At 51.0% G+C, this 121,718-nt stretch overlaps 6 protein-coding genes and 1 non-coding gene across 16 annotated transcripts; 3 read left to right on the top strand and 4 right to left on the bottom strand.

Annotated features, from left to right (window-relative positions):
- Positions 1-30,331: 30,331 nt before the first annotated feature.
- DUOX2 (dual oxidase 2) lies at positions 30,332-52,012 on the bottom strand. Of its 4 annotated transcripts, none has more exons than XM_057543974.1 (36): positions 51,956-52,005; positions 49,623-49,747; positions 49,209-49,267; positions 48,839-48,915; positions 48,462-48,551; positions 48,052-48,216; positions 47,264-47,451; positions 46,928-47,129; positions 46,663-46,829; positions 46,208-46,268; positions 45,963-46,059; positions 45,427-45,517; positions 45,050-45,152; positions 44,400-44,563; positions 43,694-43,869; positions 43,374-43,492; positions 42,874-43,011; positions 42,545-42,658; positions 42,141-42,343; positions 41,659-41,844; positions 40,637-40,862; positions 40,464-40,557; positions 38,679-38,866; positions 38,089-38,158; positions 37,585-37,668; positions 36,880-37,058; positions 36,492-36,722; positions 36,234-36,333; positions 35,479-35,528; positions 35,064-35,191; positions 34,658-34,811; positions 33,174-33,406; positions 32,794-32,952; positions 32,288-32,443; positions 32,007-32,135; positions 30,332-31,726 (listed from the first exon to the last, which is right to left on the bottom strand). In XM_057543974.1, the coding sequence occupies exons 4-36, from the start codon at positions 48,906-48,908 to the stop codon at positions 31,604-31,606; spliced, it is 4,638 nt and encodes a 1,545-aa protein (XP_057399957.1). In that variant the 5' UTR covers positions 48,909-48,915; positions 49,209-49,267; positions 49,623-49,747; positions 51,956-52,005; the 3' UTR covers positions 30,332-31,603. The 4 variants fall into 4 exon arrangements, with proteins under 4 accessions (XP_057399957.1, XP_057399956.1, XP_057399958.1 ...); XM_057543973.1 differs by lacking the exon at positions 51,956-52,005 and adding an exon at positions 49,822-49,870 and having other exon boundaries at positions 49,623-49,744; XM_057543975.1 differs by lacking the exons at positions 30,332-31,726; positions 32,007-32,135 and having other exon boundaries at positions 32,300-32,457; positions 49,623-52,012.
- LOC103015248 (dual oxidase maturation factor 2) lies at positions 50,028-52,248 on the top strand. Its single transcript, XM_007169687.2, has 4 exons — positions 50,028-50,174; positions 51,281-51,338; positions 51,636-51,770; positions 52,031-52,248. Exons 1-4 carry the CDS (start codon positions 50,028-50,030, stop codon positions 52,246-52,248), a joined length of 558 nt encoding a protein of 185 aa, XP_007169749.2.
- Positions 52,249-52,304: 56 nt separating this feature from the next.
- LOC130707678 (dual oxidase maturation factor 2-like) lies at positions 52,305-53,058 on the top strand. The gene is made up of 2 exons (XM_057543988.1): positions 52,305-52,402; positions 52,602-53,058. Exons 1-2 carry the CDS (start codon positions 52,392-52,394, stop codon positions 52,918-52,920), a joined length of 330 nt encoding a protein of 109 aa, XP_057399971.1. The 5' UTR covers positions 52,305-52,391; the 3' UTR covers positions 52,921-53,058.
- Positions 52,706-93,266, top strand: DUOX1 (dual oxidase 1). The gene is given in 33 exon segments (XM_057542683.1): positions 52,706-52,816; positions 58,480-58,612; positions 64,253-67,468; positions 69,529-69,612; positions 69,807-69,962; positions 70,748-70,987; positions 71,112-71,255; positions 71,353-71,519; positions 71,913-71,973; positions 72,122-72,218; positions 73,620-73,710; positions 74,751-74,853; positions 75,096-75,268; positions 77,062-77,237; positions 77,448-77,566; positions 78,177-78,314; positions 79,015-79,128; positions 79,875-80,035; positions 80,038-80,076; positions 80,733-80,918; positions 81,307-81,374; positions 81,376-81,512; positions 81,720-81,908; positions 81,911-81,949; positions 82,935-83,034; positions 83,295-83,344; positions 84,808-84,935; positions 88,666-88,816; positions 89,238-89,470; positions 89,719-89,877; positions 91,008-91,163; positions 91,316-91,444; positions 92,122-93,266. Coding segments are annotated over 31 exon segments (3,969 nt in total). The 5' UTR covers positions 52,706-52,816; positions 58,480-58,612; positions 64,253-67,410; the 3' UTR covers positions 92,245-93,266.
- DUOXA1 (dual oxidase maturation factor 1) lies at positions 53,898-58,425 on the bottom strand. The gene is made up of 6 exons (XM_007169686.2): positions 58,004-58,425; positions 57,627-57,684; positions 56,829-56,963; positions 56,361-56,574; positions 55,874-56,091; positions 53,898-55,186 (listed from the first exon to the last, which is right to left on the bottom strand). The coding sequence occupies exons 1-6, from the start codon at positions 58,148-58,150 to the stop codon at positions 54,804-54,806; spliced, it is 1,155 nt and encodes a 384-aa protein (XP_007169748.2). The 5' UTR covers positions 58,151-58,425; the 3' UTR covers positions 53,898-54,803.
- Positions 93,267-94,541: 1,275 nt separating the features above from the next.
- SHF (Src homology 2 domain containing F) lies at positions 94,542-114,219 on the bottom strand. Of its 7 annotated transcripts, none has more exons than XM_007169720.2 (7): positions 113,704-114,219; positions 104,801-104,942; positions 101,987-102,196; positions 100,428-100,568; positions 98,972-99,143; positions 98,710-98,829; positions 94,542-95,222 (listed from the first exon to the last, which is right to left on the bottom strand). In XM_007169720.2, exons 1-7 carry the CDS (start codon positions 114,199-114,201, stop codon positions 95,036-95,038), a joined length of 1,470 nt encoding a protein of 489 aa, XP_007169782.2. In that variant the 5' UTR covers positions 114,202-114,219; the 3' UTR covers positions 94,542-95,035. The 7 variants fall into 7 exon arrangements, with proteins under 7 accessions (XP_007169782.2, XP_057399966.1, XP_057399969.1 ...); XM_057543982.1 differs by lacking the exon at positions 94,542-95,222 and adding an exon at positions 97,001-97,225; XM_057543983.1 differs by lacking the exon at positions 100,428-100,568.
- A 6,400-nt stretch (positions 114,220-120,619) lies between these two features.
- On the bottom strand, positions 120,620-120,691 carry TRNAH-GUG (transfer RNA histidin (anticodon GUG)). Its single transcript has one exon. It is a non-coding gene; the product is annotated as a tRNA-His (tRNA).
- Between the last annotated feature and the right edge of the window lie 1,027 nt (positions 120,692-121,718).

Here is a 121,718-nt window from a genome sequence, read left to right as displayed (position 1 = left end):
TGCTCTCCGCAACTAGAGAAAGCCCGCGCGCAGCAACGAAGACCCAACGCAGCCAAAAATAAATAAATTAATTAAAAAACAAACAAACAAACAAACACAAGTAGAGAGGGACTTCCCTGGCGACGCAGTGGTTAAGGATCCGCCTGCCAGTGTAGGGGACACGGGTTCGATCCCTGGTCTGGGAAGATCCCACATGCTGCGGAGCAAGTAAGTCCGTTCACCACAACTACTGAGCCTGCGCTCTAGAGCCCACGAGCTACAACTACTGAAGCCCATGCGCCTAGAGCCCGTGCTCCACAACAAGAGAAGCCACCGCAATGAGAAGCCTGTGCACTGCAACGAAGAGTAGTCCCCGCTCGCCGCAACTAGAGAAAAACCCATGTGCAGCAACAAAGACCCAGTGCAGCCAAAATAAATAAATAAATAAATATTTTTAAAAAGAAACACACAGGTAGGGAGAATTTGGGGGAACTTGTAGCCAGAATGACCTGCTTGTGCTGATCAAAGTTCGGCAAGTAGAGCAGAGCTTGGCAGGTAGGTGCCAGAACTCCCCTTCTTCCTGGAGTGCCTGGAAGTTGAGTAAGGAAAGAAATCTACCCATTGGGTTCCTGGTTCTACTGTGACTGTGGCCAGATGGGGGAATGGGGGCTCAGTTATGAAGAGACCATTTACAGCTTTATCAAGACTTAACTGGCCCAGAACCTGATTTTCACAAAAGTCTGCAGCTCAGGGTTGGGGATGAAAGGTTGTGAACAGTTTTACTTTAGGACACAGTGCTTCTAGACATGAGTGCTATTTGGTATGATGATAAAAGGAGAATAAGGGACTCTAGGATAATTTAAAAACCAAGCAAATAAAACTGAAATCCCATGTGAGATACAGCTAGCTTGCATCTCTCAAATGTAGAGATAGACAAGGAACTTTTCAGCGCTGCTTGAAGAATTGCCTCTTCAACTCTTGAGAATTCTGTGTAACTTACTTTGCAAGGTGAAGAATTGCCTTCCCAACGCGCCACAGCCCCACTCTTCTGCACGTTCAGAGGCGGCCACTGCAGGCTCCTTTGTCACTAGGCAACCAGGAGGCGCCTACCTAAGGACAGCCAGGGGGAGTCCTCATGGGAGACCTTAAATCACGCTTCTGACTAGCCCAGGAGGTTTTGGTCAGTACATCTGTCTTACCCACCCCACAGGGTTAGCATGCCCTCCTAGGCTCAAAGCTCACTGATGATCATTAGACAATCTGTTTAGTTCTGGTCATTATGAGCGAAAAACCTTTTCCCTTCTCAGAGCCAGGTAAGGGTCTTTGTACCTTTCTGTCCGTTTGAATGATAGTTCCAACCTTGTCTATTTTAATCATGGGGTTTTCCTGGGTAAGATTTGGATCCAAATCACATCATGCCATTTGTGACTTTGAGATTACTAGTCAAGAATGAGGATATAGTAGCTGTGACATGACTTGGGCTGCAGTCTAATCCCTCACTTCTGCCGGGGGTGGAGGGTGAGTTTGAAGAAGTTCTGGTTTTCTTGTGACCAGGGAAGACTGTAACCAGTGCCTGGGATTCCTCAAATTGGTTTGGGTAACAAATTCTGCTTGTAGTACTCGACTGCTGCCACCATTTGTGACCCTGTTTAGGGAGGAATCGACTTAGGTTACCCATTTCACAAAAGGAAGCATCTGGGATTTTTGAGAGTGATGCATTTTCTGCATCAAGTACAATTTTCATTGACTGTTGAAATTGTACTTTAATGATCTCTAATCCTCACAGCAAGCCAAATATAATTACTTTACAACTAAGGAAATAGAGAAATCAAGTAACTTGCTCAAGATCACACACTGCTTTTCTTTTCTCATGTTTTCTTTGGAGGAGGGTGGGATCTTGAGTCCACACACAACACATACACACACTCAAGAGCCGCACTGCTTCCTTCTCTGCGTCCTGTTTAGGTAGGGCCAAACTTGCCAGCTCCCTTTTCTTGAAACTCTTTCCAGCTCAGTGATGCCCAAAGTTCCTTGAATGTGGAATGAGAAAGACTCTTCCCTTTCTAGATTGGAAGTCTTCTAGTAGAAATGCCCCTAAAGGAGGTGGACTCACTATGTTAAATTCACGAGTAGCCACTCTTCCTCTGATTGTGATTTGGTGGAGGGAGGAAGCCACTGAACCTGAAAAAGAGGAGTTGCAGTGGGGACTCCTGGAAAGGTAGGGCTATCAAGGACAAAAAACATGTGACACATTTCACAATGGTGATTGGGCTGGATCTTCTAAGTCAGTGTCTTGGAGCGTCCACTCCCTGGCCTGTTAAATGGGCTTCATGATAGATACCTCCATGAGGGCAATTACAAAGAGTGAATGGGCTGATTGAAAACAGCAGTTCAGGGAACACTTTCCATTTCCAAATGCCCCCACACTCTCAACCTACTGTGATGTTTCACAGCTTCCCAAGCACGGGCAGAGAACGTGGTTGGTGGGAGAGGAAGTGGTGTGAGCTGCCAGCAAGTCATCCAGGTGGCGAGAGGGAGTGGAACTAAGCTGGCCCTGGGACTCCCCCATCTCTGCCTCCTTGTTCAGATGTTCCCTCCACTGTTTGGAAGGGGCTGCAGGAAGCCCAGGAATTCAGTTGTCTCGCTACCTCCACTAAGTGTTCAGTAAATGTTGATTCAGTGAATCAGTTCCGGAAACAAGAATATGAATTCCCCACGAGCTCCCCAAGCTTGGGTGGCTTTGCCGGCCTTTGTGTGCTCTGTCACTCATGTGGCAGCAGTCAGTACTGAGAACCCCACCCAGCCAGCACTCCCAGCTTGGGTGGAGAGCTGGGAAGAAGAATCCTGCAGGCAGACTAGAGGGTGCAAGGGGGAGGCTGCCCCACAGATGTCAAAGGAGAGAGGGGACACAGCTCCAGCCACTTCCTCTTGCCATCCACATTTGGCTACAGTGGATGTTAATATGAAGTCACTTCTGGATCCCCAGTCCCTGGTCCTCAGGCCATCCCAGTCGCATTTCTGTGTAGCACAGTCCTACCTCTTCCTTCCTGGTTCCTATTTTGCTCCCATTGGGAGAGCAAAGGAGGCCCATGGGAACTTGGTTGGGCCAGAGGGTAGGAGTGGGGGAGACAGATAGGATTTATTGGATATTTGCCTTTTCCCAGAACTGTCCTCTGCACATGATCTAAGTCTGAGTTTGGAGTACAGAAGCCAAAATATAGGACCCACATCCCTGGGTAGTAGTCAGGTCTCCAACTTCGCTGTCCGCCTCCACACACTGAGGTCCTTGAGGGCTCAGGGAGGGCAGCAGTGAAGTGGCCAGGAGCTCATCACCCAAGGGAAGTGCCTCGAAGACAGCAGATGTTCTCTGGTGCAGCCACTGCTGTACTGAAGCAGCACAACAATACTCCCACAGCCTCCACTTCTCACTCCTGGCTTTCCTCTCTTAAAGCCTTGGCTGAGTCAGATACTGAGTTCCTTCCTTGGGCACCTGAAAGTGGTACAGGATGTATGCAAGGTGTTCCTGCCAAGAGATTTCTCAGTGGATCTCACCATCAGTGGGAGCTTCTTGGCGGTGATGGGTTGGAGAGAAGCCTCTGTCCTCTGGGCTCTAAGGTATGATCCTCAGGGGGTTTGCACGCCCAGAGCTGGGCCTGGGGAGGTCTGGCCCCGTCAGTGACTTCCCTGTGTGTGATCACCAGTTGGCCTTTCTGTGGTACATGTAGGACTGCAGGCAGAGGCACAGCCTGGCTGGGGGTCGGGGAGCCCAGCAGTTCATCCATAGTGAGGAGGGAGCTGTGGGAAGAAGGTGGGCCTGGGCCAAAGGTGGGCCTGTTCTGGGTCTAGCGCCACTGAGGCACAGTGGCGGAGCAGCTCCCTTGGGGCCAGCTCCAGGCTTCAGGTGGGTGATGCTGAAGTCCCGTGGGTCCTGCCCTGACCTCACAGCTCTGTATGCACTGGGCTGCCAGCTACAGGCCCCCTTGGGTTCCCCAGTCTGGGACACCTCTCGCACAGCCCTGTCTCAGCTCCTCCTACCTGGCAGGAATCCCAAGAGGCTCCTAGGGTCAGCTGTTTGCAGTGCCCTAGTCACTAGGAGATGACGGTAACTGAACTTTCCCTTATCACACAAGGTTGTACATTGATAAGAAAATAAAGTCAGATAAGTAAAAAAAAAGAGAAAACCAGCCATATGTGTTCTCCAAGCATGCTATTAAGTTGGAGTACTTCCTTCCAACTCCCCACCCCATGCATTTCTATACATATAAAACATGTACATGTATTTATAATCAGAAATGGGAATATATTTTACTTAACTTTTTTTCCCTTTTCACCCATAACAGATAAGGACTTTTTTAACCATCACAATTCTCATTAATGAAATCAACAATTTCTTCTAATCATCTAACACCCAATAAATCCAAGTGCAACTTTCCCTAGTTATTTAAAAAAAAAAAAAAGACCTTTTCCACTTGGTTTGCCTGAGTCAGGATCCAGACACATTGCACGTGGTTGATATGTCTCTTTTCTTTAACTTTTTTTTTAGTGAGTTGGTCTCTCTTTTTTTTTTTTAATTTATTTTTGGTTGCACTGGGTCTTCGTTGCTCTGCGCGGGCTTTCTCTAGTTGCGGTGAGTGGGGTCTACTCTTCATTGCGGTGCTCGGGCTTCTCATTGCAGTGGCTTCTCTTGTTGTGGAGCACAGGCTCTAGGCACGTGGGCTTCAGTAGTTGTGGCACGCAGGCTCAGTAGTTGTGGCTTGTGGGATCTAGAGAGCAGGCTCAGTAGTTGTGGCGCACGGGCTTAGTCGCTCTGCGGCATGTGGGATCTTCCTGGACCAGGGATTGAACCCATGTCCCCTGCATTGGCAGGTGGATTCTTAACCACTGCGCCACCAGGGAAGTCCAACCATTGTTTTTATTGAGGTATAATTAATTTGCAATTGTTGTGTTAGTTCCAGGTGTACAGCAAAGTGATTCAGTTTTATATAAGTTCTTTTTCAGATTGTTTTCCATTATAGGTTATTACAAGATATTGAGGGACTTCCCTGGAGGTGCAGTGGTTAAGACTCTGCGCTTCCAATGCAGGGGGCCCGGGTTTGATCCCTGGTCAGGGAACTAGATCCCACATGCATGCTGCAACTAAGAGTTAGCATTCCACACTAAGGAGCCCACGAGCCACAACTAAGGAGACTGCCTGCCACAACAAAGACCCAGCACAACCAAATAAATAAATAAAATAAATATTTTAAAAATTATTTTTAAAGGTTTTTAAATTTTTAATTTATTTTTATTTTTGGCTGCTTTGGGTCTTCATTGCTGCATGCAGGCTTTCTCTAGTTGCGGCAAACGGGCTACTCTTCGTTGTGGTGCGCAGGCTTCTCATTGCAGTGGCTTCTCTTGTTGCGGAGCATGGGGTCTAGGTGCACGGGCTTCAGTAGTTGTGGCACAAGGGCTCAGTAGTTGTGGCTTACAGGCTCTAGAACATAGGTTCAGTAGTTGTGACGCACAGGTTTAGCTGCTCCGTGGCTTGTGGGGTCTTCCCGGACCAGGGCTCAAACCCGTATCCCCTGCTTTGGCAGGCAGATTCTTAACCACTGTGACACCAGGGAAGTCCCAAAAAAACTACTAAAAAAAAAAGATATTGAATATAGTTCCCTGTGCCATACAGTAGGTCCCTGCTGTCCATCTACTCCATATACAGCAGTGTGTTTATGTCAGTCTCAAGCTCCCAATTTATCTCTCCTCCCCACACCCCGCCATCCCCTCTGGTAACCATAAGTTTGCTTCCCATGTCTTTGAGTCTATTTCTGTTTTGTGGATATGTCTTGTAAGTCTCTCTTAATCTCTTATAGTTCCCCCTCCATTTTTGTTTAAATGCCATTGTTTTTTTCTTTTTTTGGCTGCACCGTGTGGCTTGCAAGACCTAATTTCCCCTGCCAGGGATCAAACCTGGGGCCCCAGCAATGAGAGGACCAAGTCCTAACCACTGGACCACCAGGAAATTCCCTAAATACCATCCATTATTATGTTGACAGAAGTGGGTCATTTGTCCTCCACATACTGTTTTGCATTTGTTTTCATTTAATCAGTTGTTTTCACTTAATAAATTATTAAATTCCTTCTATGTCAGTAATTATACACATCATCATTTTAACTTTTTCCTTTTTTCTTTTTTTCTTCCAGTTTTATTGAGATATAACTGACATACAGCACTGTATAAATTTAAGGTGTACAGCATAATGATTTGACTTACATACCTCATAAAATGGTTACCACAATAAGTTTAGTGAACATCCATCATCGCATATAGATAAAAAATTAAAGGAATGGAAAATTTTTTTTTCTTTCCTTTTTTCTTTTTTTTTTAACATCTTTATTGGAGTAGAAAAAATTATTTTGTCCTTGTGATGAGAACTCAAAATTTACTCTCTTAACAACTTTCATATATAATATACAGCAGTGTTAATTATATTTATCATGTTGTACCTTACCTCCCAAGGTACTTATTTATCTTATAACTGGAAGTTTGTACCTTTTGACTGCCTTTATCCAACTCCCTCTCCCCCAAACACCTGCCTCTGGTAACCACAAATCTGATTTCTTTTTCTATGAGTTTGTTTGTTTGTTTTTGAAGTATAATTGATCTACAACACTATTTTAGTTCCCGTTACACAGCATAGTGTTTCAATATTTCTATACATTTTAAAATGATCACCATGATATCTAGGTATGATCACCATACAAAGATATTATGTAATTATTTACTATATTAATTGTTGCTGTACATTTCATACCGTGACTCATTTATTTTTTCCACTGAAAGTGTTTACCTCTTAATCTCCCTCAACTATTTCTCTTCAGCCCCCACCACCCTCCATTCTGGCAGCCACCTATTTGTTCTCTGTATCTGGGACCCTGTTTCTGTTTTGTTATGTTTATTCATTTGTTTTGTTTTTTAGATTCCACAGATAAATGAAGTCATACAGTATTTGGCTTTCTCTGTCTGACTTATTTCACTTAGCATAATACCCTCTAATTCCATCCATTTTGTTGCAAATGGCAAGATTTCATTCTTTTTTATGGCCAAGTAATATTCCATTGTATGTACATTCCACAACTTCTTTATCCATTTAACTATCGATAGGCGCTTAGGTTGCTTCCGTATCTTGGATATTGTAAACAATGCTGCATTGAACATAGGGCTGCATATATCTTTTTGAATTAGTTTTTGTTTGTTTTCTTGGAATAAGTACCCAGGAGTGGAATTGTTGGATTGTGTGGTAGTTCTATTTTTAATTTTTGGGAGAATCTTCATACTGTTTTCCATAGTTGCTGCATCAATTTACATTCCCACCGACAGTTCACAGAGGTTCCCCTTTCTCCACATCCTCCCCAGCACTTGTTATTTGTTGTCTTTTTGTTAATACCCATTCTGACAGATATGAGGTAATATCTCATGGTGGATTTCATTTGCATTTCCCTGATGATTAGTGATGTTGAGCATTTTTTCATATGTCAGCCATCTATATGTCTTCTTTGGGAAAAATGTCTATTCAGATCCTCTGCCCATTTTAAATCAGGTTGTTTTTTTTTTGATGATGAATTGTATGTGTTCTTTATATATTTTGGATATTAGATCCTTATCAGATATATTGTTAGCGAATATCTTCTCCCATTCAATAGGTGGCTTTTTCATTTTGTTGATGGTTTCCTTTGCTGTCCAAAAGCTTTTTAGTTTGATGCAGTCCCATTTGTTTATTTTTGCTTTTGCTTCCCTTGCCTGATGAGCCATATCCAGAAAAAGAATATTACTAAGATTGATGTCAAAGAGCATACTGCCTATATTTTCTTCTATAAGTTTTATGGTTTCAGTTTTACATTTAAGTCTTTAATCCATTTTGAATTTATTTTTGTGCATAGTGTGAGAAAGTAGTCCAGTGTGATTATTTTGCTTGTAGCTGTCCAGTTTTGCCAGTACCATTTATTGAAGAGGCTTCCTTTTCCCCATTTAATATGCTTGTCTCCTTTGTCATAGATTAGTTGCCCATAGAAGAGTAGGTTCATTTCTGGGCTTTTTATACTGTTCCATTGATCTATGTGTCCGTTTTTGTGCCACCATACGGTTCAGTTTAGTTTTTTTTTATTAATTAATTTTTTATTGAGGTATAATTGACATATATAGAAATTATATTATTTAAGCAAAGGATATAAATACTTTTATGGCTTTTGGAATCTTGGGATAAATTTATTTTATCAATTAGTACTGGTATCAAGGTAAGAATGTATATCAGATTCACAACATTTTTTTTTAGCATTAGGCATTATAATTCTTTAAAAATCTCACTAATTAAACAGACCAATATTTAATTTCTGTGTCTTTAAATGTTAGTAGTGTTGAACTTTTTTACATTTTGTTTTCAATATAACTTTTTTTTATCACTAGGAAGTAAATCACTTTTTATTTATTTATTTTTATTTTTTAAATTGTTTACAATGACAGATAATTTATTATTCAACAAAAACTGAGGCATAAGGACTCAAGTAAAGAAATTAACAGAAAATATTTTACAAGACACCATACTGTTTTGATGACTGTAGCTTTGTAGTATAATTTGAAATCAGAGAGTGTAATACCTCCAGATTTGTTCTTCTTTCTCAAGATTGTTTTGGCTATTCAGGGTCTCTCATGTTTCCATACAAACTTTAAATTTGTTGTAGTTCTGTGAAAAATGCCATTGGTATTTTGATAGGGATTGCATTGAATCTGTAGATTGCCTTGGGTAGTATGATCATTTTAACAATATTACTTCTTCCAGTCCATGAGCATGGTATATCTTTCCATCTGTGTTGTCTTCAATTTCTTTCATCATTGTCTTACAGTTTTCTGAGTGCAGGTCTTTTATTTCCTTGGTTAAATGTATTCCTAGTTATTTTATTCTTTTTGATGCAATGATAAATGGGATTGTATTCTTTTTTTAATAAATTTATTTATTTATTTAATTTTTGGCTACGTTGGGTCTTCATTGCTGCGTGAGGGCTTTCTCTATTTGCAGCAAGCAGGGGCTACTCTTCGATGCAGTGCACGGGCTTATCATGGCGGTGGCTTCTCTTGTTGCAGAGCACAGGCTTTAGGCATGCAGGCTTCGGTAGTTGCGGCATGTGGGCTCAGCATTTGTGACTCGTGGGCTCTAGAGCACAGGCTCGGTAGTTGTGGTGCATGGGCGTAGCTGCTTTGTGGCATGTGGGATCCTCACGGACCAGGGATCGAACCCATGTCCCCTGCATTGACAGGCGGATTCTTAACCACTGCACCACCAGGGAAGTCCCTGTCTTCTTCATTTCTCTTTCTGATAGTTCATTGTTAGTGTATAGAAACACAAAAGATTTCTGTATATTAATTTTTTATCCTGCAACTTTATCAAATTTATTGATGAGTTCTAGTAGTTTTTTAGTGGTGTCTTTAGGATTTTCTATGTATAGTGTCATGTCATCTGCAAACAGTGACAGTTTTAATTCTTCCTTTCCAACTTGGATTCCTTTTACTTTTTTCTTGTCTGATTGCTGTGGCTAGGACTTCCAATACTATGTTGAATAAAAGTGGCAAGAGTGGGCATCCTTATCTTTTCCTGATTTTACAGGAAAAGCTTTCAGCTTTTCACAGTTGAGTATGATATTAGCTGCGGGCTTCTCATATATGGCCTTTATTATGTTGAGCTATGTTCCCTCTATACCTACTTTTTTGAGAGTTTTATTAAATGATGTTGAATTTTTTTCAGATGCTTTTCCTGCTTCTGTTGAGATGATCATATGATGTTTATTCTTCAATTTGATAATGTGGTGTATCACATTGATTGATTTGTGGATGTTGAATCCTCCTTGCATCTCTGGAATAAATCTCACTTGGGCGTGATGTATGATCCTTTTAATGTATTGTTGAATTTGTTTTCTAATATTTTGTTGAGGACTTTTGCATCTATGTTCATCAGTGATACTGGCCTATAATTTTCTTTTTTGTAATATCTTTGGTTTTGGTATTAGGGTGATACTGGCCTGAGTTCAGAAGCATTCCGTCCTCTGCAATTTTTTGGAATAGTTTGAGGATAGGTGTTAACTATTTTCTAAATGTTGGGAAAATTCACCCGTGAAGCCATCTGGTCCTGGACTTTTGTTTGTTGGCCATTTTCTTTTCTTTTTTTTTAAATTACTGATTCAATATCATTACTGGTAATTGGTCTGCTCATATTTTCTATTTCTTCCTGATTCAGTCTTGGAAAATTGTACATTTCTAGGAATGTATCCATTTCTTCTAAGGAGTTCATTTTATTGGCATATGATTGTTTGAAGTAGTCTCTTGTGATCCTTTGTATATCCATGGTGTCAGCTGTAACTTCTCTTTCATTTATGATTTATTTGAGCCCTCTTTTTTTCTTGATGAGTCTGGCCAAAAGTTTATCAATTTAGGTTATCTTTTCAAAGAATCAGCTCTTAGTTTTATTGGTCTTTTGTATTTTTAAAATTCTCTATTTCATTTATTTCTGCTCTGATCTTTATGATTTCCTTCCTTCTACTGACTATGGGTTTTATTTGTTATGCTTTTTCTACTTCCTTTTGGTGTAATGTTTGGTTGTTTATTTGAAATTTTTCTTGTCTTCTTCCCTCTTAAAACTATTTTTGCTGAATCCCATAGATTTTGGATTGCTGTTTTTTCATTTTCATTTGTCTACAGGTAGTTTTTTATTTCCTCTTTGATTTTTTCAGTTGGTTGGTTTTTTCTCATTGGTTGTTTTGTTTAGCCTCTGTCTATATTTCTGCAGTTTTTTAAAATTGAAGTATAGTTGATTTAAAATGTGTTAGTTTCAGGTGTATAGCAAAGTGATTCAATTATATATATATATTTCAAATTCTTTTCCCTTACAGGTTATTACAAAATATTGAGTAAGTTAGTTCCCTGTGCTATGCAGTAGGTCCTTGTTGGTTATCTATTTTATATATAGTCGTGTATATATGTTAATCCCAAACTCCTAGTTTATCCCTCCTCCCACCCTTCCCCAGAGGTTTTGTGGGGTTTTTTGTTGTTGTTGTTTTTTGTTTGTTCATTTGTTTTGTTTTGTTTTGTAGTCTCTTAGCATTTTGGTCAGAAAAGATGATTGATAAGATTTCAGTCTTAAATTTATTGAGACTTGTTTTGTGGCCTAGCATGTGATCTCTCCTGGAGAATGTTCCATGTGCACTTGAAAAGGATGTGTGCTGTGCTGCTTTTGGATAGAATGTTCTATGTATATCTATTACATTTATCTGGCCTAATGTGTTGTTTAAGGTTTCCTTGTTGATTTTCTGTCTGGATGATCTGTCCATTGATGTAAGAGGGGTGTTAATGTCCCCTCCTATGATGGTGTTACTATCAAATTCTCCCTTTATATCTGTTAATATTTGCTTTTATGCATTTAGGTACTCCTATGTTGGTTGCATATGTATTTACAATTGTTATATCTTCTTGATGGATTGATCCCTTTATCATTATGTAACATCCTTCTTTGTCTTTGGTACAGTCTTTGTTTTAAAGTCTATTTTTTCTGATATAAGTATTGCTACCCTGGCTCTTTCCATTTCCATTTGCATGGAATACCTTTTTCCTTTCTCTCACTTTCAGTCTGTGTGTCTTTAGATATGAACTAAGTCTATTGTACACAGCATATATATGTGTCATGCTTTTGTAGCCATTCATCCACTCTGTGCCTTTTGATTGGATCGTTTAGTCCATTTACATTTAAAGTAATTACTGATAGGTATGTAATTGTTGCCATTTTTGTTAATTGTTTCCTGGTTGTTTTTGTAGTTCATTTTTTTCCCTTTCTTCTTCTTTTGCTCTCTTCCCTTTTGATTTGATGACTATCTTTAGTATTATGTTTGGATTCCTTTCTCTTTTTCATATGTGTATGTATTATAGATTTTTGGTTTATGGTTACCAAGGGATTTATATTTAACAGTCTATATATCTATATGTATCTATCTATCTATCTATCATCTATCAATCTAATTATTTTTTTAAGTTACTGATCTCTTAAGTTCAAGTCCACACACATTTTTAACAATCCTGCATTATTACTCTCCACTCCTCATGTTTACTGTTTTTGACATCATATTTTACATCTTTTTGTTTTGTGTATCCCTTAACTGCTTCTGTGGATATAGATGATTTTACTCCTTCTGTCTTTTAACCATCCTACTAACTTTATAAGTGATTGATCTAATACCTTTACTGTAAATTTGCCTTTACTAATGAGCTTTTTCCTTTTGTAATTTTCATATTTCTAGTTGTGGCCTTTTCTTTTTCACTTAGGTAAGTCCCTTTAACTTTTCTTTTAAAATTTGTTTCATGGTGCTGAACTTTTGGTCTCTCCTTCAAATCTGAATGATAGCTTTGCTGTGTAGAGTATTCTTGGTTATAGGTTTTTCCCTTTCATTACTTTCAATATATGGTGCCACTCCCTCTGGCCTACAGAGTTTCTGCTGAAAAGTCAGCTGATATCCTATGAGAGTTCCCTTGTATGTCACTAGTTGTTTTTCCCTTGCTGCTTTTATGATTCTTTATATTTAATTGTTGCCATTTTTGTTATAATGTGTCTTGGTTTGGTCCTCTTTGCATTGATCCTACTTGGGACTCTCTGTGATTCCTGGACCTGGCTGTCTGTTTTCTTTTTCAGTTTAGGGGAATTTTTAGCTATTACATCTTCAAATATGTTCTCTGCCTCTCTCTCTCTTCTCTTTCTTGGACCCTTATAATGCGAATGTTAGTATGCTTTCTGTTGTCCCAGAGGTCTCTTATAATTGTCTTTACCTTTTAAAATTCCTTTTTCTGTTCAGCTTGAGTGATTTCCACTACTTTGTCTTCCAGTTTGCTGATCTGTCCCTCTATATCATCTAATCTACTGTTGACTTCTTCTACTGTATTTTTTAAATTTCAGTTATTGTATTCTTCAGCTCTGTTTCTTCTTTATATTTTCTAACTCTTTGTTAAACTTTTCAGTGTGTTTATCCATTCTTCTCCTCAGTTCTTTGAGTATCTTTTAATTATGACCTTGAACTCTTTATCAGGTAGGTTGCTTATCTCCACTTCACTTAGTTCTTATTCTGGGGTTTTATCTTGTTCCTTCTTTTGGAACACATTCCTCTGTTGCCTCATTTTGACTAATTCACTGTTTTTATTTCTGTGTATTTGGTAGGTTGGTTGTGTGTCCCAATCTTGGAGAAGTGGCCTTTTGTAGGAGACATCCTTGGTGTCCCAGCAGTGCACTCCCCTCTGGTCACCAGAGCTGTACTCTCTAGGGGTGCTTCCTATGTGGGCTGCATGGGTCCTTAGGCTGACTAATATGGGTGGTCTGATAGGTGTTGCTGGCTTTTAGTCCAGTTGGCTACCATGCCCTGCCTTGTGCGGAGGCTGCCAACTGTTAGTGGATGGATCCGGGTCATGAATCAACTGGCTGTGGAGCCCCAGGGAGTCCCAGGGCTAGTGCTGGCCCCCTGATTGGAGGAGCCGGGTCCTGGGGTGGTGGCTGGTTGCAGGGCCAGGGATCCCAGATCTAGTGTCAACCTGCTGGTGGGCAGGGCCAATTCCTGACATGGCTAGCTGCAGGGTCTGGGATGTCCCAGTGCTGATATTGGCCCACTGGTGAGTGGGACTGGATACTGGAATGGCTGGCTGAGTAGCCCAAGTTGTCTGAGAGCTGGTGTCAGCCTGCTGGTGGGTGGGACCAGGGCCCAGGGAGCCTTGGGTGCTGGCCTGTTGGTGGGTGGGCTATGTCCTGACACAGCAGGCTGTGGGGCTATCATTGTCGTGGGGCTGGTGTCTGCCTGCTAGTAGGTGAGGTTGATCCTGGGGCTAGTGTGGGTCCACTGGTGGGCAGAGTTGGGTCCCACAGTCCCTGACTGCATGGCCCTGCAGGTCCCAGAGTTGGTGTTGGCTCACTGGTGGGTGGGGCCTGGTCCCAATGGCTTCCTGCGGGGTTCCAGTGGTCCCAGGTCTAGTGTTAGTGCACTGGAGGGTGGGTCCAGGTTATAGTCCCTCTGGTGTGTGGGGCTGGCACTAATAAGCTAAAAGGAGGATTCAAAACTGGCGCTTGCCAGCACCAGTGTCCTTATGGTAGAATGAGCTCCCCAAAATTGCTGCCGCCAATATCTGTGTTCCCAGTTGCCTCCTGCCTTTCTAGGAGGCTCTTTCCAAAATCAGCAGTTGGGTCTGACCCAGGCTTCTTTCAAATTACTGCTTTTGCCCCGGGTCTTGGAGCATGTGAGATTTTTGTGTGCCCTTTCAGAATGGAGTCTCTATTTCCTATAGCCCTCCAGCTTTCCTGAAAGTAAGCCCTGCTGGCCTTCAAAGCCAAATGTTCTAGGGACTTGTCTTCTCCATGCAGAACCCCCAGGATGGGGAGCCTGATGTGGGGTTCCCCTTGCTTCCTGGGGAGAGCCTCTGCAATTGTAATTATCCTCCCATTTGTGGGTCATCCATTGGGAAGTATGGGACTTGACTATACTGCATCTCTGCCCCTCCTACCCATCTTGTGGTGATTCCTTCTTTATATCTTTAGTTGTAGATCTTTTCTGCTAGTCTTCAGGTCTTTCTCATTAATAGTTGCTCTGTAAATAGTTGTAAGTCTGGTGTGCCTGTTGGAGAAGGTAAGCTCAGGGTCTTCCTACTCCACCATCTTGGCCACTCACATAACTGTGTCACACATCATCATTTTATATCACCATATCCCACTGTATGGATGTACCATTATTTATAAAGCAAATCACAGTAGTTTGGATATTTGGATAGTCTACAGGGTTTGGGGCTTAAGATAATGTTGCAATGACTATCCTTGTACATGCATTTTTGTACTTCTGACCTATTCTTTCCTGAAGTTATGTTTTAGAATGACAATAGCTGGGTTGAAGAGTATACACATTTTAAAGGTGACTTGGTTAGACAAGAAAACAAAATATTGAGACTGTCTATGAAAATCTGAGATTGGGTGTGCGCCAGTCCATGTACAATGTGGGAGGATGCTGGGGAGTGGGAGAGCTTTCAGAGATGGGGCCATGAAGCCACTGGCTCTCTGGCTTCAGGCCAACCCTGGGAAAGCTGGAGGCTTTGGCCTCACCATCTATAACTTGGACAGGTCACCATTTCTTCAGGCATTAGTCTTCTTATTAGTAAACTCAGTGGTTGCTTCTAGTAGGATATGAGAACAAGCAGCTCCTGTAAAGGGCTGGCATAGGATTCATGGGGAATTTTGGCTGGATTACTATGGAGTAGTGGACCCCATAAATAAACTTATACTGGAAGTCATTAGGAGGAAGTGAGGGTGGTGTATATAGAATGTTCATTTTTGGCTCTGGCCTCTCATATATTCAAATCAATGTGGTATAGAATGAATTGGAATAGTAAATAAGATGCAAATCTTGGATTCTCAGAACCTACAGACGGACAGTTTGTAACACTCTTAAGGAATTTCTGAGCGAGTGATTAAAATACAATCGTCATATTGCTATTTTAATCTCTTGTCACATATATATTTAATGCTGTGCTTATATAGCTTAACAATGTAGATTTTCAAGTGTGCTTACATTTTTTTAAACATCTTTACTGGAGAATAATTGCTTTACAATGGTGTGTTAGTTTCTGCTTTATAACAAAGTGAATCAGCTATACATATACATATATCCCCATATCTCCTCCCTCTTGCATCTCCCTCCCACCCTCCCTATCCCACCCCTCTAGGTGGTCACAAAGCACTGAGCTGATCTCCCTGTGCTATGCGGCTGCTTCCCACTAGCTATCTATTTTACGTTTGGTAGTGTATATATGCCCATGCCACTCTCTCACTTCGTCCCAGCTTACCCATCCCACTCCCCATGTCCTCAAGTCCATTCTCTACATCTGCATCTTTATTCCTGTCCTGGCCCTAGGTTCTTCAGAACCACTTTTTTTTTTTTTTTTAGATTCTATATATATGTGTTAGTATACGGTATTTGTTTTTCTCTTTCTGACTTACTTCACTCTGTATGACAGACTCTAGGTCCATCCACCTCACTACAAATAACAATTCTATTTCTTTATATGGCTGAGTAATATTCCATTGTATATATGTGCCACATCTTCTTTATCCATTCATCTGTCGATGGACACTTAGGTTGCTTCCATGTCCTGGCTATTGTAAATAGTGCTGCAATGAACATTGTGGTACATGTATCTTTTTGAATTATGGTTTTCTTAGGGTATATGCCCAGTAGTGGGATTGCTGGGTCATATGGTAGTTCCATTTTTAGTTTTTTAAGGAACCTCCATACTGTTCTCCATAATGGCTATATCAATTTACATTCCCACCAACAGTGCAAGAGGGTTCCCTTTTCTCCACACCCTCTCCAGCATTTATTGTTTGTAGATTTTTTGATGATGGCCATTCTGAGTGGTGTGAGGTGATACCTCACTGTAGTTTTGATTTGAATTTCTCTAATGATTAGTGATGTTGAGCATCCTTTCATGTGTTTGTTGGCAATCTGCATATCTTCTTTGGAGAAATGTCTGTTTAGGTCTTCTGCCCATTTTTGGATTGGGTTTTTTGTTTTTTTGATATTGAGCTGCATGAGCTGCTTGTAAATTTTGGAGATTAATCCTTTGTCAGTTGCTTCATTTGCAAATATTTTCTCCCATTCTGAGGGGTGTCTTTTCGTCTTGTTTATGATGTCCTTTGCTGTGCAAAAGCTTTTAAGTTTCATTAGGTCCCATATGTTTATTTTTGTTTTTATTTCCATTTCTCTAGGAGGTGAGTCAAAAAGGATATTGCTGTGATTTATGTCATAGAGTGTTCTGCCTATGTTTTCCTCTAAGAGTTTTATAGTGTCTGGCCTTACATTTAGGTCTTTAATCCATTTTGAGTTTATTTTTGTGTATGGTGTTAGGGAGTGTTCTAATTTCATTCTTTTACATGTAGCTGTCAAGTTTTCTCAGCTCCACTTATTGAAGAGGCTGTCTTTTCTCCACTGTATATTCTTGTCTCCTTTGTCAAAGATAAGGTGACCATATGTGCGTGGGTTTATCTCTGGGCTTTCTATCCTGTTCCATTGATCTATATTTCTGTTTTTGTGCCAGTACCATACTGTCTTGATTACTGTAGCTTTGTAATATAGTCTGAAGTCAGGGAGCCTGATTCCTCCAGCTCCATTTTTCTTTCTCAAGATTGCTTTGGCTATTCGGGGTCTTCTGTGTTTCCATACAAATTGTAAAATTTTTTGTTCTAGTTCTGTGAAAAATACCAGTGGTAGTTTGATAGCGTTTGCTAGTATTTCGTTGAGGATTTTTGCATCTATGTTCATCAGTGATATTGGCCTGTAGTTTTCTTTGTGACGTCTTTGTCTGGTTTTGGTATCAGGGTGATGGTGGCCTCATAGAATGAGTTTGGGAGTGTTCCTCCCTCTGCTATATTTTGGAAGAGTTTGAGAAAGATAGGTGTTAGCTCTTCTCTGAATGTTTGATAGAATTCGCCTGTGAAGCCATCTGGTCCTGGGCTTTTGTCTGTTGGAAGATTTTTAATCACAGTCTCAATTTCAGTGCTTGTGATTGGTCTGTTTATATTTTCTATTTCTTCCTGGTTCAGTCTCGGAAGGTTGTGCTTTTCTAAGAATCTGTCCATTTCTTCCAGGTTGTCCATTTTATTGGCATATAGTTGCTTGTAGTAATCTCTCATGATCCTTTGTATTTCTGCAGTGTCAGTTGTTACTTCTCCGTTTTCATGTCTAATTCTACTGATTTGAGTCTTCTCTCTTTTTTTCTTGATGAGTCTGGCTAATGGTTTATCAATTTTGTTTATCTTCTCAAAGAACCAGGTTTTAGTCTTATTGATCTTTGCTATTGTTTCCTTCATTTCTTTTTTATTTATTTCTGATCTGATCTTTATGATTTCTTTCCTTCTGCTAACTCTGGGGTTTTTTGTTCTTTTTTCTCTAATTGCTTTAGGTGTAAGGTTAGGTTGTTTATTTGAGATGTTTCTTGTTTCTTGAGGTAAGATTGTATTGCTATAAACTTCCCTGTTGGAACTGATTTTGCTGCATCCCATAGGCTTTGGGTTGTCGTGTTTTCATTGTCATCTGTTTCTAGGTATATTTTTATTTCCTCTTTGATTTCTTCAGTGATCTCTTGGTTATTTAGTAGTGTATTGTTTAGCCTCCATGTGTTTGTATTTTTTACAGATTTTTTCCTGTAATTGATATCTAGTCTCATAACGTTGTGGTCAGAAAAGTTACTTGATATAATTTCAATTTCCTTAAATTTACGAAGGCTTCATTTGTGACCCAAGATATGATCTATTCTGGAGAATGTTCCATGAGCACTTGAGAAGAAAGTGTATTCTGTTGTTTTTGGATGGAATGTCCTATAAATATCAATTAAGTCCATCTTGTTTCATGTGTCATTTAAAGCTTGTGTTTCCTTATGTATTTTCATTTTGGATGATCTGTCCATTGGTGAAAGTGGGGTGTTAAAGTCCCATACTATGATTATGTTACTGTTGATTTCCCCTTTTATGGCTGTTAGCATTTATTTGCCTTATGTATTGAGGTGCTCCTATGTTGGTTGCATAAATATTCACAATTGTTATATCTTCCTCTTGGATTTATCCCTTGATCATTATGTAGTGTCCTTCTTTGTCTCTTGTAATAGTCTTCATTTTAAAGTCTATTTTGTCTGGTATGAGAATTGCTACTCCAACTTTCTTATGATTTCCATTTGCAAGGAATATCTTTTTCCATCCCCCCACTTTCAGTCCGTATGTGTCCCTAGGTCTGAAGTGGGTCTCTTTTACACAGCATATATACGGGTCTTGTTTTTGTATCCATTCAGCCAGTCTGTTTCTTTTTGTTAGAGCATTTAATCCATTTACATTTAAGGTAGTTATCGATATGTATGTTCCTATTACCATTTTCTTAATTGTTTTGGGTTTGTTATTGTAGGTCTTTTCCTTCTCTTGTGTTTCCTGCCTAGAGAAGTTCCTTTAGCATTTGTTGTAAAGCTGGTTTGGTGGTGCTGAATTCTCTTAGCTTTTGCTTGTCTGTAAAGGTTTTAATTTCTCCGTTGAATCTGAATGAGATCCTTGCTGGGTAGAGAAATCTTGGTTGCAGATTTTTCCCTTTCATCACTTTAAATATGTCCTGCCACTCCCTTCTGGCTTGCAGAGTTTCTGCTGAAAGATCAGCTGTTAACCTTATTGGGATTCCCTTGTATTTGTTGTTTTTCCCTTGCTGCTTTTAATATTTTTTCTTTGTATTTAATTTTTGATAGTTTGATTAATATGTGTCTTGGCATGTTTCTCCTTGGATTTATCCTGTATGGAACTCTCTGCGCTTCCTGGACTTGAGGACTATTTCCTTTCCCATATTAGGGAAGTTTTCAACTATAGTCTCTTCAAACACTTTCTGAGTCCCTTTCTTTTTCTCTTCTTCTTCTGGGACCCCTATAATTCGAATCATGGTGCATTTATCATTGTCCCAGAGATCTCTGAGACTGTCCTCAATTCTTTTCATTCTTTTTTCTTTATTCTGCTCTGTGGTAGTTATTTCCACTATTTTATCTTCCAGGTCATTTATCCTTTCTTCTGCCTCAATTATTCTGCTATTGATTCCTTCTAGAGAATTTTTAATTTCATTTATTGTGTTGTTCATCATTATTTGTTTGCTCTTTAGTTCTTCTAGGTCCTTGTTAAGGGTTTCTTGTATTTTCTCCATTCTATTTCCAAGATTTTGGATCATCTTTACTATCATTACTCTGAATTCTTTTTCAGGTAGACTGCCTATTTCCTATTCATTTGTTTGGTCTGGTGGGTTTTTACCCTTGGTCTTTCATCTGCTGTGTGTTTCTCTGTCTTCTCATTTTGCTTAACCTACTGTGTTTGGGGTCTCCTTTTCGCAGGCTGCAGGTTCGTAGTTCCCGTTGTTATTGGTATCTGCCCCCAGTGGCTAAGGTTGGTTCAGTGGGTTGTGTAGGCTTCCTGGTGGAGCGAACTGGTGCCTGTGTTCTGTTGGATGAGGCTGGATCTTGTATTTCTCATGGGCAGGACAGTGTCTGGTGGTGTGTTTTGGGGTGTCTGTGACCTTATGATTTTAGGCAGCCTCTCTGCTAATGGGTGGGGTTGTGTTCCTGTCTTGCTAATTGTTTGGCATAGGGTGTCTAGCACTGTAGCTTGCTGGTCGTTGAGTAGAGCTGGGTCTTAGTGTTGAGATGGAGATATCTGGGAGAGCTTTTGCTGTTTGATATTACGTGGAGCTGGGAGGTCTCTGGTGGACCAATGTCCTGAACTCGGCTATCCCACCTCAGAGGCACAGGCCTGACACCCGGTTAGAACACCAAGACCCTGTCAGCCACACGGCTAGGTACGTGGGGAGTTTCTTGCCTTTTGGGAAGTCTAAGGTCTTTTGCCAGCATTTAGTAGGTGTTCTGTAGGAGTTGTTCCACATGTAGATGTATTTCTGATGTATTTGTGAGGAGGAAGGTGATCTCCATGTCTTACTCCTCCGCCATCTTGAAGGTCTGTTGTGCTTGCATATTTGTGCCTTGTGCTTTCAGGAACACGAAAGTGAATCATCTCCCTTGTCACCCATTATATGGAATGAGATAGGACTACCAACATTGATAGTCTTAAGGACTGATGATTCTAAGGAACTTCTTTCTGGAAAAACTGTTATCAGTAAGCAGAATGAAACACAACATATGACCTTAGAGGGAGTGAATGAGGAAAAAGTTCAGAGGAAAAGGAACTAGTAATCCAGGGCCGGGTGAAGAAAGTGACTCAGCTGTGGCCTTTGGAGACTGGGGCTGCTTGTTCTGGGGAAAAAGGGCTGAGCTTTCAGTACAGCACAGGGACAGACAGGCTCTAGTCAGAGCTCTCCTGGGCACCCCGGACTTGGCTTCCCCTGGTACCACATACAAAATTCCCACATCTTGCTGTACACCCAAAAAAACTAGAACCTGAGGAACACCATTGCTCTGTTTACTGGTCCCTAAACCCATACTGCCTTTCCCAGAATAGGGTTCCAAAGGGAGTGAATCTTCCAGGGGTAAGACAGACATTGCTGAGGTGGTTGGCTGAGGAAGAGTATTCTGTCCATCCAATATGCATCTTGTCATTGGCCTGACTAGAGGAAAAGCTCTCCTGCATTTGGAAGAGGTGATAAAGGAAGAGGCCAGTGGCGTGTTTGGATGTCTTGGGCTCCCTATAGTAAGAAAGAGGTAGGTACACGTTAAGCTACTCCATTTTCTTATGACCTTGAGCAACTCAAATTCTTCAGGTTCCTCATTCTTTAAGTGGGAAAGATAATACCTACCTCAGGGTTGTCACAGGGGCAGAATAAAGAGATTTTTAAGTCCTTAGCATGGTGAATAGCACCGTGATTATGCTCAGTAAGTGCTTGTACCCCTGCCCCTTCCTCACCAAACCTCTCTTCAGCTGGTAAGTGAGCAGAGTGGATGATCCCCAAGACTTTTTTTTTTTTTTTTTTAAATATGATTTAAATTAATTCCACCCGTTTCTTTGTACTATTTTATTTTTCCAGATGATTCTTTTATTTATTTATTTATTTATTTTTAGCTGTGTTGGGTCTTCGTTTCTGTGCGAGGGCTTTCTCCAGCTGTGGAGAGCGGGGGCCACTCTTCATCGCGGTGCGCGGGCCTCTCACTGTCGTGGCCTCTCTTGTTGCAGAGCACAGGCTCCAGACGCGCAGGCTCAGTAGTTGTGGCTCATGGGCTTAGTTGCTCCGCGGCATGTGGGATCTTCCCAGACCAGGGCTCGAACCCATGTCCCCTGCATTAGCAGGCAGATTCTTAACCACTGTGCCACCAGGGAAGCCCTGATCCCCAAGACTTTTCTAGCTCTGAGCCTTAAGTCTGCAAAGGTGCTTCAAAGAAGTTCTCAGGGTGACAGGAAAGGCTCAGCCTGTCCATGACCCAGTATCCTCTGCTTTTCCATAAACCTGTCAGGGCAAGGGAGATAGCACCAGAGGTAGACGTGGGGGCCAGGCAGGTAGGAGAAGTGGGGACCAGGTAACTGCTCTCCAGAGCTCCCTGTTATCTGCCTGCACTGCTCTGCCCCTGTGACCACCCAGAGGAGCCCCTGCACCCAGGAGCCCTAAGTAAGTGATTGGACCCTGCTGGACAGGGCCTCCCTGAGGCCATGGCTGTGCCTCACACCTACATTATGGGAGGTATCCCTCAATGGCTGGTGCAGTGCCTGGCATACACAGAGGGAGCTCTGGAAATGTCTGTAGCCTGATAAGCAGCCTGATCTTACTCTCAGCTCTGAGCCATTGCCTTCTTGCCAATCAGCCTGAGCTAACCCCAGAGCAGCTGGGAGTCCTCAGCATGATTCACTGTGTAGAAGAGGAAGGACCAGGAGGGGCATATCTGGAGCAAGAGGAGGGCTCACCTGCACTTAGAGCCCCCTACCCTGGAAACCCATCAGAGCCTGGGGTCCAAATAAGATCGGGCAACCGAGCTGGATCTCACTGGGGGACAATGAGTGAGACCAGCTGCCCCCTTCAGACCTCTTTGGCTTTAAGGGGGCTTGTGGGGGACACTGTGGTATGATAAGAACAACTCTGGGCCACAGGCAGAATCCTAGGTTCTGGGCCCAGCCCCCACTAATTTTAGTAGAGCCATTTAATTTGTGTGTGTTCTTGGGCATCTGTGATGGGGACAGTAAAACCTCTCTCAGTAACGTCATCTATGCAGTAGGATACTAAGCTGCTGTGAAAAAGAATGAGGGAATAATCATAACAGCTGACCTCTGAGTGCTAACTATGGACCAGGCACTTTTCTGAGAATGCTAGATATCTTAACTCATTTCACCCTCACAACAACCCTATGGGATTAGTATTTCCCCCATTTTAAAGCTGAGAAAACTGAGGTACAGAGATTAAATAATTGCTCCAGATGCCCCCCCATACATACATATGTTTGAATGTGTGTGGGAAAATTGTCTAGTAGGATAGACACCAAACTGTTAATAGTAGTTAACTCTGGAGTAGAGGATTTGGGGGTTTTGTGGTGTTTGAGGGGAGGGGAACAGGAGGACTTGCATTTTTTTACTGTATAAATTCCTCTATTGATTGAAAAAACGTTTTTACCATTATCATTTAAGAAATTTAAGAAAATGAATAAGGATGTCACAACTCACTGTAGCTTTCAGACTCAAATGCAGAAGTGCATAAGCAGTGGCACGGGCTCCCAAGGCAGAGGACACTCTCCATTCCCAGAAATCCTTTGGCTGCAGCCAGTTCCCAGGAGCAGGGAGAGGGAAGGAGCCACCCAAGCTCAATTACAACCCCAACCCTGGCCCCTAGAAGACCCCCGGCAGCCTGGGCAGGATGATCTGTTACATCATGGGCCCAAGGGTCACTTGTGAAGTCTCAGGACTATGGGGTGGAACCACTGGCTCTGAGAAGTGAGCTGTTTGCATCCTTGAGCTATCTTTTGGTCTTCTTAAGTAAATCACGTCCTTTATCTGATGACTAGGGGAGTAACCTCTCACAGCTGGGCAGTCATTGGCAGTCCTCCTTTTAGTTCTGCATGCCTGCATCTTTTGGTCTTAGCCGTGTTTTGTGGACTCCATGACACTGAGTTCTGTTTTTGAATCAAGTCAAGGCCCTGTCCATTTTCAGAAGAATTCAGCTAGTACTCATTTATGCCTCTGATTATGGTGTCTGTCTTTCGTTATCCCTTGGACCTGCCTTGGTTACATAATTCTTTTGCTTCCGTTCTCCCATATTTGATTTCTGTAGAGGACTTTGTGTTTTCTGGATCCTTTTAAATTAGGTCAGAGGAGAACATTACCTCATCTTTCTAGTTTTTAAAACTGGTTTTCACCTTAAAAAGCTTTAACAGAATTTTGTTTGTTTGTTTGTTTAAATATTTATTTATTTATTTGGTTGCATCAGCTCTTTAGTTGTGGTATGCGGGCTCTTTTGTGTGACACACATGTGGGATCTAGTTCCTTGACCAGGGATCGAACCCGGCCCCCCTGTATTGGGAGCGCAGAGTCTTAACCACTAGACCACCAGGGAAGTCCCTAACAGAATGTTTTTTATCATTCCTGCTATTAATTTCTATGAACAATTAAGTTATATTTTAATCTTGCTTTAGAGAAATGTGGATTTAAGTGTTTCCTCCCCAGTCTTACTCAGCTCTTGGTATTATATAGCTGTCGTAAAAACCCTGTCAAACCTCCCTATTTACTCCCCTAGTGGTTCTCACGATATCATATCTGATACACCATTTAATGAGACCTCATGCTGTTAAACAGGACCTCAGTTAGTCTTTCAGATCATATTCCATTTGGTTGTGTAGTTTACTGAGCTACTGCCTTCCCATTGGACATGCAGATTATGGCTTCCTCATAGGGTTGCTGAGAGAATTAAGTGAGAAAGCATATTAGGGAACCTGGTCCTGGGCCTGACTCAGAGGGGAACTCCATTTCTTTGTTTGCTGACCCCCTCCTTCAGCCATTCCAGGTAATGGCATTCTTGTCCCCCAGAAAACTCAGCCGTAACTGCCTCCCCTCCTCATCTGGGGGCCATTGCATTACATCCCCAAAAGTCTGTGCCTTCCAAAAGTGTCAGCCTCTCCTAAACCCAGACCAGCTGAGACTCTAGTTTCTTATAAAGTGATGTGATAAGGTGACAATCCTTCATTGGGGTCACTGACACTGATGAGGTAGCCATATCTGCTGGATGTCAGCAGATCTGAAGGTAATAGGAATTCAGAGATGTTCTTTCCTTCTGAAGATGCCATCTTTAGGAAGGTCTGATTGTGGAAGGGGAATATAGCTCAAGTCTGGACAAGTAGAATGTGGACTCCAGCCCAGAGATGAGTTTGTACAATTGACCTTCTTTATCCTTCAAGGTTTAGCTCCCTCCTCCAGAGACCTTTCCTGAACTCCCTCACGGCTCTCCCACTCATCTTGGCATTTAATCAATTACTTATTGTGTAATGTAATTTATGCACCAAAAAGCCCGTGAGAATCTGCTCTTTGCCCGGCACTCTGCTAGGCAGTGGAGAAACAACAGTGAACAGCAAGGGCCCAGGCCCTACCCTCTAGGAGCTTACAGCATAATAAGAAAGACGGACCTTGAACAAGCACCGTGCTTGCAAGTGTGATGAATTACTGCACTTTTTCCCCAGAGCTGGGCTAATTTTCCACTCCCAGAGGGCTGGGGTGTATTGGGTTGGCCAAAAAGTGCCTTCGGTTTTTAAGTAAACATAAAAGACACATTTTTCATTTTCACCAAGAACTTTATTGAACAACATATTCACCCTTTTGTTCCACTACCTTCTGCCATTTTTCAGGCAACTTCATAATTCCGTCTTCCCAAGATTTTTTATCTTTTTGAGCAAAGAACTGTTCCAGGTGCCTTTTATAGTCTTCCAGGAATTGAAATTTTTTCCATTAAGAGAATTTTATAAAGACTGAAACAAATGGAAATCCAGAGGTGCAATGTATGTTGAATATGTCAGATGAATCAGAACTTCCCAGCCAAGCTGTAACAATTTTTGCCTGGTGGTCAGAGAAACATGTGATCTCGCCATTATCCTACTGGAATTGGATAATTGCAATTAATTAATTAATTGATAGCTGCAATTAATTGTTTGGTTTTCTGGAAGGAACTCATAATAGAGGATTCCCTTTCAGTCCCACCATGTTTACAATGTCACCTTCTTTGGATAAAGACTGACCTTTGGTGTGATTGGTGGTGGTTCATTTCGCTTGCCCAAGATCTCTTCCATTCCACATTATTGTACGGTATCCACTTTTCATCACCTGTCACAATTTGTTTTAAAAATGGAACATTTTCATTATGTTTCAGTAGAGAATCGCGTGTGGAAATACAGTCAAGAAGGTTTTTTTCGCTTAACTTATGTGGAACCCAAACATCATTAACATAACCAGTCTGGTGCAAATGATTTTCAATGCTTGCTTTGGATATTTTGAGTATGTTGGCTATCTCCGGCGTGGTATAACGTTGATTGTTCTCAATTAATGTCTCCATTTTATCGCTATCAACTTCAGCTGGTCTACCTGACCATGGAGCATGGTCCAGCGAGAAATCTCCAGCATGGAACTTCGCAAACCACTTTTGACACGTTCGATCCATCACAGCACCTTCTCCATACACTACACAAATCTTTTTTTTCGTTTTTACCTTTCTTGAAATAATAAAGCATAATATGCTGAAAATGTTGCTTTTTTTCTTCCATCTTCAATATTAAAATGGCTACGCAAAAATTCACCAATTTTGATAAGTCTTTTTTTAAACACATGCTGATATGACAGCTGTTACATACAATCTAACAAAATTGTTTCAAATGAAGTTAAAGACAACTAAGTGCTACTAGAGCCATCTTACGGAAAAAAAGGAATGAGCCTTTTGGCCAACCCAATATCTTGCATTCCTTTTGGGTCCTGTGGGCTCTAATGTGATCTGTCACAGCAGTTGCTCAATAAATACCATTTGAATAATTAACAATGAGAAAGATTATGAAAATGTTTGTTTCTTTTCTTAATTTAGGTATAATTGACATATAACATTTATATTAGTTTCAGGTGTGCAATGTAATGATCCAGTATTGTGAGACGATCACCACAGTAAGTCCAATTAATATCTGTCACCTTATATAGTTACAAAATTTTTTTCTTGTAATGAGAACTTTAAAAATCTACTCTCTTAGCAAGTTTCAAATATGCAATACAGTATTATTAACTAGAGTCACCAAGCTATGGTTTGCTTCTTGATTGCCTTCTCTTTCTATACCATTAGAGGCACCAGGATGGAAAGAGCAGAGATTCTGAGATTTCATGGGACCTGGGTTCAAATCCCGATTTTACTTGTTACTTCTTGGATGTTTATGGGCAATTTGCTCTCTGAGCCTCAGGTGCCTTCTCTGTAAAATGAAAGCAACAGTACCTTCTCCAAAGAGTTATTGTGAAGATTAAATGAGGCAATTTATGTAAATGTGGTATAGGATCTAAAACACATACAAACTTTTAAATGCTAGTTTCCTTCCCCTAGCCAATTGAACCTTGGATGGGAGGCCAAAGAAGTTGTTCTCCTAATATAGGACTTCCCTTCATTTAGGATAATGAGTGCAGAGGGGAACAGTAAAATTTTAGGTCTGGATGGGGTCTTAGCCTAATCCCTTTTTTTTCTTGGTGAGGAAATTGAGGCCCAGAGAACTCAGGTGATTCCCCTAGGGTCGCACAATGATTTTAGTAGTAGGGCTGGAAACAGAACCCAGGTCCCGACCCAGCATCCAGTGCACTTTGGGCAGTTTCTCCTAGAATTTTATTGCCAGCCTCTCACTCTCAGAAAAGGGAATGCCTTCATGTTACAGTTCATCTGAAGTCTCTCTCCAGGGAGGAAGATAATTCCTGAGAAGTCAGCTGGAGAGGTTCCCAGACCCTTTACAACTTCCCGGAGACTGGGCGGGAAGGTGGCCAGCTCTCCTTGTTGCATTCCAGGAAGGGCCAGGATAGAGTGACTTCCAGATGATCTGGGGGCCTGATGTCCCTAGAGGGTAAGGCAGGCCTCCTCCTCCCCCTTCCTGGGGAGATGGGAAGGGAAGGGAGCAGTCAACACAGGACAGTCAGAACATGCCACTTAGCATCACTCAAGCCCCAAACACTCCAAACTCCTCAGAGTATGGAGCTCTGCCTCCTGGAGCCTCAATTTCTCTTAATAACAATAATAACGATGACAACAACAATAATATTATGAAGTGCCAGGCACAGTTAAAGGCTATCGTACATTATCTTTGCCTGCACACTTGCAGCCTGCTTTTGAGAGGCAAGATAAAGTGGTAGTTAAGGGCCTGGTCTCCGATTAAAACTTTCTTGGCTCAAATCTAGACCTCTCACTTACATTCTGGGCAATATTGGGCAAGTTATTTAAGCCTTCTTTGTGCTTCAGCTTCCTTATCTATAAAAAGGGAAGAATGGTAATATCTACCTCATAGGTTGTTCTAAAGATTAAGTGAGTTAATACATATGAAGCATTCACAATAGCACTAGGCACACAGCAAGCTCTGTGTGCATTAGTTGTTAATATCTTAGAGTCACTTCAGGGGCCTTCCCTTAATCATCTTATCTAAAGGGTCCCCTTTAGTGACTTACTATCAGATTATTGTTTTATTATTTTCAAAGTTCTTTATCATGATCTGGAATTATCTTCCTTTTTTTTTTTTTTTACTTGTTTCTTGTCTGTTTGCTCCCACTAACAGGTAAGTTTCATAGGAGCTGGACCTCGCATGGGACCGAATAGACGCTCAGCACATATTTGTTGAATTGAATTGAATTATATCATTGGGGTCTTCCCAAACTCCTGGAAGCAGATACTCATGTTATTCCCCCCTTTACGAAGAAGCAAAATGAGGCACTGAGAGCTCCTTTGTTTGCTCAAGGTCACCCAGCTGGTGGCCCAGTTTGACTCAGGTCAAACCCAGTTTGACTCAAGAGCCCTCACTCTTTTTTTATACATATATTTATTTATTATTTTTGGCTGTGTTGTCAAGAGCCCTCACTCTTAATGATTATGCTAGATTGGCTCCTCTTACTCAAAAATTCTTAGCAAGTGGGTGGGAAGGTTGCCGCATCTTATCAACTTTCTCCCCTCTCAAATGGTGCTGGATCTGGAAAGTTCGAAAAAAAGACAAAGAGCTAGGCTTCACTTCTTTCTTCTGGAGCTCGGTCTCAGCACCTCCCCATCCTTGTGCACTCCCTTCCCACCTGACCCTGAAGCCCTTCCATCCAGTCTCATCCTCATCTTCTCCATCTCCAATCCTATCTCCATCTAATCCCACCTGACTCCTTTTCCATCCCTGTTCCATTCTCATCCGCATTCCTATGTCTATGAGGCAGGGCTTGGGTTGGGCTCTGTCCTAGGGCCTGAGACCTATATCTGTGACCTGGAGCAGAAGAGGTTTTCTTTCTTTCTCACTGTCAACATAATAGTTTCCGTGAAGTTTTTCTGAGTCATCTTTCCCTAGTCCTCTTTTTCTGAGACATTTTTGTGGCCTCCCACGTTTACATATGTTCCGGAGTCTAACCTCTCCCCTATACCTATTTGTGCAGTGACCTCATTTTCTCAATCCAAAGGCACATCGCCTGCTGGCTGCCTGATCTTGCCTTTCGATCCACTTCCCAAGAAGTCTTGGCTACAAAGTCCCAGGAAGGGTGGGGCCCACTGAGGTTCTGGTGAATGACCAGGCTGAAAACACTTCTATCCTCTCTGCAAGTCCTTGACTTTTATCACAGCAACAAGTGGGTTTCTGGAAACTGAGCAAGATTGGACAGCAGCCAGATCATATGAATACATGCTTATAGCTGATAGCTAGAACTTGGCTGGGGGTTGGAGTCGGGACTAATGCCAGGCAGCCTAAGAGCCCCCTGAGGCTACTCAAGATCATGATGGCACATCCCTCTGTCCAGCTGGACAGGCAACTGGCATCGTCTGGGCTCTGGGCAAAAGTGATCACGGAGCCTTCAGGAGACCCTCACTCAGGCTCAAGAATGGTAGGGAGGATAAGGCTGAGTAGAGAATATTATGGACAATCATGACAGCCATGTGAACAGTATCATCTGGTCTAGCAAGGGTAGATGAATTAGGATGAGACAGATGAATATTTTGAGTGGTCTTTAGAAAGGAATAAGGAAGGAATTGATGGGCCAGATTTGGGAATATAGCTAAGGCTGAGACTTAAGGGGCTGGAGTTTGGGATTAGTGACTGGTTGTAGACCCAGTGAGGGGCAGGAGGGCTAGAGGCCTGTAGGCCTGATGCTGTTAGGAAATAGGTAGATTAATAATCAAAATACATTGCAATTGTATAATATATTCTCATAAATTTTCTCATCTGTATAATTTTCTGGGCCAGTATCACTATCTGTCTTCCTAATATCCACACAGACATTTTAATACATGAGAAAACAGGCTCAGAGAAGTTGAGGGATTTTCCTCTGTAGCTACATATAGGCAAAGTTGGCACTCGTATCCAGGTCTCTTAGCTCCTGATCTGGTGCCCTTCCAGTTCTGTCAGAGAGATTCCTTCAGTACAGAGGGTAGGGAGCTAAAGGCATCTGACCTGTCAGAAGAGGTAGAGTATGACCAATGAGGACAGAAGCCTGGGGCAGGAATGTGGAGATGGCCTGAAACTCTCCCTACCACAGGTCCTATTGGCTGGAGGACGCTATTACCCGGCAATTTTACTCCTAGATACATACCCGAGAGGAATGAGTGCATTATGTTCACCAAAAGATAAGCCATAAGAAAGTTCATAGCAGCTTTATTCATAATTATCAAAAACTAGAAACAATCTAAATGTCTATTAACAGAAGATTCAATAAACAAACTGTGGTACATCTCCATAATGGAATATGACACATCAATAAAAAGGAACAAACTACTGATACATACAACAACATGGATGAATCACAGAGACATTGTGCTGAGTAAAACAAGCCAGTTTCAAAAGAGTACATTCAGTATGACCAAATGAATCTGGAGTGATAACAAAAAATCACATCTGTGGTTGCTTCTAAGGCCTGGGGAGACTGACTGGAAGGGGTACAAGGGAAGTTTCTGGGGTGATGGAAATGTTCTATATCTTGATTTGGGTAGTAATAACACATGTAGTACATGGTAACTTTAAGATCTGTACACTTTATGCAAATTATACCTTTTGTTTTTTTTTAATTAAAGCTTAGCTTTTGAGGAAAGAGCCAGTTGAAGAAGGAAAAGGAAGGGTCTTAAAGAATATGGAGGTGATGTCCCAGATTGGCTCCTGTGGAAGGTGACCAACTGTCCTGATTTGCCTGGGACTGAGGGGTATCCTAGGACAAGAGGCTTTCAGTGCCAAGACTGGGAGAGTCCTGGGCAAACTGGGACAGTTGGTCATCCAAGTCCTGTGGAGGAGGGGAGCTGAGTGGGAACTCTGGATGATTGGCAGAGAGGCTGGACTCCCTTGGTACCAGAGCTGAGGGGCTGCTCCAGCAGGCTAAGGGCCAGCCAAGAGGTGAGGGCAGTGGGCGTTGCTGGTTGCTCCTCAGGATTCCTGATACTCTAGGAGCAGGAATGGGTTGGGGGGTAGAGCTGGAGGGAAAAGGCCTCGGAGACTGAATTGAGGCAGGCAGGCCATCCAGGTTTAGCATCGCAACTTCTAAGCTGGGCTCTAAGGAGATTCTCACTCTGAACCCTCTCTTCACACCAGGTATCCCCACCCTGTCCTCCCTCAAATGCCTAGGCCTAGAAAATACCAAGCAATACATTGATTTTCTGGAAGGAAAACAGACATGGGGACCTATCAGAGGAAAATGCGGTTGTATCTCTTCACCTCCATAGTTGTCACAGGGCAGGGACTGTCCCCTCCCTACCTTGTCTGCCACAGCCTGTTGTGGCTTAAGCTAGAAGGGCCTCCTCTATCTTCTCAGAGCCTGGGACAGATGGGGTAATGAGGGAGAGGCTCTTCCAGCTCTCCAGCTGAGGCCAGAGGTGAATTCTGACAGAAACTGCAGGCAGGGCTGGTCCATGGAGGGATCCGGAACCAGGGAGGGAGGGCTCAGAAGTTCTCATAGTGGTGCACAAAGTGGGCCTGGTCCTTCCTGTTGATGAGCTGACAGGCCTTCTCTACATTCTTGGTCATTCCTGGAGGGCCGCAGCTAAACACCCCGATCTTCCTCACCTGTCAAGTGTGGGGGGGGGGCGGCAGTGGTTGCAGAGAAGGAGAGGCCTGTGGGCTTCCTCCCCAGGAGGGAGCTGCTTCTCAAGCCTGGCTGGAATGACCAGGGCATTGACCCCAGGCCCTGAGGAGGAGGCTTGAGTTGGGGAGGCAGGGAGTGGGGTTTAAAGCCCTTCTCCAATGCTTGACCCCATCCTGAGGTCCTCTGCTCAGTACCCAGCTGAAGGCTGCTTGAGGGCCAGGAAGTCCTGGCAGGGGAAGGATGGGTCGGGGTGGGACTGACCTTTGGGTGGACCTCCTGCAGAGAGTTGAAGAAGGGCTCGAAGGGGGGTCGGCCAAAGTGGGTGATGGAGCGCAAGCCCGTGAACAGACTCCGGTTCAGCACCTTCTGGAAGTGCCGCTCACAGATGTACTGGGGGAGGGAGTAGAGGAGGAAGGTCACAGCCAGGCAGGGCCAGGGTCAGCTCCTAGTCCAGATGGTGGTCCACCCACCTGCCTTGGCCATCCTTACCCTGTCAACCCACATACCCACTGAGCTGCCCTGCCTGGCCGGCCCTGACGTACCAGCATGGTGGTCCTGAGGTCAAACTTCTCAGCCAGCTGGGTGATGTAGATGTGCACGGACACCAGGTCCTGGTGGTCATTCTCCTCCACCTCCCGGATGATGTCAGCCAGCCATTCAAACTGCCGCTGGGTCCGTGTCACCCAGATGAAGTAGATCTGGGGACACATAACTAGGGCTCTGACTCAGCTCAGCTCAAGGTTCCTCCACCCAGATGCTTATACTGAGATGGTGGGAAGCCCTGGACCACCCACAGGCACCAAACCTCTGGCAGGACCCACAGGCCTGATCCAAGGCTTCTAGCCACAGATCCCAGCAGAGGCTCTTCTGGCTATACCTCCTACCCTCCCTCAAATGTTTGCCATCTGGGCAACTGGGTATGAATGGCCCCAGCAGAACCAGTTGCCTAGGAGCCAGGGACTTTTTATCATGCTACTCTGCTGGGATGTGGGGACACAATCAGGCTGTCTGTCCCCATTTCTTTGAAGAATGGGAGAGGGACACTCACCTTTTTACAGAGCATTTGGCTGCCTAAGGATGACTTGAAGACCAAGTCTTTGAGGATGGAGGCAAAGGGGGTGACCCCAATGCCCCCTCCCACCAGCACGGACACCTCAAACTTATGCCACTCCTGGTGGCCCTCTCCAAATGGTCCATCGAGGTACAGCTGCCAACAGAAGAGGAAGGTGAGATGAGCCTGGCCCTTCCCCAGCTCTGAGGTTAGAAATGGGGGGGCGGGGAGGACAGGGAGAACTAGTTTCTTTGAGGCACCCCAGCCCTCTCCCAGTCTGGCTTTGGGGTGGCTGGAGCATCTTATCCCAAGGTCGGGGAGGGTGGGGACCTTCTGTCAATGCCAGAACCCCAAAAGTGGTTCCCAGTGATGGGCACCTTTGGATGTTTGGCACAGCTGTCACCCGTCGGGGGTGAGTAGATCTCCCTGAGGCGGGTGGTCCAGGGTCCTACTGCCCGGATGTGCAGGCTAAGCGTGTCCTCGTGGGGCGCAGAAGTCAGGGTGAAGGGGTGGTACTCGTTGGTCCCCAGAGCCAGGCAGGCGATCCGCACCCACTGTCCTGACTTGTACTCAAAGCCTTGGGGCCGCTGGAACTCGAGGTGGGTCACTCCTGGGGGTCATGGGCAGGGAGGGGCGGGGATCAGAGGGCTTCCTCCTGGTACCTGAGGACTGGCAGGTACCCTGTCCTCTCCACACACCTGAGGCACAGGGAGTGGTCACATGATCTGAGCGAGTATGGCTTCTGGGGCTGGGAGTTGGAGTGCCCCCTTCTCTGTTTCCTGGGTAACTCAAGAGCTGGGCTTCTCTGCTCTCCTGTTCCAGCCCCTCCCCTCCTCTTTGCTGATTCTTCCCACCAAGGGCCCAGGCCTGATACCACTGTCCTGGATACCAGCTTACTAGGTCAGGGGACCTCAGGCTCCCCAGGTACCATCTCAGTGTTTGCCAAACCTCCACCGTATAAGGGTTACCTTTATGGTGGGCCATATCAGCACACCTCCTGCACTATCATTTATCTAACATTTTTCTTTACATTGACTTACTTTTTCAATTCAATTTACCTTGAGAAGAACATTTAGGTCACTAAGGTGAGTAGAAAACCAGTATCATGTGCTCTATCTAGCTCCAGAGGCCAAGCTCTTAACCAATACCCGACATTGCCTTGCCTAAGTATCATGTGGTCTAAACAGAAGGTACCATGTTTTATCGAATTTTAGCTGGATAGTGTTTGTTGCCTGACCACAGCTGAGCCTCAGGCTTGTTCTCTCTTTGTGGAAAAAGGAGTTTCGCAAGTACTGGAGGATGCAGAAGGCATGCTAATACCATGCTGAGACTTTGCTCTTAAATAATCTTGATTGAAATAAAGTTGAAGGGAGGTTAATTTTCTTACTATGTGAGTCCTGAAGGTTAGCCGGCCCCTTGTCACTTAAGTCATCTTCCACCACCCTTTACATTGATGTGAATCCCCACCCTGGCCAACACTGACTCTCAACAACAGACTCTTGCAGTCTGGGCCATTTATCTGTCTCTGAAGAGAGGTTATTCTGAGTGAAGGAATGGGAGAGGGATATATGGTTCCCCGCCCTGCACCCAGGCCACACGTGCGCGGGTCTTTCTTGTCCTTAAACCCCTCTGAATGCACTTTCAGCCTCCTCTTCTCATAGTCACTTCTCACTGTCCGCAAGTCCTCCTGGGAACTAAGCACAGGTCTTTTGGGGGCTTCAGTTCCATCAGGAAAGCTGCAGGGGTCCCTGAGAGGCTAACAGAGGCAGCAATGGGATGAGGAGGCCTGGGGAGCTGTCTCCCCACGTCCCATGAGTTGACCTCCAATGCTCCCCACCCAGGGTCAGGCCAGGCCTGGTACCTGAAGGCAGCAGTTCTGCTTTCACCACGCCTATCTCCACCTTCTTCCGGCTCAGGCTCACCAGCTTATCCCCCACATAGATAAGTGCTGGCACCAGGAAGTAGATGTGGAAACGGGGCAGTTGGATCAGAGCGAAGCTGCCGTGAATGATGAGCTGGAGACATGGCCAGTTAGTATAGCTCAGGCCCAGCTGGCCCCCTTCCTGTACCCACCCTACCCAAATACTTCCTGCCGGGGCCCTGGGCCTGGGCAGGGTAGATGGGGCTGGCATAGGCTCCATAGACTGCGGTCTCAGATCTCGGGGTCTCAGTCTGAGATCTTGCGTCCAATTCACCCTGCTCCCTCCCCACATCATGAGTGCTCATCTCTGCCCTGTGGCCTGGCCCTGCCCAGAGGAGTCCCTCACCAGCACGTAGAGCAGGATGTAGAGGTGGTGGGTCAACCAGAAGCCCCGGAAGCTGCGGCGCCGGAAGTGGTGGGAGGCGAAGATGTACATGATGGCGAGAACCAGGAGCAGGAGCACCCCTGTCATACCTGGGGGCAGCGGGGACAGGGTCAGAGAGTCCCTGGTCTCGGGACCTCAGCCTGGGCTGAGAATACCAGAGGGTATTTCCCCATTCTGCTCTTCTTCCCTGACTTCTCTCATTCCTCCCTGGCTCCCAGAACAGCTTGCTCAAAGAAGCTGGAGCTGAGGCTTGTGCTGGAGGCTGCAAAGGGAACCTATGACCACTATAGACAAGTGTGTATTCATGGGAAGATGAGGACAAAAGCAAAAGTCCTCAGACAGAAACCCCAGACTCCACATACAGTCTACTCTTTACCTGGGACCGTCTGGAAGAACCACCAGTAGAACTTCTGGGGAAGCTTGGACCTGTAGGACAAAGACACCCAGAGCCTCAGGCTGGGGAAGGAGGGGCTCCTCCACTGTTGCAATGTGACTCTGTTCCTGACGGCCCTGAATGCGGAGGTTACTGGGCCTCAACCCAGATGGCCAAGGATCCTTCCAAACAACATGGCACCCAGCCTCCTACAGTTCCACCCTCTGATCCCAAAGCAGTTCTTCCTCCTGTGTTATCTTGAATTCTCCTACTGCAGCTGACCTTTGCTTCCTTGAGTGCTTGTTTCATATTCTGTAAGCTCCATGAGGGCAGGGAGCTTACCTCCATGCTCTATCCCTATGCTCAAACAATGCCCAGCACAGAGTAAATGCTCAATAAATATTTGTTGAACGACTGCATGTATCTTGGCATCCCAACTCTTTGGCTCCTGGATGGACACACAGGACGTGTTCCACAAATATTTGCCCAGTGAATGGACAGTAGGCTGAGATAGCAAGCTATGTGTCAGGTACACGTGAGAAAGAGCCTCCGACTTCATCTCCCAAACTCCTTTCCTGGCCAATTACGGCCTGCTTCCTTCCTGAGGGCAAGGAAGTCATCTCTCAGCTTCTCCAAGGACGCTAGCTTCTCGCCCTCACTTAGTGAGAGAGTGGAGGGTCTAGGGCCATCTACCTCTTTTCTGTTGTACCCCGAGGCCTGCCCCAGGATTCCCAAGGGGGACCCTCCCCAAAACTGACCCATCATTCACAAAGACGCTGGGGAAGATGCAGGCCAGCAGGCTGAGGGGGCTGACTGAGAAGATGTAGACATTCACCGCGTGGCCAGCACTGTGCAAAACTGAAAGACACATCCTGTTAGAGACGCCTCCAGGGCCAACTCTACCTCCAGCCCCGAGGAGAGCAGGAAGTATAAGTAGCTCCAGTCTCCCCACTGCTTCCCCCACAGCTCGACCCAGGGCGCTGCAGCAGTGGCGAGCGTGCCCGGGAGCCACATACTGGCCAGGACGACAGCAGCCATGGCGATCCAGCGATGGAAGTCCACGGCGGCGTCGAAGGGCACGTAGCGGTTGAGGAAGGTCTCTCGCAGGAAGGTGATGAGGTTGCGGCACATGGTGAGCAGGATGTAGGAGAACATGAAGGAGACGCTGGCCGCCGTGCCCCGCGACAGGATGATGCCCACGAGGGTGGTCTCTGCAATGCCCGAGGGTGGCGAGGCAAAGGCATAGTCTGGGGGCACAGTGGGGGTGGATCAGCACAGCACAGAGGCCTGGACCCCAGTCAGAACAGCTGGGCTCCCCCATCCAGACGCCTGAGGATCAAGAATAACAAGCAGAAGGCTCTCACATCTCCCCTCCCACTGCCCACAACCTGGAACTCTCCGTACAGTAAGCACGCTCCACAAACAGGCCGGCACAGATGGCTGAGAAGATTGCCACGGCCACGATGTGCCGCCGGTAGTTCTCCACGAAGCGCTTGTACTGCTGCAGCTTCTGGGCCAGGAAGCCCCGCTGCATCTTCTCCTGCAGCGCCTCTGTGTATAGCCGGGGAGGGGGTACCACTGCCCTGTAGCAATGGGAGGCAGGTGGCCTGAGGTCAGGGCACCCTGTCCTCCCCTAAATGCCACCCTGTGAAGGAGACCTGGTGATCTGGTAGCAGTCAGAACGGGCCACAACAGATGAAAGAAAAAGCTTTTGGAGGGTAGAATCCCACTCTGCCAAGCCTTTACCTCTCAGCTTTATTTGCCCTATCCACCCACTCTTCCATCTCCCCACTACTCCATCTCCACTTCCTCCTATCTGTTCTGTCCTTCCTTCTTCCTGCTCCCTGCACAGGCCTCACTGCTGTGCCCAAAGCAGGCAGGAGCCAGGAGACCCCTCACTGCCTGGAGCTGCATCTGAGTGCCAGGCCCCTTGCCTGAAGATCAGGGTGCAGAGGTTGAAGAGTCATTAACTCAATAGCCTGCCAATCCCGTCAGGGACACATGGAATGAGTCTCAGGATGGTTCCTTGTGTGTGGAGGTGTGGGCAGACCAGAGACCCTGAGACTTCTCCCCATGTCTCCTTGGGTCAAGGGTCTGGGAAACACTTACTTTTTGCCAAACCTCTTCTTCAGCCCAGGGCCTCCCAACTCTGGGGCTTCTGAGACAGGGAGCCCCACTCCCTGAGGGCAAAAACTGAGAAGAGAAAAATGGGTCTCATTCTCCCCTTGTCTTTGCAGCCAGGAGAAGAACTGCCAAGTCAGAGTTGGGGCTGGTGTGGGAGGGGATAGATCCTGGGACTCATTTCTGTCCACAGAACCTGCCCATAAAACCGGTCGGAAAGAAGCCAGGCAGAAGGCAAGACAGAAGGAATGAATATGATCTGGTCATATGCTCTGTAGAATGATCCTGTCCTGGAGGGGCAGGGAGAGAGCCAGGCTCCTGAGCGGTAAGGGGTATGTGTGTGAGGCAGCTGGAACTCAGGCTAGAACCGTGCGCTGAGAGCTACTTTCAGAGCAAATGTCTGGCCCAGGGGCTGATTCCACCAGCCCTACTCCTTCATTTCTCTGCAGGGGACCCAGCCGGGGCACCTCCCAGTGCCCCGTTCCCACTCACCGTTCCCCAGAAGTCCGAGTGATGAATGACACTCGACAGCTGACGTTTGGTTTAAGAATGTCTCCAATACCTGGGGAGAACAAGAAGCTGGACGGGCTTCCCCACGAGGGAGGAGACTGTCCTAGGAAGGCTGCCGTGGCACTTGCCAGTGACTTGGTCATGTCCCCATCTCTCTCTCCAGCCTTGCTCCCCTCACTGCCCACACCGAGCACCCACTGTACACAGGGCGGCGGCCACTGCTAGACAATGTGGCAACTGAGTGCAATTAGAAAAGGGGCCCCCCTCCAGGCGGATGCAACCCTGCAGGTCCTTTGTGTAGAGAAAATAGGGCCTCTTCCTCTGGCCGGACACACCCCAGACCAATGCACATGGTTGGTGTGTAGCATGTGGGCTGGACTTCAGCCTGCCCTGAGCCCTCAGTGGGTATCTTTGTGCATAAATTGCACAAGTGTATGTGATACCCTTGATTACATGTGCCGGCTCTCTACTAGGCACCAAGGACTAAAAGAGAAATAAGACCTGAGTGCTATGCACCAGGAACTCTCATTTTGAAGACACGCCCATTCCTGACGCCTTCCAAACTCACACACCTCCACCTCCACCCTTGACGCAGAGCTGGGTGCGGCGGAGCTCGTTGTCGTGGTCCCGCAGCATGAAGTGGAAGTCCTCCCACGTCAGCTCCTGCTTGTCCTGGAAGCCCGACTCCCGGAACATGGACTCCACCACCTCGGCCAGCTGGGCCTTGGACAGGCAGTTGTTGGAGATCTCGATGAAGGACCTGGGCAGGGGGAAGGAGGAGAGACAAAAGCAGCCTGTCACCCGGCAAGGTCAGGTTCAGGCAGGTGCTGGGTGGGGCAGGCCCCAGACTATCTAATGTGGTTACCAGTGACCCAGGAAATGGCACTGAGAAGGTGTTCATCCAGCCTGCCGCTGACGCTAAGCTGGGTGGGGTGGCCAAGGGCTCAAAAGGCAGAACAAAATTGAAAGTGACCTTGACCAGTTAAAGAAAGCAGCCCCCAAACAGGGGGGCATCTACAGCTGGGATGAATGTCCACTTAGTGTAGGGACTTGTCCACGTGTGCCATGGTGCTCTCACGTGGCCCGCTCTCGTGTTGATACCTCCCACACCACCGCCGGGCACCCCGTTCGTGGTCCAGCAGGGGGGTTGGGAGGGGAGATGTAGCTGCACTGGCTGCTGCTTCCTTGTGCCAACAGCCTGGGGCATAGGCAGGAGTACCTCCGCACCCAATGTGACAGCACCCACAGTGGCAGCTACAGTGGCCATAACTCTTTTCTTAGACTGTGCTTTGGGACAAAAGCAAATAAACATGCAAGTTTGTGTGAGTCCAGCAGAAAAAGACCTTTGCGTGCATGGCACAGCAAGTACTGCCATCACATTAAAAAAAACACATCATCCCACTTGCTCAGGGTGAGACTGAGCAAGAGCCAAACTGAGTACAGGCCGAGGATGTGGACCTCAGCCCCTGGGGGCAGAGACCGTCTCCTAGAGGGTCCTGCAGCAGAACGCCCAGCGAGGGACAACTGCAATGCACTTCGCCCTAGCCCTTTCAGAAGCCCACGTCCAGTTGTGGTATCTGGACTGTAAAGAATGTGGCAGTTAAGGTGAAAGCTGAAAGCAATGAGGAGGCTTACAGGGGTAGAAGAGTTAAAAGGGTCTGGGCTGTTCTATGCATTCTGTTCATTCATTTGCTTATTTGTTTCATCTGATTCAGTTAACTATGTATTGAATGCCTGCTATGTGCCAATCACAGTGCGGAGGAGGGGATTCAGCAGGGAACAAAGAGAGATATGAACCCTGTCCTTATAGAGCTGCAGGCAGCTGTGTTACTGGAGCACGGTCTTCAGGAATAAGTCTATGAGCTCAAAACAGGTCTTTATCGGCACACCACAACAAGAAATGGTTTAAGAAGCAGGAAGAGAGAAGGGTTGGAATACAGAAGAACTTTCCATGTTTCTCCTCCTGCCTGTCATGGTGATTAATACTGGCAGTGACCCAGGGCATCCATCCTCCATGATTCATTATCTCACTGTGTAAAGCACAGCATTTGAAGAGTTAGCAAAGACCCAAAGGCATTCAGAAGGGGTGAGTGGGCTTTGTTACTGGTCATCTTGATGTTGGTTGTCTTTTGTAACTAGGGAGAATTTTCTGGTCGTGTTGGCACTGCAAATACAGACCCTCCTGGAGGCAGGGGCCTGTCCAGACAAACTTCTGAAGCTGGATGCTCTGAGTGTCTAGGATATAGTACCTATATGCAGATGGCTTCATAACCTCCTCGCCTACCCTCCTCTGACCTGACCTGTTTTCCTGTTTAAAATATCAGCAAGTCTCAGGACTGGAGAGGCCCACCCCATACCGCATCATGGTAAAGAACTCGTCCTTGGAGAGGAAGCCATTCCCATCAAGGTCATACATGGTGAACATCAAGCGGGACTTGTCCTCTGGGGAGCCTGGGAGGAGATAGGGGGATGCCCGTCACCTCTCTGCTGAAAGACACCTGACTCCTGGGATGGTCCACCATCCCCCTACCTTTCATGAAGACCACCAGGACGTCCAGGAACTCCCGGAAGGACAGGTAGCCATTGCCGTCCTTGTCGGCCAGAGAAAACATGGACTCCACAAACATGTCCTGGGGCTTGAGGCCCAGGGACTCAGCAAACTCGGCCCGGCTCAGCTCACATGTCAGGGCCTCCCACACCTTCTGTGACGAGTCCAGGGGCAGGGTCCCTGCGTCTGCCTGGTGGATGTCCAGCACCTGCACTCGGGCAGCAGCAGAGGGAGGGAGAGAAGGAGGTGAGGCCTGGGCTGGAAGCAGTTCAGTGACCTCTCACATCTCCCCAAAGTCCAGATCAGAAAGGGTGAGCCCTGGTGGCTGCTCATGGTCATTAGATAAATTTCTGACTTGGGCTTCTGCTCTCTGCAGAGGGGGTGACTGTAGCAGGGGATGGGGAGGGAACGGGGAGGGGCACAGTTTGGGAATGCAAAGTGAGAGAGCCTACACTGGGGACAGAAGCTGCAGCAGACATTAAGTGGACAGGGAGGAAGGGGCTAAAGATATGTTCTCTTGTCAGTTCAGACAGGGCTGCCATGTGCCTGATTTTAAAAGTCATATACATGTAGCTACCATTTGTTAAATGCCTATAATGAAGCAAGCACTTGGGCTAAACCCTGTACATAGAACAGTGTTTATCAAACTTTAGAGTGAATCAGAAGCCTCTGGTGGGCTTGTGGGCCCCAAGCCCAGAGTTCCTCATTTCCTAGGTCTTGGGGAAGGGCCTGAGGACTTGAATTTCTAACAAATTCCCAGATGAGCCTGCTGCTGCTGGTCCAGGGGCCACACTTTGAGAACCACTGATGTAGACCATCTCCCTGAATCCTCACAACAACCTAAAGGGATGGATCCTATTTTAATCACTGTTTCATAGATGAGGAAACTGAAATCTCCAGCCCGCAGAGCAGAAGCTTAGATCACCCCACATAGGGTCCTGTCCAGCCCAGGGTCCCTTCAACCCCTGGGCCCGGTCCTGCCTCCAAAAGGCACAGTCAGGCACCTGGGCAAAGAGGTGTCTGAAGAAGACCTCCAGGATGCGGCCCCGCTGCTGCTTGGTCACAGCCTTCCTGAACAGCTCAGGCTCACTCATCTCAGCCACATCAAGGCCCAGAGCCCAGCTCACACAGAAGCCCTGCAGATGCTGCACGAAGGTGCCTCGCTCTTCCTCCGAGTTAAACAGCATCACCTGGGGGGAGGAAGCCTCAAGCTTCTGGTTCAGCCTCCCCTCAGAGGGTCTGGGGTTGGGGGACGGAGAAAAAAAGCCCTCCCCCATTCCATCCCGGCTGGGACCACGTGAGAGACCCAAAGCGGGTCAGAGGGAGAGTCCGGTGGGTCTGGGGACCTCTGAAAGGAGTGCCTCCTCCCAGCATCAGCCTTCACAACTGAGCTCTGTAGCGGAGGACGGGGTGGCCGGAGAGGACTCGCCGTGAGAGGGGAGATGTGTGAGGGCAGCCCAAGCCGGGGAGGCAGGATGGGCCATACCAGGTCATACTCCTTGGGGATCTTGAGCAGCAGGGTGCGGCGTCCGCGGTTGCTGGACAGGATGAGGTGGACCTGCTGCGGGGGCCGCAGCTGGACGGTGCGGAGCACAGAGAGACGCCTGTCCAGGACCTGCAGACGCCTGTCTGGGAGCAGCTGGATGGTGATGGGATAGCCCCTCTCCCTGGGTCCCGGCCACTCCATCGCTAGGGAAGGGACAGTGGGGCAGAGTGGTTCAACAGAGGTCCTCAGTCCTCTGCCCTCAGGCTAGTTCCACTCTGCCAGTCTGAGCAGGCACCCCCAAAGCCTGGCTCCCTCCCCACATCTGTAACATGGTTCTTTCTCCCAGCACCGCCCCCCCCCCCGTCTGTCCCCTTCCCCCTTCCCGCCCCTTGGCCCCATCTCACCTGACACTCCATCTTCGGCTGCTTCCTTCTTCACACTCTCTCTGCCTTTCTTTTGTAGCTTCTTGCGCTCTTGGCCCCGGAAATAGGCCACCACCCCAGAGATAAGCAGGCTCACTGAAGGGGGTCAGAAGGAGCCACTGGGGGGGGGGCCTCGCCTACAGCTTCACTGAGGCTTTGGCTGCTGCCCCTCCCTTCCCAAGGCCCCCTGAGCCTGGCTTCAAATGTACCTAGGAGCTAGCCTTACAGGCCAGCAGGTAATGAGGGGCAGGGACAGCCTGTGAGGAGGAGGGGAGCCAGAAGAGAAATGGGCGAAGGGGTAAAGGGCTCACCTAGTGGGAGACAGCACAGAGCCACGATGGTGATGCCAAAACCAGGACCACTGCCCTCGAAGAAATCAGTCACAGTCAGGGGCACACAGGGGGGCAAGTCTTCACTTGTGAGCTGCCGGGGCTGAGGGCAGGGTGCACCTGAGGGAAAGGCACAGAAGAGCTCAGGGCCTGAGGATCCCACTCTTTGGCTAGGCAGCCTTCCCTTCTGTCCTATAAAGGACCAGGTACCCACTCCCTCCCAAACCCTCCTCCCTGGAACTCGTTCCCCTCAAAAATTCCTCTTCCACATCCCATCTCTCAGCATCTATCCCAACTTGACCACAAGGTTCAGCCTGCAAACCAGTCTAGTCTCTACTGGGGGAGGTGGCCTAATGCAGGCCTCCCAGACCAACACAGAAGGAGCTGCCTGGTGCCTAGCTCCCTGGACAGCACCAAGTGATCCCCACACAACCTCTGTCCCTTCTCTGCCACCACTGCTTGTGTTCTCCCAGGCCACCCACCTTGTTGCCAAATAAAGACATTGGGCTGCAGGGCACCATGGTTCACTCTGGTGACAGCCACCAGCACGTCCCGAAGAGTGGTGTTTCTGATTTCTGCAATTTCCTCCGTGGAGAATAGCCTAAGTTAGAGAAAGCCAGGAATTGTTGGGATGGGAAGGGGACACAGGTCTCCAGCAAACTCAGGCCCAGGGACCCAGATGAGAAAAGAGACCGAGAGGGGTTGGGGAGGGGTGCTGGGACAGCCGGGTGCTGTTTACAGGCAGAGGGTCTGGGGCCCAGGCCGAGGTAGAGTCTGAGGTGGGAACCCAGGCAGGCCTCACCCATTCCTGCTGTTCTCAAACCAGTAGCGGTCGCCATCCCGCAGTCGCACAAACTGATCGAGGACGATGGCGCTGAAGAGGGGTCCAGGGTCCCCATGGCTCTCCAGGAGCCCCCCGGGGAGTAGCTCCAGCTGGGACAGGTCCTGGTTGTACAGGGCGGCTGTGGCCTCCAGCACCTGGGGCCACACAGGAAGTGAGGAGCGTGTGAGCGTGTGGTTTTGTGTTGGGAGGGCAGCCACTATTGCCCCATCCCTCAAACACAGGACCCCGTCAGCTGCCTGGCTTGCTGCTCAGGCCTGAGGAAGTCTCCTCTATCTAGGCAGCCCTCCTCAGGTGGTGACAAGTCTGGTGGGAGGACCAGTGTGTCACTACCCAGACTGCCTATCCCCAGTGATCAGCAGCTGCAGGGTCACCCAACTCATGGGGGGAGACCCTGCAGGAATAGGACAATGGCACCCAACCCAGGGGCCACTCTGCAGTAATGGTACAATGCAGTGGTGAGGATACTCTGGAATCAGGTGGCTGAATTTAAATGCTGCCTCCAAGACTGACTTACCAATTATGTCGTCAGTAAAACGGCGATAATTATGGTATCTACTCTGTAACGTTCTTGACATAGATTAAATGTGTTACATGTGTAAAGGACTTCGAACAGTATCACCACAAGAAAGCTTTAGCTGCCATTATTATCATCACTATTCCTGACCTGAGGGTCCACGTTGGGGTTGAGGTCACTCCAGTTCTCTGGGGTCATCAGCCCCAAGGCCTGTCGGGCTTGGCTATAGCTGGGCAGCCCCATATCTCGGCCACGTTGGATGCTGCTGGCCACATAGTCAGTGCGGGAGAACTTGCCAGGGCCAGGCCAGTAATCTGAGGAGGAGAGAGGACCAGGCTCTAGGCTCAGTCCCTCTAACCCTTCTTCGCCCAGCAGCCTTGAATTGGGCTGTTGGCATTACCCACACTCAGCACTCCTTGACACGTGACCTGCCTTGGTGCAGGGTCACTGTCATCATGTGTGACCAGGGGCAATTTTTCTGGCAAAACTCTTCCCCTAAGACTCAGGACTGTTCTAGTCACCAAGCAGTAAATTCCCCGTCCTACCTCCTTAACCTCAGCATAGGGCTGGACAAAAACCTTTAGCGACCTAAGCACCAGAGATTGTGCTGCCACCCTTCCCCCACATACTCAGATGTCGGTAATTTAGAATAAAGCTTGTTTTCTTCTAATGGCTGTTTGCTGCGTGTTTATCTATGTTCCTGCATTGTAGGTACCCTAGGTCTGCCTGATGATTAACCCAGAAGGGTCCCCAGGCTCCCGGACCTCTGGGCCCTCATCCCCTCTGCCTCCAGTGCTTACCCCTCAGATCTTCAACCACTATCCTGTCCTCCAGCTCCGAAATCTGGGAGGCCATTCCCAGCAGCAGCTGATTCACTGCCTCGGCACTGTTCAGATTGGGGTTCTGGAAAAAAACAACACACTCAAGGTAGGTTTTCAGGCCCCTCCCTAAAGCCAGGTCCTTCTCAGGACCATTGCAGCACCTCAGGATAAAGGGCCCTTGGCCAGTCCTAGACTCTCTTGAGCTGTTGTCCCCAGATAATTTTCTGATCACTCTACCCTTCAACTCCCGCCACCCTGGAGCTGCAACACCTAAGAACTGGAATTGTTGCTTTTCCCAGCCTGTGTGATGAGACTGACCTTGATCCACCTTCCCTTGCCCCTGAACCCAGGCTGACCTCCCGAATCCAGTAGCTGTTGCAGACTCTGAGAGCAGGGGAGCTGCCAAAACCCTCATTCAGGACCATCTGGAAATGACAGCTGGTGTTTCTGAAATGGGGAATCAGCAAGGATGCAGTAAGAGAATTCAGAGAAGTTGAGGTGGGGTTGAGTGGGGTGAGGGATTTAGAGGGGGTCTGGCCAGTACTAAGGGGTGTCCTCTGAACTTCCCTGAACATGGCAGGGATTTGGCAACGAGTGCGGATTGAAGGTAGAGGTTGCTCTTTGTCCACACAGGTAGGAAGGGAAGGAGGGAAGAGAGTGACCCAGCTGCTGGACAAATCCTGCTCTCAACAACTGAAGTTCAGCCATTAGGAGGAAATGGGGAGATTTTCCTGCTAAGACTGAACTTCCTACCGCAGGGTGCTGTTTTAGGGCACCAAATTCTGCTTCTTTTCCCCCATGAAACTGTAGGGGTGTAAAAAAGGCCCCAGGCCCCCAGGACCACTAATTCTTCACCTCTGCCAGTGCGCTGCTCAGCCAGACCCTCCCTCACCTCATGTAGACGCCAGGAGGCACCATGGTGGAGAAGAACTGCTCAGAGGCTGCCAGGAACTCCGGAGAGATGCTGGGGTCCAGGAAAGGGCGGTACTCTGTCCACAGGGGTAAGAAGAGAAATAGGCTCTTTACCCTCACACACTCTCGTCACATGTACCCACCTGTCTTCTTTGTCCTATGGATCCTGACCCCCTCCCCCTCCCCAAACCCCCCTCAACCCAGGTGTTCCCTCAACTCCCTCACCTGTGTAATTCGGCGGTGCTTGCTGCAGGAAGCTGGGCAGCCACTCATACATCGCGATGTTCTGAGGGTCAAGAGAGGGGGAAATGGGAGGCCAGCGCTGGAGCAGCCAGGCCACGAGGGCTCTGAGCTCAAGGAAGGCTTAGGTGGGAGACGAGGAGCAGGCAGCGGCAGTCACGGGAGAGACACTCAAACAGGAGAGGGGTGGAGGTTCCCGTTGCCCACGAGGAACGAGGGCAGGGGGGAGGGGCAGCTAAATAACAATCACGAGAAAACCTCTGGTATAAGTAGCGCTTTGCCTCCTTATCACTCTCAGGGGCTTTCCCTAGACGGTAGCTGTCTGGGGAGGGGTGCTGCTGGGTGGGCCTGTCCAAGGATGGAGGGCTGTGCGGGGCAGCGGAGTCTCCCGGGGACCGGGACGTGGGGTGGGGGGTGGGGGGGAGGGCCGCGCGACCGACCTGGTAGGTGGCGATGACCCTCTTGCGCGCGTGCTGGAACAGCTCCTCGTCCCCCCAGAGCGGGTACTGGCGGGCCAGCCTCTGCGCCCACAGGTTGTGGTAGCGGAACCAGAGCAGGCCCAGCGCCTGCAGGAAGGGCTCGCGGTTCCCTCGCTCCGCCCCGAAGGCTGCCCGCGCCGTGGGGACGCAGGGGAGGAGTTGAGCGCGGGTGGGCCCCAGGGGGGCGCACCTCGCCGGCCCCCCGCCCGCGCCCCCGCCGCCTCACCGTACAGCCCCCGGGGCCCGCGCCGTCCCGTGGCGGGGTCGGGCGCCGTCCACATACGCAGCGGGTCCTGCGCGTTCCGGGGGAAGGCGGGGTCGGGCCCCGACTCCAGCTGCCCCCCGGAGAAGCTCCGCAGCTCGTCGCTCCAGGAGTGCGAGGAGCCATAGATGGCGCTGCCGTCCAGCCAGCCCGTCACCTCGTTGGTCTGCGGGGACACCGGGAGGCTGAGCCGGGGGTCGGGTGGCCGAGGCGGCTCAGAGCGGGCGAGGGCCGGGCGGCCGTTGCGGGTGTGCTGAGGGTGGCCCCCACCCCACTCCCCCAGCCGCCTGCCCCGCCCACCAGGTCCCGGGGGTTGCTGGGGCTCTGTCCGGTCTCGGGGTCCCAGCGGCTCCTCTGGAAGGGCAGCACCACGTCCCTGCTCTGGTCGCGATCGAACACGGGGTCTCCGGGCGGGATGTGGATGTTGAGGAACTCGGCCGGGCAGCCAGGCTTTTCCACGCTCACCAGGTCCGAGAGCACGTGGTAGCCTGCGGGCGTCGGGGGCAAACTGGTGGGAATCGCTACTCCCCACCGCCAAGGCTGACGCCAATTTCTCAAGAGCCTAAAGGCAGATGTTCCAAGGCAAGTTCCGCGCCACCAGCTCTAAAACTTTTTTCTAATTCGCGAAGTGGGGTTATAGTACCCTCCTCGCCCACCCCATAAAGTTGTTGGGAGAATCAAAATAATATGATTAATGTAAGGGCTCCCCCAAGCCAGTCCCCATCTCCTAACAGATCCTGCCTCTCCCTCCCTCTTCGGGGGAAAGAAGATATAATCACAACAGGAGGAGAGGGGCGGCAGGGGAATCAGCTTCTAAGACCTATAATGAGGGTTAGTGGCACTCCTGGGTTTGTAGTCAGTGATAAGAGAAAGATTAGGAGAGCAAATACCCCCGAATCAACACCCCCAAATCCCTCCAAGATGAAGAAAGGCTTGAAGTGAGGCTTGGTGGGGGAAGGAAGTGGTTCGGGGTCTTGCATCGGTCTCCTGTGGACTTGCAGAGAGGCCTCAGGGCCCCTCTCCCCAGGCGCTGAGCTGAGCGCCAGGTCAACCCTCACCGAAGACGCGTTCTCCCACTTTGCTCTCACCGAAGAAGACCCCCAGCACTGTGCGATTGCGGCCGGATGGCCGCCCGGCTGTGCCCCGCATGGTGGCGTTGCTGAGTCGGCGCGGGTTGGGCAGCAGCGGCTCCCCCAGAGCCTGATACACGCCGTCCGCATAATTAGCTGGTACAAGGCGCCGCAGTCGGGAGCCTGTGGGAAGCAGGGAGCCGGGCTCTGTACTCCGTCTCCAACAAGCCCACGAACCTCGCTCTACACCTCCCTCCAACTCCCCACTTCCACTGACGAGACCCCTTCTTCTGTCCCCAGGGGTGTACAGGAGTTCGCGGCGCAGGCAGCCGGGCGGCTGGCGGCGCGCTCTCTCGGCTTCTCCGCGCCGGGTCCCCCGCGCCCCTGCCCTCCACTAGCCGTTCCCCACCCCAGACCACAGGACGCACCGGCAGCGCCACGCTCGTGGTGCCTCAGGTTGTTGAACCAGCCGTCATAGCGCTGCACTTCCCAGGTCAGCGACAGTGAGTCCTGGCCGCCTGTGGGTCAGAGGGTGGTCCACTCAGTGCTAGCCTCCCTGCGACCCCTCTGGGACCCGACGGCCTCGGCCCGTGCTTCTCCAGCCCGCCCAGCGCCCCCAACCCGACCCAAGTGGCGATACTCACGCGGCGTCTAGGCTGTGCCAGGAAGTTTTCCATCTGGCTGAGCAGCTCAGCCATCTCACCCGATCTTCCAGCCTCAGGAAGCCGCTTGCCTGCACGTCTCCCTTCCCCAACTCCCAAGGGAAACTGGGAGACATCCCGAACTAGGGGCGCCTAGTACTTACCCGCTGGGTCCAGGAGTGCAGTCAGCAGAGCTCCCAGGAGCACCAGTGCCTCTGGCCTTGCGCGGAGCATGCTGACCCTGCGGCCAAGGGGGTGGGAGGTGGTACGTGAGGGACACAGAGCAGGCGTCCCCCACCCGACAGTTGGCACAGGAGGAGGAGGCGCCAGCTGTGCCCACTTCTGGAGCGAAGCTTTTAGAAACATCGCCAAGGACCCGCACCTGCGGGGCACTTTTTTAAAGGCACAAGCAGCCCTCAAGGCAGTGACACTGGTCCCCACCCTCCACCCCGTGGAAGAACTAACCCCGATCACACACAGGAACCCAGGAGGCACAAATCCTCTGGGGCTTGTCAGTCCCTGGCAGGACTTTACCTCCAGCCTTCCAGGTCCCGAACAAAGCCTTGAATCCTACCCCTCAGGAACTGCTTCTCCTAGAGGAGGCAGGGAAAGGAATGTGGCTAGTGAGCTGGGAATCTGGAACCTGCAGTCCCTCATACCCCTCAGTGAATGCCTGTGCATGGACACGAGGGATGGGAAGATCAGGTCCCAAGTCCCACTCAAACCGGCTTAGGGCCCCCATCGGGATCAGAAGTCGTCTTTTTCTTGGTATCTTTGCTTCTCTGCTCTGCTCTCTGCCTCTCCCCCGCCACTCCTCCCCAGCTCCGCAGATATTCAGCCTCCCCGGCCTCATTCTCACCCTCCTCTCTGCGTCCTCTGCGGCCAGCTGTGCAGGTGTCCACTCAGGCCAGACCAGCGCCAGATGTGAGCATCTGGACTGGGACTCACCCTCTTGCTATGCAGGCGGGGCTCCTCTCATTTGCATAGCGACCTCCGCCTCTCGTTTGCATGATCTCTTCCCTCTGGGACCTGGCTGCAAAGCCCCGACACGGCTCGTCACGCTGCCCAGGCTGCTATAAAAAGGATTTCAGGTCCTGTGCGACTTCCAAACGCAGAGTGAACACGCGGAGCCCGCTCTCCCACCTACCTAACTCCGTCCCGGCCAACCCAGAGAGCCTGAGGGCAGCTAGCTGCTGCGCTTCCTCAGGGGCGAGCCGAGGCGCTCAGACTTGACTTGTCCATTGGGTCCAGTCCTCGCACGCAGGGAACGGGGTAAAGGGAAGTGGGATCCGGGCTCGGACGCCAGTGACCGCTCTCCCCGCTGGAACAGACCCAGCTCGGCCGGGTTGCAGCATGACTCTGTGGAACGGTGTGCTGCCCTTCTACCCTCAGCCCCGGCATGCCGCCGGCGTCAGCGTCCCGCTACTCATTGTCATTCTGGTGTTCTTGGCCTTGGCTGCCAGCTTCCTACTCATCTTACCCGGGATTCGTGGCCACTCGGTAAGGGGGTACTAGAAGCTTGGGTCTGGGGGTGGAGGGCGTCATGGACAGCATGTCTCTGGAGGACAGGACAGTTAAGACGGCGGCAATATCTTCCATGAATAGTCAAACTGAAGCACTGAACCAGACAGGTGGAGCATAGCCAGAAGTCTGGCCCAGCAAGCACCCCTTCCCAAGGTTAGGGAGAGGTCCCATACAAGACATCCAGAGGCTGACCCCAGCTGGAACATTCAGGAGGCTGCTGCAGAGAGTGGGAGCCCAGTCCAGTAATCCTGGGGCCAGTTCTAGTCTTCACGTGCTGCAGGGGTCTCCTGCCTCTCCTCAGGCTGCACCTCCACTCCCATCCCACTCCCATCCCGACCTCAGGTGACGACCTTCTGGCCAAGAGGACAGAAACCAGCAACTCATACTGCTGTGTTTCACCTGTGCACTGGGTTGAGTCATGTGTGTGGGAGCCCCCATCCTAACGACAGAGATTTCTCCACAGAAATTTCTTCGAAGTTGTAGCAGACTGGGCACTTTTTCTTAGATTCCCTCCTCTCCCAGAACCTAAGTTGTCTGTTTTTCAAGTCTAGGAGGACCTAGCCTCCCTGAGTCTTGTGTTGGTTTTCTGGGAAACTGGCACACCTAGTAATATCTGAGAGGTTGTGTTCGCACCTCCTCTACTTGGTGACCAGACCTTGAGGCCTCCCTCTCCTGAGGGAGGTGACCGCTGCCTGCCTAGCACTTCTGGACTCACTGAGCCTCATCATGGCAGTGACCCAAGCAGGAGGTGGGACCAGGACTAGGAGTCAGATAGCTGGAGAGGAAAGGGGATGAAGGTGGTGGGAGAGCACCAGGTAGAGACAGCCCAGTTGCAGGGTGGACTGGGAAATGGGGCTGGGAGGCAGAAGCATGCAGCCAGAAAACATTAGAAATGCCAGTGGCTCAGAGGGACTTGCATGACTTGACTTCAGCCTTTAAAGGTCAGGAATGTAACTGGGGGAAAGTGGGCAAGAGAGAGAAGTTGCAGAAGCACTAAAGGCCCGGCTGGCATGGGTTCAAGGGAGAGCTTGGGGACTCTGGTTGGGCAGTACCCAGTCCTGACCAGGTTCCTGTTCCTGCAGCGCTGGTTCTGGTTGGTGAGAGTTCTCCTCAGCCTGTTCATAGGAGCAGAAATTGTGGGTGAGTGTGTGATGCAGCGGAGGGGGAGGGGACCTGGGGTGAGGAAGGAGGTGGCCAGAGGGCACCTGGGAAAATGGAGAACTGGGAATGGGTTCCCGCTCCCTCTTCCCATTCTCTTTCTAGTAGGCTCTTTCTAGTGCCCACTCTTCCACCCTTACCGTGTATATCCCTTTGGACTCCTAGACCCCCCCCCCATCTCTGTGCAGTGTCCCAACTCCCATCACCACGCTCCCAATCCCATCTGCCCAATCTTCTCCCTAACCTTTCCCCTCCCCCACGGTTTGCCTCTCCCCACAGCGGTACACTTCAGCGCAGAATGGTCAGTGGGCAGAGTTAGCACCAATACATCCTACAAGGCCTTCAGTGCGGCACGCGTCCGAGCCCACGTCGGTCTGCACGTGGGCCTGGAGGGCGTTAATGTTACACTCACAGGTGAGGAGCTGCGGCGAAGTGAACTCCTGAGGTTGGCAGGCACCATGGTTGGGGGTGTGTGGCAGGCAGGGGCAGCTGGACGACCTGTGAGGACAGCTCCCACAAGCTCATATGAATAGCTTTTGGCTCTCATTGATTTGTGTTTCCCCAACCGCTGCCAAACCGATTTCTCTCAAGATTCTCACCTTCCTATCCGAATCCGCTTAGTTGCCCGGTCCTCGCTGTACGCAGCCGGGTGACGCCGCCGCCGCCCTCCGCAGGGAACCCGGTGCAGCAGTTGAACGAGACCATCGACTACAACGAGCAGTTCATTTGGCGGTTTGGCGAAAACTATGCTGGGGCGTACACGGAGGCACTGCAGAAGGGGCTGCCGGATCCAGTTCTCTATCTGGCGGAGAAGTTCACTCCGAGCAGCCCCTGCGGGGTTTACCGCCAATACCGCATAGCGGGACACTACGCCTCGGCCACGCTGTGGTGAGCGCGGAAGAAGACACTTTGCGTACTTGCGCGCGCGCGTGCGTGTGTGTGGTGGGGGTCGTGGTGGGGGCATGTGAGCCGGAGGACGTGAGCTACAGTTACAGCCCGACGCGCTTGGGGTGAGAGTTGCCGCCTCGCGGGCAGATGGTCACGAGGTCCGTACAGACCGCTGGAATCCGAAGAGACCCAGCAATGGCTGGGCGCCGGCTACTCCCCTCCAGTGTTTCCCTGCGCCTCCGCCATCCCAGCCCCGGGCTTTTGTTCTGGGGCCGGGATGTAGGGGAGGCGAGCCCTTGGGAACCCGGGCGGGCTGGGAAAATCCGGCTCACAGCTCCGCTGGTCCCCTCCCCGCAGGGTGGCGTTCTGCTTCTGGCTCCTCTCCAACGTGCTGCTCTCCATGCCGGTCCCGCAGTACGGAGGCCTGGCTCTGCTGATCACCGGCGCCTTCGCACTCTTCTCCGTCTTCGCCTTCGCCTCCATCTCCAGCGTGTCTCTCTGCCAGCTCCGCCTTGGCTCGTCCGAGCTCACCACTCACTACGGTGCCGCCTTTTGGATCACGCTGGCCACGGGTGAGGACCGAGGGAACCGGCCCCCGGGTGTCTGGGGAGGGAGACGAGATTTATACCAGCGTGCGCTTTCCGGTCTGCATAATGAGTTCACATATATTATCTAATTTGCCCCTCTCAATAGTTCGTACAGGCAGGCACTGTTGTGCCTATTTTACAGAGGAGGGGAAGGGAGTTCGGAAGGGTTCGGTATCTTGCCCCAGTGGCGTGCGAACCCGTGTATTATGTATGCCATATTAGAGGTCTTTCCGTGGTGCGTGTGTCTGGGGAGGAAAAGCAAATACCTCCAGTAGATGGAGACGGGCGGCCGGGTTCTGGAGCCCTGACTGCCCCCTTTACCCGCGACTGCGCTAACGCAGGCATCCTGTGCCTCCTCCTCGGAGTGGCGGTGCTGAGTCTCCACTACGCTCGGCCCAGCGCTCTTCGCACCTTCTTGGATGGAAGCGTCAAGGGCCTCGAAAGTCAGGCGAAAGGGAGCTCTCCTCTCATCCTCAACAACCCACTGCATAAGCAGTTCTGGGCCTCAGACTTAACCATCAGTACTAACCTGTGAAAGGGACTCAACCTCGGACTCCTACTCTGCCTTGGTCCCCCGCAGGCCGGGGAGCAGTGCCCACCGGGCCTGGGGAGCTCCGGGAGGGCACTGCGCTGGGGGCGCGGGGGGAAAGGGCCGGTGGCCTCAGATGTGCCGCCTGCACCCGGGAAAGAGTCTCCCAGGGTGAGCTGTAAATAAACTTTCTTCTGCTTTTTTTTTTTAAAAAAAACTTTCTCCCATTATTTTCCATGGCTTTTCGAGGCTTTTCGGGATACGAGCTCTGGGGAGACTTCCCTGGGTTGGAGGCAGCCTAGTACGCTCTTTCTCAGCTTTGCCACAGACACCGGATTCTCTGCGTCTGAAGAATGCAGAGTAACCCGGGAAAGGGTCTTGGAGAGGGTGCCCTCTAGTGAGCCCAGAGAGGAACCAATCGGAGCCTGCATCTTCCTGAGCTGCCCCAGTGACCAGGCAGGTCATTCCCCCGCACCTCCACCCCCGCTGGCCCTGTGGGATCCCCCTCTGCTGGCCCAGCTGAGGGAGCTAGGAAGAAATGGCATTTTGGAGTTTATTCACTAGCTTCACTTTATTCATTAAAGGGGTGGTATCTGAGGGCCGAGGCAAATGTCAGCAAGGCATAAAGCTGGAAACCCCGGGATTTTTTTTGTTTGTTTTAGGTCCTTGGCAAGTCCTACAGTCTTATTCGGCAAACTTGAGAACTGAAGCTCAGAGAGAATGGGGCACAATCGGTTAATATTAGATCTAGAACAAGAAGTTTGGTCTCTCCTCCCTCGCAGTACGTTCATTGTACCAAGAGATCACACAAGCTGGGGAAGTGAAGAGAGAACAAAAGGGAGCCAGGAAAAAGGAAAACAAGAGATGCAGAGGGATGAGAGGGCACGTGGGAGAATCGCACTGTAAGCCCGCCGTACACGTGTGTCATCATGTGGGTGGAGCTGGGTTTCAGTAAATGGCACCTCGAAGAGGCAAAGCCCCAAGGGAGGGCAGGGTTGCTGGGCAGAAGGCAGGGCAGCCCCTGCTTGGTCTCATCACTGGGATGGTGAGCAAGAGGGAAGGGCAACAGGAAAGAACACTTCTCGTGTAGCTGATATGAGTTCCCCAAAGAAGGTTTTTCCGTGGAATCACCACTAGGCCCAGGAGGCTGCCAGAGTTTCATGCTCATTCCTTCACTCATTTTGTTGGGTTTGACCACTCTGGCCATAAACAGCCTTGGCTCTGTAACTCCAAGGGACCCCAAAGAATCATGCTCTTATTACTCTTCTCCACCAAACCTCACTTATTTGGCTTATTCCACTGATGGAAAAGCTTCACCTTGGAGCTATGTCCTCAATACTTCGGATGTTCAGTATTCCAGAATTTGCACTTAGCATGGCAGCAGGGTTTATGGCAGCCCCAACATCTGCCTTAGGGCTTTTTGTTTTGTTTCATGTTTTAGCATCAATAGGTAGAGCCTCTTTTCCTACTCCACCTACACATTGGGGCTGGGAACCTGATACAACCCATCCTGCAGGCAGTTCTGGTGGGGTTTTGGGGGGTTCCCAGTGAAGTCTGGAGCCAGATTGGAAGTCCGGGTGGCCACCAGGGAGATGAACTTTCCAGGGCACAGTCAGACTCCTCACAGGGCACCTCAGAGGAAGCCTCTGACCGAGGAATGTCCTGGGGCTCGGGACTCCCAGCTGTGGACCCGTAGCGAGGGCTCAGGAGTCCCCCTTTCTCAGGATCCCACTCCAGGACAGGGTCCTCTCCCACAGTCTGGCTGAAGAAAGCCTGCAGCCTGTGGGCCACCACCATGGCCAGGCCCAGCAGCACACAGAGCAGTCCTGGGGATAAGGCAACAAGTATCCCGCCTTAGTGATAGTAACACCTTCCCAAGGACATCTTCTGCTAAGAGCATTAGGGCACCTCTTAAGGGAAGCCTAGCATCCCTGCTTCAGGGCAACTTAGGCTCCGGGAAGTGACTGGCATAGGGTCATATGGCTGATGTGGCTCTGTTGCTCTGAGTTTTTGGACTCTAAACCCAGTGCTCCTTCAATTGTATCCCAGGAGAGAGAGAGAGAGAGAGAACTCTGAAAACAGAGAAACCCTGGGGGGAGGGCAGGACACAGTGGGACAGGAGAGGACAATAAAACTGCAGGGCAATTTAAGGCTATGTGAAGTAGGCACAGAGAAGTGTTCTAGGAATGGGGGACACAGAGAAGAGTGTTTGGGGGAAGGGGGGACATGAGATCGTAAGATCTGGGGAAGAGCTGGGTGAAGAGAGAGAAGGGATGAGGGACATGACAGAGACAGAGATAAGACACAGGGGAGTAGGGATATATGAGGAGGGAGGGGCTGTGGGTCTGAGAAGGGGAAACCCGGTGATGAGGGATCTAAGAGGGAGGGGCTCTAAAGAGGGGAAAGGTCCCCAGAGGTACCTCCCGGTCCCTGGAGGCAGACGCTCAACCCCACGGACCTGATGGGCCCCAGCCCTGAGTCCTCCCATGCCTGCCTTCAGGATTGGGCCTCACCTGTGGTCAATGTGATCCAGAAGGCAGGCCCACGGTGAGTGGGCAGTGTGGCAGTGCCGAGGCGTAGGGGGCAGGGCGGGGTGAGTGGCATGGCTGTGGAGAAGAAGAGCAGTCCCAACAGCTGGAAGACACCCGTGGCCAGCAGCATGTGGCCACCGTAGACCAGCACAGGCATGGAGAGCATCACATCGGCCAGCAGCCAGCAGAGGAATGCCACCCTGGAGAGCCACGACCTGGGGAAGGCTGGCCCAGGCACCTCTACCTTGTTTGGGGTGAACTTCTACCTGGAGGGCCCAGGTGGAGGCTCAGGGACCCAAGGACACCCCAAAGAGGTGAGGTAGGGATTCCTGCCTGTGGGCTTCCCAACCAAGCACCGTGGTGACTGGTGCCAGACTGCCCCACTAGGGGTCTCCACATGAGTGGGGGAGAGATGGGTAGAAACCCCACTCCTGGGTCTAGGCCAGCAGGGCCTCCGTCCCACCCTCACCACAGTGTGCCCGAGGTGTAGTGTCCCGCCAGGCGGTACTGGCCATGCAGGCCACGTGGGCCGTGTAGGGTGAACTTCTCGGCCAGGTAGAGCACGGGGTCTGGCAGCCCCTTCTCCAGTGCCTTTGCATACTCCTCGGCGTGGTTCTTCCCCAGGCGCCAGGTGAACTCCTTGTTGTAATCGCCCGTCTCGTTCAGCTGCTGCACTGGGGTCCCTGGGGAATGGATCAGCTGTGCTCAGCAGGGACCCGAGGGCCAGAGTAGGTATTTACCTGGGCAGAGGCTTATCACACAGGAAGAGGGCCAGGCTCTAGTCTCAAGTGAGGGAAGGCAGCTTCCGAGGTCTGAGAACTTCCCTTCCTACCTCCCCCGGCCCGGATCCTAGAGCTCTTTAGACCACACCAAACATAGATCCCAAAGCCACAGAGCAGAGCCTTTCCCTTCCTCCCAGGCAAGAGACCTCCCTCACCTGTGAGCGTGATGTTGACTCCTCCCAGCCCAATCTGCAGCCCAACAGCGGTGCTGATGCATTCGGAACTGAAGGCCTTGTTTGATGTGTTGGTGCTGACCTGGCCCACAGACCACCCAGAGCTGAAATTCACAGCTGGGGTTGGGGAGTTTGACATTCAGGAACTCAGGGAGGTCTGGGCATTGCCGGGTTAGTCAGAGGGAGAGCTGCAAGGGGACCATGTCAGTTTTGCTCATAGTTGTGTATCCATTAACCCGCCTAGGGCCTGGCTCATAGTAAGTTTGCCAACAATATGTATGGGATGAATAAATGAATAAATGGGTCAGAATCTAATATCTCCCCTGGTCATAATCCTCTTACCCCTGCCCTCCCTTCCTCCCCCCATATAGGGAGAGCTACTCAAGCAGCTGGGGCAGGAAACGTTAACATAATAAACCATGCTGGGCAAACAGAGAGCTTCAACATAGAGACTTTCTATGTTTCCTATCGCCTAATCCCCAAAGCAAAGCAAGCAGCCCTCCACCATTCTCTCCCTCCAGCCTCCGTAGACTCCGTCCCCACAGGCATTCATTTTGACCTGCTTTCCTCTGAAGAAAAATGTAAGGAAGGTTGGAGAGATGCATCCAGGAGGCTTGCACCTGTCAGGGCAAAGGTAGATGTGAGGGGATAAGGCCAGGGTGAGGGAGGCGTGTGGGCAGGGAGGTCTAGAAGCCCACCCTGAAGCAGAGCCTCTGTGAGGGAGCCAGGATAGAAGAGATGGGATGCAGGCAGCTGCCCAAGTCAGCTGCCCACACTCACCCAGGATCACAGCTCCAATGAATAAGCTGGTCACCACTCGCAGGATCCAGAACAGCCTCTGCATCACAGGGTGGGTGGGTTCAGGATGGAGCACCCTCCTTCCAAACCCACCTTTTCTCTTTCCAGACTTGGGAAGGGTGTTCTAAAACTGAGGTCACTTGGTCACCTGAGATCAAAGTGCCTGGCCCATAATAGATACTCAGTAATTATCTGTTGAATCAATGAGTGGCGAGCTCTCTGCTGGGAGCGTGGGTGACGCTTTCTCGGGACTAGAATCTCTTTCCTGACTCTGATTGTAATCGGAAAGTCTGGCCCCCTCACCTCGAGGCCGAGGTCTCTCTGGGGCTGGGGTCTCCAGGGCTGGTTTTGTTTCTCACCATTTTGCCCCGAATGCCTGGCAGGATGATGATGAAGGTGACCAGTGAAGTCAGAAAGATGGCGATGATGACGGCCAAGGTGGTGACCATTGGGAAGTTCGACTTGGGGCCAGCGTAGGAGGGGAATGTGTGTCCAAAAGCAGCCATTTTGGTGGGGTTGTTCAGGGGAGGCAGATGCTCTACAACAACAGTAGGTGTTTACTGAGTGCCCGGAGACCCAGCAGAGAATAAACCAGACCCCTCTTCTCTGGTGCTCACTAGACGCCACTGTTACTGCCATTTCCGCTACCCCTCAGCCATCCATCTCCCCATGTTTTAGCTGTGAGAGAATAAGGGTCTTGGCAATCAGTCTCTGTCACCCCGTGCTCCCTTGCTGACCCCCAGGTCCCCTAAACCAGTGCCACCACTACCCTCGAGGCTTCTCTGCTTCCTCTGGGACTGTCTTAAGAAATGTAATTCTCTTTTATCTCCCTCAGGCCTCCAGCACAAGCAGACAGATCACAGAACATAGAAAGAGCTATATTTTCTGTCAAGGGAAGGCATAAGGCTGAAAGATGGTACAGATTACAAAAAAGGTTGGCTTTCCTCCTCACTCCCCAAAGAACAAAGGTAAGATAGCTCTGCTAAGTATATAATCCAACTACATCATCAGAGGGCTGATTCCCAGACCTGGCACTGCCCAGGCTGGTCTGACAAGCTTTCTCGGGCACCCTGGCTCCTGTTCTGGCAACTCGAGAGCGATCGAGCTGAACTGAGCTCACCTCAGTAAGCACTGAAGGAGCCTTCCCTCCACTAGGGCACAGTGCTGGGGCCAGATGTCCTTCTACCCCACACATCATCAACAGCAGCCTTCCTCCTTGATTTAAATTCCTAGGCTTCGTTTCAGGCCAAACCCTGGCTTAGCTCTTTTCTGTCTGTTCCCTGATCTCAGAGCTATTTTGGCTCTAATTTGTCTCTTTGCAGACAGGATATTGGGGAAATGGCACCTGAATTTACTGTGTTTTGTTAAATCCACACAGAATAATTGCAAGACATGCTATTATTTTAAGTACCACAAAGAAAGAAAGAGGAAAAAACACTGCCAATTAAACAATGACAGCCATTGCTGGTAAAACACACCTCACTTTCAGAGATGTCAAAATGTGAAAAAAAAAAAATGCATCTTACAATCAACGAACCCAGCTCTGCTCATTTCCCTGTGTATAATCTGTACTGGGGCCTTGGTACCCAGGAGGCTCCGTAAGTTACAGTCTGACCAGGTAGTGTCTTATTAAGTGATACAGTGAATGAATAAGCTTAGAAGTTTAGCAGCTTTGTGTTTGAATTCTGCCTTTGCCTCTTCAAGTTACTTGACCTCAACAGAGACTTGGGTGTATTTTAAAAATAGGGATGATGATGATAATGTTTACTTCATAGGGTCTTTGTGAACATGAAACAAGATTGTGTCTGTAAAGTGTTAAGAATAGTACCTGGAACAGAATAATATTAATAAATGGAAGCTACCAGATTGGGAAGGAAGGGACATTTCATTACTCCATTTATCTCTTTCACCAGTCCTTCTTGGTGGGAACCCTGGGCAGGAATCAGTTCTGGGTCTAGTTCCAGTTCTTCACTGACTGATTTTTTTTTCTTTTATTTTTTAATTTTTTTGGCCACACTGCACGGCGTGTGGGATCTTAGTTCCCACACCAGGGATTGGACCTGCACCCCCTGCATTGGAATCGTGGGGTCTTAGCCATTGGACCGACAGGAAAGTCCCATTCACTGACTGATTTTATAACTGGACAGGCAAATGACAACCTCCCTGTTTCTTGGCTTCCTCATCTGCAGTTGGATATGATGATCTCCAGGACCCATTCTAGTTCTAAATTCTGTGATTCTCTATGACACTTCGTAGCTCCCAACCTCCCTCTCTCTTTCTAGGCTGGCCACCTCCTGGTGCTGTCTCTGGGGGGTAGCATGGTATCAGGCAGAGACAAAGAGACAGTTTAAACGTTTAATTCTGTCTTTTGGGTAAGTGAAATAAACACTGTCACATGAAGTTTTGCTTTTTTTCCTTAACTCTTCAACTCTCCCATTCCAGAGGAATGTGTATCTCCTTTCTTCTTGGGCTCTGACTCCAATCCTGCCTGCCTTCACCACCACCTTTCTCATCAGTTCTCCCCCTTTCTCTTGGTGACTTTTCCGCTTCTCTTTCTCTGCTGGCTCTTTCTCTCAAGGATATGCTTACATTTCTCCCATCTTAAGAACACAAAGAAAAGGAACTCTTTCTCTTGACCTTTTGGGTCCCCTCCAGCTACTATCTTATGCCACTCTCTCCCTTTCACAGTCAGGCTTTTGGGAAGAATCGTCTATGTATGTCCACTGCCTTATTTCCTCAGTGAATCTGGCTTCTTCCCATCCCCAACTTCTCTCCTTTAGGTTACCAAGCGCTAAATCTAAAGGGAAATGTTCACTTTTCATCATTCTTTTTTTTTTTTTTTTTTTTAAATCCATTACTTTTATAGCTACTTTATTTATTTCTTTTATTTTTGGCTGTGTTGGGTCTTCAGTTCGTGCGAGGGCTTTCTCTAGTTACAGCAAGTGGGGGCCACTCTTCATCGCGGTACGGGGACCGCTCTTCATCGCGGTGCGCGGGCCTTTCACTATCGCGGCCCCTCCCGTTGCGGGGCACAGGCTCCAGATGCGCAGGCTCAGTAGTTGTGGCTCACGGGCCCAGCTGCTCCGTGGCATGTGGGATCTTCCCAGACCAGGGCTCGAACCCGTGTCCCCTGCATTAGCAGGCAGATTCTCAACCACTGCGCCACCAGGGAAGCCCATCATTCTTGATCTCTCTGTAGTAATTCCTCTTTCTTCAGGCTTCCTCCCTGGGCCTCCATGACACCATGTTCTCCTGGGTCTCCTGCCTTTGGCCAACCCTTCTGTGGCTGCTTTGCTAGTTCTTTCTCCCCTCTTAAACACTTATGCTCCCTAGGATTCTGTCTTGACTCTCTTCTTCCAGCACTCTTCATGATTCCCTCGGCAAGTTCATCCATTCCCATGGCTGATGCTTCCCAAATCTATGTCTCCACATAGACCCCCTACTTGGGCTCCAAACACAAAAGGGTCAGCTATCCTCTGGACATTTCACTTGGCTGTTCCACAGATGCCTTGGATTTAACAGGTCCCAAACTGAATTCACTGTCTCCACTCTGCTTTTTCTTCTGTTTTATTTGTCTCTTTGGTGGCATCACCACCTCATCAATCAAGTAAGCCAGAGAGCCTGAACCATCTTACCTCCTAAATATTTCTTGAAACCACCCAGGCATTTCCTTCCCTACTGCCTCTGCCCTAATTCAGCCTCATCCTATCTGGCCCTGTGCCACAACAATTCTTCTAACAAGCAAATATAATCATTTCACTTCTTTGCTCTGGGTTAAATCGAATCTTCTCACCATCACATGCAAAGTCCTTTGTGATCTGGTCCCACCTGCACTTCCATCTCCATCTTTTGTGCAATCTAATCGCTAGCCATACTAAACTACTGGCTTCTCCCTGAATCTGACACGCTCTTTCAAGTCTTCGTGCCTTTGTATATGCTATTTCCTCTGTCTGGAATGCTCTTACTCCCGTGGCAAACTCTTCACCCATCAAGTCTCAGCTTGTGTTACCACCTCTGTGAAGTTTCATCTGACGTCATCAGGCCAGTGTAGATGTTCCCACCTCTAATGTTCTGACTGCATTTTGAACATACCTTCACAATCACAGTAATTACACTGCACTCTAACTGTTTGAACGTTTAGAACCCATTAGCTTCTAATCTTCTAAAGGGCGACGACTTTGTCTTTCCATCTTTGCATCCCCTGCATGCAGCATATACTTACCAATCAGTCTGTGGATGGAATGGATGAATATATGAATGAATGAGTCCCTATCCCTGCGAGAGGCATCTTCTGTTTTGCACACAAGAGGGAGCTATGCTCCCTCACTGCCCTCTATCATAATCATTCAACATTAACTATCACCAACATAGGGCTAAGGGCTGGACAGGAAGGGATTTGACCAACCCTGTCAATTTTTAGTGCTTTCACAAAATTTTCAGAAAGCCTTTTCCAACAGTTGGAGTCTCCAAAGCATGAATGTTCATGTTTAATTGAATCTGAAACATAACTTTCAACTCCAGCTGAAGATAAGTAAGAATCTGAGGATTAAATTATTTTGTAAAATATGTGATAGTGATACTTATCTTTTTAATATTTATTTTATTTCATTATTTATTTATTTATTTGGCTGCGCCGGGTCTTAGTTGCGGCATGTGGGATCTTTTTAGTTGCAGCATGCGGGCTCTTAGTTGCGGCATGCATGTGGGATCTAGTTCCCTGACCAGGCATCAAACCCAGGCCCCCTGCATTGGGAGCGTGGAGTCTTAACCACTGGACCACCAAGGAAGTCCCAGTGATACTTAATTTTAAAGCAGATATTTATTGGTCTAAGAATTTTTTATTTATGACACCTAGACTGAAGCCGTTACAATTTTGATGGAAGGCTATATGATTTAGGAAAGGCTAGAAAATGTAGAATATCTTGGTTAATATAGGAAGATAAAGCAAGTCTGAATACATAGTATTCAAGTAAGAGTAAATGTTATATGCTGGAATTTCAAAAACAAATATTTGCAACATAGGCAAATAATAAAGGTGCAATGTATTTTGATCAGGGTCATGTATTAGCATTATTCCTGCATTTATTTCAAAGAGAGGTTATAAAATATTTTATAAGAATGGCTCATCTCTATTAACATGACGATTCAAAGAAACACTAACAAAAGGGTTTCTGTATCTTAAGTACAGAAGAACATGTTAACTTATCTCCAATTCTCCAAAACATTAAAATTGACTAAAGCAAAAAGACAGTTGGTGAATAAAACTTACCTTAATTCCTTCTTGTTCAGTTTAATGAATTAGGTCTTCTTTAATCTACATTGCCCAATTTAAAGTTAATTTTTATTGACCCTGATCCTAATTTGGTTTTAATTATTAAGCTAAGAGGCCTCCTGCATGAAGAGGTGGGACTGAAATGAAAAGTTCCCACACCCAATAATCCTGCTTTTCTTACAAAGCTTGTAGTTTCCCTTGGGAACATCTTCCTCCCTGGCTTGCCAAGGAGGGTCTGACAGTAGAATTTTTCTAATCTGAGAGAAATCTCATGTCAATCTTCACTCCACCACTTCTCTCCTAGCTGACTACCATGATTGTTATAATGATATAAATATATACTAATATAAATAAGCACAGGATACAGTCAGACATACACATGCAGGTTCATATAAACAGAAATACAGACACAAGAAGGAAGGAGTTCCCAGTAACAGACATCTAGACACAAAAACGCTGCATCAGAGGCTCCTGTGACAAAACTGAGGTGCTTTCTCACAGGGTGGGCCAATCCCTACACTTTGGGGGTTCTCCTTTCTCACCTGGCCTGGAGAGGTAAGGGACACTTTTTCCCTTTCTGAACTCCCTTGAAATACTAAAGCGTTTCTCATGCTCAGTTGCATTTCAGATACAGTTACCCATTCCTTACCTACCACAGGAGAAGTGGGGTTCCTGTGTGTGTATGAGGGATGGTCAAGAAATAAAGCTACAATCTTTTAAGGAAATATAGCCTAGTACAAGCTCCAGACTTCAGCATTCAAAGTTCTTATGTACTTTCTTAATGCTCTGTGGCCCCTGGTAACTTCACAGGGATTTCTTCCTGAAGTCTTCCCCTGACTGCCTTCCCCTTCTTCTGGAACCCATAAAGACTACTAATTCTCTACAAAGGGGGAGTGGGTGACATGCCTGGAGTTGCCAAGAGCTCTTATTGGTGATACAGAGCTACTAGAATGTGATGGTTTATTTCTCTGGTTAGGGTGGACCCCATTCAAAGTTTACAGCTCTGGATGGCTAAGGGGACCCTGTCCAGAACTCCTGTTCCAGTCTCTTTTCTTCAAGAAGGTGTGTGGGCGTGTGTATGTGTGCTTTTGCACCAAAGTAGGAGTTAAGTGGAGAAAGAGAACAAGATCCGAAAAGCGCGTTGGGGCAGGAATCCCTAATAAGCTGAGGTGGCTGAGGAGCCTAGGGGTGCTGAATCATGCCAGCCAAACTATCTAGGCTCCAGTTAAGCAGAGGTAAACCTTGGGACCGTATTAAGTTTGTTGTTCTTGTTGTTGTTTTGTTTGTTTGCCTGTTCTTAGTCTCTCACCATACTTTGTTTTTGAACTCCCACTAGATCTGAACTTGGTCTGGGCGGATGCAGGAAGTGCGCCTCTAGGGGCCGGGGCGGGGACAACACTTCAAGGTACCCTCTAAAACCCACCCGGACCGCACAGACCCCAGCAGACGCATCCCCGCCACTCAAACCCGGACCGCTGTTTCCTACCTTCGCCTCTTCTAAACACCGCGTGCCTCTCAGCACGCTCGTGGTGGAACCTCACACGCAGCGCTCCCAGGGATCGGATAGAGAAGGAACCAGGTCTGGACGTTCCGTCGCCCAAAGCGCACGCCCTTTCTCCTGGAGGGGCTCTCTTCCAACCCCCACTCTTCTAATTCACTTAAGTACTAGACTACGACCAGACAAACCGGGTCCGGGATGCTTTCCCGCCCTTCCCCCAGCCGCCCACTCCAAGTAGCCTCAACCTACTCAGACCGCACCCGAGGCTCTGAGGCGCTGCGCCCGCCCCCACCCAGCCTGGGACAGAAAAAGGACGGGTGCACGAGAACCGTGTCCTACGCAGCCATCCCTCGGACCTCTGCTTCTCCTCGCCCCTTGCCCACAACCCCGGGCAGTTCTAGCACAAACCTATCAATGCAATCCGGGGTCCGGCGGGGCGCGGGAAGCGCTCGAGGGCGGTGAGACCCCGGAGATCTCACGAGGAACTCCGGGGGTGGGTGTTACCACGGACTCTTAAAGGGTCTTAGGACGGATGCCTTGCTCAAACGCGTGGCCTGGTGTGCAGGCATTGACCCATCCTCTTGGTCTTAGAGCCCAGATCCGCCCGCGTGGAGAGGATTTGGGGGCGCCTCCCCTGTCCCCTCGCACCCTCTCCCCCTCTTCTGCCCTCTCCCCAGCCCCAGCAGACCGGTAGAGGCGGACTTGCCCTTTTCGCCGTTCACTCGGCCGCATTAGCCGAGCCTCGCCACGGACTGGACATCTATCCCATCTGAGCCCTGCGAGCCCGTGCGGTCTCACCTTGCGCGCCCGGGTCCCCTCAGAGCACCTCGGCGGTTCCCGGCGCGCCCGCTTTTTTCCGCCCCGCCCCGCCTCGCCTCGCCCCGCCCTGCCTGAGAACTGGGACGTGCGGTCCGTTTTTCACCCCACAACCCCGCCAGCCCCGGCGCAGAGCTGGAGAGGGAGCCGGACCCGAGCGCAAGTCGCGGGCCCAACTGTGAGGCCGGCGGGAGACAATCCGCCGTCCGCGCTCGAGAGACGCCGCGGCCGCAGGTCAGACCCAGGAGTGCATCTCCCGCCCGCGGGCCCGGGTGCTCCGGGGAAGGTGACTGCGGTGGCGTGTGCCCCAGCGCCGCCACGTTTTTGAGGGAAGGGGGAATTCTAGCTTTGGCTCCCCTGCGCCTCCGTTCTTAACCTGAGGCTAAAATGAGCCTGTGAGGTCCTATCCTCCCCCGCAACGACGGTTTGGAGAGACTGGATTCTTTGGGAACTGGGAATGTTGGGTGGCCTAGTTTGCCAGGGCCTAGGGGCTCTCTCTGGAGCTCCTCCTGGTACCAGCACACCATGCCAGAAAGGGAACTTTGGGCATTTAGAGTCCGGGCTTTCCCCTTCAGCCCTCCCTTGGGACCACGTTGGACTACCTGTGGAGCTGACTCATCTTTTCCCTAGCCCAGGGTCACCACACTAGGACTTTGGGCCTGGAAAGCAGCCATGTGGGGAAAGAAACAGGCAACCTGTGTTCTCTCCTGGTTCTAGCACATCCCGGGGGCTTCACTGCCCTGTCATGAGGCTGTGCTTTCCTTTCAAGGTTGTTGGGAAGTACGGAACCAGCGATGCTGCGTAAATGGTTGTGGCTACCCACCCAAAAGGAGTGGTTATGAAGCATGTCCACCTTCCCCTTCAGTTTCTCCCCACCGCCTGGCCTGAGAGCTCACCGCATGCTTTTACTGGTTGAGTGGTACACCTGGCTGGGGCCCAGACTCCTGAAGACGTAGTGGTGGGGGGAAGGGGCAAGACATCCTGGGTCAGGGAAGGACCACTGTGGCCACTTCAGCATGTCCAGCCTTTTGCCTTTAACCATCCACAGCCCTTCACTGGGGTGGAGTGAGTGGAATGCTGAGCTTTTGAATTATGCTGGGCCTACATTTTTTTCATTTGTTTAATGGGAGATGGCAAGTCAGGGAGGAGATCATCCTCTGGGTTCCCTCCTCTGTGACTAGACAACCTATCCAGGAGCCCTGAGGGTTTGGCTAGAGATGAGGCTTTCCCTGAGCTCCTACCTTCCTCTACTAGATAGTTCCCCAGCCCCAACCCACCCCCTTCTCCATATCGCCTTTAGGAGGTCTTCACTGGCCTTAGGCACTCCTTGCGCCACTCAGGAGTCCCAGCCTGAGTCCCCTGCTGCCTCTGTTTCCCTGTCATCCCTAGGTGATTTGTTGGCCTGGGAGAGACAGCAGGAAGCCAGCCCCAAACACATGAGCACCGGGGGCTGCATCCTTTCTGAGTCTGCCCAGAGAAGCCAAGCTCCAGCCTACCCTCTCTATATCACATTTACATAACATCTGTCACTTTTCTTGCTTGGAATTCAACCTCATTCTCACATTTGATTCTGGCAACCAGGCTAGGAGGTAGACAGTTTAGGCATGTGTACTCCCATAGCCAGAAGAGGAAACCAAGGTCCAGAGCAGATAAGTGACCTGCCTATGATCACACTAGTGGACTGGCAACCGCACAGTATCCTGGCCTCAACCCAGTGTTCTGGCCCCCAAGCAAGACTCTGTCCAAGGAACACACACACACACACACATACACACACACACACACACACACACACACACACACACACACACACACACACGGCAGGAAGCTGAGTCAAAGCAAGGTTTCCAATTAATCTGAGAAAGTTAAGTCCAGGAAGGCAGAGATTTCTGTCTGCTTTGTTTATCACTTAATCTCAAGTGCCTAGGTCAGTACCTGCTATGTAGTGGGTGCTTATCAAGTGTTTGTTGAATGAATGAAAGATTCTTGGGAGAGAGTCAGTCTCCTGCCATTTGCAACACACTCTGGTCTTGGCCCAGCCCCGGGCCTTGATTCATAGGGGCCTCAAGAGGCCCTGACTCTCCTGAACTGCTGGAGCTCAGTCTCTCCGTCCTTTGTCTTTTTTCTAGGGTCTCCATTTTAGGGTGTTCTAACAACTGAGCCCTATTAACATTTTCATCATGGGCTTCCGCTTGGCTCTGGCATGGACACTCCTGGTTGGGCCATGGGTGCCCATGGGTGAGTACAGATTGGAGGAGAAGCACAGCTAGGAGCAGAGGAACCCAGCATCCTCTGGGGTCCTCCAAGGACAGAAGCTGTGTCATATTCACCTCTGTATCCCTAGTCCCTAGCTAACCCAGCACGCTGCACATGGTAGCTGCTCATTTCAAGCTTCTTGACTAGATGAATGGATAATGGAATGAAAATTTTCCCCAAATACACAGACTTAGGGAGCCTTCATCTGCTGTGTCAGCACTTCCTATTTTATTCCTTACAGTCTGGGGGCCCTTTCTCTCTCTTCTGTCTTCTCTCTTTCTTCACGCAGTAAGGACCCCGGACACCCCATAGAGGAAAAGACTGATTAGACACACAAAACAATAAAGGATCTTGGTATCGGACTGGACCCAAAGCTAAAGGGAAGTCACCAGTGTTTTAACACAATATGATAAAAACAAAAACAAAAATCAATAAGATACGGAAGTTTCCTGGTGGCCTAGTGGTTAGAATTTTGGGCTTTCACTGCCTGGCCTGAGTTCAGTCCCTGGTCGGGGAACGGATGGCATGGCAAAAAAATAAAATTTAAAATAAAGAATAATAATATCCATAAGCGTTTGTTACTTCAGCTTTGGACAGTCTCTTATTAGAATCTGAGGCCATTCTCTGTAGTCTGGGTCTCCGAGGAGAAAAGGTGCACAAATTAGGTTTAAAAGAGCAAGTCTCTGATCATCAGGGGTGGGGGATGCACGAGGAGAAAGCAGAGAGAATCTGTGGCGTGATCGGTCTTGGCTGGAGGCGATAGCATGGCAAGGCGGCCCGTGCAGCTTCTCCCTTGCCAAAGCCACTCACATTCCCATTCCTCCCAGTCCTCTCCTTGCCTTGGCCTTGGATTTTCCTTTTTTTTCCCCAGCTCTTGCCTCTTATTCCCAGAGGTATTCTCCCCCATAGGCGGCCTCCTTGTTCTGCCACCGGTTCATCTTATTTTAGAGATCACATATATGTGGCTGCCCTAGTTCCTGCCCCAAGTCCTGGATCCTTAGTTGAGTTCTTTGCTCAAACATCAGGGCCTGAGTCATCTTCCCTCTCAGATCCCCTGGCGAGTGTATGTATGATGTGTGCTGACGTGCGTGCTCCCAGGGCATGGGGCAGGAAAGTAGCTCTGAGATCCTGTCCTTGGTCTGAGTAGAGAGACAACCGGAGGAATGGGTCTCCCTCTGGCTGATGAGAGTCCTTTTCTTTTCTCTGTTCTCTGAGGTGAGCAGAGAGGGAGCCTAAGCCCTGTAGCCTCCTAGTTTGGGGAAAGGACTCTGGCTGGTCATCTGATCTACTGACCAGAAGGATCCTTGCTCCACTTCTGATTCTAGACCCTTCCTTCTGCCCCTACTGCCTGAGTTCTTTCCTCAACAGCTGAGTGCTTCCTCCTAGACCCTAGTTTTTGGAGAATAAAATAGGGCCAATAGAGGAATTATATGGGGAACATGATGCCCCAGAAGAGGAGGCAGCAAGGTTATCCACATGACCAGTCAGTCCCTGATCTCACCCAAGAAACTGGGGAAAAGATCGGGGTAGCAATAGGCCCCAAAGCCACAGCCCCATGGCCCATACCCTTGCTCTGAGAGCGGCTCAACGAGAGAGAGCCAAGCCCCTCTCCATATTTCCCCTGCCCAGGGGTGAGTCACAGAATGATATGTCCTTCACTGGGTGGAAGAGTGGCTGGCTCTTGCACTGTATGATGTTTTAGGGCTGGGAACAGTTTCTGTCCTGTCCCCCAGGGAGTTGGGGTGTGAGGGCAGTAGAAGGCTCCTACATCCCTTGCGCCACCGCCACTGTTCTCTTTCACCCTCCTCTTCCTCTCTGAGGCCATTTATCAGCACACACTGGCTACACCACTTTAGTGCTCCCTGCCACATTTGTCCAGTGAGCAGCTTAAAGACTGGGCTTGAGTTTGGACATACTTTACCCTGGGTAAGCTCCCTCCATACCCTACCTCCTGCACTGTGCTGGGTATCCACTTTCGGCTGCTGGCCTGTCCTCTCATGCACTGACTTGCTCAGCTGCCCCTTCACTCTGTTCTCACACAGGAGCTCAGAACCCCATTTCATGGGAGGTGCAGCGATTTGATGGGTGGTACAACAACCTCATGGAGCACAGATGGGGCAGCAAAGGTAGGTGAGAGCCAAGTGGAGATGGAGCCCCAGGGTCAGGGAGGTAGCCACCGCTAAGGGGCAAGGGCTGGCAGGTACCAGCAAAGGCTCACCCATTCCTAAGATTTTAGGATCTGTGGTGTGGAGAGGAGCCCGGCAGAGAGGTCAGGGAGCCCCCTGAGGATTCATCCTTGTCGCTACCCCTCCTACTCTAGGCTCTCGGCTACAGCGCCTCGTCCCAGCCAGCTATGCAGATGGTGTGTACCAGCCCTTCCGAGAGCCTCACCTGCCCAACCCCCGGGCACTTAGCAACACAGCCATGAGGGGCCCAGCAGGGCAGGCCTCCCTGCGAAACCACACAGTGCTGGGGGGTCTTCTTCCGTGAGAGCCTCAACCTCTGGGGAAGGGAGGCCAGTGGGGTCAGCTGGACACCTCTGTGTCTGAGGCGGGGAGTCAGGGAGTGAGAGAGAGTGATGGAGGGTCTGAGAGAGGGGGTGAGAGATGGAAGAGGAGGCAATGGGGTGGGGTAGGGGTGGGAGCAGGGGGAGAACATCTGCTTGGGGGAGGCATAAATCTGCGCCACCTTGAGTTGTTGATGGGAGTGGGGATAGAGGAGCATGGAAATAATCTGGTAGGTACTCTTGGGGGGGCTCTGTTCTCACTCTGCCCCTGTGGCTCCTAGGACAGGTTCAGGGCAGGGTTCTGATTCTGGTAAGAGGGCTGGGGGTGGGCCAGCAAAATGGGGGTGCCAGGTGAGCCTGACTGCAGTGACTGTGGGTTGTTGGCTCCCAGCCGTAATGCTCAGCTCCTGCCGGCCATCCATGGTGCCCACACTTGCTTTCCAGTGTCCAGCGTCCCACTGAGGCTGGCAGGCCCTCTGGGCAGGCTGCTCCCAGCTGCATGTTGGAGCTGGTGCTGCCAGCCCTGTTGCTTAGGCACATTCACTGGGCACCTCCCAGTTACCAAGGAGAAGACCAAACTTACAACGAGAACAGTTTGGACGAAGGCTTGGGAAGGGGTGGGGAGATCAAGGCTTACACTTGGCCGTAATGGCTTCTGAGTCTTTTGAAGCTTCAAGGGAAGGGGGTGGGGGGTCTAGATACACGGCTCAGTGGCCCTCAGCTGGCCCTCCCACGCCCTCCCCCATTGCGGGCAGGCTACCACGTGCTCTCGGACCTGGTGAGCGTGGAAAAGCCTGGCTGCCCGGCCGAGTTCCTCAACATCCACATCCCGCCCGGAGACCCCGTGTTCGATCGCGACCAGAGCGGGGAGGTGGTGCTCTCCTTCCAGAGGAGCCGCTGGGACCCCGAGACCGGACAGAGCCCCAGCAACCCCCGGGACCTGGTGGGCGGGGCAGGCGGCTGGGGGTGGGGCGGGGGCGGGACCTGAGGCAGCTGAGGAGAGGCTCCCATACCCAGCACACCCGCAACGGCCGCACGGCCCTTGCCCGCCCTGAGCCGCCTCGGCCACCCGACCCCCAGCTCAGCCTCCCGGTGTCCCCGCAGACCAACGAGGCGACGGGAACGACGAGCTGCGGAGCTTCTCCGGGGGGCAGCTGGCGTCGGGGCCCGACCCCGCCTTCCCCCGGAACGCGCACGACCCGCTGCGTATGTGGACGGCGCCCGACCCCGCCACGGGACGGCGCGGGCCCCGGGGGCTGTACGGTGAGGCGGCGGGGGCGCGGGCGAGGTCCGGCGAGGTGCGCCCCCCTGGGGCCCACCCGCGCTCAACTCCTCCCCTGCGTCCCCACGGCGCGGGCAGCCTTCGGGGCGGAGCGAGGGAACCGCGAGCCCTTCCTGCAGGCGCTGGGCCTGCTCTGGTTCCGCTACCACAACCTGTGGGCGCAGAGGCTGGCCAGCCAGCACCCGCTCTGGGGGGACGAGGAGCTGTTCCAGCACGCGCGCAAGAGGGTCATCGCCACCTACCAGGTCGGTCGCGCGGCCCTCCCCCCCACCCCCCACCCCACGTCCCGGTCCCCGGGAGACTCCGCTGCCCCGCACAGCCCTCCATCCTTGGACAAGCCCACCCAGCAGCACCCCTCCCCAGACAGCTATGTCTAGCGAAAGCCCCTGAGAGTGATAAGGAGGCAAAACGCCACTTATACCAGAGGTTTTCTCGTGATTGTTATTTAGCTGCCCCTCCCCCCTGCCCTCGTTCCTCGTGGGCAACGGGAACCTCCACCCCTCTCCTGTTTGAGTGTCTCTCCCGTGACTGCCGCTGCCTGCTCCTCGTCTCCCACCTAAGCCTTCCTTGAGCTCAGAGCCCTCGTGGCCTGGCTGCTCCAGCGCTGGCCTCCCATTTCCCCCTCTCTTGACCCTCAGAACATCGCGATGTATGAGTGGCTGCCCAGCTTCCTGCAGCAAGCACCGCCGAATTACACAGGTGAGGGAGTTGGGGGAACACCTGGGTTGAGGGGGGTTTGGGGAGGGGGAGGGGGTCAGGATCCATAGGACAAAGAAGACAGGTGGGTTCATGTGACGAGAGTGTGTGAGGGTAAAGAGCCTACTTCTCTTCTTACCCCTGTGGACAGAGTACCGCCCTTTCCTGGACCCCAGCATCTCTCCGGAGTTCCTGGCAGCCTCTGAGCAGTTATTCTCCACCATGGTGCCCCCTGGCGTCTACATGAGGTGAGCGAGGGGCTCAGATGTTTGTGTGTTTGGAGGGGTGGTGTATATTGAGAAAAATCTGCCTCAGGAGCCCTCAGGACAGGCTTATCAATCAGAAGTGTGCCCGTTCCCCAGGGAACAGTGAATATGGAGGGAAAGAAGAACAACAGTTGTTTAAAAAGATACATCATTGTGGTTTTTGAGCACCTTAATGTCCACTTTTCTGCAGCTGGTTTAGATATTAATCCTCCAATTAAAGACGGGCTAATTGAGGTTCAGAGGGTGAGTCACAAAGCCCCCAGGTCTGAACCTCAGGTGTTGACACTACACTGGGGATATTTTTAGCTATAAGGACAGGAAGTGGGGCTTATAAGCCTTTGGAGGGAATTACAATAAAAATGTGTGAGAGCTGAAGAAAAGTATTGACTCCAAAATAATGAAAAGGAAACTTAAAAATATACATATTAAATTAAAAGTATATAAAATAAAGCATGCCAGTCTATTTTTTTACAACTGCATTATAAGTTAAAACAGTTCATGGATTAGATTATTTTTACTCTGGACCAATTTCTGGATATGGCTGATGATGGCCAAGAAATTGTAGTAATTGAGTTATCCATAGACAAGTAATTTCAAAAGAACAATTAATAATCCTTTTTAAAATGTTTTAATTTACATATATAAAAATATATATAAGGAATGTTGCCCACCATCCAGTTCTACAAGGATCAGGTCATTAGCCGCTGCAGTTGCCTTCTAACAGTACACCCTGAAAAGGAATTCGGGACAAAAAACAGGATAAGACACTCGGTGCTTTGGGAAAACAAACCCCTTAGATAGTTAGAGATATCTCAGGAAAAAGTTTTAATGGACCCAGATTGTTACATCTTCCCATACACAGAAAAACACAAAAACCATTTACTGAGGTATCTGATCCTTGTGACCAGCAGTAACCTTTTACAGAGATGTATGTTTGACTGCACCCATTCCCTAGCCCAACTCCTATATATACTGGGTTCTCCCCCTACCTCTTTGGAGCAGTCCCCTCAGAGCTACTAAGAGGCTGTTTCCTGGCCTATAGTCCTCAGTTAAGGTTCCTGAATAAAATTGAAACTCACAACTCTTATGTTGTGCATTTTTTCTTTGAGTTGACAGTTTATCTCTCTTTATCTATTGAGAGAGAGAAGAAGAAGAGAGAGAGAATGAACATGGTAAAATAAGGGATACACTTTTAGACGTTTGGTCTGATGTGGGGAGAGGGGCCTTCCAAAAATTCAGGTTGTTCAGGACCTACCCTGACCATACACCACCTCAAGGAAGCAATAGCCTGGGCCCTTGGCTCTAGCCTTGGAGACCAGAGCTGATGCCTGACATTAGGGCTTCATAGCCTCGGTCACCACTAACCTGCTCCTTGCATTTCAGAAATGCCAGCTGCCACTTCCAGGGGGTCATCAATAGGAACTCAAGTGTCTCCAGAGCTCTCTGGGTCTGCAGTAGCTACTGGAGCTGAGAGGTCAGAGCTGGGGACACATATGTGGGTGTGTGTGTGTTGTGGTGTGTGTGTGTGTTTGTGTTTGAGGGTGTGTGGTGAAGGGGGGCAGTAGGACTGAGGCAGCCAGCTGGGATGGGCTGGGGTAGAGGAAGCAGTCTGGGGCACCCCAGCCATCTCCCCTACCAACTGTCTGAGATGACCAGGTAGCTATACACCGTCAAACGTCAGTCCTCCATGCCCACCTCAGGGCTGTGTGAGGCACAGCAGGGGCCTGTGCAGATGTGGCTGTACATCTATCACTCCCTTCTAGGTTTTCCTTCTCCCTTGACATCTCTGGGTCCCCTGTAGGCAATGGAGTACCCCAGCCATCCCAGCCCCCAAGGAAACTTCCCAGTTAGACACACCAGGGCAGTGTGTGAATGTGAACGTGTGGGGAGGGCAAGGTGGAGAGAGGAATTCTGAGAGATTACCAGGAATCATCTGTCCAGGCCAGTATGGGTAAAGAGCGTTGACCATTAATTTAAAGCAAAATCAGATACTTTGTGTAGAGTGTTCATAAAGGGGGAAGGCGGTGGGAGGAAAGAGGGAAGAGGCAAGCATAGAATCAGTCATGGAGCTGAGATGAAAGAGACCTCAGTGTCCTGCTAATACCTTTTTATTATTTTACTTATTTTATTTGATTAATCCCTAAGGCCCTTTTTATTAAGGGCAGGACACTGAGTTCGGAGAGGTCCTGTCACACAGCTGGTTACTAACCGAGCAAGGACCAAGACCTAGATCTAGTGCCTTTGTCAACCATACCGTCGAGTTTCCTAAAATAGAAGCAAAGATTTCGGTTCCTTGTGCTTGTGGAGACCTGTGTCCTAGCAGCATGAGCTTTGGATGGGGACACTGCGCACCCTGAGTGGGGAATCAACCTGTAGAGGAGCAATGGCCCCACAGTTTGGGAGCAAATAGCAGGACTCGGTGGGCCCAGGACATGAACTGTGGGGTTGAGGGAGCCTGGCTGCCCAGCCGCTGGCCTCATGAGCCATGCCCCGCTCTTCTCCCCACCCCCAAAGCACCCAAACCTACAAAGAGCTGAAGATGTGGACTCGCTGCTGCTGGGCGTGGCCTCCCAGATAGCTGAGCGAGAGGACCATGTGGTGGTTGAGGACGTATGAGGTGAGGCTGAGGCTGTCCCTGCAGGCTGTGTATGCCTGGCCCCTAGGAAGAAGTTCAGCTGGAGCTCCAGAGTTGGGCAGGGAGGGGTGCCCAGGGCTGGGAGCCTGCACTCTCTCGCTGCTGAGAGAGCTTCTGACCTGCTGACCATGGCTCCCTCTGTATGGCTCAGGTCCCCCTGGGGCTGATTGGAGCCTGGGGCATGGGCTAGAGGAGCTCCCTCAGACTTGGTGTCTCATCCCCAGATTTCTGGCCTGGGCCACTGAATTTTTCCCGCACAGACCACCTGGCCAGTTGCCTGCAGCGGGGCTGGGATGTGGGCCTGCCCTCTTACACGAAGGCCAGGGCAACGCTGGGCCTGCCTCCAGTTACCAGATGGCAGGACGTCAACCCTGCACTCTTCCTGAGTGATGGCACTGTGAGGAGGGGTCAGGACCCAGAGGGCAGGGTGGGAGGTCCAGGGCACACTGGCTTGAGACACGGAAGATGGGCGGCGAAACACATGCATCAGAGACAAGCACCTGGTGAGAGGGGCAGGGCTCACCCAGGTCGCTTTTCCCAGTATCACACACCAGGATGGAGGTTACCAGACCACCAGGATTAGGCTTTAGACTCTGTGACTCTGCAGATCCAGCGAATGTTTATTGAGCATCTGTTGCATGCCAGGCACTTAATAGGGTTCATCTCATTTACTCTTCGCAACAACTCCCTAAATGGGTTTAGAAGGTCCTTGACTCAGGAACAAACTGTACTTTCATGCACCAATATTCAAGCTGCTTTTGGGGAGTCAGCTGTCATACCCTGAGCTATCCCCTGGGCAAATGGCATTGCCTGCCAGCCAATAGACCAGTTTTGGCTGCCTTAACATCTTGGCACAGTATTGTTTCTACAAGTGGGTGCCTATTTTATTGTGTTTGCCCTTACTATTTTATAACATTGTTGGAAAGTGGAGAATTAAAGGCTATAAAGAAGTGATATGTACATGAGACTTGTAACCTTTTATAAAATCAATAGGTAGATAGGAATCACCAGCTATGCCAAAGGTAGCAAATCTTTAACTTTGGACTTCCCTGGTGGCGCAGTGGTTGAGAATCCACCTGCCAATGCAGGGGACACGGGTTCGAGCCTTGGTCTGGGAAGATCCCACATGCCACGGAGCAGCTAAGCCGGTGTGCCACAACTACTGAGCCCCCGTGCCACAACTACTAAAGCCTGTGCACCTAGAGCAACAAAGAGAAGCCACCACAATGAGAAGCCTGCGCACCGCATCGAAGAGTAGCCCCTGCTCACTGCAAACAGAGAAACCTGCTCGCAGCTACGAAGACCCAACGCGGCCAAAAATAAATAAATAAATTTATTTTAAAAAATATTTTAAAAAAGAATCTTTAACTTCAGTTGGGCCTCATTGGAATTAAGCTGGTCAAGTGCTTATTTATATTGTAGAGAGAGATTCCCTGGTGGCGCAGTGGTTTAGAATCCGCCTGCCAATGCAGGGGACATGGGTTCGAGCCCTGGTCCAGGAAGATCCCACATGCCACAGAGCAACTAAGCCCGTGTGCCACAACTACTGAGCCTGTGAGCCACAACTACTGAAGCCCACATGCCTAGAGCCCGTGCTCCACAACAAGAGAAGCCACCGCAATGAGAAGCCTGCGCACCGCATCGAAGAGTAGCCACCACTTGCCGCAACTAGAGAAAGCCCGTGCGCAGCAATGAAGACCCAACACAGCCAAATATATATATATATATGGTGGAGAAAAGAACTAAAGTAAAGGTCAGGTAGACAACACTGCTCATATACTGTTGAACACTGTCTCTAAAAGGCAATGTATATGCAGGGATTTGATTTTCAAAAACTTTTTTTTAACCTCTAAAGAATAGAAACTTTTTCTAACACATCATTCTACGATTCAACTTTTGTGCTGATTTTGACTCTTCAACTTTCATACCTTTTCAAGAACAAGTAACATAGGGGACTGACTGTCTGTTTTACTCCAGCTATATAAAATAAGCAGCTGAGTCTGTGAGAGAGTTCTCATAAATGAGTTAACTTACAGAGAGCACTCAGAGCAGTGCCCAGGGCATAATAAGTGATGACTTGTCCCTGTCATTTATTATGATTATCCCTGGGGCTGATCTCTGGGAGCAACCTCTTGGCTGGAGGGCAGGTACCGGGTCTTTGCACTCACTCCTGTCCCTTCTTGGCCCCAGGTGCTGGAGGCCACAGCTGCCCTGTACAACCAGGACCTGTCCCAGCTGGAGCTACTCCCCGGGGGACTCCTGGAGAGCCATGGGGACCCTGGACCCCTCTTCAGCGCCATCGTCCTCGATCAGTTTGTGCGACTGCGGGATGGCGACCGCTACTGGTTTGAGAACAGCAGGAATGGGTGAGGCCTGCCTGGGTTCCCACCTCAGACCCTACCTCGGCCTGGGCCGCAGACCCTCTGCCTGTAGACAGCCCCATGGGCCCTTGATTCCCAGCTGGCCCGCCTCTCCCTCCCCAAGCTCTCTGGATCTTTTCCTGCGTCTGGGTTCCTGGGCCTGGGAACCTGCATCTCTCTCCCACCTCAACAGCTCCCCACCTCTCCCACCCCCAGGCTGTTCTCTGAAAAAGAGATTGCAGAGATCAGAAACACTTCCCTACAGGATGTTCTAGTAGCTGTCACCAACGTAAACCCTGGTGCCCTGCAGCCCAACGTCTTTTTCTGGCATGCTGGTGAGTGGCCGGGGGGCCACTTGGCAGGGTTTGGGATCTGGCGCCTCATCCCTCCTCAGCTGTGGGCTTGGTTCAGTGTGGCTGGATAGTAGACTCCAAGGGGGGCGTGAGCTATGGTTCTGCCCTTGGGAACTTTGGTTCTGGGCACCAAGGTGGCCACATACAGCTATGTACGGTCCCTTCTGCACAATTCCACCAGGTGCCCAAGCGAGGGCAGGACTGAGACGCAGAGAGACCTGGTGAGGAGGCTCACATTTGGCCAGGATGGTTGTAATATTAGGAGGGCCGAGTGCAGTGAGACTATCCTAAGGATATCTAATCCCACTGCAGTGATGAGGAAAGGAAGGGCTGTGTGTGTGTGTGTGTGTGTGTGTGTGTGTGTATGTATGTACATATGTACATGTGATGGAGAGACAGGTTGAGCTTCATTTTTTATTCCACCTGTTACCCTAGTAGGCAGATGCCACATTCTTGGTACAATGGCAGGGGTAAGAAGCCCCCTCCCCTCTGCTACCCAGAACTCTTTCTACCACCCTAACCTCCTCAGTGATCCTGTCCTAAAGCTTGTGGCTCAGCACCCCCAGGCCTGTAGCTTCCTCTGTCTCCCCAGGAGACCCCTGACCGCAGCCAAGACAGCTCAGCACAGAGGGCCTGCCGGCCTGTGCTCCCCGCGTCTTGCGGGACTATTTTGAAGGCAGTGGATTTGGCTTCGGGGTCACCATCGGGATTCTGTGCTGCTTCCCCCTGGGTAAAAATGATGGGCAGGGTGGGGCTGGGTGAGAGGTGTAAGCTGGGTGGTGGGGTTGGAGTGTTTCCAACTATGACAACCAACCAACCAACCATGCAGAGTACTGGTCCTCTGAGCAGACGAAGAAAACATCAGAGCAGGAGGGACATGAGAAGTGTCTAACCTGCACGTAAGTCAGCTCCAGGGAGAAATGTCTTCCTGTTCTTCTGGGGTCCCCCGAAGGGCCCAGATTGGTCAGGAGCCATGGGCAATCCACAATCCACAGCAATTTGCAGGAGCCTGGGCCTGGGAAACTGTCAGAGGCAAATCCCTGCTTGAGAACCAGGGCTGGGATGTAGTTGCTGGGGCAAAGGCTTGGGACGTAGTCTTTGCCATGGCTATGTGTGGGTCGACCTGCAGACTGGCAGAGTGGGTCCAGTCTCTGGCACAAGGACACTGGCCTCAGTTTCTGGCTGGAAAGGGATCTGAGTGATGGAAGCAGAGGAGGCTGGGCAGGCACCTTAGATGCTACCCAAAGCTTCCCATGGGATGCAAAGCAGCTCCCCCCAAGGGAGCTTCATAATTTGAGACAATTGAATGGGTAACCTAAGAGGTGGGGAAAGCAGGGAGTCTTGCCAAGGAAAGGAGCCTGGGAAAGAAGCCACTGATCTCTCCAGACCCTCACCTTCCTCTGAGCATCCCGCTGCCTCTGCCCTCTCAGTGAGCCTGCTCAGTGCCTGGATTGTTGCCCAGCTCTGGAGGAGATATTTAAAGAGGCTCCAGGGCCAGAGCCGCCAGAGCAGCATGTCTGAGAAGCTCGTGGGGAGCATGAAAGGTAGGCCTGGGGCTGGCCAGGGTGCGGGTGGGCAGGACGTGACTCCAGGCTACATCCCCCACCTCCCTCAGCAGCCTCAGGCAAAGGCCTCCCTTTTCTAGGCCTCCAGGCAGGCCAGGGCAGGCGGGAAGAGCCACAGGGGCATTAGGCAGAAGTTGGACCAGGAGTCCTCCATCCTCCCTAGCTCCTCCTAATGGTCCTAAAAAAAGAGAATGTGACTGACTCGCGGGGAGGAGTCACGAGACCCTGCCTACATTTCACAGGCTTACTGTGATGCACAAATTCCCGAGAACTGCTGCTTTGTGGTGTCTCACACTGGAATTTCAGGCAACAGAGAAGTCATTAATGAAGGTCTAGAGTCGCACTCATTGAGGATTAGAATCTTGGTTCCACCCCTACGGGCTACTGGACTTTAGGCAAACTTTTTAATCTCTCTAAACCTATTTTTTCTTATCTGTAACATAATAATAATAATAGCACTTACCTCATAGATTTATGAAGGTTAAATAAAGCAGTTCATGCAAAGCACCTGGTACAGTGTTGGACACATAGTAAACACTCAGGACGTGGTAGTTATTACGCTTCTCACGGGCTAGAGGCACAGCAGGACTGTCGGGGAGGGGACGACCTTCAGGACCCAAGAAAGGACAAGGAGCTTAGAGGCCTTGGTCTTCCTCCAGCCCTGAGCCGGCCTCTTCCTTCCCGAGGCAGGGGGCCCCAGCTGACCCAGCCCTGTCTCTCTCCAGCCTCAGAATGGCAGGGCCGCAAGGAGCCTTGCCGGCCTGTGCTCGTGCACCTGCAGCCCGGGCAGATCCACGTGGTGGATGGCAGGCTCTCTGTGCTCCGCACCGTCCAGCTGAGGCCCCCGCAGCAGGTCCACCTCATCCTGTCCAGCAACCGCGGGGATGCCGTGCCCTACTGCTCAGGATCCGCAAGGAGTATGACCTGGTATGGCCTAGCCAGCCCCTGGCTCCTTGTCCACAGCCACAGCCATGGAGGCAGCCGAGTGGAGGGGCGGGAGCCCTGGGCCAGGCAGGGTTTCTGGCTTCTAGTCCCCAGCTGTAGTACCAGATAGAGAAACTGGAACACAGTTATCCTGCTCTGAGCCTGCTGGACGACACGGTCTCCACAGTCCCTTCTTACTCTTGCAGACAGAGTCTGCCTCGTCCCTTTCTAAGGGCGCCCTGGCAGGTCCTAGCTGAGAGTACTTAGAAGAGGCTGGGCCCTCTTTCCTATGCCCTGATTGCAGGATCCAGTGAATTGTTAGGGATTCCGGAGGGGAGCTCAGTCAGGGACTGATCTTCAGCTCTGACTCTGTCTGGCTCTGGTCCCCTCCATCCTCTGCCCTTCCTGCCTTCCCCTCCCTTCTCCAGTATAGAATAGACAGGGAAGATGGCTTTGCAGACATGCCTTTGAATGCTGCCTCTGCACCTACAAGCACGCCACTTAACCCCACAGAGCCCAGGAGATAACAGTATCTCTTTTGCAAGGGTGCTTTTTCCAGTCCCCCCCGCCTCCTGCCGCCCCGCAACAAAATTCATGTAAAGCTTGTGGCCTCAAGAGGCCTTGATGCGTGGTTGCTCTCCCTACTGCCCCCTCCATAGGTTCTGCTATTTGACCTGGGGGAAGAGCGGCAGGTGATGCTGGAAAACCTCTGGGGGGCTCTGAAGGAGAGTGGGCTGAGCTTCCAGGAGTGGGAGCCGTGGGAGCAGGAGCTGATGAGGGCCGCTGTGACGCGGGAGCAGCGGAGCCATCTCCTGGAGACCTCTTTCAGGCACCTTTTCTCCCAGGTGTGTATGTGGGATCGGATCTGTCCATGTATGTCTGCCTGTGGTGGTGCCCTTACCTGTGTGAGGCCATGGGGTGAGAGCTTAGGCAAGGGCCTTCAGAGCTTAAGGAAGTGCTCACTTCTGGGAGGTAGGGAAGGCTTCCTGGAGGAAGTGTCCTTTGAGTCTCCATAAAGGGTGAGAATGGAGCTGGTGGGAGTTGAGAGCTACAGACTGGAAGGGGAAAGGTGACCGAGTGACCACCTGCGAGGCCATCCCCGCACTGACAGCCCACTTGAGGAGTGTGGTATTGAGGAGCCTTTGGGGTCTGAACCCTACTTGGCTTGAGTAACTAGATGCACCTTTCCCCCTTCTAGAGAGCGGGTCCACATTAGCATCGGGTCCTTGGCAGAGAGAGAGCCGAGACTTCCTGTCTCCCAGGGTAACTTCATTCTAGCCCCTGCTGTTCACCAAGGCTCACCGAGAAGTTTCAACGCAACCGTGGCCACCAGACGGTGCAGCAGTTCAAGCGCTTCGTCGAGAACTACCGGTGCCACATCGGCTGCCCGGCCGTGTTCTACACCATCGCCGGGGTTCTCTTCCTGGAGAGGGCCTACTGTGCGTGACGGCCGTGGCGGGACAGGTCTTAACGATTAGCCACAGCCCTGGGGGTGGGGCCTATTGTGAGTGACGGACAGCCCTGGGGGCGGGGCCTCCGGGTGCGTGAGGGGCCTGCTTGAATGGAGACCGAGGGAGGCTTGTTGCCTGCAGTGGTAGCCGCCGGCCAGCGCCTGCGCTGAGCTCACCCGACTGGGCCCTCCGCAGACTACGCCTTTGCGGCTCATCACGTGGGCATCACGGACACCACCCTCGTGGGCATCATCCTGTCGCGGGGCACGGCGGCCAGCGTCTCCTTCATGTTCTCCTACATCCTGCTTACCATGTACGGCAACCTCGTCACCTTCCTGCGAGAGACCTTCCTCAACCGCTACGTGCCCTTCAACGCCGCCGTGGACTTCATTGCCTCATTGCCTCCACTGCCATCGTCCTCGCAGGCAGGGCCTGGGAGTCCCGAGGATTCTCTCCACGTCCTCCCGCCCCCTGCAGCCTCCCACTCCTCTGAGAGCTCCCTCCTCTCTACCTGCACATAATTTGAGTGTGAGTCTTAGATGTCCTTTCATAGGATGACGGTGGCCCGCGCACTGGTGTGAAGTAAGCCCAGGAGCCCCTCACTGCCCCACGCTCTCAAGGCCACCTTACCAGCCTCCCACTGACAAGTTACTAACACTCCAGAATGAGTGCACATAATGTGTGAGCTCTCCCAGGTTTTATGTTTTAAAACATAATTCTGGGCTTCCCTGGTGGTGCAGTCGTTGAGAATCTGCCTGCTAATGCAGGGGACATGGGTTCGAGCCCTGGTCTGGGGAGATCCCACATGCCGCGGAGCAACTGGGCCCGTGAGCCACAGCTGCTGAGCCTGCGCGTCTGGAGCCTGTGCTCCGCGGCAAGAGAGGCCACGATAGTGGGAGGCCCGTGCACCGTGATGGGGAGTGGCCCCCGCTTGCCGCAACTGGAGAAGGCCCTCGCACAGAAACGAAGACCCAACACAGCCAAAAATAAATTAATTAAAAAAAAAAAACTGTAAAACATAATTCTGAGGAATTCCCTGGTGGTCCAGTGGTTAGGACTGGATGCTCTCACTGCCAGGGCCCCGGGCTCTATCCCTACTCGGGGAACTAAGATCCCACAAGCCTCTTGGTGAGCCAAACAAACAAAAACACGTAATTCTATGAGAGAAACCAAAGGAGTGAACTTCTAGTGGTATAATTTCAGACACATGTGGCTGTTTTCATGGATGGTGTGTATATGGGGCAGGGGAGGAACAGGAGGTTTATTAAAGAATAGAAGTCCAGATCCCTAGGGTCCTTTTTCAGGCCCCCAACTCTGGCTGGCTGGAGTTCTAGAGCTTGGGCTGAATGGGTTGAGCACCCCCAGTGGGCTGGCCCCAGGCTCAACCCCACCCTGTCTGGTCTTCCTTAGTCTTACACAGTGCAGGCCACGTGGTGAATGTGTACCTCTTCTCCATCAGCCCGCTCAGCATCCTCTCCTGCCTCTTCCCCGGCCTCTTCCATGACAACGGGTGAGTGAGTGTGTGTGTGTGTGTGCGCGTGTGTGGCCTGGCTCGGGGGTGAAGGGGGTGGAATTCTTTGCAGAAATTCTCTTGGCTCAGAGGAGTGTGTCACCCTCCAAGTTATAGGACAATGACCAGCCTGAGTCCCCAATCCCAAGTCGCAGAAAGGGAGACTGGTGGCTGGTGTGGGGTGCCCCCTCTGGAGGATCCTTTCTGGAGGTCCCAGACATCTCCTCACAGGATCCGTCCTTGCTTTCCCTAACCCTCAGGTCCGAGTTCCCCCAGAAGTGTTACTGGTGGTTCTTCCAGACCGTGCCAGGTGAGAGCCCTCTCTGCTCCATGAATTTCTGGGCCTGGCTCTGAGTTCCAGGCTCTGGGTTCTATCTGCCACAGGCAGCCCAGTCGCTCTCACTCGGCCCTCATGGCCTTCACGGTGAGCCAGGCTCTGCCCTTGCCCTGAGCGCTCTCCCGGGCAGTAGGAGACTCTGCATTCCAGGCCTTCTCTCAGGAGCTTAGCTGGGCTTCTGCCCCAGTTCTGAACTAGTCCCTCCCTCTGAGGAATGGGAGTGCACCCCTCCACCCCCGACACACACCTACCATGACAGTGACTTTGAGGAATGCTATGCCCCAGCTGCATAGGGGAGGGACCAGGCTCATTGTGGAGCCTGGTGGACACCCCCTCCCCCTCTCCCCCTCTCCCCCTCCATTCTGTAGTCTGTCTTGACAAGCTGTTAAAGGGGCATATTCCTAACTCCCCATAATCACCCATTTTAGAGCTATTAGCTGTGAATCTATTCAAATGCTTCTTAAAGCTATTTATATTTTCACTCTGTTCCCTCCTTGGGGTAACACGTTTTCTACACTCCTTTCTGTGAAACACAGCGTGGTGTTTTTTATTTTTCTTTAAATCCTACAACGATCGGCTTTGAACTTCAGAGAGTGCTTGCTAACTCCTGCACACTGGGGTTTAGTGGATCAGGCCGCGTTTATGCCCTTCTCTCCATTCAGGACTTTACAGGCTTTGGCTAGATCCCTTCTTAACCTCTACTTTTCCACACTACAGGGCTCTAATCTTCTTCACTTCTGCCTCTCTCCTCCTTGATCACTTGAGGGGCCGTTATCTGGAATGGCTCCAGTACTGCCCTCCTGTGCACCCCTAGCCTGGGATCCCCTTTGAGAGGAGGGATCTCCCACCAGGTCTGGGCCAGATCCAGGGGGGCTCTGGTGATGAGCAGCGACAGTGTGGTCCCACTCGCTCACTAACGGTGCCAGTGCTCATGCTTGGTGCTGTGGCTGCCAGGTAGAGTGCAGCTGGAATGCTGGCCAAGCCTTGACTCCCTGACGGCAGGGCCTACAATGTCCAGGGTCCCACCCAGAGGGCTCAGAGCAGCTGCCCTGTACATTCATTCATTCAGCACACATGTCCATAAGGCCCATGGTGTGCCAGGCCCTGCACTAGGCACTCAGGTGCAGTGGTGAACTAGCCTAGCCTGGTCCCTGTTCTTGTGGACCTGAGAGTCAAGAAAGTGACAGACGTAAAACAAGTAATGACACAGGTGCTTGAAAAATAACAATCGTGACAAGGTCCATGAAGGACAAGTAGGGTCTGTTGAGATGAAAGGTACCTGTGATCAGTGGTGTCAGAGAGAGGAAGAGGGAAGGATGCTGGGCTTTCCGCCCCCTGCCTGGAGCTGTGGAGTGGAGAGGGGACCCTGGCAGCCTCAGAACAGGCCCCTCTGTGAGGCCCTGCTCCTCTGTCCTTCACCCCATGTTCATTTGCAGGTCTCACGGGGGTCATGCTGTTCCTGGTTCTCGCCATCATGTACATCTTCGCCTCCCACCACTTCCGGCGCCGCAGCTTCCGGGGCTTCTGGCTGACCCACCACCTCTACATTCTGCTCTACGTGCTGGTGAGGGCTTTTGGCTGTGAACCAGGCCAGCAGAATCTGGGCAGATGTTCCAGGGAGGCAGTGATGCCTGAGACATCAGTTCTCCATCCCCTTAGTTATTTCAAGTATCCTCTTCACTTCTCCGTATCTCTCTCAAAAGGTGGAGATTATAGTATGGGGCTCTCAGGTAGGCTGACCCAATATGCGGCACTTGGAAGACTGACTCCCTGGCATGGGATTTGTAGTAGCAGGCTTACCAGGCTGATCTGCATTCCTTCCAGACACCCCACATCATTTCTGCCCAGCCAATCTTTCCCTACTTTGGGTGGTGGTGTGGGCTCTTGGGTGGACTGTCTGCATTCAAGGGAGCATCACCTTCTTAAAGAGAAACTTACCTTAAATAGGTTCTGCTACTTTTGTTCTGATCCTGTTTTCTGGGGTGTTAGCCACCCCATCCAGCTAGCTAAGTGCCACCTGTAAAGTTAATGAACTTGCTCAAAATGTCTTCATTGGACTGTTGATAAAATGGATTTTTAAGACTCCACCTCTCCCCTTTCCTTCTTAACCTGGGCCCCTGCCTCCCTTCCTTCACATTCCCTCCCTTCTTCTCTCCTGTTCCCTTTTCACCTTTCCCTGGCTTTATCCTCAGCTGCTTCAGCTGGCTATTTCCAGAGATGACTCTGATCTGTGCCCCTATGTCATGGCTCTACTTGGCCTGCCTTTCTCACAGACACAGGCATTTCCCCAGAGGGCACCCTGAGGGCCTTGCTGAGAAGTTAAACCAAGTCCCAATGCTCTGATGTCCCCATTGATGATAGCTTGGCTGCCAGCATTCAAGAAGTGCAGAGCCCAGATGGCTGCCCTATCACCTGGCTCCAGGCAGAACTGCACACAGGGGTCTCCTTTGTCCTGAGACAGGGGAGAAAGGTCATCTTTGCCTGGGTCAGGCTGGTGCTGGGGTGCAGTCTGTCTTCACTGGTAGGTAGGAGGATCTGTTTCCATCCTGCCTGAGGCTCAGCACTTCATGGTTCTGAAGATGACTCTCCAGCCTGGGCTTAGGATGTTTCCTAGAACTGATGACGTTTGTTTCTCTGGAAATTGTGGATAATTTATGCCTCCCTCCCAACATTCCTGATAATGGGTAGAGCCCTAGCATCTGGGTTACTGTTTCTGTTAGGGGTGGAAATGATGGTCTTGTTTCTGGTGATAAAGCAGCTTTTTTGAACTAGATGGGAGACCCAGAAGAGTGGCCAGCCTGGTTCCCTGAGACCAAGACCGGTTTCTGATTTATCCCCGGTTGTGGGGATCACTGGGGGATCCAGAAGGGAAGTTAGCAGCTCAGAAAGGTGCAGGCCCCTCTGCTGGGAAGTCCTAGCCCCTGCAGCTTGGGAGCATCTCATTTGGGGGGAGATCAGAGCCAAAGCACCTGCTGCCTTCCTGTTTATCTCAGGTATGGCCACTTGACCTCTGGCAGAAAGAGAAGTTACAAGTAAACGACCCCAGTGTGGAGCAGACCCTGGGGAAGGGTGTCCAGGCTCCTGATCCAGGCTGTAGAGGGTGGAGTTAGCACAGCAGAAACTGAGCTGGCAGGCTGTTCCCCAGGCTCCTCAGTCAACCGTGACCCTGCAGCAGCTTTGTGGTTTAAAGGTAGAGCCAACACTGAGCAAGGTGTATAAAGAAAGGAGTATGAAGTCACCTTGACATTGTCCTCAGCCTGGTTGGATTCTCAGAAAGCCTTGGGGGTGGGCGTGGGCTCCATAATGAGAGAGGAACTTGGGAAAACTGGAGCCAATTCAGAGAAGAGCCCAAGGAGGTTTGAGTTAGCTCTGTGGGGAAAGTTTCAAGAATTGGGTAACACTCAGCTGGAGGAATGGAGAGCTGAATGAGGAACCAGAGTTCACTTTAACTGTTGTGTGTTGAGGGTCTAGTCTATACTTGCTCTGTGCTAGGCCCAGCAGAGCAGGGGGAGGCTCTAAGCTCTGCCCTCAGGAACTGAGGATTTGCTGCGGAGATAAGTGCCATGCCTGTGAAATGATCAAAATGAACAGATAATACAGGATTAATTGCTGAGCTGAGTGTTCCAGTCAGTCCGTTAGAAGAGCTCATTGAAGGGAGTTTCGTTTGGGCCAAACTGGTTAGAGAAGACTTTGGGGAGAAGGTGGGACTTGCGCTAAGCTTAAGGAGAGATAAGCTAAGGTTTGACAGGGCAGAGTGGAAACTGAAGAGCATTCCAGGTGGAAAGAAGGGCATGAGGGACTTCCCTGGAGGTCCAGTGGTTAGGACTCTGTGCTTTCACTGCCGAGGGCCCAGATTCAATCCCTGGTTGGGCCAAAAAAAAAAGAGGAGAAAGGCATGAACACTGGTGCAGAAGTGGGAATGATGATGGAATATTTGAGGCACAGAGGAGATGGGCCTGGCTATGAATGGCCAACAGGGCAGTAGGTGGTGGCAGGACATGGCAGACCTGTGCAGGCTGCAGCTGCAGCTGAAGGGCTGTGGCTCAGCTGAGAGGCTGCGCCAGGTGGGAGATCATAGAAAGAGAAGAGCAGAGGGTGAGGAAATCAGGCTTGGGCAACACACAGGATTGGGGGTGGGAGAAGGAGCAGAGCCAGTGCGGGAGATAGAAAGTAAACAGCCAGAGAGGGAAAGAGGGAGAACCAGTAGAGCAGTGTTGCGGAAGTGGCAAGGCGGGGGTGGTCACTAGAGCCACAGGCTGCCAAGCGTGGGAGCGAATGTAGTCTGAAGGGAGACCTCGGGGTTTGGTCACTTGTGAGCCCTCTGTGAGCAGGTCCTGAGAAGACGTGGAGGCGGGGGCCAGGCTGACCATACTCAGGAGCAAGCAAGTGGGAAGAAGGGGGCAAGTCGTGTCTGACCACATTAGACCAGCTTGTTGGGGAAAGGACCGGAGCTGGACAATACCTGTCAGTTATTTCATGGAAAAGGAGGACTGGTTAGGTGTTCTTAGTCTCCAAAGGGATAGGGTAAATTGGGGAAACTCCTTCCATTAACTCAATAATTACTGAGTACCTACCGCGTGCCAGGCAGAAACTGATTGGAGCTGAGAGTGTCATGGCAAATGAAATGGACACAGTCCCTACTCCTCCAGTCCAGTGGGAGAACAACAGTAAACATGTCCGTGGATGAAGGAACACAAGTATCACGGCTGACGACAATGCTGTGAAGGGAGTTAACAGGGAGAAGGGGTAGAGAGGGCTGGGTGAAGGCCTGAGGAGGTGGCGTTTCTGCTGAGACCTGAAAAATGAGATGGATGGGAAGAACTAGGGGAAAGGCATTCCCAGCAGAGGGGGCAGCAGGTGCAAAGTCCTGAAGCGGAAAGGGAGGGGGAAATGCTGGCAGGTAGAGGCCAGAACATTGCAAGGCCTTGTGGTGCAATGGGAAATCATCTAAGGCCTTTTGAGCTGGGAATGACATGATAAAACAAACTTTAAAATGTCACACTGGCTGTCTTGGAGAGAATGGATCACAGTGGGGCAACCCAGTGGAAGACCAAGTAGGAGGCTACCGCATGAGTGCAGGTGGCTTGGTCTAGGATGGTGTCAGGAAGATGCAAATAGTCTCATTAACATAAATGCTTTGGAGGATGGGTTGGGAGAGGTTAAGCTTTGGAGCCTGGAAGGAACATGGCACCTGGTGAGGTGAGAATTGGATGGGCCAATTGGGAAAGGATGCAGGGGTCAGACCCTGTTGTGAGTGTGGCTTGGATCTCACCTATACTCTTTGCTCTCTCCAGCTCATCATCCATGGCAGCTTCGCTCTGATCCAGTTACCCCGTTTCCACATCTTCCTGGTCCCAGTACTTATCTACATGGGGGACAAGCTGGTGAGCCTGAGCCGGAAGAAGGTGGAGATCAGTGTGGTGAAGGCGGAGCTGCTGCCTTTAGGTACCAACATAGAGGCTGTCAGGGGAGCAGGCTGGTGGTACTGAGGAAGCTGACAGGCCAGGGGCAGAGCCTGGGCCTTGAAATCTCCTGGCCTGGCCCAGTGGAGTTAGCAGGGTCCTTGAGGTGGTAGGGATGAGGGAGCTGGTAAGAGAGGCTCTTTGCCAGGGGACCTGAGCCTCTCTCACAACAGAGGAGGAGCCCAGGCCAGGCTGCTCCTTGTCCTGCTGACCACCAGCCCCAGTGCTGCCCAGCATCCGCTCAGGGTAGACGTGGCCTGAGGGGAGTAATGACCTCTGATCGCGGGAGGCCTCCTCTGTCATATTCCAAAAGCAGAGCTGAGGCTGCAGGTTGGGGAACTCTCTAGGGGTCACATTGTTGCTGGGTTCAGGACAGCAGCCTCCCACCCACCTCCCCTCCTCAGGAGTGACCCACCTCGAGTTCCAGCGGCCCCAAGGCTTTGAGTACAAGTCAGGACAGTGGGTGCGGATCGCCTGCCTGGCTCTGGGGACCAACGAGTGCCACCCCTTCACCCTGACTTCTGCCCCCTACGAGGACACACTTAGCCTGCACATCTGGGCAGCAGGGCCCTGGACCACCCGCCTCAGGGAGATCTACTCACCCCTGACGGGTGACAGCTGTGCCAAACATCCAAAGGTGCCCAGACCCAGGCCGGACGCACCACATGCTCCCACAGCCCCTTAGCAGGCCTCGGTCCTGCTGCCCCAGACTCCCCACTGTGTTCCTCCCTTCCCCTATCCAGAGACTGATTCTTCCAGATGATGCTATAAGCCCCCCACTACTCCCCACTCCATAAGCCTACCTGCATTTCCCTGCCTCCCATTTCTGGCTTCAGAACTATGGTGGTAGCCGAACTTAACTCAAACCCACTCCCCTCCCTGCAGCTGTACCTCGATGGACCATTTGGAGAGGGCCACCAGGAGTGGCATAAGTTTGAGGTGTCCGTGCTGGTGGGAGGGGGCATTGGGGTCACCCCCTTTGCCTCCATCCTCAAAGACCTGGTCTTCATGTCATCAGTCAGCTGCCAAGTGTTCTGTAGGAAGGTGAGTGTCCCCTCCTCCCACCAGCCCCTGGCCCCCTGCTCCCTATCACTGTGTCCGTCTGAACCTGTCTCCTGCCTCTGTCCTTGGCCTCCCTGGTCTGGGAAAGGCTGAGTTTGACCCCAAGGGAGTCGGGATATTCCTGGACCCTAAGGGACAGAGTTGTTTCACTGATGCCTTCCAGGCTCTTCCCTCAGTTAGGGGGTGCCCCACATAGGATGTGCTTCTGAGAGGCCCTCCAGGCAGCGTTGGAGAGGAAGCCAGCACTTAAAGCACTGTCGGGTCAGGAGAGGGAAGGCCACACTTGGGGTGGGGCACAAGTGAAACTGGCTCTGCTCTCAAGAGGAAGAGGAGGGGAGGCAGCAAGGCAGGGCTGGCGGGCCTGGATGGCTCTAGAAACACAGCCCAGGCCCTGAGGCCCCTCCACACCAGGCCCCTTCGCCTCACCCTGGCCCTGGTGGCAGGCCCCTGCTTGTCTCTCCGGGCCTGGCAGGTGAGTCAGGGCCACAGGAATGCAGCGGGCAGAGGCCCAGCCTGTATGCTGTCAGCACTCAGAGGGTGACAGACAGCTCCCCTGCCCCTCTGTCCGTGCCAGCTCTGTCTCTGCCTCTTAACTCACACAGCCCCGTTTCTCCCCATCAGAAGCTGGAGGTGGGTCCCCCCGGGCAGCTTCCATTCCCCTGGTCTCTCTTTGAGCCCATGCCCATCCACTCCAGGCAGCCAGCTGGGTCTTCCCAGAGGCTGTTCTGTGACATACCCCTTAGCGGGACCCTCTCCCTCTGGGCAGCCTGTAGGTTGGGAGCCTAGCAGCCTGAGCAGGGCCCACTGGAGGGAGTGGAAGGTCAGGCTCCGCAAGAGAAAGCTGCTTCCCACCCCAACAGACCTTCAGCTCACTTGACAGGGTCCTTTGTCATGGCCCTAGGCTATTGCTCACTTCCACTGCTCTGTGCCCTGGGGCAACTTCATCTCTTGCCTCAGAGCACGGCCCTGTGGTCCCATACATTCCACCTGCCCAGGCTATCTGGGGAGAGGCACAAGCTGCTAGAGACCAGAAGGGTTCTATTGGTGTGATGATTCCTGGGGTGTAGGGAGCCTGAGATGAGCTGGGTCCCAAGCTCCAGCCCTGTCCCCAGATCTACTTTGTCTAGGTGACACGGACCCAGCGGCAGTTTGAGTGGCTGGCTGACATCATCCGGGAGGTGGAGGAGAATGACCACCAGGACCTGGTGTCCGTGCACATCTGCATCACCCAGCTGGCTGAGAAGTTTGACCTCAGGACCACCATGCTAGTACGTCAGGGCCGGCCAGGCAGGGCAGCTCAGTGGGTATGTGGGTTGACAGGGTAAGGATGGCCAAGGCAGGTGGGTGGACCACCATCTGGACTAGGAGCTGACCCTGGCCCTGCCAGGCTGTGACCTTCCTCCTCTACTCCCTCCCCCAGTACATCTGTGAGCGGCACTTCCAGAAGGTGCTGAACCGGAGTCTGTTCACAGGCTTGTGCTCCATCAGCGACCTTGGCCGACCCCCCTTCGAGCCCTTCTTCAGCTCTCTGCAGGAGGTCCACCCACAGGTCAGTTCCCACCCCATATTCAGGTTTTCTTCACCTTTATTGTTTGGGGTCTGAGCAAAGCTCCCAAACCTGCTCCATAAGGGAAGGAGAATCCATCTCCAGGGAGATGGGTGGGGTAACGGAATGGAAGGGGAGAGGTGTGGGTCACCCTGAGGGGCAAAGGGAGGAAGCAGGCAGCAAGGACTCGCCACCTCTGAAGCCGTGATGCCCTGTCCAGAAGGAAAGGCTCGGTGGTTGGGCTGGTCCTCACCATGAACTCAGAGTTATCCTTACCACTAATACTGTCCAGCCCTCACCCTGGACACCAAGCTAACCTTCACCATGAACACTATGCTAGCCACGCTCTCAAAGAAACTGGGCTAGCCCTCAATGAGACACTAAACTGTCCTCAACTTGGACATTGATTAGCCTGGCCCCTACTGGAAACACTGATCTTGCACCTGAAGCTAGCAAATGCGTTGGAAGACGGTAAAGGCTGGATGCACAGAGAGCAAGTCTACCAAAATTGAGTTAGTTTTATAAACATTGAGGCAGCCCTCACCATGCATGGTACGAAGCAAACCTTCATCAGGAACATGGAATGGTCCTCACCAAGGACTCTTGCTGGTCTTTAACATGAACATGGAGCTAGCCCTCCCTCTGAACACTGAGCTAGCCTTCACTTCTTCCTCCAACAGGTCCAGAAGATCGGGGTGTTTAGCTGTGACCCCCCTGGCATGACCAAGAATGTGGAAAAGGCCTGTCAGCTCATCAACAGGCAGGAGGGGATTCATTTCTCCCACCATCATGAGAACTTGTAGGCCTCCTGCCCAGGGCCTCTGCCCACTGCCCAGCTGAGCAGAGGTTTGGCCCCATACCTCACCTCTAGCTTTCCTGTTTCTGACTCCCTCAGCCGTCTCCCCATTTGCGCCTCCCAACCTTGGTCCAGGTGGCCATGGTCAGTCACGTCATGCGGGTTCAGGGACTCCCAGGCCCGGAAGGTCTCAGCCTGGAGAAATGCAAGGCACTGTGTGGGGACTAGAGGTTGGGAGGTAGGAGAGCTATTACTGCTTTGGGGCAAAGTGACACCTCTTCTTCCAAAGTAAGAAAAAAAATCAAAAGACTGGAGGAGACAAATTGTGTGTGTGTGTGTGTGTGTGTGTAGGGGGCTGTGAGCCTAAGGATGAAGTGGGAGCACAGATGCTGGCATCCTAAAACCCCTTCCCCCAAATCTCCTCTCCTCTGAGCTCCCCACTGTCAAAAGGGCTGGCAAATGCCTTAGAGAGGGTAGAGGGTAGACCCACAGAGAGCAATTTACAGGAACCACCTCAGCACCCCACTCTAACAGCACAACTGATCTTTTCTCCCAACTTTTTAAACGTGTGCTGTAGTCAAAACCTGCCCCAGCATGCCTCAGTGCTCCTCAGCTCTTCTCTTCCTGCTCTAATAGCCTCTTTTATAAATAAGCCACTTTCCTGCCCTTAGGGTTTCTTTATTCTGCTGCAGGATGGGGTAGGTACTAGCAGGGGAAGCCACTCACGCAGCCAGCTCACCGAGGCTGGGCCACACGTTCTCTCGGAGCTTGCCTGTACCCACTGACTAAGGGAACCCCTCCAAGGCCAAGCGCCCCAGCTAGAGACCCCTTCTCCTGCTCAGGGGCACCTTTCCTGACAGAGGGTCTCTCAGGGCAGCTAGTGTGGGGCTCCTGAGGCCTGGTCAGGAGGGGCAGAGGGAGGTGTGAGGGTTTCTGGTGACGGTGGGCTGGGCACAAAGAAGGGAGCAGTGTAGCAAGACACAGCAGGAGTCTACAGGGAGCCAGAGTTCACTGGCTTGCTCCAGGACCTCAGTCACTCCCGGTCCTCTGAGCCATGGGAGGGTGGAGCACCTGTGCCTATATGAGTCTTCTATGTAGTGAGATGACAGTAAGGAGACTGATGAGCACATCACCTAACCTCTTCAGGCCTCTGTTTTCTCATCTGCAAAATAACTGAATGCCCTCCAAGTCTACTTAAGGATAGGGCAACCTCTATGATGGAATGTTTGAAGCAGGACTCAATTTCAAGTGATCCTTTCCACTGTCCCCACAGAATTCTTGCATTCGTCAGATCACATATCCTCGATTTCGAGAAACTAGCCACCGGATTAGAAAATCCAAATTCCCCTGCTTCACACCACGCTTGGGAGTTGCAGATTTCGGTTCTGGAGGAGGCTCTCAGGCTGCCCTCCTAGGGCAGCCATCCCGAGGGTGTTAGTTCAGCCGCTCATCGGGAGCTTCTGTTCAGCTTGCCCGTGGGAGCGGGAGGGCGGGCCTGGAGTGGTTTGACAGCAGCTCCGCCTGGCGGCCCAGTATTCCCCAGGGACTGGGCCCCAGGCCTCGGCGGGTTCCAGCTGCGGGCGCTGGCTGGGGGGCCGCCAGGGCCACAGGCGGTGTGGCCCCTCGGGTAGAGGCGCGGCCAGCAGGGGGCGCGCGCGGACGGCCCCGCCAGGCGCCACAGCCACGAGGGAGATCCGGGCCCGGGCTGGCCGGCTGCAGGTCTCGGGGCCGGACCCATAGGCCCGGGGCCGCGGGAGGCGCGGCAGGACCCCGCTTCCTCTGGAAAGGAAACGCAGTCGGCCGCGCCAGCTTTCCCGCCTCCGCCGGCGCGCGGCTTCCGCGTGGCAGGGGCGCCCCGCTCCCTCCCGCCTGGCGCGCTGCCTCTTTGTCTCTCCGTGGCTCCCCTCCTCCCAGACAAATGGCTGTTGGCAGGAAATTAGATGCGCTCTCGGGGAGCCGCGCTCGTCGGGGCGGCGGGGAGGGGGCGCCGCCTGGCAGGCCGGCTCTGGTGCCCCCAGCCGGGGAGGGGACGAGGGGGGATGTTTTGACATCTCGTCAAAGGAAGGAACTTGATGCTTCGAAAGTGCTTTTCACAGCCGCCTGTGTCCGCTCCAGAGCTGATTTATAAACAGAATCTGTGCTAGCTCAACTCCCTCCCCCTTCAGCCGGCGGGGTGGGGGGGGGCGCGGGAGGGAGCGGCGGCGCTGGAGGCGCGGAAGCGGCTGTGCCTGGCAGGACTGGGTTTATTTATTGCCTCTGGCCCGGAGCCGGGGCGGCCCCGGGCCTGCACAAGTTCCCTCCGGCCGAGCCCTTCCCCTCCTTCCCCACCCCCAATGCCGTCTCCATCCCAGGGGTCTGTCTTCCCGAAGCTCCGGGCGGAGCCCACCGGTGGTTTGCGGGTGGAGGCGGAGAGATGGTTAGAGCGCCCCGAGGGCCCGCGTCCAGCTCCATTCCCAATCCATCCCTCCACCCCTGGGCCACCTCTGCCCTAGGGGAAGAAAGGGGCTGGAGCTATCTTAAACTCCTCAGGAGATAAGCGATTCTGAAATCCCTTCCTCCAGGGGCTATCCTTTCTCCCCAGGGAGTCCTCTATCCTCAGCTCCAGACCACCTCTTAATCCAAGGCTCCAGTAGTCCTTCCCTTTAGAATAAATTAAGGAATCTCCAGCTTTCACTCGATTCCAGGGAGAAGGCAAGAAAGGTTTGAGAGATCATGTGGCCCAGGAAGGGCCACAGCCCTCAGCCAGGGGATGAGCACAGGGCTGGGTCCACATCTGTCACAGTGCCCGGGCCTCACACCTACAGAGTCCGGATGGCCACGGGGTAGAGCAGGGACATGTGCTCGGCCCCCTTAATGGGCAGCTTGCGGCTGGCGTAGTGGTGCACGATTTCAGGGACGCTGCTGAAGGGCGGGCTGTTCTGGCCCAGCACATACTTGTGTTCCTTGGTCCGGGACAGCTTCATGTGCATGAAGCCCTGACTGCTCCTGGGAAGAGGAGGGGAGACCCTGGTGAGTGGGGCCCTCTCCGGCCGTGGTTACCACCCCACCACCCGCTGCAAACATGGTTGTTCCAAGCCAGCTGAGAGCGGAGGCAACTAGGGAAGGTGGAGGTCAGTCCAGGAAGCAGGGAGGGGATGTAGGGGATTTTGTAAGTAGGCAGCAGTAGGTACTGGCTTTGTGGTGAGGGCACTGGGTGTGCCAAGAATGTGTGGGTGGTGAGTGTACAGGGTGTGTGCAGGTGGAAACAAGCTATCAGCGCCACCCCCCAACCCTGGGATCCAGTCGCTCCTGCGTCAGCCAATGCACCCCCCCAGCCTTTGCGACCAGGGCCAACTTACCCTCCCCCTCCTTGAGCTGTGGGGGAGGACATCTGTGTGTGGGGGGCTCCTGGTGCCTCGTGAACACACAGACACCCTTGGCAGGACAGTGGGTGGGCACGTGCGACAACCAAGCGAATCTTGGTTGGGGGTCTCTTGCAGAGACTAGGGGAGGGAGTGAGCTGGACATCACCCCCAAATCTGGGAATACTCAGCTGCCTTGTCCTGGGGACATCCCTTCACCCTCCTGCTAACTGGGCCTTGGGCCAATCCCCCAGCTCATCTATCCAGCTCTTCTGCCTGGGATGACATCATCTGTGAGGCTGCAGCTCCATCCCCTCCCTCAGAGAGGACATGCTCCACTGCCTCTCCCATCTCCCCACCACAATCCAGGAAATCAGCATCAGTGCCCAGCCCTGCCCACAAGACAAGGACCCTGCTGCTCAGAGCTCTGGCCAGCTCCCAGCAAGAACGTCTGTTCAAACTACCACAGGCCTGGTCGGCCAGGCCCCAGGTCTGAAACTCCAAAGAGGCAACGGGGAAACCATGCTTGGGAGAGCCCTGAAGCCCGAGTACTTGTTTCTGCTGGTCAGAGCCTACCTGGGGACAAGGGCCAGGCTTAGAAGCTGGTGTGGGAGGCAGGACTGGGGAGGGGGCTGCCTCCTCGTGAGGTTTGCCACCCTTGAGAGGTGAGGCTGGCAAACCCCCTCACTTGCTTCTCCTGTCTGTGTACAAAGAGGGCTCTGACTGATCCCATTTCACTAGGGCCACAAGTGAGAAAGTACACAGAGTGGGGAGACTAAAGAGGAAAGGGATGGGAGGGAAAAAAAACAGGCCCTTAACACCATCCTTCCCTCCCCCCACCCCCAGGGTACAGTTCCCTAAAGCCTGGGTGTGTGTGTCAGGGTGTGGAACCATCCTTCATCTGCAGGGCTGAGATAACGGCTGAAGTTGACAGTGACCACACAGGCCCTGGGGAAAAGAGCAAAGGGCCTGAGGAACACGTACAGCCCCTGGGGCAGCAGAGAGGGGAGGCAGTGAGTGGTCGCCCTCCCCTGTCTGCCCTATGCCAAAACCCAGGCCCAAGGCTATGGGCATCAGGGTAGGCCCTGTGCTCTCAGTTTGGGGACAGCCCCCTCCCCACAGTCCACTTGACAGAATCCCCTCTCCTGAAAACTGTACATTGTATCTTCTCCTTCAGGGACAGATCTGGCCAAGAAGGGCAACAAGTGGCCAGAGAACTGAGTTGGCAGCTGAGCGCTCAGCCTCCACACCTGGATAACTGACCTCCTGGGATGAAGTCCCAAGGGTCCATTAAGACACAGCAGAGCCCTTGCCTGCCCCTCAGGGAACTGAGGTGGTACTAGCTGGGCCACAGGGCTAGGGCTGGCATGGCTTTTGGAGGAAGCTGTTTAATTACCAGTGAAAGCCCTTCCATTACAGAGAGAAGAGAAACCATAATTGTATTTCAGAGAAGCCATTTATATGTAAACGAGGCTCTGGCAGACAGATGCTGGCAGGGCCTGATCAGCTTGGGCTGGAGCAGTGTCCAGGCCGGCCTCCCCGTTTCACTCCTCAGGATAAGGCAGGGCCCAGGCTCTGCTCTGCTCGGAGCCAGACCCCGATGTCTCCTCTTGCCTTGGACCATACCAGACTTGATGGGGGGTGGAACTGTGTAATGGAACAGTGTGGTTCTTGGAGTCGGCCTGAGCTGGGTTCAGATCCTGCTCTGGGCACTTTATTAGCTGGTGGCCTTGAGCAAGTCACATACCTCTTTGAATTGATTTTCTTTCTATAAAAAAGAGATTGATCTTGCAGGACAGTAGCTGGTTTGGAGATGGTATGTATGCTGCTTGGCACATAGTAGATGCTCTATGAATCTTAACTATAATTTTTTAAAGCAATACACATTCTGAAGTTATGTAGATCAAATTTTTGACAAATGAATTTTTCCTAAATGCTCCTTTGATGTTATAATTTGCAGACTCCCCCAGCATAAGAGGTGGAAGAAACCTAAGAGGTATCCATTGACATATTTTGCAAAGGTAGAAACCGAGGTCCAGAGAGGTTAAGTGATTTGCCTAAGGTCACACAGCTAGTTTTATTAAAACCAAGAATGAAATTCAGGTTATCTGACTATAGTCTGGTATTTTTTCCATTATCTTTTAGTGAAGTTGAATAATTATCCTCCAGTGTATCTGTTTAATACTCCCAAATTTCCATATATTGGATAGGTCTGAAGTGGGGGTATACCTGTACTCTAATGCCCCCTAGAAAATGTGGTAGGAAGTGGTACAGATGCCCCAGTAATGATGGGGGATGTGAATGGACACGGCACTCTGACAGGCTGCTCTGTGGGGTGCAGATTCTACTAGGCAGAACTCCTAGGTACCAAGGAGAGGACTAGCCATCCTGCCAGTAGAACCTGGGAGGCTGATGCTGGTCTCTGTATATCTGTGTCCAGAGTGGAAGGCTAAGGAGGAGGAGGAGGAGCCCTGCCTCCCCTGCCTCTTCCAGGACCCTTTAAAGCTCAGTTGTCAGCCACTAGCACCCAGACCTTCTGCCCTTTTCTGCAGAGTGAAAAAGAACAGCTTTGTGTCCACTGCTCCATCCTCCTCCCAGCACCCAGCCTCCATCTCACCCTGTTGAGTCCCACAGGCAAAGTTCCTATCTCCTCGTCTGTACTTGTCGAACATTTTGGGCTTCCATTAATAATGATGATAGTGATAATTCATTAAGCACTTAGCACTATGCTAAGTGCTTATTTCATTTAATCCTTCCCTATAAGTCAGATATGATTATTCCCCCATTTGATAAGGAAACTGAGGCCCAGAGAGGTTAAGGGGGCCCCAGGCCACAGAGCTAGAAAGTGACAGAACCCTTCTAAGCTGGACTCTATAGCTTCACTGCTTCCCCCAATGGACTCTGCACTCCTTGGGAGCAGGGGCTGAGCCTCAGACCTCTCCAGATGCCCAGGGCTTGGCACAGAGTCGGCACATGTTCACAGGGGATGAAGTTCTCCCCAGCCTGGCTGGGCGTGGGAGAGATACTGGAGACTCCTCTTGTCCTGCTGGTTATACTCCCACCGATTCCCCTTGGAGTCATCCTGACAGGCTCAGTCTGCCTAAAGCCACCAGCCAGCAGGCCCCACTCACTTGAGGGACAGGGAGAAGTCGTTCTTGCTGGTCTCACTGTTGCGCACCAGGTAGCTGGCCTCTTTGCACAGCCGGAGCAGGTTCTCGGCATCTGTTCGACTGATGGCCCCGTGGTACCAGCTGAGGACGAGAGAGAGGAAGGGGGGCATCTCTGCTGGGTCCCTCGCTGTCCAGGCCCACCCATTCTGGGTGTCCCCTGCAGGCAAGCCGGTGCCAGGAGGGGAAGGGAGGGGAGAGTCCCCAGCTGGACACAGACACTCACACCTGGTTTTCCAGAGGCAGTGCTGGGTCTGTCCACTCCCCCAGGGGGCTGCTGGGCTCCACGCTTAGGGACTTGGCTGACTTGGGGTTCCCTGCAGAGAGTCGGGGAGGGAGCCGCCCCTTCTCCTCCCGGCCAGGTGACAGGCAGCTCTTCTCAGATCCTTCAAACTGGGCTGTGGGGGACATACCAGTCATAGACTCTGAGGACCCTAGAGATAGAGCCCTATAGACTATCCAGTGCCCCATCCCCATTTCCAGCCAAAAGGGGGCAAAGGAATGTTCTGGAAGGGTGGGGCGTGCTCACGAGCCTGACCAGCTCTAGGGACAGTATCCTAGGTCCATCCCTGGGCGGGGGCAGGGGCGGGGCTCAGCTCTCCTGTGCCACAGGGCCTCCCAGTCCCCACACCGTGGCAGGAGAGGGGAGACTAGCAACACGAGAAACCACTTAAGCTCCTCCCTCTGGAGGAGCTGACTGCCTTCCCTTATTCCATCCCCCTCAGGGTGGCTTCAGTGCTGATAATATTGTTCCTTTCTCCTCCTCAGAGTTCATTACCGTTCTCCAAATCACCCTGCCAAGCCGTTCTGTAGAAATGACTTATTGATCTGAGAACAATTATCTGACTCCCCTCGGTGCCATCCTGACAGGCTAATCCTGCCCAAAGCCACCAGCCAGCCCGCCCCTCCACCGCCCCCAAGGTCGCGGCCCACAGGCTCCCCTCCCCCACCCACAGAAGCCCAGCAGAGGCAGCTCTGGCCTCCCAGACTGGGACAGGCATGACTGCTGAGCCTGCCCAGGGAGGGCTGAAGCCAGTGGGCCAAACGGGCACAAGCATACATGCACAGATGACAGAGACCCTCCTTCAGCCTGGATTTACAAAATACCCACTCACACCCACGCACCAATGTACAAACAGGTGCTCATGCCTGTGTGCGTATGCGCAGATGCAAGCACATCCCTGGCTGCCCATTCTGGGTAAAACTGCAAGTAGATGAAGTGTTCAGTGTCTTCTTTCGCCCCATTTGGGCTCTTTTTCTCTCCGTGTAGCACTTTCAAGTCCCTCGTTGTCTTTCCAGTCACCAGATACAAAGATCAAATCTTTCCTTTAAGGAGTTAGATACTTCCTGTGCTAGCATCGCCCCTGCCTCAGGCGTTATTTGCACTGCTGAAGGATCTGGTCGGGCAGAGCTCTGCCCAAAAGACTGAACTTAAAATAATGGATTTTTATGGCATGGGGGGAAAGATATTTGGAAGGGGCCTCCCTCAGGAGATACCTTCCCCACACCTTTAGGGGAGGGAGGAACCTGTACTTTGTCCCTTCCATCTTCCTCCAGGGCAAGAGGGATTCCTCCTGGGTTCTCTGGACTCTGCCCCACCTCTCTGCTCCTCCAACCCAATCCACAGGGCCTGAGGGCTGAGAGGACACATCACCCTGGCCAGAAGCCCCCAAAGGACCCACCGCTGCCATCCTCCAGGCCGGACTCAGGGAGGGGTGAGGCTGGACCGGAGATGTCCCTGTCCCCGTCGGGAAGGGAGGGGCTGCTGTCCAGCTGTCCCACCGGTGGAGGCCAAGGTAGGTCTTTGATGACCTTAATGTCAACTGGAGCCAGTAGCAACAGGGAGAAGAGAGGCAGACAGGGACAGAGACAGAGACAGAGAGAGGCAGAGATTGAGACACCAAAACCCAGAGCCAGGACACAGGACAGCCTAGAAAGGAGGAGGGTCAGAGCAGAGGCAGGGGCGGCTTCTGAGGGAAGAACAGGACTCTCAAGAGGACTGGGTGAAGCCACACTGACCGCACCATGGTGGGTGGGAGTCTCCAGGAGCAAACAGCCGGACACAGGGTCTTGCTCTGCCAGCCCCACAGGTCCCCTTTATTTGACCTCTCACAAGCCTCCAGGGCCCAAAGGGCCCAGGCAGGGAGGAAAAGCAGGACCAGGAGCTGCCCATACTCCCCAGCACCATACCTGGACACCCACACAGCATCCTGGCATGCCCCACCTTGCCTCCCTTCCTCCTTTCGCCTGCAGCCTGGGAACTCATGGGCAGCGAGACTGAGACAGCCCAGCCTCAGGCTGTCAGGAAAACTCAGAAGCAGGAGCAGATGTTTTATTGAAATTTACCCGCCACACCCTCAATCCTGAGCCTTGACAATTAGGAGAGCCATGCCACTGGCGGCTGCAGGACTGCTAATGAGGTTTCCGAATGAGGAGCATAGATTTTCCCATTAAGCAATTCAAATAGTATTGATTCTCCAAGGAGACTTCTGGAGATAAACGGCCCATCCTCAAGGGTGCACGCTTTACAGGAAACAAATTAGGAACCTGTGGTTCCCCAGTCTGGCTGCCGGGGTGGGGAGGACAGAGCGGAGAGCCGGGTCCAGCTCCAGGATGAGCTCCTTGCCCAAGGAGGGCTGAGGAGGACATGGGAGTAGGAATGAGGTCTAACGGCACCGAAGTTCTTTATGTTCTCACTGAACAAGGCTCTTGTACCACGCTCTTGTATCACCCACTCAGGCCCTCTCTATGTTGGACTCCGGGCCTGGGATGGACACTGGGGTGCTTGGTACAGGAGAAACCTGATGATTTCTCCCTCTCCCCACTGGTTCCTGCTCCTGAGAAATACCCTTGGGGCTAGGCTATACACACAGTGGGTTTTCACCGTCTGGAGTGTTAAATGCTTTCCTTTGTTACGTGTAAGTATTTAACATATGCCACAAGTTTTATCATTTTGTTTGGAATTTCTTTATTTTTAAGTATACGCCGCCTCCCAAAAGATGGAAGTGGCCCAAGCCTCTTGGCCTCTGAGAGGTGGTGATGCAGGGAGTCATCCCCGACCCTGCACACAGTTCTGTGTCCACACCGCCCAACTCACCACTCTCCATGGTGCAACTCAACTGCACTTCCCTTGAGCCCAGCTCCTGCCCACCCCCACCCCAAGTCCACTCCTCCCATTCCCCTGAGCCTGGAAAGCTGCTCAGAGGCCCCAGCAGACCTGCCCTCTCCACCCAGGACTCACCTGCAAAGGCTTTGGAAATCCGCTCCTTCTTCCACTCCCAGGGCTGGTCATACTCCTCAGGGGGCCTCTCATCATCCTCTGGCAGGCGGGACTCCCGGGGCCAGGGGGCCCCCTCACCTTCCGGGGTGGCCCCCTCCTCCTCCTCTGGCTCATAGGGCGTGTCATACAGAGGCAGGGGCTGAGCTGCTGTCTCCTTGGAGCCCCGGATCTCTGCCAGGGCAAGGCAGGAGAGGAGGTGTGAGCAGTCCTGGCTGCCTGGCTCAGTGCCCCCGGCAGCGCTCCCCAGCTACAAGCCTTCAGAGGAGACGCTGCTGGCTCTGGGGGGAGCCCAGTGGCCACACATCTGGGGTCCCTCGCCCTCAGAACACCTCTAGGGTTCCAAAAGCATGGGACCCAACAGAAGCAGGGGCAGAGAAGCACCAGAGTGAAAAGACAGAAAAAAGATCCTGCGATGGCCAACAAGGGCTGGGGAGCTGAGGCTTACACATTTAGGAAACTGAGGCAGGGTCCATCTCCTTGCTACTCAGATCCATTTATTTCCTTGTGTCCCAAGTTACGTCATTTCGCAATCAGAAAATCCTTCTTTGTTGCTCAGGTACTGCTGACCACCCCCTCCTTGAAAATCCCCTTTGGACAAGTCATTTTCAAGGACTGTCCTCCTCTCCCATCACCCCCGTTTGGTCTCTTTCCCTGGGTCCTCTCTTGGTCTCTGTCTGCCAGGGCCAAATCTTATTCATTTCTCCCTGCCCTCACTCTCCAGTCGCATGGCACTCTTTGCATCTATATGTTTCCAACTGCCATAAAAACGTTTCACTTTGATGTTTCAAACTCACTGCTTTCCCCAAAAATTCTTCTAGTCTGTTCTGTGATCCTCTTTTGGGGATCAATGACCCAGTGAAAATCTGATAAAAGCTATGGAGCTACTCCCCAGAAAAATGTGCGAATTTTCACATACAATTCCACGGCACTCATTGACCTCCTGGGGGTCTACACCCTTCTGATCTAAGTACAGTAGCTGCCCTCTCACTTTCTCCATTTCTGTCTACTACACTGCTCTCCTTGGTCCTGGCCCTCCTTCATTCTCTGAATCCCATGTGTTCAGTGCCAATACCTGATGACTCTCCCCCTCAACTCTCCACGTCTAGATTACTGCTAGGGTGAACCTCCAATCTACAGGCTCATGTTTCAGGGGCTCCATGGAATAACACTCCCTACTGTTCTCTGCTCCCTCACCCACCTCTCCCAGGGAGGGAGAACAGCTTATCTGATTGGCCAAAGGAAGCTTCCTTTCTTTCCCAGATCTGCCTACTTGCAGAGAGAGAACATTCTGGTTCTTTCTCCTCCTGCCCCCGTGCAGGGGCCTATAGCTATAGCTGTCCTGGGTTGCCCAAGCCTGAGTAGGCAAGTTTAATTCTGTGGCGAAGTATTCTTAGCTATGTCATTCTGGTGACAGAGCTAAGTAATATTCTCCAATCAACTTTATCAGTAATAAAGCTGGCATCTGTTTCCTTAATCCTATTCCTCAGTTATTTCCAAGCTCAGAGGGGAAGAAAGGGGTGTTAATTATTGGTCCCTTAAAGCCTCAACAATTTCCACGATAGCCTACTAACTCATCTTTCTTATTTTTTAACTAACTAATTAATTAATTAATTAATTTATTGGCTGAGTTGGGTCTTTGTTGCTGCACGTGGGCTTTCTCTAGTTGCGGTGAGTGGTGGCTACTCTTCGTTGCAGGGCGTGGGCTTCTCATTGTTGTGGCTTCTGTTGTTGCAGAGCACAGGCTCTAGGTGTGTGGGCTTCAGTAGTTGTGGCTCACGGGCTCTAGAGCGCAGGCTCAGTAGTTGTGGTGCACGGGCTTAGTTGCTCCGCGGCATGTGGGATCTTCCCAGACCAGGGCTCGAACCTGTGTCCCCTGAATTGGCAGGCGGATTCTTAACCACTGCGCCACCAGGGAAGCCCCCTAACTCATCTTTCTGATGCCCAGTTTTTCTAGTGTGTTCTGTACACCAAAACCTCAGTAATCCTCTAAAAATGCCATCATCCTGTTCCTTTCTTGCTCAAGAATCCATAATGGCTCCCCTCCCATTATTGAAGCAAGTCCAAATGCCTCATTTGAGCCTTCAAGACCTTCACTACCCCTCTTGGCCTCTCTCATTTTAGCTCTCCTGTATGCCCAGCACTAAGATTATTTGCCCCTGAACAAACCTTCCTCTCATCCTTCCCTGGGGCCTTGGCTTACGCTGATTCACCCCTGTCCTCCTCTCTGATCACCCACATTGTTCCCTTTCCCTGGATCCTTTCTTGACCTCTGTTCCCCAGGGCCAGGTCTCATTCACTTCTCCCTGCCCTCACTCCTTGAACTACTTGCCCAATCTCATGTGCATTGCATCTGCATTTCTAGTCATGTGTTTCCAATTGCCATAGATGTTCACTTCGACGTCCCATCATTTCAGATCCATCACCTTCCCTAAAGCTAGTGATTCTCTTCTTGGGATCAATGACCCCCAGCCCACACCACTAGCTTGTCATTCGTGACTATCCCAAATGCTTCTATTATCTGACCTGTGGTTGTATGGCCTTCTCTAGCACCTCACGTCTCAGGCACCACAAGTCCCAGCTTCTTCTCCAAAATGACTATCTTGAAGGCAATGGCCACCCTCCCCAAAGACCCAGCAAAGGCTTTCTCCATATTTTCTAGGGGCCAAGGAATCAGTCCTTAGACTTGTGGGTCCCAGAGCCTGTTCTGCAGATACTCAGGCCTCAGGGAGCAACCCACCACCCCACCCCACCCCCACCCCTAACTCCATCACTCACCGGCCATCATCTTTTGGGCCTCATAGGGCTCCATGTAACCGTCATTTTCGGGGACCTTCTCTGGGGCTCCTGAAGCTCCTATTGGGCCTTCATCAGTCTCCTGAACATCAAACGGATCCGCATAGTCTTCTAGAATTGCTAACTTTGGGAAGAGAGTGAGGGGAGCAAGCTTCAGACGTCTGAGAGACAGCTCTGCTTCTCCCCAGGATGCTCTGTCCATGGGAGCAAGAGTCCTGGGCAGGTTGCCCAGGAGCTTGGATGGGGAGAAGCTCTGGCTCTTCCTTTGCAGGGGTCCCCACTACGCTGCCAACAGAATGGTACATCTTTCTTTTCTGTTAATTTTGTGCCTCTGGCCCATTCCCTAGGCTAAATGGACAGGATGAGGCTCTGGGCTTTAAGGCCTGCCTCAGTCAGGGTCCAGGCAGGACCAGAGCCTATACCAAGTGGCCTAACAGAGGGAATTAATTCAGAGACCTGGTTATAAAGGTGCTGGAGTTCAAAGAATAAGCAGGGAACAGTAGGCAACTGGGGGATTAGCTTGGTCCATGCCTACCATTGCATTCCCAGATGCTAAACAAATAAGTATTTGCTGACCATCAAGGAAGGTACTGACTTTATGCCACAGTTCGCTGGTTTATCCTCACAACATCCTTCACAATGTCATGTGGGAATTATTATCCTCATTTTAAGGAAATGGAGGCTCAGGGCAGGTAGGGAACAACATGCCCAAGTCCATTCCACATAAGTGGAGAAACCAGGATTGGAACCTGTGCCCTTTGTGCAAAATCATGTTGCCAACCTGCTACCACTGGGCATCTTGGCTGTCCTGGGAGAGAGACCACCTTAGGATAGCCCTGAGAAAGCCAGGGTTTGGGCTCTGCTGAAATCCCCCAGGCTCTTGGAGAACAGGGACAGGAAAAGGCCTGGTCTTGGCCCTCCCCATCCCAGGCTGCAAGCCGCACACCCTGCAGAGGAGCTTAAGGTGCCCGGGGCAGGGCGCAGCTGAGGACAACAGAGCCTTTCTCCAAGCTGGGCACAGGCTTGGGGGGACCTGCTGAGGCAGAGACAGAGCACAGCCCACCGGGCGCTAACTGCACCTTGGGGCGGGAGAGCACTGCACGCTGGGTTGCCAGGCGTTGACAGGAGGTAGCTCTGGGGCCTGCGGCATGGGGAAGGGGCCACTCCTGCCTCTCCCCTAGTCTCGGTCTAGGCTTTGGTTCTGGTCCAGATCAGGACTGTGGGAGACAGTTGGGCAGGGAGGTTGTGGGGATGACCGCCTGTCCTGGGTCACAGGATCTGGGACCCCTAGCAAGGCGGAAATGGAGAAAGAAAACTTCCCACCTCAGAGACCCCTTCTGCATGTCCCTTGAACCCCCACTGGCCCCTCTAGGGGTCTCAAGCGTGTCCCAACAGCTCCTACCATCTCATCCATCAGTTCTTCAGCTCCTACTCGTTTCACCTTGTTCCAGTCAAGACCCCCAGCTCCTTTACCTCCCTCGAATCTCTGTCTGCTTCTGAGAAGACCACCATCTCAGATCATCCCATCATCGCCACCAGAGCATCCACTGGCCTGGGGCTCTTTGTCACTTCTGTCTCTCCAGCTCCAGTAAGCACCTGGTTTACAGTGGGAACTAGAAAAATGTTTCTGCTAGATCACTGCCTATTTCCCCTTACAGCCCCCCTCTTCTAGTCCTCCTTCCTTCAGGAAGTGCAGAAAAGGAATCCACTCCTACCCCGAGCTGCTTCATCCCAGGCCAAGGGGCACCCACAGTCCCACCCACCTGACCAAGGGGCTCTGGAGCCAGCCCATTGGGTACCCACTCAGCTTGGCACCCAGCCTTACACTCATATGTGGCAGCTACTTAACAGTAACTGAATCAACAAATGTGCTATCCTTAAACCTTGCAATGGCTCTCCAGTGCCAAAAGAACAAGTCCAAAGTTAAAGGGATTTAAAGATTCCACTTTGCTCTTTGGGTTCTCTCTACCCACCCTAGGTTACTTTGTTACCTGAAAGCTCTATGATCTCTTTCTTATCTCAAAGGCTTTCCCTTTACCTGGATCAGATTATTTTTCGATAGAAAGCCTTCCATTCTCCCTCCAGGTCTGGTTAGGGCCTCTGTGCTGGGCTATCAACACACTGTGTAGTACATACTTGTTTTATTATCTGTCTTCCTGCAGACTGTGAACTTCCTGAGGGCAGGAACCGAGTTTACTGCTAAATTCCCAGTACCTAAAAGTGCTCAGTAAATATTTGTTAAATCAGTTCATATAAAACAGGAAGGAAGAATGGACAAAGGAAGCACTTTTCCTTGTTCATTCAGGAGAGGAGGAAGCATGAATCTGCCTGGGGAGTCAGACAGGGGGTATGAGTCCCTGGAAGCTGCTCAATAAGCAGAAGCACCTGGCCCAAGCCCCAGGCCCCCCTCCCAACTCCACAGAGCCCCCCCTTGCCTTCCCTTACCAAGCCCAGTCAGAGCTGCAGGCAGCGCCCTTCCCACTGGAGTCCTGGGCCAGTGTCAGGGGCTGCGACCCCTCCTGGCAGCTCGGGGCCCATGGGCACCCAGGTGGCAGCTCTGTGGGCAGCTCAATGGCTCCTCTGTTCCATTCCTGGCTCCACACCCTGCTCCAGGAGGCCCTGGCCTCCGCCCTGGGCTGGGGCGCCCAGAGAAGCCACCCATGGGGCCGGCATCGGGAGCAGCAGCAGAGATGCCTGCTGGGAAGGCTGGCAGGACGGGCACCCGACCTGGACCTAGAGGACCTGTCAGAGACCAGACCTGCTTTCCCAGTGGCTTCTAGGTCACGTGAGGAGGCAAAACTGCTCAGTGTGTGGAAGCTGCTCCTGTAGGCTTCTGACACCTTTGCTCTATCATGATTTACTTTGTTTATGGGCCCTCTGCTTGACTCTGCCGTGCTCACTGTTGTATACGGCATCCATCACAGGGCCTGGCACACAGTAGGTGCTCAGTGCACATTTACTGGATGCTCGAAAGGCCTCCTTCTACCCACACTCCATCTTCTGGAGTGACACAGACTCTCAGATCCCCATTCATCCTAACTCTGACCGACCAGTAGGGGCTGTAGGAGCAGCCTGTCAGGAGAATCGACATTTGATAGGGATCAAAGCCTTTGGCTCAAGGGCAGAAGGACGGAACTGGCAGGGAAGGCACCTAAAGCCAGGGCTGATATTTAGGCAAATCCTCTGGTACGCTGTTGAAATGCTGAAATATTTCCAAACTAGTAGGTAAGTAGCTCTGCCCAGAGGGCCCCCTGGCTCCCTCCACTCCTGCAGGAGGGTGGCAGGGTGCCTCCAGGACCCTGGTCTTGCGCCTGTTCAATTGGGCAGTGCTCCTCCCAAAGCAGCTGTCAGGCCTTGCCTTTCCTTCCTGCCCAGGCCTCTCCTGAGGTAGCCGGCAGCCCCACCATCTGGTTGAACCCTCCACTCTGCAGCTGGGCCCTGCTACGAGTTTCTGACCCCACCCGTGGGGCTTCTGAGGCCAGGGGAGCAAAGGAGACACATGTCACAGGATTTGGGCTCTGCAAGGTACCCGAAGTCTACCACTGTCCCTTTTCCCCATTTCTTTAGTTTATAAACATTATAAACTTATTATATTTAAGTATAATAAGTTAATATATAAGTTATAATATATGTTATAATATATAACATATATTACATTTATAAACATTTAGTTTAATGTCTGGAAGCCTCTGGTTTTTTAATCTGTAGAATGGGGATGGTATTAGCACCTACCTCATAGGACTGGGTAGAGGACAATGAATGTAAAAAGTCCTTGGCCCAGAGGCTGGCAAGAAGTCAGTGCTCAATAAGTGTTTGCCCGGATGATAATCTTTTATTCAGGCATTAAGACCCCAGAGTTCAGGTGCTTGTCCAGGGTGCACAGCTTGCAGTAGCAGAGACAAGAAAGACAGAGACCCAGGTCTCCTGACTCTCAGTGCCTTGCCACAGATTTTCCAGAAAAACTGGGAAATGTGGCATCTTCTCTCCTCTACTTGTAGATTTAAAATACACCTTAGCATGTTAAAGGCTCTGAGAAGTCCTGCAACCAAAAGACTAACTTAATTTTGTTTAATTCAGCATTTCTCCAAACTATTTAACCATGAAATCCCTTTTCCACTGAAAGTCTGTCAGTCTGGGAAATGGTGTACTATTGATATTTACCTTCCTCAAGACTGAATTTTTTGCACCTTCTGTTCCCACTTACTAGAATGCCCTTCCCAATTTTATCTGCCAGGGAAACTCCTTCACGTGAAACAAATTTGTTATTATCCTTTTGTAATAACAAAGCGATGCCATGCTTGTAAAACATTCATCACAGACATGCAATTGATGCTACCAAACCTTTTAAGACCCTTATAAGGTATGTCTGAGGCCACTTTGGGATTGGGTGGCAAGTGCTGGCCTTCAGCATTCAGGAAATGGTGAACTCAGCACAGAATGCAATCCTCATTCCTTCCTTAAGAGCCTCCTTCCCCTGGTTCATTAGCAAATGCTCAGTGGATACTTCCTCTCTCTGCAGGCGTCCTCTCAGCAGGTGCAAAGGTCCCATACACGGTGCTGGCAGCCAGTCTGGAGTCAGGCTGCCCAGCTGGGAACCTCAGCTATCTAACTAGCTGTGAAACCATGCAAGCGTGACTCAACATTCCTGTGCTTCCGTCTCCCTTTTCGTAATGCTGGAATAATAACAGACTTGTCCTCATAGGGTTGTCGTAAGGATCAACTGGTCTAATACACATCAGCTGCTTCAAATGGTACTAGATACAAGGTGGAGGCTCAGTAAATGCCCACGATTATATTATTAAATACAAAGAACAAATTCCTGGATCCTCCAAGAGCTCACAGTGACCGACACAAAACAAGTTCCCAAAGAGTGAAGCACCTTGAGGTGCTATGAAGCCACATGGCCGAGCCCCAGGCTCTGGAAGCCCCACAGGCTCACTGTATGCAGGGTTTGGGCCCCACCTCCACTCTCATATCATATCACACTGGTTCTCCAGTGCAACGGGAGTAGGCTGCAGGTAGCCCTCCAAGTCCCGGGCCCCAGCCAGCTGCTCCATCCAGGGTCACAGGGTCCCGGCTGTTCCTGGCTCCCAAAGGGTTGGAGCACCAGGGCTGCGGTGTCACTGAGTCACTGCCCAAGCCAACAAGCCGCAGATGTCTTCCAGAGGGAGGGAGTGCTGCAGCACGAGGAGGCAGCAGTGGATAGAGCGGACAGGCCTGCGGGCCTCAGCCCTCCTCGAAGCAACAACGGCAGTGGCACCAACAACAGCACAGGCCACAAAGTTCAGATCCCTTGACCGGAACCCTCCTCCTTTCCTCCATCAGGGGACACAAGGACACGTGTGAGATAAACGAATCAGACCTCTAGACTCTGCGCAAGTCATATGAAAGAAAATTAAAGCAAACAAGGAAACAAACTCAAAAACGGCAAGGACTCGGTCTTCTGGGTGCTGAGTCTCTTTCAGCGCCTAGGCCAGTGTCACTTAATGATACTCAAACACTCAATGAACACTGGCCAGGGAGGGCCCCTACCTGCCCTCCTAATCCCAGAGCAGGCATGTCTTGTTCATCTTCTGACACCCGGAATGTATCCTTCACTTTCTTCTTCCCGCCTATCTGTTCACTCGTTTCCAAACTTGGGCCCGGAGGATCCAAGTCCATGTGAAAACCATCTATGAGGTACAGTATCTATTCTTCAAAGTTCTTAAGATTTCGGGCCCTGTGAACACCAGTGAGAATCTGAGAGCTGTGAGCCTCTTCCCAGAAAAATGCTCATGCCCCCAAATATGTGCACAGTATTTCTGGAGGTTCATGAACCCTAGAAGCCCCTCTGTGAGCTAAGAACAAGAACCCTAGTTTCAATTCATACAGGGTGCCTGACTGTCTTATTGTTCACATCACCTCTCTCTCTCTGTTTTGCTCTCTCACTCTCTCATTCTCTGTCTCTTTCTCTCACACACGTATCTTGGCATGATGGAGGCAAAGGACACACTGTGCAGATGGTCAGAGGCAACTCAAAGCTTCATCCAATCAGGGCCCCTCTCCCATCCCCATCCCCCTTTCCTAATTAGATCAGGTTTTTCCTGTTGAAGGTCTGAGAAAAGGGAGCAAAGCAAGGGAAGGCACAGCTCTCTAGCCCCTCTGCCAGAGCATAGCCTGATGGCCAGACAGGGCCCAGTACCAAGAGGGAGTCTTCCTGCAGCCAGATGGCGAGGCCCTGCCTGCCTGGTGCAGGGCGCAGCTCCTGCTGCTCCCACACCTGCCCTGCCAGGCCTGCCCAGATGGCCACCCTTGCACCCCTGCCAACTGCAGCCGTGGGTCTCAGGGTGGGCCAGCAGCCAGAGCCCTGCACGGGGAGATGGCTAATGGTCCTGAGCCCCCAGGCCTCTCAGGGTCCTGTCTGAGGCCTATTATCTCCAGCCCCTACATCCACTGGGCTCATTCCCCTTCAATTTCTCTGGCTCATCACAGAAGCATTTGCACCCATTTCATCAAACCTCACGATCCAGCTCCTCTCAGAGGGTTCCGACCCACCCAGCACCAGCTGCTGGAAGGCAGAAGGAGAGAAGTGAGCGAGCCCAAGGCGAAACCTGGTCCTCAGCCTCATCTCACCTCAGGAAGAGACCCAAAAGCAGCAAGGCAAGAGGACCTGCAGGGCTAAGTGGAGGGGGAACTGAGACTAAGGAGAAAGCAGCCACACAGGACAGGAACACCAGCTCAGCAGGACCTCGGGGGCCAGGCCGGCTCACCATCCAGAAGGCGCAATCCTGTGTGAGCTCTGCAGGCAGGTGCTGACACTTGGGTTTAGGCTAAGGGGCTCAGGTACCTAGTCTGGGCTCTTCCTAAGAAGATCCAAACTCTGCTCCTGAACAGGTGGAGCTGCTCTCTCTGAATGGTGGGAGGCCCCAGGTCAGCATCCCTGCCCCTGGGCCAGCTCAGATGGCATACTGGGTCTTTCTCACACACCCAATAAACCACAGATTGCGTGGCTCCAGGAAATCCTGCTGGATTTCATTCCTGTCCCTGCAGCTGACAAAGGAGTCCGATACCTCTTAGCCCCCAAGGTCTGAGCAGCCCACAGATTACAGAGACGACCCAGGGAGAGGCATGGATGCCCTTGGTGAGAAGGGGCTGTGGGTTTCTGCATGGTTGTGTGGGCACAGCCCCTTCCTTGGGGTCTCTGTGGGAAAGTGTACAAGGGAAACTTTAGTTAGGGGAGTCTCTGACCCTCAGGTCACCCTAGCAATGGAGAGTCACCACTCAGGACTTATTGATATTTATGCACCACCCCTCTTTATGCCAAACACTGTGTCAGGCACTTGGGAGACACAATATGAGGATAAGGTCCTTGTTCTGGAGGAGCCCACGGCTTGGTGGGCAGCCTGTTATGCCATTCCAAGACGATACAGAGAGGAGGAGGGCCAGGGACAGTCCAGGCCCACATGCCAGCAGGCAGTGGTCAGGGAGGAGGAGACTAACTGATCAATAGTAAGAACAAAGCCTAATGCTCCCTCTGCCTCACTGCCACCACCACCATCAGGAAAAATTAGGAAGAGGAGCCTAAGGACATGTGAAGAAACCATAGGCTCCTTCTGCAGGCGAACAGTCCTGGCCCAGGATGGGTAGCCATGCCCCATGGCAGGAACTAGGGGAAAAATAATTCACATTCCTGAGGCTTCTGCTCTGACCCTGACACATCTCTCTTACCCAGGAAGCAGGCAGAACAGTGGCGCGCTCTCAGCTGAAAGCCTCAGCCCTGGAGCCAACAGATTCAGACAGCAACTTTGCTCTCCAATCAAAGAAAACTGTGTTCTCTGCTGAGGAGAGGGGAGTAAGCCCCAGAGCGAGCTCCCAGGGGTAAGTGAAGAGGGACAGTAGAGCTAGGGTAGCCCACAGAGTCATCGTCCTAGAATTTAGGACTACAGGGACCTGGGGATGACTTTCAGCTGTCAGGGAGGGATAAAGCCGCACTGAGGTTGGGCAGGGGGTGTCTTCTCTACCAGGGGCCTTTGAGCCACAGTGGATGTTCTTGGAAACAGTGAATGCCCAGCCCGCCTCTCTACCCCAAGCCTGCAGATCCACAAAAAGCTCTAGCCATCCTCAGAATGGACGCGGGGAGCAGGAGACCAAGAGGAGAGGAGGAGTGGGCTCAGTTGCTTAGCCCCTTCTGGGCAACAGGTTCTGAGCACTGACTATCCCCATACCTGGGGGGATAAGGGAAGGAGCAGGAGTGGGCCTGCCTGGACCTCAGTGGTCAGCATCCTTGGTGAAGAGCTGCATCCTGCCTGTTCTGGCTTCCTGAGAACAACACTCCACCCGGCTCCAGTCCCACTGGGTAAGGCAAAGGCCAGCTCTTGCCGTGTCCACAGGGAGAAACCCAGCCTTCACCTCCTTCCTGGGGCTTCAGCACCTCCAAGGATGCTTGGGCTTTTTTAACAGGAGGAGGAGTGGAGCTTTGTGCTGGCTCTGCCCTGAGGGGGAGGGGTCAGAGAGCAAAGGGCAGTGAGCTGCTGCTCCCAGAAGATTGAAAGGCCATAAACTGGGGAGAAGCGGGCTCAAATCCCGTTAGAAAAAAGGCTCCCCGATTAGGCTCCGGGGTCTGCGATGAGGAGAACAGAGCTGGGAGGGGGAGGGTCACTAGTTCAGGGGCTATAATAAGGGAAAGAGGCAGAGTTTGGGGCGCACGTCCCAAATTAGAAGGTCGAGAATCTGAACAAAGGTGGATGAAGACTCCGAGCCCCGGGGTCAGGGACTAAGATCGTGTCCGCCAGGAACCGTGACACCAAGGGGCCCGGCCCCGGTCAGGCCACCTTTGTCCCTCTCGAAAGCCCCAGACCTCCGACCACCTCTCCTCCTTGCCACCCCCCGACCGGCGTGGCACTCACCCTGTCGCTGCTGGCGGGTGGTCCAGAGATCCGTTCCTCGAGAGGAGGCGCTGGGGGGCCAGGGGTCTCGACCCGAATAAGGCGGTGGGGTGGCGAGCCGTGGCGCGGGGGCGGCGTGGGGCCGGGAACGGCAGGGGTGGCTAGAGCAGCGGAGCCGGACGGCCCCCCGGAGTAGGGGTCTTCGAAGTCGCGCTCCCTCTGCAGTCGGTAGGCGGCCAAGATGTCCGGGGGAGGTGCGGGGGGCGCGGCCGGGGAAGGTGCGGGGGGGCGGTAGTCCGGCTCCGGGGGCGCCGGCTTGCCCCCACCTCCGCCGCCGCCCCCCCCGCGGAAGCCCAGGTGTTCCCGGAGCCACTTGGCCACTCCGCCGCTGCCGCCCCCTCCTGGGCCGGTTCCCGCACCTCCGGCGCCCCGGCGCGATCCAGCCGGGCCGCCCCCCGCACTCCCCTGCGACCGCGGCCCCGGGCCGGAGCCGGCAGGAGAAGCTCCGCTCAGTAGCATGAGGCCAGCCAGACTGAACGTGGGGAGCTCGGTGGCCGGGCAGGGGGCGGGGGCGGGGGCGGGGCGGGGGCGGAGCTCGGTCGGGCGGCGAGAGGGGGCGGGGCTTGGCCGGGCGGCGAGAGGGGGCGGGGCTCGTCAGTAACAAGGGAGGGGCGGGGTTCCGCTACCTAAAGGAGGCGACCTCCTCCAGCCCGGCGGAGAGGAGCGGGCGGGGGTTTCCAGCCTATGTAGACGCAGAAATGAAGTGGCGACCCTAGGGCAGGGAATGCGACTCCTGAGGATGGACTGAGGATGAATCCTCCACGTGTCGCCACGCGCGCCCCTCTGGGGACGCACCTGTGCACGTCTGTTCCCCCTCCCCAGCTCCCACCTCGCGCGAGACGCCAAGAGGGGAGTCTTCGGACTCCGGGGTTCTTGGCCCTCCGGCGCCTTCCGCCCCTCCTTTACCCTCCCCAAGGCCTCCCAACTGGGAAATAATATCCTGGGAGGAAAAACTGGGGTGGGGTGGGGGCGAGACAGGGGCTGTTCTGTAAGATGTGTCTGTAACTACCGGCTCCGGCGTGCTGCCTTGGGAGCCCCACCTACCTCCTCCCATCCAACTGCTCTCTGTGCACATACTCGAACCCACTCCAGGTAGACGTCTCATATCACAGACAGTCAGCTCCCTAGAGGCACCCACTTCTCCCGAATGGTTTCCACACAAGCCCTCCTCACAGGCAAACAGCCCTTGCACAAACGCTTCCCACCCGGCCCTGATGGCAGCTCACGCATATACACAGAAATCCCTTCAAGTCCCAGGTTTCATTGCCAATCAGCTTAGTGACAGAATAGAAACAGACAAGTCAATAAATCAAGTCTAGAAACAGTTCCAGTGTTGTCTATCATAAACCCCTTATCCTCCAGAGGCTCGGATGCTCAAGCATTTTTGTCTTAGAAATAAAACCAATTTCTCCCCAGGAATCTTGTAGCCCTGAGGCCAACGCCAACATTTGCTTTTGACTCTGATGGAAAGGTAGCAGCTTCACCTCACCAACATCCCTCTGAGCACTACCTCAGTGTCTCCCTCACTCTTAGGCTCATATCTGTCTTGTGAGGGAGCAAAGAGCCACGTGAGGCCCCACAGGGAAGGGGGCTCAAAGCTGGACTAGAGTAAGATGTGATGGCAAAACTGAGAATACCCTAGGATTCCCAGGGCCCCAGGTCTCAAAATATTTGTTGAGTTTCTGCTTTGTGCATATTCTGGTTGGTGTTATAGGACAGTGCTTTCCAAACTGCGATATGCACACGAATCTCCTGGGGAATTTGTTAAATTGAAGTTTCTGATTCTGTAGGTCTAGCTGCGATGGGGTCCTGGTGTAGTTCCAACAGGCTTCCAGGTGATACAGATACAGCTGGCCCTCCCACCACACTTTGAGTAGCAGGACTGTAGGAGATACTGAAATAGCTGATATTGTGTCTGGTTTCATGAGCTATAATAGAGAAAATAACATGCACATCGTAAAAATGTGCAGCTTAAAAAATTGACTAACAAAGCAAAGCTGGACATGGAGATAATAAATTCTAGAAGAATTGTCCAGTTGATCCATATTGGAGGGTCTCCTCAATCACCAGGTGTCTGACAACAATAATTGTGGGCTCTAGCCAGATCTCTGAGGATCAGTGGCAAGATACTCAATGCCACTGATTCTCACTTTCCTTATATCTGCAAAGGGCATGATGACTGTTGTGTGAGGATTAGGGGAAATGATGGATATGAAATGATGGAAATGGTGGAACAGGATTTGAAAACTGTAAAGTGCTTACCATGGTAGATGTCAAATGAAGCCACATATGTTTAAGAAATATGGAGTTAAGCTGCTGACAGCTCAGAGGAATGGAATCAATCAAGTCTACACAAAAGATAGTAGGCTTCATGGAGGGGGTAGACCTGAGCTGGGTAGGATTTGGACAGATGAAGCAAAGGAGTGAAAGATCATTCCAAGCCAGGAGGTCAGCATGAGTTGAGTGAAGGGATTGAGGTGGGAACCAGCCTACCATAAAGAAGGGGTGGGTTCATAGTGAGGAAGAGTAGGAGGTAAAGTCACATGAGGAGGGGGGAGGATATCATAAGGGTAGAGTTTAAATGATAATTAAAATGCTATAATACCTTACGTGCACCATGAACTTACTCTTGTTTTAAACTATCTGTTAATGCACTTTCCTCCCCCACCAGAGTGTGTGCTCCTGGAAGCAGGCATTGTTGAGCACCTCATGGGACCAGGCAGCTTGCTAGGAACCAAGGATACAGAGGTGAGGCCCTCTCGGCAAGCCTCCTCTAAGACCTGGGTGGAGTTTGCCAGATCCAAAGTCTTGCAGTTAAGCATGTTAAGCATTGTACCATAGACTCAGGATTCCGAAGGGGAGCCGGGTGTTCCCATCACTTAGTGCAGAGCCTGTCATGTGGCAGGAGCTTAACAACTGTTGAAATGAGTAAAGATCATTTCTCTTGTTCGTATTTTTATATAGCTATAATTGTGGTATACACAATTTTATGTCCTTATTTTTTCCACTTAACATTGCATATTTTCCCCATTTTTATTATGTAAGCTTTATTTTCTTCCAATTTTTTTTCAAAATATTTCAAACCTACAGAAAAATTCAAAGAAAGTACAGTGGAAATCTGTATAGCCTTCACCTAGGTTCACTACTTTTTAACACTTTGCCACATTTGTTCTATCCCCCCACCCTTTTTTTTCCTTAACCATTTGATGCAAGTTTCAGGTATCATGATACTTCAGCTCTAAATACTTCAGCAGCCATTCCCTAGGAATAAAGAATTCTTGCATGGGGCCATTAAGACCATTACCATAATAGTATTGTCTATTATGCAGTCTATATTAATTTTTTTCCATTTCCCCCCCAAATGTCATGTATATATATGGTTGGGGGTTTTTTTGTTTGTTTGTTTTTTGTCCTGATTCAGGATTTATCAAGGTTCCCCTGTTGCACTCGTTTGTTTCTTTAATCTCTTTAAATCTTGAGCTGTTCCCCATTTTTTTCTTGCTAGTTTGTTTTTCATGACATTGATCATTCTGAAATGTCCAGGGCAGTTGTCATGTAGAATGTTGCACATTTTGGATTTTTCCATAGTTTCCTCATGCTTAGATTTAGGTTAGACATTTTTAAAAAGACCATTACATGAGGGATGTTGTGGACTTTCTAGTGTGTTACACTGGCAGGCCAGCCAATAGTGTACATTTGTCCTTCATTGGTGACGCTAGGCTTGATCACTTGGTTAAGTTGGAGTCCATCATATCTCTCCATTTCACAATTTCACAAAGTAAGTTGTGGTGTGATAACCTAAGACTATTAGCTCCCAACATGTTTTACCCAGTAGTTTTAGCTTCCATTGATGATGTATGCTTACATTTGTTATTACACTGGGGATTGCAAAATGATGACTCTAATTGTCATTCTGTATTTGTTTTTTTTTTTAATTTTATTTATTTATTTATTTATTTTTGGCTGTGTTGGGTCTCTGTTGCTGCGCACAGGTTTTATCTAGTTGTGGGGAGTGGGGGCTACTCTTCCTTGCGGTGCACAGGCTTCTCATTGCGGTGGCTTCTCTTGTTGCGGAGCATGGGCTCTAGGCGCACAGGCTTCAGTAGTTGTGGCACACGGGCTCAGTAGTTGTGGCTCAGGGGCTCTAGAGCACAGGCTCAGTAGTTGTGGTGCACAGGCTTAGTTGCTCTGCAGCATGTGGGATCTTCATGGACCAGGGCTTGAACCCGTGTTCCCTACATTGGCAGGCGGATTCTTAACCACGGAGCCACTAGGGAAGTCCCTGCATGTGTTATCTGACATTCATTTCTGTAAAGAAGAGTTTCTCCTCCTCCTCCTCCCTCCCCCTCCTCCTCCCTCCCCCTCCTCCTCCCTCCCCCTCCTCCTCCCTCCCCCTCCTCCTCCCCCCCGCCCCCCCATACCCATGGTCTCAAAAACTCTTTTTTTAAAAATTCAGTGTGATATAATCCATTACCATCATCATTCTGTTTGATGCTCAAAACTGTCCCAAATTGGGCCAGCAGGAGCCCTTTCAAGAGGCTTCTGCATTCTTTTGACTTGGTCTCACCAATCTTTAAACACTTACTTGCGTTCTCACACAAGATGTTCCAGACTCAACTTGTACTTACCCTGCTGCAAAATGTAACCAGTCATTTTTTTTTAAGGGAGTCTTACTCCTTTTAGTTGGAAATGGTATTTTAAAATTGACTTTGTACTTTAAAAATGGCAATTTAATATCTCATCAAATGAGCCTACCTCAGTTTAGCTCATCACTTTATTTGTTGAGCATTTAGGCTATTTCCATTCTCCTCCCTTCTAAATAACTGTAACAAACATCTTTACGCGGATAACTTTTCCAAGTTTAGGATTATTTCCTTTGACAATATTCCCAAAAGTGGAGTTGTTGGGGCAGGGAGTGTACATTTTTTTCTTACTCTTGATACACATTATCCATCTGCTCTCATAGAAAGTTTTAAAAGTCAACAACGACTTCTAAATGTTAAGCCCAGTTATTTTGTCTCATTCCTCTTTCTCCTTTGCAGCACCTGAGTCTGCTGACCTCCTCTGTGCTTGCAACTGTCTTCTCCCAAACTTTCTGTAAAATAACACTGTTCTCCTTTCTCTCAAGGCAAATCCTCTCTTCCTCCCTTAACCTCCTAAATTTTTGCATGTTCCAACACCTAGACCTTAGAGCTCACTTTTCTTACTGGGTACTAAGTGGGGTGTCCTCCCTTCTATTTGCTTGACTTTGAATGCCCAGTCCCATCCTGAGCTCCCATTCCTTCTGGTTTTGTCTTCTAAGTCTGGCCCTTGGCTTTGCTCTCCAGCCTTGCCTTGGGTCCATCTCTGTCCACAACCTTGAGAGGACAAACATATCCCAGTATACTCATATATGCACTCTGTTCTTAGAGATTCCGCATGTAGATGGAGCTTCATTTGGGCCGTGTTTTCTATTTGTCTGATATAAAAATAACATGGGGGACTTCCCTGGTGGCGCAGTGGTTAAGAGTCCGCCTGCCAATTCATGGCACACAGGTTCGAGCCCCGGTCCGCGAAGATCCCACATGCCGCGGAGCAACTAAGCCCGTGAGCTGCAACTACTGAGCCTGTGAGCCACAACTACTGAAGCCCGCACGCCTAGAGCCCGTGCTCCGCAACAAGAGAAGCCACTGCAATGAGAAGCCTGCGCACTGCAACGAAGAGTAGCCCCCGTTCGCCGCAACTAGAGAAAGCCCACGCGCAGCAACAAAGACCCAACGCAGCCAAAAATAAATAAATAAATTTATAAAAAAAGAAAAAACAAAACAAAACAAAAAACAAAGATGGTTCTGTGTTACAAGAATACAACTTAAGATGCAACCATAAAGAAAACCGGGCCACTTCTCTCATTTATGGACTCAAGCAATCTCTTTTCAAATATTTATGGAGAGGCTGTATTCTTGGAACACAAATATAGTAGGATTCAGTTCTGCCTTCAATGAACTTGAATTTTCTAACTTTAGTGGTTTGTGATTTAAGCTGGATCCTGACAATAAGATAAGAGATGGAAGTGGAGGGTCTCCAAATAAACTATCAAGTCTAGTCCCTCTTCCCAACTCCAAACCCAGGAGGCTTCCCTGACTTTCCAACCTGAAATAAAAATAGGGCTGATTCCCAGCAGAGCCCAGGCTCCCAAAAGTTTTTTGCAAGCACAGTAAGGAATTCCTTTCCCTTATCTTATCACCCCAAATAGTGTCCCACCCTCCCTAGCTGCGAGCCAGTGCCTGGGGAGAAAAAGGACTGGATCAGGTGGAGATTCCCCTGGGTATGTACACTCTTTCCTGTAAAGGGAGATTGCCTACCAATGCAAAGCTAACACTTCAGGTCTGACTTCTGGGGGTGAGGAGGAGGAAGGGAAGAGGTCACCTGTATTATGCAAGAAGCAGGGGGGGAATATATTTGCATACATATATGCATATATAAATATTTATTTATACAAAGACTGCCACAGAAAAACATATTGGAAACTGGCAATAATTGGTAGATAGGGTGAACAATGAGAGGGAGACACTTTTCACTGGGCTTGTGCATACGTATTCTCTATTTGATAATGAATAAACCATTTTTAAAAATAAATGTATGAAAAGGAAAAAAAACAGCAAGGCCACAGGGGCGCTGTTTTGTTGGTGTAGGAGAATTATTTAGACACTGATTTTCCATGTTTTTCAGGAGGTAAGGGGTTACAACTGATCATAGAGGTGTTTCAGTTTTCAGAGTAGAGAGATGCAGCGTTTCATTTTTAAAAAATGAGTTACGATTTATACAAAGTGTTATGGGTTGGGGGGAAAAAAAGGAATTAAAAAGAAACAAGCCCCTTGCCGTGCCATTGTTCCCACAATGCCGTGACTCGGATTCGAACCGAGGTTGCTGCGGCCACAACGCAGAGTACTAACCACTATACGATCACGGCGAGCTACCAGGGACCTGTCAGCGGCCCTTTCTGATTGTCTTCTTCAACAGTTAAAGGCCTTCCCATTCTGCACGTCACCAAAGGGTCCACCTATGGGGCGGGTTGCGGCCTAAGGCCGGGTCTGAGAATGCGCAGGCGCATTGCTCTCTTGCCAGTTGGTCTGGTTTTCTCCTGTTTTGGCCCATTAGCCACGGGAGGTGGGGATGAGGCAGTGGGAAAGGATGGGTTCCATGTAAGAGTTTAGGGGGTACCACTTGGGCATCCAGAGACGGGACTGGCCGGAGCTGAGTGTTCACAAGCTGTGTTACTCTCATTCCTTGGAGGACGCCCATCTCCTCTGCCCCGAGACCCTGCCAGAGACCCCAAACCTGCCGGGGGGCGCTCCTCAGGGCTTCTCCTCCCTGTTGATTCCCCCAGGAGTGATCTAACGGCAGCCTCTATGGATAATGTGGATGCCCGCAGAACTGGGCTGTCCACTTAGAAGGGACTCAATGAACACACCCTGCCGTTCCCTTCTCCTCCAGCACCCGCTTCCTTGTTTCTCTTATCCCCGCTACGGCCCTGACTCGTCCCTCCGCAGGGCTCCCGCCGGACCCGGTGCCCTCCTCTGTTGCGTCGCTGGGCGCAGCAGGGACTGGGTCTGATTCTCCTTCTTGTACATCAGTGCTCTCGTCTCCATGGCGCCTAGAACCAGGCCGAGTCCACAGTAGGCAGTGGCTTTTTGCTAAAATGAGAACATACCCCTGGTTCTAACGAGTGAATCCAGAGAGACCACCGGTCTCTTCAGTGTCGTCTGCTCTAATCACTGGCCCCCTTCAGAGCCGCCAGAGGGATCTTGCTAAACACGAATAGAATCCTCTCCCTCCTCCACCTCTCATCACCACCCCCGAGACTGCGGGAAATTTGTCTACCTTTTCCAGCTCATCCTGTGGCCTTCCCTCAGTGTCGTTTCCCATTCCCTAGTTACTTGCTTTCATTCACTCAACAGGTCTTTGAGAGGCGCCTGCTACCTGTCAGACCAGGGCCT

This window comes from Balaenoptera acutorostrata, chromosome 3 (assembly GCF_949987535.1).
Source record: "Balaenoptera acutorostrata chromosome 3, mBalAcu1.1, whole genome shotgun sequence".
NCBI lineage: Eukaryota > Metazoa > Chordata > Mammalia > Artiodactyla > Balaenopteridae > Balaenoptera > Balaenoptera acutorostrata.
Note: the sequence above shows the minus strand (reverse complement) of the source record. Positions and strands in the feature narration are given on the sequence as shown.

Excerpts from the sequence above, each read along its gene's own strand:
- DUOX2 (XM_057543974.1), bottom strand. The coding sequence starts at position 48,908 with ATGCTCCGCGCAAGGCCAGAGGCACTGGTGCTCCTGGGAGCTCTGCTG. Across the intron at positions 38,867-40,463 it reads GAGTTCTTTACCATGATGCG|GTCCTTCATCGAGATCTCCA; the intron begins GTATGGGGTGGG and ends CCCCCTGCCCAG. Across the intron at positions 38,159-38,678 it reads CGTCAAGGGTGGAGGTGGAG|GTATTGGAGACATTCTTAAA; the intron begins GTGTGTGAGTTT and ends TGTTCTCCCCAG.
- DUOXA1 (XM_007169686.2), bottom strand. The coding sequence starts at position 58,150 with ATGGCTGCTTTTGGACACACATTCCCCTCCTACGCTGGCCCCAAGTCG. Across the intron at positions 56,964-57,626 it reads CATTGGAGCTGTGATCCTGG|CTGTGAATTTCAGCTCTGGG; the intron begins GTGAGTGTGGGC and ends CCCCAACCCCAG. Across the intron at positions 55,187-55,873 it reads CTGGATCACATTGACCACAG|GACTGCTCTGTGTGCTGCTG; the intron begins GTGAGGCCCAAT and ends CCTTATCCCCAG.
- SHF (XM_007169720.2), bottom strand. The coding sequence starts at position 114,201 with ATGCTACTGAGCGGAGCTTCTCCTGCCGGCTCCGGCCCGGGGCCGCGG. Across the intron at positions 102,197-104,800 it reads GGCCCAAAAGATGATGGCCG|AGATCCGGGGCTCCAAGGAG; the intron begins GTGAGTGATGGA and ends TTGCCCTGGCAG. Across the intron at positions 99,144-100,427 it reads CGGCCTGGAGGATGGCAGCG|CCCAGTTTGAAGGATCTGAG; the intron begins GTGGGTCCTTTG and ends TGTCCCCCACAG.
- LOC103015248 (XM_007169687.2), top strand. The coding sequence starts at position 50,028 with ATGACTCTGTGGAACGGTGTGCTGCCCTTCTACCCTCAGCCCCGGCAT. Across the intron at positions 51,339-51,635 it reads CATAGGAGCAGAAATTGTGG|CGGTACACTTCAGCGCAGAA; the intron begins GTGAGTGTGTGA and ends CTCTCCCCACAG. Across the intron at positions 51,771-52,030 it reads CGTTAATGTTACACTCACAG|GGAACCCGGTGCAGCAGTTG; the intron begins GTGAGGAGCTGC and ends CGCCCTCCGCAG.